Below are 144179 nucleotides of genomic sequence, written 5' to 3'. Positions count from 1 at the left end.
TCATTCTTTCATTTGCATGTCCATTGATTTGTATTCGTTTGCATGTTGTAATTGTGTTTAGTTTTGTTGATTTTGTTTAGTTTAGTTTTAGTAAAATATTATTCTTATTTTTGTTTCTATGAATGTTGACCAACTGACAATCCGATTATCCTACGTCTTTACAATGGTGACAGCGGCGGGATTGCCACAGGTTCAACATTTATAGAGTTTATTTGAAATGAAACTTTAACCAGAAACTGTTGACTTATTTGTGTAAATTTATTTCTGGTATACTATCTCTGAGATATTTGTATATTTTTAGTATCACTGTCGGAATCGGTTGAACAAAATGACGCCAGAAAAGTTGCCAGAGTGGATGGCAGACTTAATTGATAAAGGTGAACCAGCATCTACTTGTTTTGATTTGTATAAAAGGATGCAAGTTGCAGAAAGAGCTGAGAAAGCAGCTGATCGAGATATGAGAAAATCAGAGATGGACAATAGTTATAGACTGTGAGAGTTGGAATTGAGAGAGAAATAGTTAGCACTGGGAGGTAAAAGTAGTGTACAAACGTCAGGACGTATCAAATCTAAGTGACCTAATTGTTTTGAAGGTCAAGATCCGGATGTATTTTTGAGATCTTTTGAAAAAATTCAAAAGAGTGAATGGCTACTCCGGCTTGTTCCCCTTCTTTGTGGGAAAGCTCTAGAGGCATATTCCAGGTTGAGTGATGAGGATAGTCGGTTATATGACAAAATAAAGACAGCCATTTTGTCAGGTATGAGTTAACTTCTGAGGCATATCGGGTAAGTTCAGGAATTTCGGCTCAGTTTGCAGGGGAGTCTTTCAAGGAATTTTCTGTTCGGATAGAGGGTTTTTTTAAGGCATTGGTGTGACAGAGAAGATATTGATGGTAGTTTTCGGAAGCTTTCATTGTCAGGGATCAGTTGACAGTAAGTAGTGATAAGGATTTGAGGTTGTGGATTCAGGAAAATAAACCTCCGGATCTTAAGTCTTTAGTAGAACTAGCCGAAGCTTATCAAACAGCACACAAGGATGTAGGTAAAGGTAATGACAAATGACAGTCAAGCAGTGATTTTCAGAGGAAACCACAGAGTAAATCAAACGGAAACAATCGAGGTCAGTACAAACGTGAAACCAGGACTTGCTTTGTTTGTAACCGCAAAGGATATATTGCTCCAGATTGTGCTTTAAGGAACAAACCACGGTTTAAAGAAGTTGAACACAAACAAGATAAATTAGACTTATGTTTAGAAAAGCGAGGACAGACAGGACCGTGCAGTACAGTTGACGAGTACGCATTCAAATCAAGTGACTTTCTTTGATTATTGCATGATGCCTCGTATGGACGAGATCTTGAACAAGGTAAGTAAGTCACGTTATATAAGTAAAATTGATTTGACCAAGGGTTATTGGCAGGTCCCTCTTGACGCCGACACCAGGCAGAACAGAGCATTTGAAAATTTAACCTATTATGTCTGTTTGCTTTCCTCACCCATTGTTGTCAATATAATGGAATTCCATGGACTGTTATAGAAGAGAGAGGTTTAGCTAGCCATAGTCACAGTCTATAGAGCGTCTATATGCCATTTTGTTTTACTTTGTTGATATAGTTGTTTGTTTTTAAAGTGATTAGGGTTACACCACAATGTTGACTGCTGTACCCCAATTTTTGACATTTTTTAGCTATTATATCTGTTTGTTTTGCTCACACATTGTTGTCAATATAATGGAGTTCTATGCGACTGTCATAAAAGTGAGAGATTTAGCTAGCTATATAACCAGGTTTAAACCACCATTTTCTACATAAGGAAATGCCTGTACCAAGTCAGGAATATGACAGTTGTTTTCCATTCGTTTGATGTGTTTGAGCTTTTGATTTTGCCATTTGATAAAGGACTTTCTGATTTGAATTTTCCTTGAAGTTCGGTATTTTTGCTATTTGGAATGGTTAACGCAGGGGGCACTTTTGTCCGTCTTATGCAGAAGGTTTTGTGTGGTCATGAGGACTATGCAGATTCATTTATTGATGACGTAGGCATTTTTAGTGACAGCTGGTCATTTCACCTTGAATAGTGTTTCAGCTACTCAGAAAATCAAAGTTAACCGCAAGACCAAGCAAATGCTTATTCGGTTTTTCTGAACTTGAGTTCTTGGGCCATATTGCAGGAAATGGCACTATAAAACCGATACAGGACAATGTGTCGGCTATTAGAGAGTTTCTGGTGTCTTAAACAAAGAAAAACGTCATATAGTTCCTATGCTAATTGGATTTTACAGGAAATGTATTCCTAAATTTGCTGAGATATCGTTACCATTGACAGATCTTACTAAGAAAAATGTACCTAACAAAGTCAAATGATTAGATATACTCCAGAGGTCTTTTGGTGCGTTTAAGAATGAAATTTGTAAGAATTCAGTTTTGAGAAGCCCAGACTTAAATAGAGAATTTCTTTTACGGACAGATGCTTCACAGTTTGGTCTCGGTGCAGTTTTGGAGAAGGATTTGAAGATGGAAGACATCCAGTGATTTTTATCAGTGAGAAGCTGAGGGGTGCAAAATGCAACTATGCAGTCATCGAAAAGAAATGCTATGCTATTGTGTGGGTGGTAAAAACATTGAGGGTATATTTAGAAGGTAGTGAATTTACTATTTTCAGTGACCTTTGCAGTGGCTTTACAGGGTGAAAACCAGCAATCAGCGTTTACTTCGCTGGAGTTTATTTTTACAGGAGTTTAGGTACACGATAACACATATTCAAGTGAAGCAGAATCTAACAGCATATTTCTAGGTGTGAGCAGTTATTAGCATCTGATGTGTATATTTTGTATCTATGTATATATTGAGGTATCAATTTCAGATTATGTTTGGAAGTTCGTTGGTGTTTGCTGGACTAAATCCTAGTTTAGTCTTCTGAATTGGGACGTATGTGACGAACTTCATTATGTGATTTTTGTTTCTAATTAATTATTTGCTTATTATTCATAAATTGTTATTTATAATATGCAGCTCACTATCTTATTTTCATGGATTATAAAGGCGTGTATAAATTGCACCCTGATTGACACCCCACTCATTAATTTACGCGCCAGGTAAATCATGTGACAGGCAACACATGGTTTTTATACAGGTAAAGTTGTTAGGCAGAGCACACATAGATTGATTTTGATGTGAACAGACGTTTAGTCTGCAGCAGTTCATACATATTTTATGATACCTCAAAACTGTCAGTTCAGGACATAGAGTTTCACAGGACAATATGGAATTTGCTCAGGTAAGAACATTTTTTCTATTTTTGACGGTGTTATCATTCACTTGTCATTTTGGCATATCGAACAGACCTAGAGACTATTCATCACGTGGCGTTCGAATTATGGTGTGAAATCTTGTTTTCGTTTGAATATGAATTTTATTTGGGGTTGAATTATATGTTTGAGGGGTTTTTCCATGCAGTTCTATGTTCAGTTTTGAAATGGCAGCGTTTAAATGGTCAGACAACGTACGTCCCATTTATTGACACAGATCTTCCCAAATACCAGTTACGAGGATTAACTTATCGTATCATACAACGGCTAGTATTTATGTAATGTGGCAGAAAATATGTATTTTGAATATACGGAAGTTTGTGTTTCATTAACCGGAAGTTGGTGTTAATTTTGCCGGAAATTTGTCTTTGATTTACCGGAAGTTGGTGTAAATTGCTTGGTAGTTCCGTTTAGGGAAAAAAGTAGTATTACATTTTCCCGGCTTTAGGTTGGCCTTTCATGTACCCAAGGCAGGTGAAGGAAGTCAACTTAGGAGCGCTGTGATTGGATGTAAGGATACAAGAGTTGTTTTTTTTTTATTTATTCATGAATAACTGCAGTGTGTATATTTACAATATAAATTTTGAAACACATTGAAATATTTTCTTGAGAATTACTCGAAAAGGCTTACAAATTTTTATAAATTTGATGTAAAATGACGGTGGGCATGGATACCATAAACAAGCTCCGTTGGAAGATGGTCATGATAATATTTTACTTCAATTTCTAAAACAGAATAATAAAGTACTTATATCACACATAACTGTTTTGTCCCGGTTTTTATTATAAAAAGTGGTAAATTCAGAAAATTTTAGTATTGTCGTCTATGGAGGAATAAATACTACCGCTTTCCTTATACTGAAGATAGCAAGGGAAATCAAAATCAATCAGAATTTAGTTATATTTCACTGTTTTGACGCTTTTGATTAGTACATTTGATTTTTATCACCAAGAATAGAAATTATTCACAGAGACCAATACTGAGTTATTAAAAGTGCTGAGTCATCACAAAAAGTCAAAATGATAGGTACTGATATAAAACTTTATTTTAGTAATCCAATATTATCTATATTGTATAAAATACGCCAACTCTAGTTCTTTTGTATTAGTTTTAACCTTTCGCAATGATTGATTCACCTGGAAACACCAGAATTCATGTCGCGACAAATATTTTTTACTGAAATGTCTGCCTTTTTGGCTGTCTAATGCCCTAAATGTATCACTTAGGTTTTTCCCAAGACATAATCTATTTAAATTGGAAACTGTCTTGTTTAGTTTGTACTGTTAGTAGAGTAAGGCAGTATTTGGATTAATAGAAGTATTTTTAGTGTTAAAGTTGTCCACCTAATGATAAAAGAGGCCAAATTGAGGCTAAATTTAGATAGAATTTATACTCTCCTGTGTAAAAAATTGTTCACATTCTTGGCAGTTCATGCATCAAATATTTCAATAGTGCTTTATTTTGTAGTTTCTATCTTTTATTATATCAAACATATCTAATTTTCATTTTCTACTTTTTGAAAGGTCAAATTTTGAATATGGATACTCCCAAGGTATTTTGCTTTTATACGACAGCCTTGTACTGTTCACAGAGAGACATAACATTATCACTTACATTTCACCGTTGATGTACAAGCAAGACTGTTTTTCAGAATCCAAAAGACTATTATAGGTCAATAATCTTTTCAAATCAAACGTTGTATACGTTTCCAAGATTTTTCGTGAATGATAAAAAAAAATATCACTAAAAAAATCATACAAGAAACAGTATAAATAACAAAAGTAATTAAATACTCAGACTTGATTTGTTATCGTTAGAATTATTTCTACGAAAATTAGGACATTCTTACATGTTCTAACAATACATTTTCTACTTAGATATATTGTTGAACGATTTTTTTTTTTTTTTGATTGACATACTGCTTAGTTAACATTATGGTTAGAGTATCCGGATTAGATTTTGATATTTTACGATAACATCAGTGTATAAAAAACTTAAATTTGAATGACACGAAAAGTGTGAAGAATGAAAAATGAATTCAATATAATGGAAAAATTGATTTTTAAACTACCAATGGTTTTAACACTAACGCTAATAATCATACGTTTTCAATACGCCGATTATAGACTTTTACATATAGTCGGAATCTTCTATGTTGGTGCATGATTGTTTTTTATTTCATTATTGAACTATTAAGGAAATGAAACACTCAAATATGAGATTGAAATTTATTGTTTTCATCATGACTGCTATACTGTCATTTCAACACATTTTTGGGCGTGGTAATAACAAACTATTTTATTCAATTAACGGTCACCGTATTGTCGGTACTAGTGGTATAACGTTTTACGTTTCAAGAAGTAGAATTGAGTGTGCAGCACAATGTGGATTCGAGGAAGGATGTCGGACTTCACACTTTGACAAGTCAACACAAAAGTGTCGCCTACATACAACAGATGTCTGTCCAGAAACAGAAGCTTCACAAACAAGCTCAATTTTATATATTCGGAAAGAAGGTTTGTTTTATTTGTTAATCTGTGTTGCAGTTTGATGGTTTTTATGTGAAACAATCTATATCTTAACACCAAAAAAATGAAAAGTTACTTAAACAAGAAACTTCAAACACAAAGACAGCTTTAATGTATACTTTGATCTGAAGAAGCATGCAAGAACATGACTAAATTTGTTAAAGAAACACGTGTGTTCTGATCCAAGCCTACTCGATTATGGTTAATATTGCCTCTAGAAACACGGACAGGCGTCTAGGGCGTGGACTCCCAATTTTTATTTCTTTTGTAGTTTTTTTTATTGTTTAAGATATATTATTAAATTTCCATTTACATTTTTACTTGTTTCAACTTACCTTATAAAAATAAGGAGATGTTGTATGATTACCAATGAGACAAGTATCCACTAAAGTTCAAATGAAGTGTATGTGAGCAATTATAGTCAACCGTTTTGCCTTCAACAATGAGAAAAACCCATAACGTACAGTCGTCTATTAAAGGCCCCGACATGAAATATGTTTCTTATGTCATATCTATTTTTTTTTCAATTTGAAAATTTGGTGTTGATGGCATGGTTAGGTGGTCTCTGTTAAATTTATTTTCAGACTCAGGGCGATTTCTATCTCGACATATGCATAGACAGTTAGACATTTGTCTGTTGCTGAAGATCATAGGTTGACCTCTAGATGTCTTTTAATGATTTGTGTCGTGGAGTTGCTGTTTAATTGTCATAACCTACACATCTCTTGCTTTATATCCCAGTGTCGTTGTTACCCAAGATATTAGTCCTACGACATACGACCTCGGGGCAATATCATTTCATTATGGATGTTTACTTATATGTTCTTTTTCTTGTTTTGCACTTTTTCTGTGCAGGTTGACAATTTTCTTGAATCTGACGACACGCATGCACTATTTTTATTAATCAACGTTTGAGGAGAATTAGACAATTTATTTTTAGTTTGCGAGCAATAGATCCTACACAATAAATAATCAATCCCGCAATAATTTTATTTCATAGATTGATTTTTTTTATGTTGTTAAATATGGAAATAAGCTAAAAATAAGAGATCACATGGTTAAGTTGAAAGTTAGTATAACCAAATTATTCACAAGTTTAACCTTTCTAAAAAGGTAAGGAGTGCTTCGCAGTATCATAAATTACGTCAGCATTAAGAAATAATTTTGGATCGGGTCTTAAATACTTATACTGTGAATGTTCCCAATTCAATATCTCATTCTAGCCTATCGAAGTTTAGTCACATCATACAGCAATCAGAACCGATATGTGTTTAGTAATAATTTCAAGATGGCGTGAATATAGAACGAAACCAATAGCTTCGCATCGTGAAGCGAAGCAAAAATAATCCCCCAAAATACGAACATGTGAATGCAATAAACAGTATAATTTAAAAAAAAGTCTGAAATATTTTCTGAACTCTTATATTTTGATCAAAGTCTGTTAAAATTTGGTCAATATTGATAAAGAAAGCATTAAGATATATGTACTTTTATTTCATTTTTGATTGATATTTTAAACTGATTCTAATTAAATACTTGGAACTCGTTGATTGTAAAACACTATATTTCCAGTCGTGGGCATATACATTAATAACTGCAACCTATACAAAACAATATGTTCTGTACCTTCGTTCTATGAAGACAATTTTGTGAAATGTTTGAGGTTTAAGTTACAATTCATATTTTTTCTTGTTTAGAATAGATTTCTTATGAAGAAATGCATAGTATTTTTTTTAATAATAAGAAAATTATTTAAAAATTATCTTTGCAGATGTTGATTGCATTGATCCTTGGAAGGCTTTCGAAAAGAATTGTTATTATCTCGGGAACAATCACCTGTCAATGGCTGGTGCTCAGGTATTTTTAAAAATCCCACGGATAACTATTTACACATTGGTATTCATTATTTTCAAAACTTAAGGATAAAATAATTAAAAAAACACAAGCGTCTTTCCGTGATAAGATATCGATTCTAATATTACCAATATAGAAATGATATATTTCTCAAAATGTATTTGTGTATTATTTGCACTAGATCTTGTTGGCATGCTACTTGATAACTGCATAAAAAATCCTTTTCTTGGGGTTATTATTCGAAATATAAAGTAATTTGCTTCGAGTGTTTGCATTCTACTTATGCTAAATGGAATGGGATTTTAAAAGACTGTCAACATGATTGGTACTTTTTCTGACGTTTAATTTCTTTATTTTGATACATGGAATAAAATTAATGAGAGTTTATCTTCATTCAGGACATATTTAAATCAGCCACCGTCTGAAGTCATACGAAGTATGTCATTAACGATTATATTGAACTACTAACCATACCGGAATACTTGAGCAAGTCCACGGTTTCTGTGAACCTAAACATGTTGATCAGATCGTAAATATGGCGCTATTGGTAACAGGGCTCATTAATTTTTATGGAAAATACTATTGTCATTATCTCCTCTGAATCTATTTGGAACATTTAACAAATTTAAGTTGGAATGTTGCATGGTAGATTTTGTACCAATGATCCTCATTTAGTGCTCATCTGATGAAAAACATGGCCGTTATATAGGGATAATATTCTGATTCTAATTAACCAATTTTTGTAGAAATGATGATTCTTTGCAAATATCCGACTAGAACAGACATAAAACAGCACATGGTCCAGGTAGCCTGCCTTGGTATAAACACAAATTGTGGATGGGTTAACCAGATTTACATGCAACATCCCCTTTGTTTATCTAGACAAAGGACCAAAATTATTACAAAAAAATAAATTAACAAAAAAACAAAAATACCTGCACATTGCAGCTACCAAAAGGATGACCACAAATGTCAACAAGGGAAAAATCGGGAAATATTTTATAAATCAGAGTCAAAATATGCCCGCTACTTCATTATGTTAGCTAAGGTTGTAACAGCTTTTGGTTGGAAACTGCAACAAAATAATAAAAAGACCCAAAAAAGAGTCCAGTTTAAGGAGTAAAAAACGGACACTGCTTACAAATACCCTCTCCCCGAACTGCACATTTATTGCGAAAAAGCAAAAACTAGTGCCATATATGCTTGTCTTAAATTTTAAGGGTGCAACATAAACAATATCATATATTTACTTCTATCGGTTATTTTCAGGTTGTAGCAAATGCATAAGTAAACTGTAAAAATCAATTGAAAATTACTTGACCCATCAGATCAATACGAATCACAAACCAACTATTAAACATTTAATACATAACAACGATAACAAAAATCACCTATTTAATGAAAATGTTTTGAAACATAACGAATTGATCCTCATTTGATGTTGATTTAGTGCAAACATGGCAGAATTGATGAAACATATTTTCCATTGAAACTCTATGGAAACAAAGTATGCTTATCTTCTGTGAATCTACTCGTCCAATTATAACTGAACTTTTACTTACGAAAGTATACACGGAGTGTATTCTACAAACGATCCTGGTTCGCTTTTGATCGGATGAAAAAGAGAACAAAAACATGCAAGTTAGATGTAATATTTGATACTGATTGACCAATGATCAACATCTTCTCTTTTTAACTAGAATTGTTTGTCATTAATCAGGCTGTTAGTTTTCTCGTTTGAATCGTTTTACATTTTATCATGTCGGCCTCTTTTGTAGAAGACTATACAATATGGGTTTTGAACATTGTTGAAGGCCGTAAGATGACCTAAAGTTGATTATATCCGTATACAAGGAATAATGTTTTGAACTTTAGGGGGTTGATAAAAAAAAACATATGTAGATAAATGTCAGAAATTATCTTCTATTGTGCCAGAAAATATTCCAGTAAATTTTCCAGGCAATTCATGCTCCAAGCTGTCTGCAGTTTAATAGATTGATGTAAAATGCCTCAGAAGAGCCGGTTTTATTATATCTTACACTATTTCTAGTACTTTTCATCTTTCAATTTACAAGAAATTTCTAAAGTATTAATGCATAGATTTTTAAATTCTAAGCTAAAAAAATATATAAACATCTTTTATGTCACTTTCAGAAAACTGAACAATTATGTAAACCTGGAAAGACGATCGCGAATATTATGTTAGCATTTTATTATTTTTAGAACCGATGCTGCACTATTTTGGAAGATAATTAAACTATGTTTGTTTTTCCTAATCAGCAAGCGTGTGTGGCAATGAGGGGGAACCTGGTGAAGATAGACAAGTCACATGAAAATGATTGGATCATGTCAATGATTGGAAAATGTAAGTAAGTTGTATCTCGTCTACTCCGTGGTAACTTTTGTCATTAATTGGCTTCAATCTCACCTTGCTACTCGTGTTAACTTTTGTCATCAATTGGCTTCCATCTTATCTCGACTAATCCGTGTTAACTTTTGTACTCAGTTGGCTTCAATCTTACCTCGTCTACTCGTGTTAACTTTTGTCATCAATTGGCTTCCATCTTATTTCGACTAATACGTGTTAACTTTTGTTCTCAGTTGGTTTCAATCTTACCTCGTCTACTCGTGTTAACTTTTGTCATCAGTTGTCTTCAATCTTACTTCGACTAATGTGTTAACTTTTGTCCTCAATTGGCTTCCATTTTACCTCGTCTACTCCATGTTAACATTTGTCCTTAATTGGCTTCCATTTTACCTCGTCTACTCTGTGTTAACTTTTGTCCTCAATTGGCTTTCATCTTACCTCTACTACTCCGTGTGAACTTATATCATCATTAATTGTTTTCCTTCTTACTTCATCAACTCCGTATTAACTTTTGTCATTAATTGACTTCCATCTTACTTCGTCTACTCCGTTTTAACTTTTGTCATCAATTGGCCTCCATCTTATCGCGTCTACTCCGTGTTAACTTTTGTGATCAATTGGCCTCCATCTTATCGCGTCTACTCCGTGTTAACTTTTGTGATCAATTGGACTCCATCTTATCGCGTCTACTCCGTGTTAACTTTTGTGATCAATTGGACTCCATTTTACCTCATCTTCTCTGTGTTAACTTATATCATCATCAATTTGGCTTCCATCTTACCTCGTCTACTCCGTGTTAACGTTTGTCATCAATTGGACTCCATCTTACCTCGTACATATTTGTTGAATTTGGAGGTAGACTTTTCAACAAATTGTCGACATTCCTATGGGAAAAAACTGTGCGCCTCTCCTTGCCGACCTCTTCTTATTTTTATATGGGTCGGAGTTCCTTCAGACACTTGTCAAAAACAAGAAGATCAAAGAAGCCAGATCATTACCAACTTCACCTGCATATGGGTTATACATTTCCCAACTCATTTGGTATGCAAGAGCTTGCAGCTGCTACTCAGACTTTATAAAACGTCACCAGTGTCTGAGCAGAAGGTTGATGAACCAGGGTTATGTCAAAGAACGTCTCGTCCTTTTTCTATAAAAGTTCATCGGAAGATACCAAGACCTTGTTGATAAATATTCCGTATCAACTTCACAAATAATGATGGTCTTGAAGTAAAGATTCTATGTATTGACGTTGTTTATCATCTTAATGACGTGTTATAGTGTTCTTTAATTTGTCTTTGTAAATTATTAGCCTTTACTGTTTGGTTCATTTTTGGTAATATCCTTTTGGCGTGGCTTGGTACTTATACATCCCGCCATTGTGTTATTGTGCTATGGTCATTTTTGTATTCTTGTTTCTCATTGTTTCTTATGTGTTTTGTCTATATGCCATTTTGTTTTTCTTTGTTGACATATTTGTTTGTTTTTATAGTGATTAAGATTATAACACAATGTTGACTGCTGTACCCCTATTTTTGACATTGTTACCTATTATGTCTGTTTGTTTTGTTCACACATTGTTGTCAATATAATGGAATTTTATGCAACTGTCATACAAGTGAGAGGTTATGCTAGCTATAAAACCAGGTTTAATCCACCATTTTCTACATAAGGAAATGCCTAAACCAAGTCAGGAATATGACAGTTGTTTTCCATTTGTTTGATGTGTTTGAGCTTTTGAGTTTGCCATTTGATAAGGGACATTTTGTTTTGAATTTTCCTTTGAGTTCGGTATTTTTGTTATTTTACTTTCTACTCCGTGTTAACTTTATCATCAATTGGCGCCAATCTTACCTTGTTCTTATGTCATCTAACAGAACCCATAGTCACCGATATTTTATTCATCAGATTTGTCAACAGCAAGTATGATGTTATCGGTAACCATGTTCCGATCTTATTTTCTAATTTAAATTAATTTTAATTTTAATAAAGTCCATAACTACTGACTCCTGTGGGTTTGTACAAGTTTTCTGTGATCCATTAGAAATATTATTATCAAAGTAATATTGACGCTTTAACAACTTAAAACCATCAGTCTAGTATTAGTTGCTTTGACTGAAAACTTGGGAAATTCACGAGAATAGTAAATTTAGTTAATCTTTTAATTTCATTTTCATTTTTATTTTTGAGGTTTTAGTTTTTGAAGTGTTGAGACAAATTACATTTTTACTTTCTTGCTCAATTATTGACATGGCAAATTTAAAATAATTTTATCAGTAATTTTATCTGAACTAAACAATCTCGACAAACACTATATCATTCAGATACATAGTACTATATCATTTAGATACAATAAATACTCGAGTTATACTAAATCATCAAGACATCAATACTAACACTAAATCACCAATACACATGAAATCATCAAAACACACCAAATCATAAAGACACAAGATATGCATGTATAATAAAGGAGGGCCTGACAACTGTTTGATTTCCAAATGACGTAATGATAGAAAGTCGGACATGGTAACACTATATGACCATCCACTTAGTGGCAGGGCATAACAAGTCGAATTTCTCGCATAATTGACCAAATCGTCTAGAAAAATGGTGCACATATAAACTGAAAAAGTATAATGAACATTGACCGTTCTAGCATAGACTTATCTTGAGAACGATGCCTGTTCCAAGAAGCTATTAGTACCAGGAGAACGATGCCTGTTCAAAGAAGCTTCTGGTACCAGGAGAACGATGCTTGTTCCAAGAAGCTTCTGGTTATAAGTGTTTATGGCAAGTACGTTAGAATGTGTTTAGATTAAGTTGTCACATTTGTATTATCAATTAATGTTTTTTGTTGGTAGATACAAACACTTTTTTCTAGAAAATTAAACGAAGTATGCGGATGAGTTTATTTCAGAATATAATGTTTTATCATTTCAGTGGAGCAACCTACTCATCATTATATTGGTCTAAAGAAAATCCTTGGTATTTGGAGGTGGATTTCTGACAACTCTCCACTTAATTTTGCTAATTGGAATACTTACACAGGAGAACCATCAGGCGACGGGAATTGTGTAAAAGTAGTTCACACCTACGGATGGCACTTCACTTGGAATGATGTTTTGTGTGATAATACATATGCATATATTTGTGAAAGATGCTAATTTGACAACTGTTTGACAAAAAAAAACAAAGAATGATATACTAAGTGTACGCGTATCATACTAGTGACACTTTTTTGTCACCATAGGATGTTCCCTCGTATTAACATACCTATGACGCGGAATTAGGATCATAAATATCGAATTTAGCATATGCTTCAATCATTTTAGCATATGCTATATTATAATTTAGCATATGCTATATTATAATTTAGCATATGCTAAAATCATTTAGGGTATGCTTAATTCATTTAAGCATATGCTAAATTCAATTCAGCATATGCTTAATTATTAAGCTTATACAGAAATGTAGGCGCGGAATCAAGGTCATAATTATTCTACAAATCTATTTCAGCATAAGTTTAACGCATTTCAGCATATGCTGAAATGAATTTAGCATATGCTGAATCAATTGATTTGTCTAAAAATTTTGCACAATTTCGTAGTGCTTTAAAAAAAAAAAGGTAAAGCACAGGAACTTGTCTCAGAAAACAATATAACTGATACCTTAATCTAACGTATAGAGATATATAGAATGCCTGTGAGGCCAAGTTAGATTTTCAGCTCAATTGCATTTGTAGTCTTCGATCGAGTTATGCTGTTATCAATTTATGCATTCCCCCTTTTTTAACGATAGATGGGGGGATAAATCGAGTCGAATTCAATTCGAATTAAATGTACATTTTTTGTACGTGTGAACGATCGAGGCATTAGACAGTGACTGGATTTCCTACTTCGAGCTTACCTATTACTTTCAACATGAAAAAACTTAAAAACAAACCATTTGATGAGCTTCCCGGCGTTATATGGCTTTCATCTAGACTATTAGGATGTTAGCAATTATAGGAAATCATACGGCTTTCAACAACGACAAAAACCCATACCGTATAGTTGGCTATATTTTTTTTTACAAAAAATAAAAAATAAGTCGACAGACATGAACCAACGACAACCACTGAACTATAGGCTCCTAATTTGGGACAGGCACATACAAAATATGCATGCAAATAGAGTTAAACATGTTTGTGAGCGTTCAACCCATTCCTAAACTTTGTCAGTGGTGTAACAGTACAACTTAAGAACAAACTGTCGTACAAATGAGAGGTTTAGCGCTATAAAACCAGGTTCAATCCACCATTTTCTACATTTGAAAATGCCTGTACCAAGTCAGGAATATGACAGTTGTTGTCCATTCGTTTGATTTGTTTTGTCATTTGATTTTGCCATGTGATTAGGGACTTTCCGATTGAATTTTCCTCGGAGTTCAGTATTTTTGTGATTTTACTTTTTATTATATCTGTACATTAACCTCACTTTCAGGTAAAGAGATGTGATTTTTTTTTTCTGAGACAAGTGCTTGTCGGACCATCCGCAAGAACTTGCGGTCATCCGATGTTCAGTACTTTTGTTTAATGCTTTAAATGAGATTGAAGTCCGAATGAATGTTATCAAATGTTATCGATTAGGACGCATGTTACATTTTCTGACTAGATGAAATGTTTTGCACAGTTTTACTCAATATTGATTAGTTCTTTATAGAACAGTTTTTTTAAACATTGTTGTGACAATGACTTTGTGCTAGGTTTTCAGTAATGATGTCGAGGTTTTCATGGAAATCGCTCGTTTACATTGGATTTCTGTGCTTTAAAAGAGTTTTCCAAACTTATTTTACAAAAAGATATACGCTATCACCAATTTGAGAACATAATCCTCTAGCTATATTTAAATGCATTCTGAACTGTTGTGCCGTAGGGGAGTGATATTTTTCCTTGGGGTCTACAACCAAAAGACCAGTTTTTGTGCTCGACTAGTAAAATCGAGCACAGATTTTACTCGACTAGACTCGACATTGTCTCGACAGTACTTAACTGTACTTAACTGTACTCGACTTTGGTCTCGACTTTACTTAATGAGTCTGATTCAGTAATTGATGATCTTGGTGTACTCTGAAATGGTCTCGACCAAGGCTCGACCAGTCTCGACCAGTCTTACCCTGTCTCGACCTGTCTCGACCAGTCTTGATTCAGTCTCGACCAGTCTCGACCTGTCTCAACTATTCTTGACCTTCAAATTTAGTCTTGACTGGTCTGAATCAGCCTATCTAACTAAATTAAATATTGATCTTACAAAATTCCAGGTTATTTGGTAGTTGGTTCATTGCTGTGAAATTAAAGAAATTAATTATTTGGTAAACAAAGCAAGAGTTTTCAGTTTTGATTAAATTCAGATAGTCATCTTTAATTATTTCTATAACTTTTTCAAATCAACTTGGATTTTCATAAAACTATACAGCTATCTCAACTATTAATACATTGATCTTACTGAATCCCAGGTCGTTATGTAGTTTGGTGTATTGCTGTCAAATATAAGGATTTAATTACTAGTAATAGGTAAAAAAATAGCAAGAATTTTCTGTTTTGATTAAATTCAGATAGTCATCTTTAAATTTTTTTATAACTATTTCAAAGCAAATTGGGTTTTCATCAAAATCTACAGCTATCTCCATTATATAATTATCTTAAAAAATACCAGGTTATTTGTTAATTTGGTTTATTACTGTCAAATAAATTAAACTACATTGGTTTCATGATTATACACAATAGTTATATAATTAATTATCTTTTTAATGAGGTAACAACAGCCAACAAAATCAATGAAATTGTTTAATAAAGTTGAGAATGGAAATGGGGAATATGTATCAAAGAAACAGCAACCTGACCAAAGAGCAAACAACACATGAAGGCCACCAAAGGGTCTTCAACACAGCGAGAAAATCCTGCACCCGTAACCTTATATTAGAAATATATCTATTATTATAATTTGGGATATAGTATATATAACATATAAAAAATTAAAGAAATTAATAAAATTGTTCTTCTGATTAGTGGTGAAGTATAAAGTAATACCTCCTGCTTGGGACAAACAACCTGGTCAGATAGTATTAAATTCTAAATAACATTAATTCAAAATTGCAACATCCTGTTTAATTTAAATCGCAAGGCCTTTTGCATTCACTAGATAAGTAATACACGAGTTTAAGAAAAATAGGGCTTTCTTTTTACCTGTAAAACACACATATACTGATGTAATTAAACCTTATTAAAGTGCTTCTTGTATGCCATGTCTTTTATTTTGACAAAAATTATTTTAAAAGGTTATCAAGGATTCCTATGAAAGTTCTAGTATCATGATTATACTAAATTCTTGTTTTAACAAAACAAAGGTGGCATTTTTAAAATTTTAAAACTTTTTTCAAATCTTAATTATATATTTATCTTACAAAATGCCAGATTGTTTTGTATGTTGGTGTGTTGCTGCCAAATTTAATGACTTAGGTAAAGGGTAAAAAGGCTGAAATATTTTAATTTGACAGCAATAAACCAAATTAACAGATAACCTGGTATTTTGTAAGATAAATATATAATGGAGATAGCTGTAGATTTGATGAAAATCCAAATTGCTTTGAACCAGTTATAAAAAAAATTAAAGATGACTATCTGAATTTAGTCCAAACTGAAAATTCTAGTTTTTTTACCTTGATTAATTAAATCTTTAAATATGACAGCAATATGCCAAACAACATAACAACCTGGAATTCAGTAAGATCAATATACAACTGAGAAAGCTGTATAGTTTTTATGAAAATCCAAGTCAATTTGAAAAGATAATAAACAAATTTAAAGTTGACTAGCTGAATTCAGTCCCACTGAAAATTCTAGCTTTTTTTTACCTATTAATTAAATCCTTAAATTTGACAGCAATGCACCAAACTACATAACGACCTGGGATTCAGTAAGATCAATGTATAATTGAGATAGCTGTATATATAGTTTTCTGAAAATCCAAGTTGATTTGAAAAAGTTACAGAAATAATTAAAGATGACTATCTGAATTTAATCAAAACTGAAAATTCTTGCTTTTTTTTACCTATTAATTTACTTCTTTATTTCCCAGCAACGAACCAACTACCAAATAACCTGGAATTTTGTAAGATCAATATTTAATTTAATTAGATGGGCTGATTCAGACCAGTCGAGACAGGTCGAGACTGGTCGAGACTGGTCGAGCCTTGGTCGAGACCATTTCAGACTACACCAAGATCATAAATTACTGAATCAGACTTATTAAGTAAAGTCGACACCAAAGTCGAGTACAGTTAAGTACTGTCGAGACAATGTCGAGTCTAGTCGAGTAAAATCTGTGCTCGACTTTACTGGTCGAGCACAAAAACTGGTCTTTTCAGACTCTGAGTAGTTTGTAATGTATCGAAGCCACTACTGTACGGTTGAAAGTCAAGTTAAGTACATGACCTGGTTGGTAATGGAATCTATGTAAGATGTTAGATTTTCCCAAGAAGCTTCAGTAGGGTGGCCGTGAAGATTTTAGTTTGAAGAAATTCATACCCTTGGGGACCAAGCACTATAGGTCCAAAGTATAAAATACGCTTCAATAGAAAAAGCTTCAATTATGTGCTCCTTAAAACCAACAATGATCATATTTAGATCAAGTGAACGATAAAAGCTTAAGATCACATGATCCTCTAGTTTAATAATATTAAGATATGTATATATGTTGTACAGAATTTCATGTAATTTATTAAATTTTAATGTTAATTCTATATATATAAAAAAAGAGATGTGGCATGATTGCCAAAAAGACAACTCTCCACAAGAGACCAAATGACACAGAAATTAACAACTATAGGTTATCGTACGGCCTTCAACAATGAGCAAAGCCCATACCGCATATTCAGCTATAAAAGGCCCTGAAATATTTACATTTTTGTAATGATTATCAATTCCCGTAAAACCAGAAAAACGAAAAAAATGTTGATAGCCTTCCCTATCTTTGATACCAAACAAATCAATGGATGGAACTAGACACGAGCAGCCACTTTGTTTTGTTTAAAGTCTTTCCTAAATTTCCTTAAATGTTTGCCTACCAGGTTACTTGGACCATCGTTCGACCTATTAACTGGTTAACCTGTAGTAAAGTGGGTGGTCAAAGTACTACAGATGCAAATTCATGGTTTTTAGATAATTTTCTCATCTAAGAGAAAGAAGCCCCACAGAAACAAAAACACAGAACCACCATAAAAAGTAAATTTCCAGATAACGAAAAATATTCAGATATGAAATTTTCAACCTCTGACATGATCCTAACATGGGATATGGAAAACATTTTGTTATAAAAAATAACAGAAATATCCAGACTATAGACACGCTTGTTTGTGAGAAGAATTAGAACACAAATAACAACAACGAGAAGAGTTTACAGTAAAACAATAGTTCTCCGTTAAGATACATAATAACGATATTTCATTATTATTTTACATCAATTAAGCCATGCGTATTTCTTAGGACGAACAGAAACTATGGTTAATCCATTCAACTCTTAGTTTCATCATTTCCTCAGTCAGAATGAACCTCCCCTATATTTATAAAATGATGTCTGTCCAATTAGCAGACAATAGCAGGCGTTATTTTTTTCTGATAAAGTTTCAATCGAATTGCCTAAATGATAACATGATTTCAATAATTTTTCAATTTGTTTGCGGGGCATTATTTATTGTGACAGGATTCGGTAATTTCCGATAAAATTTGTCCGAAGTTTACCATCACATACATCAATTATCATCATCACCATCACTGATCATCACCTTCATCAACAAAACACGTATAATGTTGTGACAACTGCATATAATGTTGTCACCACTGCATATAATGTTCCGACAACTGCATATAAAGTTGGCACGACTGCATATAATGTTGTGATTACTGCATATAATGTTGTGACCACTGCATAATAATGTTGTGACCACAGCATATAATGATGATCATCAACATAAGGCAGTCATGGTGGTTGTGCGTCGTTCAAGACGATCTCGCAAACATCCTGTTCGTTTTCAAATTTTATCTTTGGATACAATACAAATTCTTCCGATGAGTTTACGAACCAATCAGACACTTATTATAAAGTGAAGCGAATTTTATCTCAACGGAAAAGAAATGGAAAAACAGAATACCGTGTGCAATTTAAAGGCGAACCGACACAGAATGCATTATGGATACCATTCGAGCAGATTAATTCACACACACAAAAGATAGTACAAACAAAACAACCGCCATGTGCAGACTTGTAGTGTATTTTATTATGAACATTATTGAATTATGTTTTGTGACGTTTTATGACAATGTTGATTTGTTTATCGTAATATGCAGATGTTATTTTGTGACAAGACATATTTGAAGTACTGAATTCTTTAAAAGAACAATGTGTCTGGTTTTATAAAATTTGTCTGAAAGTAATAATATGTGTATAAATAGAAAGTGATAATTTTGTGAGAAAAAGGAAGTAATTGACAATGTAATGGGTGTCAGTTAATGGAAAGGTGTTTTGAATAGATTTGTTTTATTATTAAAATATCGAGAGAATATTTGCTTTAGTATTGCTATGATAGCAGTTTTCAAAAGATTTTTATTTCAAATTTACTGTTCTTGAATGTTTATTGAAGTTTTATTCTTCAATGTATATTTTTTTCAGGCTTACGATTTGAGTGAAGAGAAGTTAATTTAGTAGTAAAAGTTTTAAATTTTAGTAATTCATTTTGTTGAATATGAAATCATATATTAACATTAGAGATTGCTTTCATTTTTTGAAGTTTGATAAATAGCAAATATTGCATTCAGGCAATTAAGAGAAAAAATACTGCATTTAAAGTGTTGTCATTTGTAATGACGGACTGTGTGTAGAATACCAGAAATAACCTATTTTAATGGTTGTATTTGTTGAGGCAGCGTATATGGCTAGTGTGTTGCTTTAATATAATTCCATTTAATAAGAGCCAAGGTCTCTGCTGGTGTCATCATTTATTAAAGTTTGCTCTGTATAACCAATTGTATAGTGGAATATGCAGTAGATAGTGATTTTTTAGTATAGTATACAAAGATTTGATATTGATTGAATAATAGATTGAAGACGTAAAAAGGCATATTTGTTTATGACATTATTGAATTTTTGATTTATTTTAAATGACCTAAACGCCTTGACCATTGAAAACAAGCGGGGTGTGTTTATTTGTTCAGGGGAATTTTATATGTCAGTTTGGTATGGTCAAGACGTTTGGTCAAGTTGGCATACTTTTAAGAGAGTTATCTCTCCTTTACCAATTATTGGGTTATGTGTATATGCGGATTGCAGTCCGTAATTGAATTGTATATTCGTTTGATTTGTTCTCTTGATTTATTGTTACCATAGATGTACATGTGTTGTGAAAAATAGAACTTTATTGATTTGAGAAAAGTGGTTATTTATTTATGCCAGAGTAAAGCATAAAAGTAGTTAAAAAAGCGAGATTTTCATTGGATAACACAATTAATTAAGCATGAGCTGAATTCATTTTAGCATAAGCTAAAATCATTTTAGCATAAGCTAAATTCATTTAAGCATAAGCTAAAATCATTTTAGCATAAGCTAAATTCATTTTAGCATAAGCTAAATTCATTGATCGTATATGCGAAGTTTAATATTTATGACCTTGATTCCGCGCCAACATTTCTGTATAAGCTGAACATTACAGCATATGCTAAATTGATTTTAGCTTATGCTAAAATGAATTCAGCTTATGCTTAAAAGAATTTAGCTTATGCTAAAATGAATTTAGCTTATGCTAAAATGAATTTAGCTTATGCTAAAATGAGTTTAGCTTATACTAAAATCATTTCAGCATAAGCTTAAATGGATTTAGCATATGCTAAAAGCGATAATTATGACCCTAATTCCGCGCCATACATACCTGCAGTTCATGAAAGGAATTTTATAAAATAAAAAATATTTACAGATTTTATCAACTTGAATAGTATTTTTATTGACTCTGCCATTCAAAACTATAAACCTCTCACTTTTGATAATGTAGAGTTATCTATAATTTCCTGTAATACAAAAACCCAGTACAAGTTCAATTTTTAATTATTATAAGCGAGTTACATCAGACGTCAGTTTAGAAATTCTAAATGCTGATTTGAAGTTATGAAATAGCGAAGCTTAGATATGACTTCTATGGCCGACTATTACAAGGGACCTCAACATCGATCCAAACCGAGAGGTTATAAACTTTTCGAAATAGGCCAAACTATCGTCCTCTTTCAAAAATAAAGTGGAAAGGGTGTCGTCGGCTCGTTTAAGATGCTCTTTCATCCTATTGTAATTTTTGGTGTAAACGGGAGAAATGTGACATAAATTCACTAAACAGTTGTTTTCGATTCATTGCGTTGGTTGAAATAGTCCAATGTTTAATTTTGTCAGAATTTATGGAATTCCGCTTCTTGAATTTACCTTGGAGTTATTTATTTTAATACTTTTTTTATTCCTATTCGATTACATGTTTGAATAAATGCCTGAATATAAGCATATCTTATTTCAAAAATATTTGATAATTTCTGTTATTAAAAACAAACTTCTAGTACTCGCAAAGCGTTTTGTGTTCGAACCAGGTGACAATGCATCCAAAACTGTGGTAGTGATACGACGTTAATATTACTTGGCAATTCTGAAAATGGAAACTATTCATTTTTGTAAATTAAAGGCCTTCCACTCCACAGAGAGTCGAATAGTAAACAATCATATCACTACCACATCTGTAAATGCATCCTCAAGTTATTAAAGCTGTGAATTTTCTCCTTGACGACAGCTATGTACGATCTGGCAATAACGTTTAACGAAAGGATGTCAAACCTGGGTAAACCAGACCCTGAATAAACCGGATTCTTGTCTATACCGGCCGATAAAAAAGCTGATAAATTTATCAAATTGCGGAGTAAGAAATTTACATCGTGGTTTCGAAATGCTGGGTTCCCTGTTGTGAACCCCGAAATTAATAACCCTGATAATAATAAAGACCCGGATGACAACATTCTATTGTCGAGTTTATGGGTATCGTACATTGTACTACAATGTTTCGATCACGATGAAGATTCTTGCTTTTTCATCCGCTATACCAACGTAGGAAATGAACGATGGAAGTAAAACGAAACTCTTGTTGAAAAATTCAAACAACGCGAGGATATTGGTGCAAATGAAAACAATGAACTCAAAGTGAAACTGAAACTGACGAGTCGGAGACTGGTGCTTCCGAGGTCGATTTGACATACGGGGATATGTAAAAAAAGTTAAAATATTTTTTATTTCGGGGAACAATCAATTTCTGAAATTTCTTAAGCCAATGAATACGAACACTTATAACAATGATAATGCGCAGTTAAATGGTGAAAAGACAGGGAACACTTGTTCAAGTCACAGTGATATTTTCACACAAATCACGACATTACTTTTAAATTATAGTTCGTTTCTGTGTGTGTTACATTTTAATGTTGTGTTTTTGTTGTGTCGTTGTTCTCCTCTTATATTTGATGCGTTTCCCTCAGTTTTAGTTTTTAACCAGGATTTGTTTTTATCTCAATCGATTTATGAGTTTCGAACAGCGGTATACTACTGTTGCCTTTATTTAATAAATAGATCTGTTGAAGACCGTACTGTGACCTATAATGGTTTACTTTTATAAATTTTGACTTGGATGGAGAGTTGTCTCATTGGCACTCATACCACATCTTCTTATATCTCATTACGGTATTTGTATTTATTACTATACAATTTACAATGAGACAGATCTTTAATTGCAAGATATCTGACGTTACAAGTCAATAACTTCCTGTCAAAACGGAAACCTGAATAAACCGACCCACTATCCAAACCGGCCCTTTTTCATAGTCCCATAGCAGGCTGGATTATACAGGTTTTACTATAGATATTTTCATGAGAGCCAATAACGCCCTTTTTCATTTCCTATGGTTAATATTCCTTTTTTAAGAGGATGTTCATTTGGTCCTTTTTAATTATGTGTATATTTCTCTACTCTTTCGCCATGCCCGTGACGTTTTAGATTTCAATGAACGTCTTCTATACATAACTAATAAATTATTAAGTCGGGGGTTTCGTTACCACAAATGAATTAAACCTGAACCTGAACTAAATAAATTCATACATACAAAGTGTCTTTCTATGTTGTAATGTTTCACTACTGTTTCAGGTTAGGGTGAAGGTTGATGCCTGTTAAAACGTTTAAATCCGCTGCATTTGTTTGCACCTGTCCTAAGTTAGGAGCCTGTTGTTCAGTGGTTGTCGTTTGTTGATGTGGTTCATAAGTGTTTCTCGTTTCTTGTTTTTTTTATATAGATTAGACAGTTGGTTTTCCTGTTTGAATTGTTTTACACTAGTCATTTTGGGGCCCTTTATATCTTGCTGTTCGGTGTGAGCCAAGGCTCCGTGTTGAAGGCCGTACTTTGACCTATAATTGTTTAATTTTTACACATTGTGACTTGGATGGAGAGTTGTCTCTTTGGCACTCATACCACATCTTCTTATTTCTAAAGATGTGGTTTAAAGTTTGGATGTACATATTAACTTATCTATCCTTTGGATAAGATTATTTTTAGAGTTGCTCCTGGCAATTAAAAATTCGGTGATAACTCGCGTTCAATGATGTCATAATAGAGGAAAAGAGGATCGTAGTTTCGACAATTGGAACATGGCCGGTGAAACAGATATTCCATATTATTATACTTCATGTCAAAATGCCAGATTTTGATTGGTTAATACGAGGGAGACAATTTACTCTATCCCACGGCAAATACTCTTTTACCCTTCACGGAGACGCTTGCTCAAGTGTGCGCTTTAATAAATACGGATGATTGTTATGTACAAAACGGCATAGTTTATTACTTTGAATTTGAAATTTAATAGACAGTAATAACAGAACATTCAGTATAATAAATTAAATAACACATATCTGAGAGGGTGATAGAGCAGATTGTTACCCCTCGAAAAGACATTGTCAACCTTGGCTTCGTCTCAGTTGACAATGTTTTCTCGGGGTAACAATCTGCTCTATCACCCTCTCAGCTATGTGTTATTTATATAATGTTCAACAAAATCATTATTATGCTAGAAAAACATTCAAAGGGGTGAATTCAACTTTACAATTGGAAACCTTTATGCCATAGCTTCCTTGTAAGGAACATTCAACAAATGTTTTATGTGCGAAGGACGAGGCGTATTCCTCCTAGAATAAAATAAATCTTAGAATTTCATTGTAACAGCAAATCACGCACACAAAAATAAATGCCTTTGAAGCTATCAACTTTATGTTAACAGAAAAACAAATATTTGTTTAATCTATATTTGAATATTTCAAATTTGTGATAATTGGCTTTATAATTGGATATGACATGGTCAACTTTTAGGGCCACATTTTAGTCGTCCTGCTTCTAATTATTTATAATACAGTCAAATAAACTGTGGTGCAAGAAATTGCTATGGATTCGAAGAGAAAAAAAGCGGAAACAGTTTTCTTTACAACTAATTTTCCTTTCTGTTAAAAAGATAGTACCTTGTCTTATATTTGAAAGCTACTTTATTTTATGTCATCAAAATGAATATAGACTGAGAAAGATCGAAATTTCAAATAAAGTCAAGATTCAATTTAATACTACAATAATTTTATACAGGTAAGTCAGGTATCTTTGATGAAAGTTAACATAAGGTGCAAAGAATTAGCATGTGAAATAATTTTTCTAATTTTTGAATTTCCCTTGGTGTTCGGTATTTTTGTTATTTAAATTTTTCCTCCTGATTAATAATCCGATGTGTACGTGCGATGAGACACACAACAGATTACATAGAAGACCTAATTGAGTTCATCCCGGTATCAAAGGCCTCCCCCTTTTCTCCTTACAGTGATAATGACTAACTTAATGTCCATTTAGTATCTTCCATAATGATTTCCGTAGTATGAGCAAATCCAACAAATGTTTAAACTATAACCTAACTCTGCCTATTCAATCGCGTCTGTGAAGCTCGCTTCAAAACATTGTTAAACCGAAAATTTTAACTTTGAAAAGCAACGCACTAAAAAATGAAGCCAAGAAGTAGGAATGAGGTGCATTCCTTTATCACTTCGTGCATTGAATCAGATATAAGGCTAGTATAATAACAAATATGAATACATTGAATAAAAGGAGAAAGAAAATGTATGATATTGATCAATGAGATGGCATCTAAACGGCACAACAACAACAAATACGACCTTAAACAATGTTTACAACACATATGCTGTAAATTGTCATGACTGTAACCAATTGATAAAAAATCTTACAGATTTACATCAACACTCAATTACTAGGTTGACGAAAATCAATATGCATGGAAAACTGTGAAGTCTTAAAACTATACATTATTTTATATACCAAACATTCATAAGCTGTAAGATGGACAACAGTGAACATGTAAGAAGAAGAATGAAATACTAGTAGTAAATCTGTCTCTAATAAGTTGATACGTTCTTACAATCAACAAATTTGTAAAGTGCTCCTAGTAGATCAGGAATCATTTACCATTCCGGACTGCTGATCTACTTGTAAAAGAGATGCAAAAGATACCAAAGGGAAATTCAAACTCATAGATTATATGTAGTGTCTGCTTAAGATGACATTGGCCACATGCACATTAGTATATCCTTTTTATAAGTATGTGTACCTCGAGCAAAATCATACATAAAAAACAAGGCTCTAGATACCAATGAGACCATCTAAAATGACAAGAAGAAAAAACCACGTATGGACGAAGAACAGTCTACACTACACAGAAAACTAAAGTCTTAACAAAACGAACTTCACAAAAGCTGGGAATAATCTCATGTGCTCCGAAAGGGTAAGCATGTTCTGCTCCATCAGCGGTTTCCGTCGAGTTGTCCATGGCAACTAAAAATTCATTGATAACTCGCATTCAATGATGTCATAATCGAAGAAAAGAGAACGTGATTGTGAATACGATAACTGAACATATTCCATTAAACAGATACTAGTATTCCATAACGGTCAACCAAATCATGATAACGCCCGTAAAACATTCAAAAGAATGAATTCAATTTACCAAAAAAAAGTAAAATCACAAAAATACTGAACTCCGAGGAAAATTAAAAAAGGAAAGTCCCCTATCAAATGGCAAAATCAAAAGTTTAAACACAATAGAACCCTTTACGCAATAGCTTTCTTCTAAGGGATGTATAACTAATGTTTATGGGCGAAGGTTGGGGTGTATGATTTCTACAAAACAAGAAATCTTAGAGATGCGTTTTAACAGCAAAACAGGCTAAAAAAATAAAATGCCTTTGAAGCTATCAACTTTGTGTTAAAACAGTTGACAGAAAACAAATGCTTGTTTTATCAAACTTTCAGTATTTCGTGAATACTGGCTTTATAAGGGATATGACATAGTTCAATATAATGAGCCAAATGTTAGTTCTTCTGGTTCTACTAATCTATAATGCAGTCAAATAAACTGTGGTTCAAGAAATTGTTATGGATCAGAGGAGAAGAAAAAAATTTCTTTACAACTAATTCTCTTTGCTATTAAAAAAGATAGTAACCCTTGCCTTATATTTGAAAGCTATTTTATTTTATATCATCTGACTAAATATGGACTTCAAATCAACTGAGACAGATTGAAATTTCAAATATAGTCAAGATTCAATTAAAGACTACGTCAATTTATTCCATTGTGTTTTTACTCTTTCCCTCAAAGGTGAAAACATCCACATCCTGAAGGCCCACAAAACTGAGCGGATTTATTTGGTTGCCAAGAGGGGTCAATATGGTGTACGGCATATACAATGTCTTTTTCAGCAACATGGTTGGTGTTTGCAACCGTTGACATACATGGACAAAATTTATATTGATGACATCCATCCAGAGCAGCTTTTACAGCCAAAGTAACGTCTCTCAGCTTTTTAGCGTCTTCTAGAACTTTATGAAACTGTCCGGCGCTGACCGTCGAATAATCGGGTCGTAATGAATTCAGATTGATAAAATCGTAAATGAAAAGATTGGTAAAAGTGTCCACTATAACACAGATGACGTCTCGTTCTGTGATTGATTTACCAAAGGAGGCGATATGTTTGTCGGCAACACCAGAATATGCATTGTGTACAGCATCCACTAACATTGATAGAGATTCCGTTTTGCTACTATTAACAAAATGAACTATAACGTCTCGCATGAGTTTGGACTTTCTCTGTGTATAAGCTTGTCGGTTCAAACGTTCAAACGTGGTTGCATTTACATCACAACGAGGCCTGAAAGTGTCTATTGGGAAATAATCATACTCTATAAGATCATACCTTAATATAGACACTGTACACACTGTATCAGATAGTGTTAAAGAATCGCCAAATGTTCGCATCGTTCCTGACGGGCTAAATTTTAAAATGCTTTTTATATCCGATTGCATATCTCCTACTGTTTCCTCTATTTCCGACTTACTTAATGTATTGTTGTAAAGGACTGTTCGCGCTAACATTTTGTCATGAATTTCCGTCATGTTATTGTTAACCTTTTTCAAAAATTCTATGACATTTAGTTGTTGAGATCTAATAGATGTTTTCGTTATAGAATTAAAATCGATTGTAAACAAAGGATCTGACGTGTCGACCGGTAGTCTTGGAAGTCCAATAACATCAGAAAAATTACTAAAGTTCGTCGAGTTCTCCACCAATTGCTTGAACGGTATACTTAAATGTTGGAAAGTGTGGACAACGTCTGTCCATATACCTTCCATTCTTACAGTTTCGTTTGCAATAGTTTGGAGTTCACGAGTTAAGTTATTATGATATTGTTGATAGTCTTGGCGCGCTTTATCCATCTTGTCTGCTACATCTTTCCATTGTTTGACTTGGAGAGCTGTCGAAATCCCATCAGCTATAATACCGATACCCATCATTGCTTTCTGTGACCAACTGAGTCGGTAGTTTTTCACAAACAGCTTGTTCTTTGAAGGAGAGAAGAATTCTTTCGCATTTTTTAACTTTTGCAATGGTGATTTAAAGGTGCTTTTCAATTTTCCTTTAAATCCTTTCCAGGTTTTGATAGCTGTCCATTTTTTTATGTTTCTCCCAAAACTGCGGAGACTTTCGCCGAAATTTTTTCCCATTTGCTTTAAAACTTTAGGAGCCATTTTCAACTTTTTAACTATTCCGAATTTCGCATTTGTGTTTCTTACTCTTGACCCGTCCATTCTTGCCCATAATTCCTCAGACGTGCTTGCTAGAATGTCTTCACTACTAAGAACTTGTTTGTATGCTGTTTGAATTGAACTGATAAACTTATTAACAGTGGCTTCAATCACAAACTGAACAACTATACCCAAAAGAGCACTCTTCTTATATTCAAGTAACATTTGCTTTAGATCAGAAAGTCTGTATTCAAGTGTACCCACAGCATGTCCAAGATACTCCTCGTATGTTTCATTTGTTGTCGCAGCAGCCATTTGGGACAATTTTGGTAATTTAATTTCCAGTAGTAATGTCAAATCTTCCTCTATCTCTTGTAAGTTTTCTACAACCTGAAGTGTTTGATTTATGTAATAATCAATATATCCATTATTTGTTGTGGCCGTTTTAAGGTTATAATACCTTTCTTTACTATGCATATATTCTTCTTCATATTTACTAGTCATGGTTTTTATTTCCCCGTCAAGGCGTGCAATTTCATCTTTATTTCTGCAAATACTTGGATAATACATGCATCCTTCTACAAAGAATTAGGGAAAAGTAGTGAAATATCATATTGTTAGACGCATATAATATAGACGTTTGGAGGAAAGCATTGAAATATCATATTGTTAAACGTATATAATATAGACGTTTGGAGGAAAGCATTGAAATATCATATTGTTAAACGTATATAATATAGACGTTTGGAGGAAAGCAGTGAAATATCATATTGTTAAACGTATATAATATAGACGTTTGGAGGAAAGCATTGAAATATCATATTGTTAAACGTATATAATATAGACGTTTGAAGGAAAGCAGTGAAAAATCATATTGTTAAACGTATATAATATAGACGTTTGGAGGAAAGCAGTGAAATATCATATTGTTAAACGTATATAATATAGACGTTTGGAGGAAAGCAGTGAAATATCATATTGTTAAACGTATATAATATAGAGGTTTGGAGGAAAGCAGTGAAATATCATATTGTTAAACGTATATAATATAGACGTTTGGAGGATAGGAAAGTGAAATATCATATTGTTAAACGTATATAATATAAACGGTTGAAAGAAAGCAACTTGTTCTTGACCTGTAATTCAAATGTTTAACTTAATCTTATAAGGTTTTATTTTTCCTTTGGTAAGAAAAGTGGCAATCTTTGTCAATTAAGAAGTGAGATTATATATGATTTCTATGTTTTAATAAGAGGAGAAGTGCGATGTACTTCAATGAGACAACCCAACAAACGATATAACCAAAACAGTATGACAAAATACAGAACTTCAAGGTAAATTGAAATGGGAAGTCCATAAAAACTGACAAAATCAACCGTTAGACTTTATTAAACAACGGAATGAATGGAAACAACTGTCATATTCCTGACTTGGTACACATCTGGAAGTCAACATACAGTCTTAAACAATAGATATGTGTCAATTCAGCATTGAAAGTTCTAGAGCATCTGTAGTTCTAAGACAATGTGTGTCAATCCAGCATTGAAAGCTCTAGAGCATCTGTAGTTCTAAGACAATGTGAATAAATTCAACATAAACTATCAAAGATATTCTATCAGCACCAAAATTCCCCAAATTATTGAAAACATTAAGATGTGACATCAGATGACGACTGCCGAGGTTTATCACTTCGGGCAGGTGCATGAATATCTGGCGAGGTGAGAAAAAATGAATATGTCTTCCTTTTTTTAATATAGTTCTTATGGGTGAGTATCCTCTATGAATTATAGTTTAACATTTTGTGTTCCCCTTTTGACGAAGAGAGGTATACTGATTAAGTTGTATTTCTTCTTTTTCTTCTAGGGTCTCGGTGGCCGAGCAATCTATATAATTCTATACAATACGTACTGAGGTTGTCAGTTCGAATTACGCTCGTGACAGGTGCGTTCGACTCTGATCTTAATCATTTGTTAATTGACAAAGATTGCCAGTTATCCTGCCAAAGTTCAATGGTTCTATCCGAGCACTCCAGCCTCATCCACTAGTGGAAACTTATTGCCACGAAATAACCAAAACTGCTGAACATGGCGTTAAACAGCAAGAATAAATTAATCAATCTTCTTCTTCTGTGTATTCTTGTTCTCTTGAATAATTTGTTTATCTTTTAACATTGACTTATGCTATTTTGTATGAAGGTGTAATACCTTTCGATGATTTGTCGGGTATCATCATGACATTCATTTGACCTTGATAATTGACGTCCTGCTCATAAAAGTAAATTTTTGGGGTAATTTTCGTGATTGATATCTTTTTTATCCTTTTGCTCAGGCTTTGGTATTTGGTACACTTCATTAATCATATATGATAATATTTGTATGTGAGGGCCTCCGGGAAGATTAGTTTGTTGTAAGTAACTATGTTTACCATCTTTAAATTACTTAATTATTATTATTATAATTATCATTATTATTATCTTTATTATTATTATTATTATTATTATTAATATTATTATTATTACATTCTTTTATCCTGAGCAATCTAAATGTTGTTTTTCAAGAAAATTACAAACCGGCAAGAAAGGGAGAAAAGCTCATCAAAGATATCAAGCTGCTTATATTTATGTTAACAAACTCTGACAAACATATTTTTTAATTTCTCCTCGCAACAGAACTGATTTTATACACCGGAACCATGTATCAAGTAGGCTTCAGACCACAATTAATTCCCTTTGTTCGTCGTCTAGGAATATAGTTCCCAATTATTATATGGGGTATTTCTTCCTAAGTATTCTGACTACTGTTTTCTTTGAAATGTTTACTATTTAAGTGGTCCTATCAGTTGCATATATATTGAAATAAGTAAAACATGTGGAAAAAATTTATTGTTGAAAGTGAAAGTAGTGATTCGGCCAAAATGAAAGTAGGGTAGAAATTAGCCTTCGTCATTTATTCAAGATTCAAATCCTACCATTGGCATGTTAATATGGCTCTCAAAAGAAAAAGCACTGATGGATTGTCCTGGGACAAGCATATTTTATTCAAATAATAATGGTCTATAAGCAGGTAAATTTATTTCATGTTTGAAGCGGTGCAATTTTTTTAATTCAATTTGACTTTTACCAAAAAATGCATTGTAACCAATGGGAAGAATAATTGTGGTCTGAGGCCTAGGAGATGAGTTTGGACAAAACACAATTATTGTGAATAAAAGGTCTTACAGGTACAAAATGATCTTAGTCAGATTACCTTTCAAGAAAGGAAATAGAAATTACAGAAAATTTATCAAAATAAGACATTTTGACCATATTTGGGCATATAAGGCAGGAATTGGCATTTTTTACAGTAAACATGATTTCTAATGAAAATTATAGAAAAAAATATTGTGAGAATGCACCACATAGCTTTATTGAATCAATGAGGGTACCTTATAAATGCAATTTCAATAAGTTTTTCCAAAATTGGTTTGTCATCCTGGGACATAACATGACATGCAAACACATTTAAAAATATGTGAAGTATAATTTCTTAAAAGTTCAAAAGTGTCAATTCTAAATTACTTTTAGTTGTTTAGAAGTAAATAACCAATAGAGAGGATAGAAAGATGAAAATAAATCAACTTTTCAGTGTTAATTTACCCACAATTATGCTTTTATGGCTGTACCCTTATCATATTGACCAATTCTGACTTAAGAACCAGAGATATATAAATATGAAAAAAACTGGCACATAAGTGGCAGTTTGCTTTAACAGTTGTCTCATTACAACTAAATACAAGTTATGTTAACTGGATCAAGGCATATTTTGGTAAAAAATTACCAAACAAATATTTTCTGAATAAAATTTTGACTGAATTCTTAAAACTTTGCAAAACGCATGTTCCGCAGACAGATATGCTAATATAAAAACATTCCAAACTTTTTTAATAATTGTCAGAATGTAATAAAATTTGGCATTTATACTACTAAGATATCATGCTAGGTAACTGTAAAGTTTCATAGGAATACTATAATTTTTTTAGGTCTAATAGGAGATGAGTTTGGACAAAACACAATTATTGTGAATAAAAGGTCTTACAGGTACAAAATGATCTTAGTCAGATTACCTTTCAAGAAAGGAAATAGAAATTACAGAAAATTTATCAAAATAAGACATTTTGACCATATTTGGGCATATAAGGCAGGAATTGGCATTTTTTACAGTAAACATGATTTCTAATGAAAATTATAGAAAAAAATATTGTGAGAATGCACCACATAGCTTTATTGAATCAATGAGGGTACCTTATAAATGCAATTTCAATAAGTTTTTCCAAAATTGGTTTGTCATCCTGGGACATAACATGACATGCAAACACATTTAAAAATATGTGAAGTATAATTTCTTAAAAGTTCAAAAGTGTCAATTCTAAATTACTTTTAGTTGTTTAGAAGTAAATAACCAATAGAGAGGATAGAAAGATGAAAATAAATCAACTTTTCAGTGTTAATTTACCCACAATTATGCTTTTATGGCTGTACCCTTATCATATTGACCAATTCTGACTTAAGAACCAGAGATATATAAATATGAAAAAAACTGGCACATAAGTGGCAGTTTGCTTTAACAGTTGTCTCATTACAACTAAATACAAGTTATGTTAACTGGATCAAGGCATATTTTGGTAAAAAATTACCAAACAAATATTTTCTGAATAAAATTTTGACTGAATTCTTAAAACTTTGCAAAACGCATGTTCCGCAGACAGATATGCTAATATAAAAACATTCCAAACTTTTTTAATAATTGTCAGAATGTAATAAAATTTGGCATTTATACTACTAAGATATCATGCTAGGTAACTGTAAAGTTTCATAGGAATACTATAATTTTTTTAGGTCTAATAGATGAGTTTGGACAAAACACAATTATTGTGAATAAAAGGTCTTACAGGTACAAAATGATCTTAGTCAGATTACCTTTCAAGAAAGGAAATAGAAATTACAGAAAATTTATCAAAATAAGACATTTTGACCATATTTGGGCATATAAGGCAGGAATTGGCATTTTTTACAGTAAACATGATTTCTAATGAAAATTATAGAAAAAAATATTGTGAGAATGCACCACATAGCTTTATTGAATCAATGAGGGTACCTTATAAATGCAATTTCAATAAGTTTTTCCAAAATTGGTTTGTCATCCTGGGACATAACATGACATGCAAACACATTTAAAAATATGTGAAGTATAATTTCTTAAAAGTTCAAAAGTGTCAATTCTAAATTACTTTTAGTTGTTTAGAAGTAAATAACCAATAGAGAGGATAGAAAGATGAAAATAAATCAACTTTTCAGTGTTAATTTACCCACAATTATGCTTTTATGGCTGTACCCTTATCATATTGACCAATTCTGACTTAAGAACCAGAGATATATAAATATGAAAAAAACTGGCACATAAGTGGCAGTTTGCTTTAACAGTTGTCTCATTACAACTAAATACAAGTTATGTTAACTGGATCAAGGCATATTTTGGTAAAAAATTACCAAACAAATATTTTCTGAATAAAATTTTGACTGAATTCTTAAAACTTTGCAAAACGCATGTTCCGCAGACAGATATGCTAATATAAAAACATTCCAAACTTTTTTAATAATTGTCAGAATGTAATAAAATTTGGCATTTATACTACTAAGATATCATGCTAGGTAACTGTAAAGTTTCATAGGAATACTATAATTTTTTTAGGTCTAATAGGCTTCAGACCACAATTAATTCCCTTTGTTCGTGGTCTAGGAATATAGTTCCCAATTATTATATGGGGTATTTCTTCCTAAGTATTCTGACTACTGTTTTCTTTGAAATGTTTACTATTTAAGTGGTCCTATCAGTTGCATATATATTGAAATAAGTAAAACATGTGGAAAAAATTTATTGTTGAAAGTGAAAGTAGTGATTCGGCCAAAATGAAAGTAGGGTAGAAATTAGCCTTCGTCATTTATTCAAGATTCAAATCCTACCATTGGCATGTTAATATGGCTCTCAAAAGAAAAAGCACTGATGGATTGTCCTGGGACAAGCATATTTTATTCAAATAATAATGGTCTATAAGCAGGTAAATTTATTTCATGTTTGAAGCGGTGCAATTTTTTTAATTCAATTTGACTTTTACCAAAAAATGCATTGTAACCAATGGGAAGAATAATTGTGGTCTGAGGCCTAGGAGATGAGTTTGGACAAAACACAATTATTGTGAATAAAAGGTCTTACAGGTACAAAATGATCTTAGTCAGATTACCTTTCAAGAAAGGAAATAGAAATTACAGAAAATTTATCAAAATAAGACATTTTGACCATATTTGGGCATATAAGGCAGGAATTGGCATTTTTTACAGTAAACATGATTTCTAATGAAAATTATAGAAAAAAATATTGTGAGAATGCACCACATAGCTTTATTGAATCAATGAGGGTACCTTATAAATGCAATTTCAATAAGTTTTTCCAAAATTGGTTTGTCATCCTGGGACATAACATGACATGCAAACACATTTAAAAATATGTGAAGTATAATTTCTTAAAAGTTCAAAAGTGTCAATTCTAAATTACTTTTAGTTGTTTAGAAGTAAATAACCAATAGAGAGGATAGAAAGATGAAAATAAATCAACTTTTCAGTGTTAATTTACCCACAATTATGCTTTTATGGCTGTACCCTTATCATATTGACCAATTCTGACTTAAGAACCAGAGATATATAAATATGAAAAAAACTGGCACATAAGTGGCAGTTTGCTTTAACAGTTGTCTCATTACAACTAAATACAAGTTATGTTAACTGGATCAAGGCATATTTTGGTAAAAAATTACCAAACAAATATTTTCTGAATAAAATTTTGACTGAATTCTTAAAACTTTGCAAAACGCATGTTCCGCAGACAGATATGCTAATATAAAAACATTCCAAACTTTTTTAATAATTGTCAGAATGTAATAAAATTTGGCATTTATACTACTAAGATATCATGCTAGGTAACTGTAAAGTTTCATAGGAATACTATAATTTTTTTAGGTCTAATAGATGAGTTTGGACAAAACACAATTATTGTGAATAAAAGGTCTTACAGGTACAAAATGATCTTAGTCAGATTACCTTTCAAGAAAGGAAATAGAAATTACAGAAAATTTATCAAAATAAGACATTTTGACCATATTTGGGCATATAAGGCAGGAATTGGCATTTTTTACAGTAAACATGATTTCTAATGAAAATTATAGAAAAAAATATTGTGAGAATGCACCACATAGCTTTATTGAATCAATGAGGGTACCTTATAAATGCAATTTCAATAAGTTTTTCCAAAATTGGTTTGTCATCCTGGGACATAACATGACATGCAAACACATTTAAAAATATGTGAAGTATAATTTCTTAAAAGTTCAAAAGTGTCAATTCTAAATTACTTTTAGTTGTTTAGAAGTAAATAACCAATAGAGAGGATAGAAAGATGAAAATAAATCAACTTTTCAGTGTTAATTTACCCACAATTATGCTTTTATGGCTGTACCCTTATCATATTGACCAATTCTGACTTAAGAACCAGAGATATATAAATATGAAAAAAACTGGCACATAAGTGGCAGTTTGCTTTAACAGTTGTCTCATTACAACTAAATACAAGTTATGTTAACTGGATCAAGGCATATTTTGGTAAAAAATTACCAAACAAATATTTTCTGAATAAAATTTTGACTGAATTCTTAAAACTTTGCAAAACGCATGTTCCGCAGACAGATATGCTAATATAAAAACATTCCAAACTTTTTTAATAATTGTCAGAATGTAATAAAATTTGGCATTTATACTACTAAGATATCATGCTAGGTAACTGTAAAGTTTCATAGGAATACTATAATTTTTATAGGTCTAGGAGATGAGTTTGGACAAAACACAATTATTGTGAATAAAAGGTCTTACAGGTACAAAATGATCTTAGTCAGATTACCTTTCAAGAAAGGAAATAGAAATTACAGAAAATTTATCAAAATAAGACATTTTGACCATATTTGGGCATATAAGGCAGGAATTGGCATTTTTTACAGTAAACATGATTTCTAATGAAAATTATAGAAAAAAATATTGTGAGAATGCACCACATAGCTTTATTGAATCAATGAGGGTACCTTATTAATGCAATTTCAATAAGTTTTTCCAAAATTGGTTTGTCATCCTGGGACATAACATGACATGCAAACACATTTAAAAATATGTGAAGTATAATTTCTTAAAAGTTCAAAAGTGTCAATTCTAAATTACTTTTAGTTGTTTAGAAGTAAATAACCAATAGAGAGGATAGAAAGATGAAAATAAATCAACTTTTCAGTGTTAATTTACCCACAATTATGCTTTTATGGCTGTACCCTTATCATATTGACCAATTCTGACTTAAGAACCAGAGATATATAAATATGAAAAAAACTGGCACATAAGTGGCAGTTTGCTTTAACAGTTGTCTCATTACAACTAAATACAAGTTATGTTAACTGGATCAAGGCATATTTTGGTAAAAAATTACCAAACAAATATTTTCTGAATAAAATTTTGACTGAATTCTTAAAACTTTGCAAAACGCATGTTCCGCAGACAGATATGCTAATATAAAAACATTCCAAACTTTTTTAATAATTGTCAGAATGTAATAAAATTTGGCATTTATACTACTAAGATATCATGCTAGGTAACTGTAAAGTTTCATAGGAATACTATAATTTTTTTAGGTCTAATAGATGAGTTTGGACAAAACACAATTATTGTGAATAAAAGGTCTTACAGGTACAAAATGATCTTAGTCAGATTACCTTTCAAGAAAGGAAATAGAAATTACAGAAAATTTATCAAAATAAGACATTTTGACCATATTTGGGCATATAAGGCAGGAATTGGCATTTTTTACAGTAAACATGATTTCTAATGAAAATTATAGAAAAAAATATTGTGAGAATGCACCACATAGCTTTATTGAATCAATGAGGGTACCTTATAAATGCAATTTCAATAAGTTTTTCCAAAATTGGTTTGTCATCCTGGGACATAACATGACATGCAAACACATTTAAAAATATGTGAAGTATAATTTCTTAAAAGTTCAAAAGTGTCAATTCTAAATTACTTTTAGTTGTTTAGAAGTAAATAACCAATAGAGAGGATAGAAAGATGAAAATAAATCAACTTTTCAGTGTTAATTTACCCACAATTATGCTTTTATGGCTGTACCCTTATCATATTGACCAATTCTGACTTAAGAACCAGAGATATATAAATATGAAAAAAACTGGCACATAAGTGGCAGTTTGCTTTAACAGTTGTCTCATTACAACTAAATACAAGTTATGTTAACTGGATCAAGGCATATTTTGGTAAAAAATTACCAAACAAATATTTTCTGAATAAAATTTTGACTGAATTCTTAAAACTTTGCAAAACGCATGTTCCGCAGACAGATATGCTAATATAAAAACATTCCAAACTTTTTTAATAATTGTCAGAATGTAATAAAATTTGGCATTTATACTACTAAGATATCATGCTAGGTAACTGTAAAGTTTCATAGGAATACTATAATTTTTTTAGGTCTAGGAGATGAGTTTGGACAAAACACAATTATTGTGAATAAAAGGTCTTACAGGTACAAAATGATCTTAGTCAGATTACCTTTCAAGAAAGGAAATAGAAATTACAGAAAATTTATCAAAATAAGACATTTTGACCATATTTGGGCATATAAGGCAGGAATTGGCATTTTTTACAGTAAACATGATTTCTAATGAAAATTATAGAAAAAAATATTGTGAGAATGCACCACATAGCTTTATTGAATCAATGAGGGTACCTTATAAATGCAATTTCAATAAGTTTTTCCAAAATTGGTTTGTCATCCTGGGACATAACATGACATGCAAACACATTTAAAAATATGTGAAGTATAATTTCTTAAAAGTTCAAAAGTGTCAATTCTAAATTACTTTTAGTTGTTTAGAAGTAAATAACCAATAGAGAGGATAGAAAGATGAAAATAAATCAACTTTTCAGTGTTAATTTACCCACAATTATGCTTTTATGGCTGTACCCTTATCATATTGACCAATTCTGACTTAAGAACCAGAGATATATAAATATGAAAAAAACTGGCACATAAGTGGCAGTTTGCTTTAACAGTTGTCTCATTACAACTAAATACAAGTTATGTTAACTGGATCAAGGCATATTTTGGTAAAAAATTACCAAACAAATATTTTCTGAATAAAATTTTGACTGAATTCTTAAAACTTTGCAAAACGCATGTTCCGCAGACAGATATGCTAATATAAAAACATTCCAAACTTTTTTAATAATTGTCAGAATGTAATAAAATTTGGCATTTATACTACTAAGATATCATGCTAGGTAACTGTAAAGTTTCATAGGAATACTATAATTTTTTTAGGTCTAGGAGATGAGTTTGGACAAAACACAATTATTGTGAATAAAAGGTCTTACAGGTACAAAATGATCTTAGTCAGATTACCTTTCAAGAAAGGAAATAGAAATTACAGAAAATTTATCAAAATAAGACATTTTGACCATATTTGGGCATATAAGGCAGGAATTGGCATTTTTTACAGTAAACATGATTTCTAATGAAAATTATAGAAAAAAATATTGTGAGAATGCACCACATAGCTTTATTGAATCAATGAGGGTACCTTATAAATGCAATTTCAATAAGTTTTTCCAAAATTGGTTATATAGTATATATATTTGTTTAGGGGCCAGCTGAAGGACGCCTCCGGGTGCGGGAATTTCTCGTTGCATTGAAGACCTGTTGGTGACCTTCTGCTGTTGTCTGTTCTATGGTCGGGTTGTTGTCTCTTTGACACATTCCCCATTTCCATTCTCAATTTTATTGTCATCCTGGGACATAACATGACATGCAAACACATTTAAAAATATGTGAAGTATAATTTCTTAAAAGTTCAAAAGTGTCAATTCTAAATTACTTTTAGTTGTTTAGAAGTAAATAACCAATAGAGAGGATAGAAAGATGAAAATAAATCAACTTTTCAGTGTTAATTTACCCACAATTATGCTTTTATGGCTGTACCCTTATCATATTGACCAATTCTGACTTAAGAACCAGAGATATATAAATATGAAAAAAACTGGCACATAAGTGGCAGTTTGCTTTAACAGTTGTCTCATTACAACTAAATACAAGTTATGTTAACTGGATCAAGGCATATTTTGGTAAAAAATTACCAAACAAATATTTTCTGAATAAAATTTTGACTGAATTCTTAAAACTTTGCAAAACGCATGTTCCGCAGACAGATATGCTAATATAAAAACATTCCAAACTTTTTTAATAATTGTCAGAATGTAATAAAATTTGGCATTTATACTACTAAGATATCATGCTAGGTAACTGTAAAGTTTCATAGGAATACTATAATTTTTTTAGGTCTAATAATTAGGCTTCAGACCACAATTAATTCCCTTTGTTCGTGGTCTAGGAATATAGTTCCCAATTATTATATGGGGTATTTCTTCCTAAGTATTCTGACTACTGTTTTCTTTGAAATGTTTACTATTTAAGTGGTCCTATCAGTTGCATATATATTGAAATAAGTAAAACATGTGGAAAAAATTTATTGTTGAAAGTGAAAGTAGTGATTCGGCCAAAATGAAAGTAGGGTAGAAATTAGCCTTCGTCATTTATTCAAGATTCAAATCCTACCATTGGCATGTTAATATGGCTCTCAAAAGAAAAAGCACTGATGGATTGTCCTGGGACAAGCATATTTTATTCAAATAATAATGGTCTATAAGCAGGTAAATTTATTTCATGTTTGAAGCGGTGCAATTTTTTTAATTCAATTTGACTTTTACCAAAAAATGCATTGTAACCAATGGGAAGAATAATTGTGGTCTGAGGCCTAGGAGATGAGTTTGGACAAAACACAATTATTGTGAATAAAAGGTCTTACAGGTACAAAATGATCTTAGTCAGATTACCTTTCAAGAAAGGAAATAGAAATTACAGAAAATTTATCAAAATAAGACATTTTGACCATATTTGGGCATATAAGGCAGGAATTGGCATTTTTTACAGTAAACATGATTTCTAATGAAAATTATAGAAAAAAATATTGTGAGAATGCACCACATAGCTTTATTGAATCAATGAGGGTACCTTATAAATGCAATTTCAATAAGTTTTTCCAAAATTGGTTTGTCATCCTGGGACATAACATGACATGCAAACACATTTAAAAATATGTGAAGTATAATTTCTTAAAAGTTCAAAAGTGTCAATTCTAAATTACTTTTAGTTGTTTAGAAGTAAATAACCAATAGAGAGGATAGAAAGATGAAAATAAATCAACTTTTCAGTGTTAATTTACCCACAATTATGCTTTTATGGCTGTACCCTTATCATATTGACCAATTCTGACTTAAGAACCAGAGATATATAAATATGAAAAAAACTGGCACATAAGTGGCAGTTTGCTTTAACAGTTGTCTCATTACAACTAAATACAAGTTATGTTAACTGGATCAAGGCATATTTTGGTAAAAAATTACCAAACAAATATTTTCTGAATAAAATTTTGACTGAATTCTTAAAACTTTGCAAAACGCATGTTCCGCAGACAGATATGCTAATATAAAAACATTCCAAACTTTTTTAATAATTGTCAGAATGTAATAAAATTTGGCATTTATACTACTAAGATATCATGCTAGGTAACTGTAAAGTTTCATAGGAATACTATAATTTTTTTAGGTCTAATAGGCTTCAGACCACAATTAATTCCCTTTGTTCGTGGTCTAGGAATATAGTTCCCAATTATTATATGGGGTATTTCTTCCTAAGTATTCTGACTACTGTTTTCTTTGAAATGTTTACTATTTAAGTGGTCCTATCAGTTGCATATATATTGAAATAAGTAAAACATGTGGAAAAAATTTATTGTTGAAAGTGAAAGTAGTGATTCGGCCAAAATGAAAGTAGGGTAGAAATTAGCCTTCGTCATTTATTCAAGATTCAAATCCTACCATTGGCATGTTAATATGGCTCTCAAAAGAAAAAGCACTGATGGATTGTCCTGGGACAAGCATATTTTATTCAAATAATAATGGTCTATAAGCAGGTAAATTTATTTCATGTTTGAAGCGGTGCAATTTTTTTAATTCAATTTGACTTTTACCAAAAAATGCATTGTAACCAATGGGAAGAATAATTGTGGTCTGAGGCCTAGGAGATGAGTTTGGACAAAACACAATTATTGTGAATAAAAGGTCTTACAGGTACAAAATGATCTTAGTCAGATTACCTTTCAAGAAAGGAAATAGAAATTACAGAAAATTTATCAAAATAAGACATTTTGACCATATTTGGGCATATAAGGCAGGAATTGGCATTTTTTACAGTAAACATGATTTCTAATGAAAATTATAGAAAAAAATATTGTGAGAATGCACCACATAGCTTTATTGAATCAATGAGGGTACCTTATAAATGCAATTTCAATAAGTTTTTCCAAAATTGGTTTGTCATCCTGGGACATAACATGACATGCAAACACATTTAAAAATATGTGAAGTATAATTTCTTAAAAGTTCAAAAGTGTCAATTCTAAATTACTTTTAGTTGTTTAGAAGTAAATAACCAATAGAGAGGATAGAAAGATGAAAATAAATCAACTTTTCAGTGTTAATTTACCCACAATTATGCTTTTATGGCTGTACCCTTATCATATTGACCAATTCTGACTTAAGAACCAGAGATATATAAATATGAAAAAAACTGGCACATAAGTGGCAGTTTGCTTTAACAGTTGTCTCATTACAACTAAATACAAGTTATGTTAACTGGATCAAGGCATATTTTGGTAAAAAATTACCAAACAAATATTTTCTGAATAAAATTTTGACTGAATTCTTAAAACTTTGCAAAACGCATGTTCCGCAGACAGATATGCTAATATAAAAACATTCCAAACTTTTTTAATAATTGTCAGAATGTAATAAAATTTGGCATTTATACTACTAAGATATCATGCTAGGTAACTGTAAAGTTTCATAGGAATACTATAATTTTTTTAGGTCTAGGAGATGAGTTTGGACAAAACACAATTATTGTGAATAAAAGGTCTTACAGGTACAAAATGATCTTAGTCAGATTACCTTTCAAGAAAGGAAATAGAAATTACAGAAAATTTATCAAAATAAGACATTTTGACCATATTTGGGCATATAAGGCAGGAATTGGCATTTTTTACAGTAAACATGATTTCTAATGAAAATTATAGAAAAAAATATTGTGAGAATGCACCACATAGCTTTATTGAATCAATGAGGGTACCTTATAAATGCAATTTCAATAAGTTTTTCCAAAATTGGTTTGTCATCCTGGGACATAACATGACATGCAAACACATTTAAAAATATGTGAAGTATAATTTCTTAAAAGTTCAAAAGTGTCAATTCTAAATTACTTTTAGTTGTTTAGAAGTAAATAACCAATAGAGAGGATAGAAAGATGAAAATAAATCAACTTTTCAGTGTTAATTTACCCACAATTATGCTTTTATGGCTGTACCCTTATCATATTGACCAATTCTGACTTAAGAACCAGAGATATATAAATATGAAAAAAACTGGCACATAAGTGGCAGTTTGCTTTAACAGTTGTCTCATTACAACTAAATACAAGTTATGTTAACTGGATCAAGGCATATTTTGGTAAAAAATTACCAAACAAATATTTTCTGAATAAAATTTTGACTGAATTCTTAAAACTTTGCAAAACGCATGTTCCGCAGACAGATATGCTAATATAAAAACATTCCAAACTTTTTTAATAATTGTCAGAATGTAATAAAATTTGGCATTTATACTACTAAGATATCATGCTAGGTAACTGTAAAGTTTCATAGGAATACTATAATTTTTTTAGGTCTAATAGGCTTCAGACCACAATTAATTCCCTTTGTTCGTGGTCTAGGAATATAGTTCCCAATTATTATATGGGGTATTTCTTCCTAAGTATTCTGACTACTGTTTTCTTTGAAATGTTTACTATTTAAGTGGTCCTATCAGTTGCATATATATTGAAATAAGTAAAACATGTGGAAAAAATTTATTGTTGAAAGTGAAAGTAGTGATTCGGCCAAAATGAAAGTAGGGTAGAAATTAGCCTTCGTCATTTATTCAAGATTCAAATCCTACCATTGGCATGTTAATATGGCTCTCAAAAGAAAAAGCACTGATGGATTGTCCTGGGACAAGCATATTTTATTCAAATAATAATGGTCTATAAGCAGGTAAATTTATTTCATGTTTGAAGCGGTGCAATTTTTTTAATTCAATTTGACTTTTACCAAAAAATGCATTGTAACCAATGGGAAGAATAATTGTGGTCTGAGGCCAGTAACTAACCTGTTAGCGCACTTCCGAGAGTCAAACCGAGGCTCGTTGCCTTCACTAGCATGGACACACCAGAAACTGTAAGACAAAAACGTATTTATAAGCTTTGTTATGTGTTAATCAACAGAAAGGAGAAGATAAAATAAATGTGATATCAAAACAAGAAGATATGGTATGATTGTGGAATGCCAATGAGACTATATACCAGAGACCAAATGACAATGATGTAAGCAACTATAGATATAAAACGCCGCGACATAACAAAACGTAAAACAATTCAAACGAGAAAATCACAAATCGCATATGTCTTTTAAACAACGTCTTTAAAATGTTCCAAACTTTAACCTGTGAAGTGTCTTTTCGGTTACAGCTAATGTTTATTGTGTATTGTAATAAAAAAAATATTACTGCAAATAAAAAGCATACATGAAAAAGAAAAGAAATGGAAAAGTATCATTTTAGAGTAAAGTGTTTGTCTGAATTGTTTTCCTCTTAAATGTATTCGTGTCAATGAAAACTGTAGTATTAACGAGAGTATCTTTTTTATCAACATAAACAAATATACAATTATAGTAAAAATGCGTAATTTGACGTAGTGACTAGTGTTTACTTACAAATAACCGATCCCCAGCCTCGTTTCTCACGGTGCAGCAGCTCAATACCTAAAATATAGATAACAGGAAGATTGTGAACTACATGATAACCTTTGTTTTTGGATACAACTACTACACTGACTGATAGGTTTATGAAGAAGTTATTCTTTCAAAACAATTATCTGTATTGGAAAAACAATAACTGAGAACCAAACCAATAGTGCTTTGTATGTTCTTGTTCTTTGTATGTTCTTTTGTGTGTTCTTTGTATGTTATTTGTATGTTCTTTGTGTGTTCTTTGTATGTTCTTTGTGTGTTCTTTGTATGTTCTTTGTATGTTCTTTCGGCAGATGACACAGGTTTGTTTGAACTTACACACAAACTTACAATGGAATGTTATCGTCAGTCGTGAACAGTTCGGAATAACTTATGATCAAATCTTATCATCAGACTTTTTTGTGAAAAGCGGAGCAGATCATCCACTAATGAAAAAATAACTGGTTAGAAATGGAATTCTTGTGGATATGTGTGACTAGCCAAATATGTTCAGAGAGAAATAATATATTCTCATTTGTATCCCTATCTTTAAACCTTCTCGAAACAATAACTATTTTTAAATTATTATAAGATCTTCAGTGTTTTCCAATTGTAATATAAGATACTCCACAGGATCCATATTGGATGTTTACACTTTTATTTATTATATTATCAATATAATACATGTTTTTATAATGTACTTGAATGATAACTTTAAACTAGCTGATGACAATGCTCAGTACTAAAGATAACTTGTATAACCAGTGGAACTTATTTCAACAGGTAAGGAACAAATCTCACAAGCCTGAAACTTATTTCACTAGGTAAGGAACAAATTTCACAAACCCAGAACTTATTTCACCAGGTAAATTGTGGAACTTATTTTATAGAGATGGAACAAATTATATAGAAATTATCTGTGAAAAACGTTCTCCCAGAATATATTTCCTATGATATTTATTCCACCGGAACTTTTTTCACAGGAACGAATTTTGGCTCACATACTCACCACTTTCATCTACGTCTAATGAATGTTTGAGTTCAGGGTCTTCAATCCTCTTTATGACTCCGTCATTCAGAAACTTTTGTTCAGCTGCAAGACAATAAATAAGCTTTAGAATATTATCAATGGTACCAAAACATAACCATACTTTAAAGAAAGAGTCAAAGAAACTAAATTTCATTTTTACGTAGATCCAAAGCAACTGAAAGAAGCTATTCTTACGTTCAGCTAAAGCCCTTGTATGTTGGTACATATAAAAATAAGAAGATGTGATATGATTGTCAATGAGACAACTTTCCACCAGAGACGAAATGATATAGAAGTTAACAACTATAGGTCACCGTACGGCATTTAACAATGACCAAAACCCATACCGCATAGTCAGCTATAAAAGGCCCGAAATGACAAATGTAAAACAATTCAAACGAGAAATCTAACTGCCTGATTTATGTACAAAACAATGGACGAATAACAAATATGATATACAGAAACAAACGGCAACCACTGAATTACAGGCTCCTGACTTGGGACTGGCACATACAGAATGTGGCGGAGTTAAACATGTTTGCGGGCGCATTAATGTATTAAAAAATTCAGACGATTTCCTAAAAGCTGAACTGAATAAAAAAAAACACATCAGTAATGCAAGGCTTCTAATTTAGTCTAATCTGGCTAAGACCGTCTATACCTGATCGTAGGAAAAACTTCGAAGATTGTAAAAAAAATTTGATCTTTTTTGGAATTAATTGGCAGATGTACATTTAAGGACAATGAGGGTTTCAACCTCTATAATAGATGAGATGAAAGAAAACAACACCCTTGAATAATTCGAAATACTCGGTAAGATCCTTAATACACAAGTACCAATTAATATATCATAGTAAAATCAAGGAGGCTGAAGACAGAAGAATTTCACTTTTGATATTCAATCAAAAATAAGAAAAAAACGTATCATTAATTATTCTCTTTATTTTTCTTATTCTTTGCATTTTCTCTCATTGAAAACAGATTGTGTTGCACTCGTCAAAGATACCAGGCTTATAATTTTGTACCCCAGACGCGCGTTTCGTCTACAAAAGACTCATCAGTGGCGCTCGAATAAAAGAAAAGCCAAATAAAGTACGAAGTTGATGTTCTCGTTCAGGTTTTTAACACGTGTATTTGTCTTCAAAGATTAATATATCTTACCTAGACAGTAATTGACTGCCAGAAGAATGACTAAAACCCGTTTAGTCGACAACATTCTATCTGGGGGAGCAAGCTGAAAGTTAAAGTAAATATTTGTGTTAGCGCCTCCTATGCTTTTTAATGAGGCAGTCAAAACGCAGAAGTGAGACACATGAAATAAAAAGAAAGGACGCACACATTGATCATCAAAATCTAGGTATATATATATTCACATGAGAATGAGAATTGATAGTAATTGCCTGGATGAATAGACGGACGACTCACGGAGGGATGGTGGGATTGAAAGACCGAGAACGCATTGATGTATGGTTGAATATATGGGCTGGTGGATGGAAGACGTTTAGAAGAGTAGAATGAAGTTTAAAACCTTCAACCGGCACATGTTTCTCCAAATTCAAGGTCGGGCAGGTGAATATAATATCAATATGATCCAAATGTTTACGACTACTACTGCATGGATTGGTCCCGCTGCTGATGGACTACCGATCCGCGGGAAGTACAGTACGCCAAGTAGCTAGTAGTGATTTGTATTGGTACCTGTCCGCGGGAAGTACAGTACGCCAAGTAGCCAGTAGTGCATTGTATTGCTACCTGTCCGCAGGAAGTACAGTACGCCAAGTAGCTAGTAGTGCATTGTATTACTACTAGCCCGCGGAAAGTGTGGTACGCCCGGTAGCTAGTAGTACTTTGTATTGCTACCGGTCCGCGGAAAATGCTGTACGCCCAGTAGCCAGTATATAACTGGTCGTGCTTTATTCTCATGATAATTTTTGTCTTTGATTTCAAGTAAGTACAATAAGTTTGAAATTTTATTTAAACTTTGTGTGAGTGTTTCAAATCCCCGTGCAAAGTTAAATTTTGACGGTTTTGGTTGTCCGGTCAGAGCTTTTCATATATATTAAAGTTTTCATATGTTTGTGTTTCCAAACTTTACGTCTTGAGCATACCCAATGAAAGTTAATCCCAGAAACATGTGTTATTTGCACAGAAATATTTAATGCTGTACATTTTACTTCATCAACTCCTCTAATGTATGCTTCCTTACCTTGAAGTTTACATGAAGTCTGTGTGATATTCCCTTTTATTCTCAGTACTCCTCTTCTGGCGACCGATATGTTTACTTCAGATGCTTTTATATGTCCCAGAAAAAAGATAAATTGTTTTCTTTTTCAAATGTTAGATAAAGATGTCTTATAAATACATATTTTTGTCAGTTCTATTACCCTGACCTATTAACATTATTTCAGCAAGAATACGTTTACAAAGTATTTACTTAAGGTGTTTTACATGTCAAAATATGACTGAGAATTACAAATTACTGTTTGATCTCGTTTTAATCGGTCTAAATTTCAAAATTTACAGGCAAAATAAGCATACAATACAGTGGGTTGTTCTCATTGTTGAAGGCCGTACGATGACCTATAATTGCCTTTATCCTGCAATCAGCCAACTACTGTTTTATTTGTACTTGTAAAATAAAGTCTCCTGTTACTACGCTTCCATATTGAGCAAACGGTAATGTGAATATTTCTTTTCGTGTTACAGTTCATTTTGAGGTCCTCTTCGCTTTCCGCGCTTAAACTCTGTCGATTTCTTTTAAAAATCAGACAACTATTTGGATTTAAACAACTAAACCTTAAAATGTCGGGTGTTAATTGCTGGATAAAAACAATATATGTACATTGTCGGAAATATAAAATGTATTTGTAATCGCTACAAAACAGGAGAAAAACTCGGCGAGCCTCATTTTTCGAAATGTTCCTAAAGCTCATACAAATAAATTTTATATTTTCAGACAATGTACATTCATTGTATATATATCCACGTCATTTTGAACTCTGGCGGAGACTTGTCTAATTCGCCATCATACCACATCTCCTTATTTTTATATTGTACTTTATTTACACTATACTCTGTTGGACATTATCTGTTTCATACGGAATTATTTTGCTTCAACATTTTATCATTTTCGTTCTGATATAGAATATTAACAGTATTTGTCTATTGTCGTTTACTATCTGGTATTTCAGTTATATTGTTTTGAGGTACTCCCAATCGGGTATGCATGTATTAAGTATAAAAATAAGAAGATTTGGTATGATTGCCAATGAGATAACTCTCCACAAGAGACCAAATGACATAGAAATAGCAACTATAGGTCACCGTACGGCCTTCAACAATGAGCAAAACCCATACTGCATAGTCAGCTATAAAAAGCCCCGAAATGACAAATGTAAAACAATTCAAACGAGAAAACTAACGGCCTGACTTATGTACAAAATAATGAACGAAAAACAAATATGATATAAAGCAACAAACGACAACCAGGATTCTGACTTGGGACTTGCACATATACAAAGATGGCGGGGTTAAACATGTTTGAGGGCGCCAACCCTCCCCTATCCTGGTACAGTGGTGTACAACAGTACAACATAAGAACAAACTATCAGTTGAAAAGGGCTTAACTCATCAAATCGATACAAAGCAGAAATACATCTAACAAAAACAGACCGAGTACTTATACATCCCAACAAAAAAAGGCACTAAGTACAGATCTGAGAGCACTCGCAGTTACTGACAGCTCGATCAAAGCCAATAACAACTAATAAAAACTCATGCATTTTTTTTTCTAAGACTGAAAAATCAATCAGTACACATTCAACATCCAATGTATTTAGTGTAAAGACGTCATTAACAGTCAGAGAAAAAACATGGCCATGTGCAATGGCAAGATAAAGGTATCGACAGATTGTACAGCCATGAATGTGCATATGTGTATAACAATAATATTTAGTTTGCTTTTTAATTTACTGATAGCAAAATCAATATTTCCAGGCTCTGTAAACAAAATCTCCGTAAAAGTTAGGATGTGCTATCCCGTTTGAAATAAGTTTTCTACAGGTACAATCAAACTTCCAAACCAAATCTTTTTATCTATGGAAGAATTTAGTAAAGGTTTTTAGTAATTTGTGGTAATGAAATCCCTGACTGAATAAATTACTAGTAATACATAGATAACGTTCGTTGAAATCCAAATTGTCACAACAGATACGGGCATAGCGAACGAGTTGTGATATATAAACACCGTAAGATGGTGCCAAAGGAACAAAATCACCTTCCTAAAAAGGAAACTTAACGATAAGGAACGAAAAATCGACCCTTTTGTCGAAAATTTTAGTGTAGTTTTCCAGTGTAAAACTGAAATATCTAAATCTAGGAAAGAACAGTTATTATTATATTTTATTTATTTAAAGTAAGTTCCTTTGGGTAAATTTCGGCAGTATATTTAGAAAATTCTTGATTATTTAACGAAAAAATATCATCAAGATAACGGTAAGTGTTGTTGGGTCTATAAATTAAATATAATTTAGACGGGTTTTTACTGAGTTTGGTCATAAACTGTGATTCATAACAGTACAAGAACAAGTCTGCTATTAAAGTGGCGCTATTGGTGCCCATAGGAATACCTACAACCTGTCGATAAACTTGATTGCCGAAACGTACATAAATATTATCAAGGAGAAAATTAACAGCTTCAATCATCTCATCACACCTCCAATAAGTATATCTAGACATCTAACATATTTACCTTTCTCATTAGAGAAGAAGGCTTTGAATGCGTTGCAGCAAATATATTTGCATTCAGACCAAACGACCATTTCATTAAATAGGAAAACTTTTGTTTGATAAGATTGTGTGGAAGTGTAGTGTAAAGAGTTGAAAAGTCAAAACTCTCAACAGAATCAAAAAGACTATCAAAAGCACGTAATTTATCTAAATCATCCAAAGAATTTTTTACACTCCAAAAATAGTTAATTCCACTATATTTCATATGTTTTATTACAAAAGTTAATGATAAGTTCTTTGATACAAGTTAAAAGCACTGAAAGATTAGTTGTAGAACACTTACTAGAGGCCGAGATGATACGATATTTTACTGGTCTTTTGTGTAGTTTAGGTAACCAATACATAATAGTGACCTTCAAATGTTTAGAAGAGGCCTTAAGCTGTGATGTGGTTATGATATGATTGTTTACTATGTGACTCCCTGTGGAGCTGACGGACTTGAATGTAGAAGAATTTAAATTTCATTCTAAGAACGTCCATGTAGTATTTACGGCATACCACCCCCACTTTTTTGGCTGCTTAAGGTTTACTTCTGTCTTAATTTTATCTGGTTAAAATATACTGAACAATAGTTGCCCATTAATTTTTTTATTTTCAAATCTGATAGTACGGCGGGTTCTTGTCACATACGAAGCAGAATATTTTATATATTCCAGTTTTCATTGAAGATCGTAACAATCTAAGCTAAGCTAAAGTTGTAGAGATAATTGGTCTTTTACTCTTGTTTACACATGCATGTCTCGTCTGTTTACACATGTCATGTCTATTTAAACATGTCTCGTCTGTTTACACGTGTCTAGTCTGTTTAAACATGTCTCGTCTGCTTATACAAATCTCGTTGGTTTACACCAGATTAGTTTACACATGTCTCGTCCGTTTACACATGTAACATCTGTTTACACAAATCTTGTCTGTTTATACATGTCTCATCTGTTTAATACGTCTCGTCTGTTTACAAATGTCTCGTTTATTTACACATATCTCGTCTGTTTACAAATGTCTCGTTTGTTTACACATATCTCGTCTGTTTAGACGTCTAATCTGTTTACACATGTCTCGCCGGTTTACACATGTCTGGTCTGTTTACACATGTCTCATCGGTTTACACATGTCTCGTCGGTTAACACATGTCTTTTCTGTTTACACATGCCTCGTTTTGTAACGTTCATGTATTGTCCTCTTGATTTCGATTATTTTTCATTTAAAACATAACTATTTCGGTATTCTATACTGTATATATACTTTCACCCCCCCCCCCCCCTTTTACAACATAACTGTTTCAGTATTCTATACTGTATATATACTTTCATTGCTCCTACCCTTTTTACAACATAACTGTTTCGGTATTCTATACTGTATATATACTTTCATTGCCCCTACCCTTTTTACAACATAACTGTTTCGGTATTCTATACTGTATATATACTTTCATTGCCCCCCACCTTTTACACCATAACTGTTTCGGTATTCCATACTGCATATATACTTTCATTGACCCCTCTTTACAGCATAACTGTTTCAGTATTCCATACTTTATATATACTTTGATAGGATATCATCATAAAAAAAAATTGGAGGTTATGAATGACTTTTTTGTTTTGTTTCGAAACTGATAACTTTATAGACATTCCAGTATCGACCCGGGTTAGTATTTGTTAATGTCATATCTTAATGTGTTTTTTTTTGTTTATTATGAACTCCGGAATAATTATAATTTGATATATTGTAGTATTGTAAAGACAACCTACTGCTATCTGTTGTTCCAGACTATATTGCCCTGTAGATGTCCTTTGGTTATAAGTGTTTTTAGGTTGCTGTCATACTTATGTATACACGAAACTATTTAAAGAACGTATAGTTCGTCTATTTTATTGGAGGCTAAAAATAAAATAGAGATTAATGTACTTTGATTTTGGGCTTGACATGATGTATACACGACTTTCTGTAGTTGCTATCAAAAAGTTCTTTGGTTATTTGCATCATCGGGTTATTGTCTCACTGGGTTATGCCATAACGTATATCCCCACATCTCCTTTTATTCATGATAAAAGTTTTTAGAATATCTACTGATATAAAGCATGTGTTACATGTCTACCGTTAAGTTTTTAGACAAGCATGCGTTACATGTCAACGGTAAATATTTATATAATTCAGGTTAGCTTTATATTTATTTATGATTAACTTGAAGCACTCAAGACCCTAACATGGTTGCTGCTCTGTAATTCTATGTGGAATTTCATATGTCATGTAAGGTTTATGTCAACCGTTGTCATGGTTTGGTTTACAAAATCAAAAATTTCAAAAGCAAAGTTTCATTCACCTTGTTTTTAAAAATGGACAGGCCAACGAAAAAAATATGTTATTGAAATGTTGTGTGTAACGTAACCTCAAAAAGGTAAATGGGAAATCCACCTGCCATTCAGAAACATCGCTCCCACATATTTTATCTTCTAGGAAACCAAAATGTGTCCCAGATTTTATCATAAAACTTATTGTTTAATGTTTCCCGTTGTCACAATGAAGGTTTAGCATTATGGACAAAAATATAAAGAAATCTATAACATTGTCGTATTGGCTTGTGTTAATAGTACTGCTTTTATTTGAACATCCTGCCGGTAAGTAGGAAACATCTATCTTATTGTCGTATTTCCTTGTGCTGAGAGTACAGGTTTTATTTGAAAATCCTACCAGTAAGTTGAAATGAAACATCTATCATATTGGTGTATTGGCTTGTGTTGAGAGTACCGCTTTTATATGAACATCCTGTCAGTAAGTTTGAAAGGAAACATCTATCACATTGGTGTATTGGCTTGAGATGAGAGTACAGTTTTTATATGAACATACTGCCGGTAAGTTTGAAAGGAAACATCTATTATATTGGCGTGTTGACTTGTGTTAATAGTACAGCTTTTATTTGAACATCGAGCCGGTAATTTTGAAAGGAAACATCTATTATATTGGCGTATTGGCTTGTGTTGAGAGTACAGCTTTTATATAAAAATCCTACCGGTAAGTTTAAAAGGACAATAGAATAAAATGTGGAAACGGGGAATGAGTCAAAGAGACAACAACCCGATCAAAGAGCATAAAACAGCCAAAGGCCACCAGCGGGTCTTCAACGCAGCGAGAAAATCCCGCAACAGGAGGCGGGCTTCAGCTGGCCCCATAACAATAAACAAAGCTTGTTTAAAAGAACAAGTCTATCACATGTGTCTGCATAAGAGGCAACAATCATAAAAATATATCACATTTGATGCATTGAGTTGTGTTAATAGTACTGGTTTTTTTTTAACACCCTGTCGATAATTTTTAAAAGACAAATATATCACATTGACTTATTGACTTGTATTTTAATAGTACTGCTTTTATTTTAACTTTCTGCCGGTAAGTTTTAAAGGACAAATCTATCACATTGGTGTGTTGGCTTTTATTGATAGTACTGTTTTTGTTTGAATGTTTGAATATCCTGCTGGAAAGTTAAAAAAAAACCAAGTCTATGACATTTGTCTGGCCAAAAGGCAATAGCAATAAAATTGAGAATGGAAATGGGGAATGTGTCAAAGAGACGACAACCCGACCAAAGAGCAGAATACATCCGAAGGCCACCAATGGGTCTTCAACACAGCGAGAAAATCCCACACCCGGAGGCGTGCTTCAGCTGGCCCCTAAACAAAAATGTGTACTAGTTCAGTGATAATGGACGTCATACTAAACTCCAAAACATTTAAATGAACTAAAATTAAAAATTATACAAGACTAACAAAGGCCAGAGGCTCCTGACTTGGGACAGGCGCAAAAATGCTGCGGGGTTAAACATGTTTTGTGAGATCTCAACCCTCCCCTATACCTCTAGCCAATGTAGAAAAAACAAACACACAGCAATACGCACAGTAAAACTCAATTTAAAAGATGTCCGAGTCCGATGTCAGAATAGGTAACAAAAATCTAAGCAAAATGACAATGATACATAAATTAACAAAGGACTACTAGCAGTTACTGACATGCCAGCTCCAGACCTCTATTAAACTGATTGAAAGATTATGTCTTCATCATATGCAGTATATATACCGATCTTCAAAACTCGTAAATCAAATATGAATATACAAACAAACAAAATATCCTGTCCTGACCTACAAATGTTCTATCTGAATCATTGCTCCATGAACTACACATCTTCTACCCGAATCCTTGATTCCACCCTTTTCAGAATCCTTAATCCTTGGAACTGCTTTTCTGTTCTTGGTTTGCTACGTCAGTGATGCTAATAGTATACTCTGTTTAAATACATACTTTGCTTGTATCCCACGTCTGTTTAATTAAAGGGTTTGTTATCAAAATACCACAAAAAAAGAGATTTTTCCTAAGGTTAAAAGGAATAAAAGTCCAGATGAATAGTTCAGTATCCAAATTCGAAATTCGAGATTTGAAATTCATAATATTTGACTTTCAAATTCCAGTTTGGGAAATCAATTTCGAAACAGCCAATCAGCATAACGCTTTAAATAATATAATTGATCAATAACGAAATGAGAGATTACAAAGTGAGACGGAATGACAGAGTTTGACACACCAAATGTGCATGTGAAGAAAACTTCAAAGCAGACAGCAACCCAACAACTCATATAATCTAATGGCAAACCCAATGTCTAACAAATTCAAGGAGCTGATAAACAAGAATTGTGACTACTATAAGGGGTTCTTGGGAAAAAAAATTAAGACCCCCAAGTTATATCATCTTACATAATCTCAAATGACATAATATGACATAAAATGGTATAATATAATTTTTTGGGGGTCCAAGAATCCCCTATAGTAGTATTGTGTTTGCACCAAACTTTTCTTTTCTAGATCAAAGATTTTTTCTAACAGTTTAATTATCTATAACAGAATCTGCCAGCCTGTTTATATTGTACATAAACTAAGGTCAGTTTATTTATGAGCTTGATTAAACGTTTAACTTCATTTCATTTTTTGTCATAGCTTTGTTCATTCCGTTTTGCTGTTCGGTCGTTTGGGGTTGTTTTTTTTTGTACCAATGCATTCATATTTACATCGTAAATAACATACACAGCTCAACAAATAAGGCAAATTGAGTATTACAAGAAAACTTTACAGTGGTAAAGTCGCCCGATAAGTAAAGTTGCATGTATATTGAAGGGCTAATAAAGTTGTGCGAGGAAACAAATTAAAAAAATAACCTTTTCAACAATATTTTTCAGCTGTGGCATTAACAGTTGCTGGTGTTTCGTATGAAGGTCGTGTAGATTACGACCAGGCTGGTAAGATACTTAAAAAGAAATAGGTAAAAGACATTGTATCACTTTATCATTTTAAGCAAGTTATAGTCAAGGATGTATCAAGAGGGCATTTCCCTGAGAAATGATTTCAGTTCTGCCTTTGTAACTTTCTGGTGATTTGGGAGTTCTCATGCGCATGACTATAAATTCTATCTGCTATTAACTTATTGGTTGCTGTGAAAAAACAAAATGCTCGGATCTAAATATTATCCAGCTTTAGCTAACATATACGTCGACTATAAACCATGGGAATCTGATAAATATAATATTTTTCTATAGAAAGTATTGAAATAAATAGTACCATAGTTATAAATTTAGAATGTTCAATTTATTATGAAACAGTTTATTTTTAATCTAAAATTCAAATGATGTTTTCTTTGCGTAATTATAGAAATACAAAAATAACACAAATTGCTTCATTTTATTCCATATTACTCGAGATCAAAATATTACTTTTTTATTATTAAGATGCTCCTGAAACCTGTAGTGCCTGGGAAGAATTCGATGGGATAGAATGTGTTTGTGCCAGTAGCAGTGCTGGGTGTAGTGACGATGGCGGAATGGTTTGTGATGACCAAGGGCTACAATATCGTTCTTCTTGCTTGTTCTCTCTCCAGATGTGCCAACAAAACATTAGTATTGACGACAATATAGTATCCTGTGGTACGGAATCATCATCATGCTCATCATCAATCAATCAATCGATTAATAAAAAAAATCAATTAATCAATTATTATTATTATTATTATTATTATCAATTATTTTGCTTGTTTTGTTTAACAAGTAGAAATGGTAGTTATTATTATTGTAAGCGCACTGATTTTAAATAAACTGACTCGACGGCCTCGTTGAGGCGTGCTATATACGCTGGGAGGTCTTTCCTTGAACAAGTTAAACCTATGACTTAGAAATTGGTATGTTCTGCTCTTTCGCGAAGCGGAATATAGGAGTACCAGCAAAAACTGGTCTTTGAGTAGCCAGAATATGTCATGGAAGGGCGACATGTCTTCCTATGGACTGTTACTTTTGAACTAGCACCGTCTACAAATCTGGCTCAGCTAGTCCGTCAAGTACAAGATAGAGCTCCTTTTCATATCATCATTAATATGTCCTGGTATGCATGTAGTATTTGCTAATGGACATTAAAAACCAATTCACAATCAGCATTTATATTGCTACAAGAGGAAATATCGTCATGATGATAATGTACTGCATTCATTTTCATCAGTGGTTTTTTTAATTGTTATGTAATAGTTGTTAATAAAAGTAGCGTTTCATGGGTATAAAAAGCCAAAAAGTTCGAAAGTAAAATTGAAGCGAGGATTTTTCCTCTTAAATGAACGGTTGTGCAATTAATTAATTAATTAATTAATTTATTTATTTATTAATGTATGTATGTATGTATGTATGTATGTATGTATGTATGTATGTATGTATGTATGTATGTATGTATGTATGTATGTATGTATTTTTTATTTATTTATTTATTTATGTATTTATTTATTTATTTATTTATCTATCTATCTATTTATTTATTTCTTCATTTGTTTAATTAATTAATTAATTTATTTATCTATTTATTTATCAAATATATTTAAGTTTATCTTTATTTATTAAATTTATCATTAGTTTATTTTATCTATTTATGTTGCGCAACAGAGTTTTATTATAAATGTATTATCTATATCAACAGGTGCATGCAGCACACTGAGGCTTACCGGTGGCAAAAAATACCCTAAAGGTGTCACCCTAGCAAAGTTCACGAGACAAGGACCAGAGGCAGGTTTATCAACAAGATATAAATCTATAAACGACAATGAAACTGAGATTTTCTTTGTACCAGAACTGAACGCATGGACAATTGGTAATGCAGTTTTTTAAGATATTCGGTAAATTCGCTTAAATGGTTCATTCCCTAAGTCGACTTTCAATTAGTGAAAAACCATAGATATGAGCCATATTAGAAAACAGATGTGAACCATATTAGAAAACAGACACAAATCGTATTATAAAACAGACTTGAACCATATTAGAAATCAATTGAAACTATTGAGTAAAAATTAAATCAAAAAAATTTAGACAAATGTGCTGCACAGGTTTTCAAACTAAATGTTTAGGATATTCTAAAATCGCATTATGGAGGTCTTGAAATTACTCATGATATCCTGGAATCTAATTAATGAGCATCTATATATTTCAGGAGGTCCTCAATGATTTTTAATATCCTTCTCGAATTTAAATTATGAAGGTCATGAAATATTTCAGAAGCTTCTGAAATACAATAATTTAGACTAAATTCGAGCCTTTTACGATACAATTTATATAGTTTTTGTAGGTCGAACACTCATTAAAGCCCCGCCTAATGATCTCTTCGTCTTCAATGAACGCAAATTTAATGAAAAGCGGACTCTACCATGTGATGAAAAAGCATAGTAATCGAACAGTTAAGAAAAAACTTTCAGCTGCATTTCAATGTATTTTTTATAGAAAAATCAATTTGTCAAGATAATGTTCAAAGAAGCCAGATCATTCAATTTCACATTCAGATATATTGGTGATTTTCTTTCCATTAACTTTCTGATTGGGTTCCATTATATATCCTCCAGAAAAAGAAACTAAAGAAATAACAAACACGGCTTTTTCTGCCTCAGTTTTAGACTTATACCTTGAATTTGACATAAGCGGTCATCTCAGTGCCAGAACTATGACAAACGAGACGATTTTAATTTTAAAATTATAAATTTCCACCACCTTAGCAGTAATATACTAACTTTACCTGCATATGGGATATTCATTTCTTTCCCAACTCATTCGGTATTCAATAGCTTGCAGCTGCTACTCAGACTGTATACAGTGTCACCAGTGTCTGAGTAGAAAGTTGATGAACCAAGGTTATGTCAAAGAACGTCTCGTCCTTTTCCTTAAAAAGTTCATTGGAAGATAACAAGACCTTGTTGCTAAATAAAACCAGGTTTAATCCACCATTTTCTACATAAGGAAATGCCTGTACCAAGTCAGGAATATGACAGTTGTTTTCCATTCGTTTGATGTGTTTTAGTTTTTGACTGCCATTCTTTTAAAGGACTTTCCGTTTTGAATTTCCCTTGGAGTTCGGTATTTTTGTTATTTAACTTTTTCCTCCTGATTAATAATCCGATGTGTACGTGTGATGATACACACGACAGATTACTTAGAAGACCTAATTGTGTTCACCCCTGTATCAAAGGCCTCCCCCTTTTCTCCCTACAGTGATAATGACTAACTTAATGTCCATTTAGTATCTTCCATAATGATTTCTGTAGTATGAGCAAGTCCAACAAATGTTTAATCTATAACTTAACTCTGCCTATTCAATCGCGTCTGTGAAGCTCGCTTCAAAACATTGTTAAACCGAAATTTTTAATTTTGAAAAGCAACGCACTAAAAAATGAAACCAAGAAGTAGGAATGAGTTGCATTCCTTTATCACTTCGTGCATTGAATCAGATATAAAGCTAGTATAATAACAAATATGAATACATTGAATAAAAGGAGAAAAAAATGTATGATATTGATCAATGAGATGGCATTCAAACGGCACAACAACAACAAATACGACCTTAAACAATGTTTACAACACACATGCTGTAAATTGTCATGACTGTCACCAATAGATAAAAAATCTTACAGATTTACATCAACACTCAATTACTAGGTTGACGAAAAGCAATATGCATGGAAAAGTGTGAAGTCTTAAAACTATACATTATTGTATATACCAAATATTCATAAGCTGTAATATGGACAAAAGTGAACATGTAAGAAGAATGAAATACTAGTAGTAAATCTGTCTCTAATAAGTTGATACGCTCTTACAATCAACAAATTTGTAAAGTGCTCCTAGTATATCAGGAATCATTTACCATTCCGGACTGCTGATCTACTTGTGAAAGAGATGCGAAAGATACCAAAGGGAAATTCAAACTCATAGGTCGAAAACAAACTGACAATGCCATGGCAAAAAAAAAAACTGATAATGTCATGGCAATAAATGAAAACAAACTGACAATGTCATGGCAAAAAACAAACTGACAATGTCATGGCAAAAAAACGAAAAACGACGAAAAGACAAACAGTACACAAAACACAACATAGAAAACTAAAGACTGAGAAACACGTAACCCACTAAAAACCGGTGGTGATTTCAGGTGATCCGGAAGGGTAAGCAGATCTTTCTCCACATGTGGCACCCGTCGTGTTGCTTATGTAAGTACAAATCCGGTGACAAGTTTAATTCTGGTTGCCGTAAAGTGATGATTTTAGTCGTTTATCTTGTTAACAGTGTTCCAATAGTTTTTGAGAGAATATAACATTTATTAGATATAAGAAGATGTGGTATGAGTGCCAATGAGACAACTCTCCATCCAAGTCAAAATTTATAAAAGTAAACCATTATAGGTCACAATACGGTCTTCAACACGGAGCCTTGGCTCACACCGAACAGTAAGCTATAAAGGGCATAGTTAACAGTGTTCCAATAGTTTTGAGAGCAGATTACATTTATGTATTATTTTAACAGGAAAATCAACTGTCAATGGTAGTTTTGTATCCATGATCCAACCAACAAATACCTCATTCCCTGGGGATGGAGTTCCAGGAATGTTGATACCAAACAAAAATGGAACGAATATTACATGGGAATTGGACGAAACTTTTCGCTTGGAATGTGTAGAAGGTATTCTGTATTACAACACGCATTCATTTACCTGATATATCATTGGCTATGTGTCGGTCAACAGTAAATATCATGGTGGTTTGTTGTCCAGTATAGAAAGATAAAATATTTATTAGTTTAAAATTCAAACAATCGGATTGCTACTATATACATGAAATAAATAACACAAATAAACAATAAACAAAACAAATATGTGACATTGATATATTTATTTCTGTTTTACTCACGTACATTTAATTTCTACTCAATGTGAAGGTTGCCTTATGACAAGAAACAGCCTTTTAAAGCACTATTTAAACAAATTGTTTCTTTCACATATAGGATGCATATTTTTTTTTTCAAATTTAACTTTTAATCTATTTCCACTGCCATTTTGTAATATACATTTATTTTGTAATTTTTTTTCTCTACATTGTTTAGATCAATTACAGGGCGTGAGGGTAAAGAGATTTATCTTGTAAGTACTAAATAGTTAAATATTTCACCTGACCACACAAAGTTAACTGTATAGAAATACGGTCATTCCAAAGTCACTTGTCTCAGAAAAGATTCCTATATGTCTTAATATAACACTGTTATATAAAGGTATATAGGAAATTTTTTTCTGAGACAAGTGCCTGTGGGTCATCCCTAGGCATCTCCCGTCCGGCGTAAAAAAATTATTAGTTTGTTTAACGTTAAAAACAATGTCTCATCTCATATAGGGAAAGTATACGATTTCTGCCCTTTAAGGAACCATTGCAACAACTCTCTGATGGTTCCTTAGTTTGCCTGTTGAATCATACCTTTATTTTTTAGTGGCAGTCTAAATTGATGAGTTGAAAATTTCCCGAGTGCATGTGACACGGTCATCTGGACAGTCATCAAAATCATCATCGGTTAAATTTTCGAAGAGATGACTTCATCTTCACCATTATTTTTCTAGGTCCTTTTTTGGTCATACAGCTCTTCAACTATTTCGGTTCTTATACATCCTTGGCTTTTAGATATTCGGATTTGAGTGTTCCTGATGAAGATAAATCCAGAAAAGCGCTCCGAACGCACAAAAGTAATAACGTGTTTTTCCCCCATTTTTTTTATATTGTTTCAACTTTAAGATAAATACTTTATTTGCTTCCAAACCCTACACTATGATTTTGTTCTCATAAATCAATATAATCGATTGCTACATTTACTCAACTTTTGAGAGCAGAACGTTTTGAAATGTAAAATTGAAATATTACAAATAAATACTGTATACATTAAATAAAGATTTGAAGGACAACACGCAAATTAGTCAAATAAAAAACGTGGCAGGTGTGCACGACTCCAGTCTTAATTGACTAGGATTGTCAGTGTTCCTGTGGAAGGTCGGTGGTTTTCTCCGGGCACTCCGGCTGTTTCCTCGAATAAAAACCGACCGCCACAAAAAAGTCAATAGTACTGAAATTGGCTTTAAACACCAATCAATCAATCAATTAAATAAAAGAACAAAGGAGAATGTTATGAATAACATCTAAAACATCATACTTTAGATATGAACTATTCTAATTATCTACTATCGTCGTTTTGACATTTTAGTCAACATTATTCAAGTAGATCTATTCCGTGTATCAATATATATTTCTGTTTTTCTAGAATGGCTATATTCGCTGCTATATCTGTAGATGACAACAACATTCAATTATTCCGAGTATCAATATTCATTTCTTGTTTTCTAGCATGGCTTAATTCGCTGCTACATCAGTAGTTGATAACAACATTCCATTATTCCGTGTATCAATTTATATTTCTTGTTTTCTAGTAGGGCCATATTCGCTGCTATATCTGTAGTTGACAACAACATTCCATTATTCTGTGTAGTAATATCTATTCTATATTTTTATTGTATGGCTATATTCGCTGCTGTATCTGTAGTAACCGCTGTGACGACAACTACGTTACATGTAGTACAGTCTAAAAAAGGATGTCTATATTATCCAAGTGTTTGTTCAATGAGGTAAGAGTTTATTATTTGGATGAATACTCGTAAATTGTGAAAAGAAACACAAATTTGAAGTATTAAGAGGGACTTTGTATAAGGAAGTACGACTTATTATTGGTACATATATGAAGCTGTAAAAATGTAGATTTTGATAAAGATTGAATATCTTTTAAAAATGGCTTTAGCGTGAATAAAAATATAGGAGATATGTCTCCTTTCCACGATAAAAGAGGGTTTTCAGTGATCTTTTGAGTCTAAGGGCTTACTGAACATTATACACCTTTTCAAATGAAAAACTCTTTTTCGTTTACTGGCGCAAAATTCAGGAAATATTTTTAAAAAAGTGAAGAGATATATATTGGATTAAGATATGTGATAATGCAACGTACATAATATATAACGAAATAACAGCCCTGCAACTTGTGACTGCACAGTAATGTGTGATACAATTATTTGGGGTTTTTTTTTATTGCAGAGACGAAATTAAGAACCATCTTTTACCATCCTTAAAAAAGGACAAGGAAAGATTCCTGACATTATACGGGCAGCCAAAACAGTTTGAATCAGTAGTAGATAAAATCCATGACCAAATTCAAATAATTCAAGAGAGGATAATAAAAATACCAGAGTTACACACAACCCTCAATTTAAGTTTGTCTTCCTTAGTGCAAACTTATAGCTCAATGAAACATGATTTTCCTGAACTTGATAATTTTTTATCTCACTATGACGATTGGTTATCTAGTGTATTATCTGCTGCCGGAAATGACGTGGCCATGCTTCCCATGGAGGTCTTGATGGCAATGCCAGCACTTGTCGCAGAAAGTGCCACCTCAATGGCGCTAGCAATGTCTGGTATCGGTGCTGTTCTTTCATTTGCCTTTGGAATTGTAGATGTAGTTTCAAGTGTATTAGATGAGAAAAAAGTAAGAAACCAATTACAGAGTAACAAAAACGTCCTTATTAGAGCCAGGACTAAACTTGACCGTGCTTTCAACGATATGAAAACATTTCAAAATAAATTTTGTCAATATGTCGTCAAGTATCTCGAGGAACTATCAAGTAAAGGGAAACAGTATGAGTTCACATTCCGTTTACTTAACTTTTTTATCTTGCGTACCTACGGTCACTCAGGTAACAGGTGCAGCAATCCTGCTATTGTAGCTCATTCTAATCCAAGAAACTTAAAAACTCTTCAACAACACTACTTACAACCAATAGTAAACAAATTATCGAGTAATGTTGAATCTCTCAAAGTTAAAATAGTAGAAGTTAAAGAGACAAAAGCTTTTCTGGATGAAATCAATAGGAAAGTTAAACAGCAGCATCAAGACCCAGTGGTGATATTCAGATTTATTAAAAGTAGTATGCCAGTCAGAACAAACAAAATGTTTGGCAATCTATTTGATCTTCTCAAGTTTATTTCTAAGTCTGTACTACCAGCAAAATCATGTTACTGGGGTCAAAACCTTGATCAAATCCGTCGTGGTATCACAACGGTCCACAACTACATTAGTGTTCCCATATGCAGTAGCAATGAGTTAAGTTTAATTGGTAACGCCATGAAAACTGCAGTTCATAATCATGAGGCCGTTTGTAAAATTCACAGACAAGTTCAAGGAAGCGTTTTCCGAAACAAATTCCAAACTGTGAGATTCATTGCCGAAAATTTACTTCCAACGGAACATTGCTACTGGGGATACGACCTTGATAACATCCGAGGAACTCCAAATACAACTGAAGTCAGTAACGCCAAAGTAGATTCGAGTTTGCTTAGTACACTCCGTAACCTTGAGTCAGTAGGTCAGATCGTCCTAGCTCGTAACATGATGGAAGGGATGTATTCAATCCATTCTACAAAATGGCAAAACTTTCTTCTTTGTCACGTGTGGAACAATCCAGCGGTGTCGAGGGATTTACATTGTAGTAGTTTTACAGCTTCCTCAACGTGCATTCCCACAGCATCTAGTTTCCAGTCATGCTGAAAATGAGCAAAATTTTAAACTTATTTTGTCAAATAAATTTTCATACTAATAAAGAAAAATGTATCCATCACATTTTTTAACATTGGTTCTTATTTTTAGCCCTCAATGCTCTTCAGCTTAGTATTTTATTTCGCCTTATAACTTTTTTAATTTGAGCGTTACTGATGAGTCTTGAGTATGCGAAACGTGCGTCTGGCATACAACACTATAAACCTGGTATTTTTGATGAGTTTTGTTTTTCTTTATATGAAACAGCAATGGCTGTTGGATCCGTTTTAAATTTTCAAGGTAACTGTTAAGATATCGAACATATCGAATATATTGAACTAACTCAACTTAAAGAAATTAGTTATATTACAAAATTGAACGCACAAATGGATAAAACAACGTAAAATTTTATCGTAATAACATTTTTCAAATTTTGTGTGAATCAATTTTAACTTGACAAAATTAATTCAAAGCTTCTGAGGATTCGACACGATTGTTTTCTCCCGATTAAGGTTCATGTGGACACTTTGGCTTAAATGGCTGCATTTTCACCTCAAAATTTACACTGAGTAAAGACAAACATGTGTAGCTGGAAAAGTTTCAAGGCATAGCTTGCCCTAGATAAATAAAATTCAAATATATTCTATGTTTTAGAAAATTAAAAAATTTTGCAGTGCACTTTTTTTCATTCCTCCAGAAGGTGCCAAAATAAACTAAGTTGGGAAAGAGGTTTGAGAACTTCCCCATAGGTAATAAATGAAGTGAACTGTATTGATTCAAATGGACAATAGATGGACAATAGATACGTGACAATACTTGGTGTTATAAACTGTGTACCTGAGTGGACTATATCAAGTGAAATTCACCTGTTTGTTAATTTTATCATCTTCTGCAGTGACGAAAAAAGTGCACTGCGAAATCCATTCAAGTTTTAAATTTTCTTAAACATACAATGCATTTGAATTTTATTTATCTAGGGCATGCTATACCTTAAAATTTTTCCAGATGCAAGGTTTGTCTGCACTCAAGAGTAGATTTAAGGTGAAAACGCAGCCATTTTAGCCATAGAGTCCACATGAACCTTAACATTTTACTTATACATTGTATTTGTTGAGACAACTACATTCTTAAAGTTGTCTCAAATAATATTCGTTGTATATTATAATACTGTCTTTACGATTCAAGTATATGAAATACGTTGTTCAAATAAGTTCTATTCATTCATAATTATATTTGTTTTTTGAGGGAAATCCGGTTGTTACTACTTATCATTTTGAAGATACTAGTATATTTGTTAACATATTCATTCTGAATCAAAGGTAAGTCAACTACATAAAAAAGACGTAAAAATATAGTTAGGTGTTTAGAGCGTTCGGTTGTAAAAAGGCAAACCGTTTCATCTCAAAATATAAGTAGGTCAATTAAAAAAAGAGGGGCGAAAGATACCAGAGGGACAGTCAAACTCACAGATCGAAATCAAACCGACAACGCCATGGCCAAAAATTAAAAAGACAAACGGACAAATAATAGTACACAAGACACAACATAGAAAACTAAAACTAAGCAACATGAACCCCACCAAAAACTGGGGGTGATCTCAGGTGCTCCGGAAGGGTAAGCAGATCCTGCTCCACATGTGGCACCCGTCGTGTTGCTCATGATATTACAAATCCGGTAAATAGTCTAATTCGAGTTAAAGGACCATAACAAAAAAACACGACCAAAGACAAAAATATTACAAAACACAACATAGAAATTTAAGACTGAGCAACACGAACCCAGCCAAAACCGGCGCTGCAGAGGGTAAGTAGATCCTGCTCAACACGTCACACCCGTCATATTCAGGGATAATTCTAATTCGGTGATGCCACATACAAGGAAAAGAGGACGGTATTATGGTTACGATAATTGGAAAATATCCATAGTGATCCGTGAAAGAGATGTTCCATAACGGTCAACCAACTACTGATGGCGTCCGTAAAATTTTCGAAGAGATGACTTCAACTTCAGTAATTCCCATGGTTTGATAGCTTCCTTGTAAGCGGCAACCCTCTCAGATGATCAAGAAAAATCATGATAGGAAATTCAAGCTCTGGGATGTCGTATCAACTGAGATATAAATTAGCAAGATGTTATCATATTGATACAAATTTTCCTATTTATTAATAATGAACAAAATGTATTTAAATTTCGCTTTTTTTTTTGGAGTTGATGCGTTTCCCTCATTTGTTACAATCGATTTACGAGATTTAAAACAACGGTTAGCTATTGTCGCCTTAATACAATGAAAACAACACTTTATAAATGTCATGCATCCGAAGTGCTTTTCTGGATTCACCTTCATCAGGAACGCTCAAAGCCGAATATTTGAAAGCCAATGGTGTATAAGTACCGAAACTTTTAAAGAGCTATATGACCAAAGTTGACATAAAAATAGCCAAATCCGTCTAAGGTCAACTTTGCTTGAAGGATTCGAAATCTTAGTTTCTGAATGATTTCTAAGTTTATTAATCAACACACAATAGCCGATAGGTAATTGGTTATTTAACCCCAAGATATCATCAAATTAATAAACCATCGGTCAAGTAAATGTTCTAACCAGCGAATGTGAAAATTTGAATTAGAAACACGTTTTTCATGACAAAGGATAGACGAGACTTACCGGTATAAACAACACAGACATTGAAAAATTAAAAAAGCACAAAGAACACTAAAAACTAAAGCAAGAGCAACACGAACTCCTTTTAAACACTAGGGGTGATCGCATGTGCACCGGAAAAGTAAGCAGATCTTGCTCATCGTGTTGTTCATGGAAGTACACATCCGGTGATAAGTTTAATTCTGTAGGTTACATTCGAGAAAAGGAGGACGGGATTATGGTTACGACAATTGGAACATAGCCATCGTCATCTCTGAAACAGATATATCCATAACAGTCAATCTATTCGTGATGGCTTTCGTAAATTTCACTACTTGGAACTCTTTTTTGTTAAAAGCTTCCTTGTAAGCAGCAACCCTCTATCAAGGAAATCATGATAGGAAATGTAATTTCTGGAATATCGTATCAACTGCGAGATTTATACTCCATATGCAGGCGCTTCTGGAATTTTGCTGCAAAGAAATGGAAAATCACAATTTGGAATCTAAAATCATCTCTTTTGTCGTAGAGTTTTGTTCTCACCCGACCCTCATTGTCAGTTTATAGATGTAATTGAAGATATGAGGTAGACTTAACTGTATCTGTTGTATCCCTTAATTCAAATTCGATGAGATATGCATTCAAAAAGAAGCTCCTGTATGAAGTAAGCCTTAAATGAATAAAGGAACAAGTCGGTAAGAAGAGGAGCACAGTTGGTTCTAATTGGAATGCCGATTGTTTGTTGAGAAACAAGTACTCCAAACGTAGCTAATATGTTGTCAATCAAGAAATCAAGCATTTTGATAATGTCTCTTTCAGAGTAGTTGTTTGAATGAGAGTGGTGGTATCTTACAAAGCATAATTTGACCCTCCCGAAAAAAAGAAATTTGTATATACGTTAGCCATTCTTTTTTATGAAACAAAGTTAGACCTATTCTTTCAATTTGTCTTTAATTTTGGAATGGGGAATACTTGTTAAAAGCGCAGAAAATTTCAAACGAATTTATGATATTGCAAAAGAAAGGAGATTTAGATTGTATGTACTTTAACTGATCTTGGGAAAATTTAAGTATTTACATCTGATTCACACCGCCCTTAAAAAAGAGTTTTACAATAACTTTGAAACCCGACTTTGATTGCTTATAAAATTGATGTTGATAGTTGAGAGAAAGGTTTCGTGGAGCAATTGGAAGACCAGCAATAAAACATTGGTATCTGATAAAGTGAAGGGAGATCCAGTTCTTCATCTTTTGTTGAAATTCAAAAGGAACAGATGATTATGTTGGATTCTTCTCCAGTAGGTGAAGTGGGGGTATATGTTGTGTATGAGTGGTAAGGAATTACATATACCACTGAAATATATATAAATTAAAAGTATGTCAAGAGAGTGGCATGAATCTATATAAACCATAACAATTATCTGTCAGAATGACACAAAATAATATATCCCACTGAAATTATGTCAGATTGACATGAAATTATATATATTACCGTAACTATCTGTCAATGTGGCATAAAATTATACATATCGCTGCAATTATCTGTTATAGTGGCATGAAATTAAATATACCGTTTCAATTATTTGTCATAGTGGTGTAAAATTATGTATACCCCTGCAATTATGTCTTAGTGGCATGAAATTATATATATAATTGAAATCATTTTAGAGAGTGGTATGAATAACAATGAACGGACACTATTTGGCAGCCGCCCGCCCACACTCCCGCCGAACATCCCGATATCAATAACCGATTTTTCCTTCGAAAATCCGGTAAAAATCATACATCATAAAGTAGAATCAAAACATATACAACTCTGAAACTATCTGTCAGTGTGGCATGAAATTATATACAACTCTAAAACTATCTGTCAGTGTGGCATGAAATTATATACAACTTTAAAACTATCTGTCAGTGTGGCATGAAATTTTATAAACAACTGGAACTATCTGTCAATTTGGAATGAAATTTTAAATACAACTGGACCTATCTGTCAGTGTGGCATGAAATTTTATATACAACTGGAACTATTTATCAGTGTGACATGAAATTTTTTATATACTACTGAAACTATCTGTCAGTGAGGTATGAAGTTTTAAATACAACTGGACCTATCTGTCAGTGTGGCATGAAATTTTATATACTACTGACACTATCTATCATGTGGCATGACATTCTAAATACAACTGAAATCATCTGTTGAAGTGTGGCCTGAATTTTTCTATATACCACTTAAATCATGTTAGAGAGTGGCAACAAATTATATATAACAATGAAATAAATCTATCAGAGAGTGGCATGATTATAAGACACATTAAAATTATGTCAGTGAGTGGCTTGAATTTTTATATAGTATTGATTTCATCTGGACTACATGATGAGAACAGCAATAAAAATCACTGTTTCATTGCTCTGGGTTTGTTCAAACGTGCTGAGTTTAAGTGTCATGAATGTATACAACATATCCTTTTTGTTACGAAACAATAAAACAACAAGACACAAAGTGATATATAAGTTTATATAAATAATATTGCACATTCATATAAATAACTTAAAGGAGAGGGTATGGTAAAGCCACCTTTTTGGCCAATTTATTTAGATTCAGCAATATGTTTAATGCAAATTTACCAATTAACATCTTGTAGTGTCAGTTTTCTGTAAAAATAACTTTGAATTTTGTCTTACAAATAGCCATTTTAGGACATATACATAAATTTAAAGTGTTTATGTCATTAAAGTGACTGCACAATTGACATTTTTGCACTGTGATCAGATAATACAATGCTATTAATTTATTGACAAAATATTTATTTCCTGTTTTCCTGATGCACGCACTACTTAACAAACATGCAAGATATCATGTGTACATATCTATGTAAAGATGAGGCTTTGAAGTTTATAAAGTTATAAAGTACAGAAAAAAGAAAACACTTCTGGAATAGTGCTAATTTAGAATTTTACATTAGCAAAAAAATTTGAAAGTCATCCTTTCGCCCCCAAAAAATATTTTCATAATAGAGAACACAGTAATTTTTCAAAGATAACTACAGTATTTGTTGGTAAAGGAGTAAGTTCGGTAAGAGCCATATTTGGCCCTGATTATAAAGTTCAGTATTACAAGATAAATAGATTGAAGTTGACTTAAAGACACGTGATAAAGTTAAATAGAAGTTTTTGTGCCAAAGTTTTATTCTAAAGCGTTGATTTTTACAAATAGGTCAAGATAAGAGATTTTGGCGAAATTCAACAAAATCGGCCGGATTTCAACTAAATTTAGGACCAGGAAACATAGTGTGCAGGCATCGACAAACTAAGTATTCAAGTAAGATCTTTTTTGTCGACGTATGCGCTCTATGTTTCCTGTCCAATAATCAATGGAAATTTAGCCATTTTCATTCATTTTTTTCGTGGAAAATCAAAATGAGTACTATTTGTGACATCATGAATAAAATGCAGGTGCGTAAATTTTCAACAAAAGGCTTATTTCCTATCTAGTCACTGTATTAGCTATGATTCATTGTGACATTGGTCAATAAATCCTAATTTGAAATTAAAGCTAAAAAAAGGGGGCCATTTTAGGGCCTTAACGAATGTACTCCTTTTGATGACTTCTTGTATAGTATACCAGTATTACATAATCTTTTTTAATTACTCAGATTAAAAACTTTCAAGAAGACTAATTGTATCTTATTATGAGAGACAAAAATCGTATATAAATACTAATTCTAAACATCCAAGAGATATAAATAGCAACACTGACAGCTTTGACACATGTGATCTTCATCAAATTTACACAAAAAATATTCTATGCAGATGTATCAAAGAATTTATCAACAATAACACCAACAGCTGGTGCTGTATATTTGATATATTTGTCCAGATTTTTGGTAAAGTTAACTCTCTCATACTTTTCTAGGAACATTTTATATCTTGGTATAATAAAGTCTTTGTTATCCTTTTTCAGGGCCTCTCTCAGTTCTTGGTCAGGAATAGCATAACCTTTCTGACTCTTCATAATCTCTTCAAGTTCTTTGTTAAAACCCTGAAAATAAAAATAAAAAATCTGCAATGACATTTTGAAGGCATTAATTGATGAGTAACTTATATAATTAGCTGACTCATTAAAATTGATTGCCCATAACCTCTTATATTCAATTTTATTTAGAAAAACTGACATCTCAAACATATTTATTATAATATTAGACACATTTGTTCTAGATGCTTTTGGTGTGTAAACTGGGCTGATTAACTCACAATCTGAATAAAAATCCAAAAACATTCATGTAAAGTGTGTGAGTCAGCAACATGGTCTATCGAAGTGTAAACCATGGGGAAAAGTCTCTAATTCAAGTATTTGCAGATATGCAGAACTTACAAGAATTATAGTAAAATATTTAGGTATGCTTGTTTAGTGTATTTCTCAAACAGTTTAATATTCATTTTTGTACCATATGATACATTTCATATGAAAAATCTTTTTCACTGTTAAAAAATTCTGATTTTTCAAATTCTTCCATTTCAAACAAAAAACTTTTCTTTAACTTTCCATAATGCTGATTTAGTATACATAAAAAGATGTGATGTGATGTCAAATAAATGTTATTATCAAAGGAATTAAATATAATGATAGTTTCTCTTTTTCTATTGGTTGTTTGAACAAATCTTTTTCCACTTAATGTCTGTCTTATCTCAAGTTAATTTTACTTACAGAGAATTTATCCTTTATATTCTGTTTCTCTTTGTCCTTTAACTAACAATGTAATAAAACTGTATAAATATCTATCAATATGTAATAAAACTGTATAAATATCTATCAATATGTAATAAAACTGTATAAATATCTATCAATATGTAATAAAACTGTATAAATATATATCAATATGTAATAAAACTGTATAAATATATATCAATATGTAATAAAACTGTATAAATATCTATCAATATGTAATAAAACTGTATAAATATCTATCAATATGTAATAAAACTGTATAAATATCTATCAATATGTAATAAAACTGTATAAATATCTATGAATATGTAATAAAACTGTATAAATATCTATCAATATGTAATAAAACTGTATAAATATATATCAATATGTAATAAAACTGTATAAATATATATCAATATGTAATAAAACTGTATAAATATATATCAATATGTAATAAAACTGTATAAATATCTATCAATATGTAATAAAACTGTATAAATATCTATCAATATGTAATAAAACTGTATAAATATCTATCAATATGTAATAAAACTGTATAAATATCTATCAATATGTAATAAAACTGTATAAATATCTATCAATATGTAATAAAACTGTATAAATATCTATGAATATGTAATAAAACTGTATAAATATCTCTGAATATGTAATAAAACTGTATAAATATCTCTGAATATGTAATAAAACTGTATAAATATCTATCAATATGTAATAAAACTGTATAAATATCTCTGAATATGTAATAAAACTGTATAAATATCTATCAATATGTAATAAAACTGTATAAATATCTATCAATATGTAATAAAACTGTATAAATATCTCTGAATATGTAATAAAACTGTATAAATATCTATCAATATGTAATAAAACTGTATAAATATCTATGAATATGTAATTATAAACATTTATGCTATGCATTGTTCCTTTAATTGACTATTATTTTTTAAGATCAGTTTTAACATTTTAAGCACACAGCTCAAATAGATGTATATGTCAAACATAATACATAATTGCTAGTTTGAATTTGGTGCAGTAGTTTGTAAAGATGCTGACAACATATTTCATGGAGCACTGACAATGGCTAACCCTTATCTTTTCCCCTTAAAATCTTTAACATCTAGATTCAATAATCTCTGCTGTGGCAATGGCTCACCTATCTCTAGTATTTACTCCAGCTTTAAAGGGGGTGTGGCAACTCTTGTCATACTGAATTATGACCTTACCTTAACATCTGACATCATTAACCTCTGCTGTGGTAATGGCTCACCTGTCTCTAGTATTTACTCCAGCTTTAAAGGGGGTGTGGCAACTCTTGTCATACTGAATTATCACCTTACCTTAATATCTGGCATCATTAATCTCTGATGTAACAATGGCTCACCTGTCTCTAGTATTTACTTCAGCTTTAAAGGGGGTGTGGCAACTCTTGTCATACTGAATTATGATCTTACCTTAACATCTGGCATCATTAATCTCTGCTGTGACAATGGCTCGTCAATCTCCAGGATATAATGTAATACTTTACTCCAACTGTAAATGAAAAAAAGAAAGCAAATGTAAAGGTACAGTGCAAAACACAACATTTTAATGCTGTTATCATTTTTAGCCAGCACAAAGGGAGTGTGTATAGCTATAAACATATTTAAGCCTTGAAGACACTGAAAATATAGTACTGAAGACATTTATTTATAAGGTGAAAAAGAATGAAGCCTTGAAACTGTTTGAAATATTAATTTGGATGAATTCTCTTGTCATTTTCACTTTTCAGAGTACAGTCTTGAATGTTCACATACTAGTATCTAATCTTACATTTCAGAGTATAGTCTTGACTTTTCACAGATTTAATCTTAACTTTCACAGTACAGTCTTAAATGTTCATATTTCTGATCTTATCTTCTGAATAGATCTAACCTTTCAGAGCTCAATCTTAACTGTTCACAGATCTATTCTTACCTTTCAGAGTACGGTTGTTTCTGTTAATGGATCAGATCTTACCTTTCAAAGTACAGTCATTTCTGTTCATGGATCTAATCTAACCTTTCAGAGTACAGTTGGATCTGATCTTACCTTTCAAAATACAGTCATTTCTGTTCATGGATCTGATCTTACTTTTCAGAGTACAGTCGTTTTTTGTTCATTGATCTGATCTTACCTTTCAGAATACAGTCATTTCTGTTCATGGATCTGATCTTACCTTTCAGCATACAGTCATTTCTGTTCATGGATCTGATCTTACCTTTCAGAATACAGTCGTATTTTGTTCATGGTTCTGATATTACCTTTCAGAATACAGTCGTTTTTGTTCATGGATCTGATCCTCATAGTACTGACCAACATCTTTGTTACACAGATGAATCAAATTCAACAACCCATTCCTGCAATATAGGTTAATTAGGTTATAGGTCAACCCTAACTTACAACAGAGGTGAATCAAGGTCACAGGTCAACCCTGACCTGCAATAAAGGTTAATTATGGTTGCAAGCCACTACTGACCTACGACAGGGTTAATTAAGGTTACAGGTCAACACTAACTTACAACAGAGGTTAATCAAGGTTACAGGTCAACCCCGACTTACAACAGAGGTTAATTAAGGTTACAGGTCAACACTAACTTACAAAAGAGGTTAATCAAGGTTACAGGTCAACCCTGACCTGCAATAAAGGTTAATTATGATTGCAAGCCGACCTACAACAGGGTTAATTAGGGTGACAGGTCAACCCTGACTCACAACAGTGGTTACTGTAAACAAACTTATTTTTCGTGGATACTTTATTTCGCTTTTAGCTTTTATAACAGATTTTGCAGCGATTTCCTAATTGTCTTGATGCATTTGTTTAATGAAAGGCTGAATTGTTAAATATTTGTGGCAATCTATATTTGCATTATTTTTCTACTCGCGAAAGTCGTGAAAATAAATTGCTTGCGAACTTTAGTTGGTTTACAGTAATTAAAGTTACAAGTATATATACCGTAAATTCAGAAATTATTGCATGCATTTATTATTGATTTTTCAATTATGGACAAAAATTTGAGTTTAATTAATGCGATTTCGAAAAAATCTGCATACAGATCTATGTTTCAGTTATCAGAATGTGAGTTATTATTGTGATACTCACCCAGCAATAATTTCTGAATTTACAGTATATATCTTTATTCTCATCACTAAAGAGCCTATGCTGCTCACCTGGATCTATATGCATTTTCAACATCGAAGATACGAATATAATTCATGACAAAGAGCTTTTTTTGATGATCTTGTTTTGCTGATCTGTTTTTAGGTTCTCTCTATGTACAAAAGTTTTTGCCAATAATACAATAACTCCTATAAGGAATCACCCAAGGATGTTGTCCATGAATATTTGTTTGTAGATCTTGCTGATTTCTCCATTTTTTTTATTTTGGATGTATTCAATACTTTCTCCTTCTCAAATTGCATTTCAAAATTCTGTCATCAAGTTTTCTTCCCTCTTTTAAAAATCTTTAGTTTTCCTCCATATGATTATTACTGGACGTAATATTTTTAGCTTTAAATCAATGTCTTTGACTGATAATATCTAAAACATTTTTAGTTCAGCAAAACATAAAATATTTTATTATTTTCAGGTGAAATCCAACAGCCATCTTATTTCTATGGCCCACCTACGATGGTAGAGAGGCATTATGTTTTTCCATCTGTGCGTCTGTTTGTTTGTTCGTTCGTTCGTCCGTCTGTCCCACTTCAGGTCAAAGTTTTTGGTCATGGTAGTATTTGATGAAGTTGAAATCCAATCAACTTGAAACTTAGTACACATGTTCCCTATGATATGATCTTTCTAATTTTAATGCTAAATTAGAGTTTTGACCCCAATTTCACGGTCCACTGAACATAGAAAATGATAGTGCGAGTGGGACATCCGTGTACTATGGACACATTCTTGTTAAGACTTGCCTTGTAATAGATTTCAGTATATAGTTGTAATTATTCAGCATAAAGACAGGTCTTAAGGTTGGATCATTGTAGGTCTCAGATTTGTTGCTTAAATTCAATCCTAGAGCTGATAACACTTTGGCTACAAATACACAAATAATTAAAGTAGAAAAAAAGTCTTCCTTTTTTAAGGTGATAAATAATTAAAAAGGATTTAATTTGATTTTTCATGATTTAATGCCACTTTCAGCCCTATTGGCTATTTCATGTTTTAACACCACTTTCAGCCCTTTTGGTTATTTGATGTCGGCCACTTTTTAAAAGTTTAATTTGCATACTTATACTATATAACTCTTTTATCAAACTATTATCAAACTTTAAATAACATTAATATGATCATAAATGTTGATACTGAACAGACTCACTCATATAATCAGCAAACTTCAGTTTACTTTTCTTGGCATCAACTGCTTCTGAAGGAGCTGCTTGTTCTCCTGTCAAATAAAATCAATATTGTAACTTCTTTTTTTTCAAAATTCCCTATACACACATAACCAAACAAAAACAAAGGAACAATGCTTTATTGCAGTTCCTCATCTCAAAGTTTTAAGTCAGGCCTTTATCATACAGCAAAAAACTCACCTCACTGCTAGATATGCTTTTTTTTTAACATGCAAAAAGTTAAGATTCAATAATTTTTTAAATCAATGTTCATAATATATTTATTGCTGAAAATCTTTTACGAAAGGCCAGAGAAACAATAAAAGTTTGTTTTTTTTGCTTGGCCTGGTTGTACACAAACATTTAAATGTTTTATAATGTAGTGTTGTCATTTTAGCGGTATTATTAACAATGCCATATAAGCAGGAGGTTTGGCTAGCCATAAAACCAGGTTCAACCCACAATTTTTTCTTAAAATGTCCTGTAACAAGTCAGGAATATGGCAGTTGTTATCAGACAGTCCGTTTCTATGTATGTTGGCGTTTGCTTTTGTTGTAGTTATTGTGTTTCTGTTGTTCTGTTGTTTTCTTCTTATAGTTGATGTGTTTCCCTCCATTTTAGTTTGTTACTCGTATTTTTTTTGCTTAACCTAATTATGACTATTGAACAGTGGTATACAACTGTTGCCTTTATTTATACATGTTATAAACAAGAGTGCACATGATAAAATGTCTCAACTTCTACACAGACCATTGATTTTATGTTGATAGTCCTAAAAATAAAGTTTTACTACAAGTATCACATAAACTTATTATGATGCAAAAAAAAGGTCATGGTCAGATAAACCAAGCCAGAAATACATGTATACCTTACAATCATTCCATACATGGAATATAGTTGACCTATTGCTTATAGTATACAAGAAACAGACTAAACCATGAAAACTTTATATTGACCAATGAACCATGAAAATGAGGTCAAGGTCAGAAGAACCCTGTCAGACAAACATGTACACCTTATAATCATTCCATGCATCAAATATAGTTAACCTATTGCATATAGTATCAGAAACACTTAACCAGAAAAACTTTATATTGACCAATGAACCATGAAAATGAGGTCAAGGTCGGATGATACCTGCCAAACAGACATATACACCTTACAGTCATTTCATACAACAAATATAGTTAACCTATTGCTAATACATGTAGAAAAACAGAACAAAACACAAGCAATGAACTGTGAAAATGAGGTAATGGCCAAATAAAAACTGCCATACTGACATGTAAATCGTAAAATATTTTCATACAACAGTTCGCCTATTGCATACAGTTTTAGAAAAAAAGACCAAAACACAAAAATTTAACTTTAACCACTAAACCATGAAAATGAGGTCAAGGTCAGATAACACCTGCCAGTTGGACATGTTCACCTTACAATCATCCCATACACCAAATATTGTTGACCTATTGCATACAGTATCAGAAAAACAGACCAAAACAAAAAAACTTAACTTTAACCACTGAACCATGAAAATGAGGTCAAGGTTAGATGACACCTGACAGTTGGACATGTACACCTTACAATACACCAAATATGGTAGACCTATTGCTTATAGTATCTGAGATATGGACTTGACCACAAAAACTTAACCTTGTTCACTGATCCATGAAATGAGGCTGAGGTCAAGTGAAAACTATCTGACAGGTACGAGGACCTTGTAAGGTACGCACATACCAAATATATAGTTATCCTATTACTTATAATAATAAAAAGAGAGGACTTAACATTACAAAAAATACTAACTTTTTTTTAAGTAATCACCGAACCATGAAAATGAAGTCAAGGACAATGGACATATGACAAACGGAAATTTCATAACATAAGGCATCTATATACAAAGTATGTGAAGAATCCAGGTTTTCTACCTTCTACCTAAATATGAAGCTTTAAAGTACTTAGTTAATGCCGCCACAGCCGCATCACTATCCCTATGTCTCGCTTTCTGTGACAGAAGTCGTAGGCTAGACAAAAACTAAAGGTAATTTGATACGGTCAAGGTGGTTTTACAAGATAGATAAAATATACTTGTTGTTTTGTTTTTGGCTGACAGAAGACATAATTTATTTATTGATTGTTACATCCCTGAACTGTGACATTTACTCATCAGTCTTCTTGAAAACTTTTTGGACAACAATTTAATTAGAATCATTTACATAAAATATATTGGTCTGTAATTAAATCTCTATACAGTACCGGTACTTATACAGTAATAATTACAAAGAATATGTTTGTCTGAAATTAAGCTTCATAAAATCCAAATGATTTAAACAAGTTGGGCAATACATACTTTTTCATCCAAAAGTAAAAACTACAAATGGTCACTTTACCTACACAGTAATTTACATGTATTTGATTTATAGATTTTTAGAGTAAACTAAAATAAATAACCAGCTGGTATCTTGGTGTTTTACTATCAATCTCAGAAGCTGGAATTGTGTTTTTAATGGGTTTTTTCATAAAGCAGAATGCTCTGAAAGTTTGAGTGCACATCTGCATGAATATATAAATGGTTTAAACATTTCCATGATGCTTGCATTTTGGATCTTGCTTGCAATGTGACATTTGCCAGTACATGACCAGGGGTGAAATTGTTTGAATATATTTTTCCTGAAATAAAAGCATGCAATACATTTGTGTCTTAATGCATAAATAATTTGTTTGTATCAATATATTACAACAAACTTTATCTGCTTTACAATAAGATTTAAGTATGAATGTTATATACTTGGTAGTGATGCAATAGGGTGCCCTAGAATTTATTTGGTGAATAAAACTGAGCATTTATTTCTGTTTCAATTCAACTTGAAACTTAGTTAATCCAACTTTAAGTCAGTAAAATGGACATATTTTTAATTTTGAGTGCAATACTAAGACAGTTCCTTGTTGCCTAACTTTAAATGGAACAAGTGTTATCATATGATACACACTGATATCTTAATAAAGATAACATCCAAGAACATAATTTCATACAAATTTTGGGCAATTTCATATTGTAGCAATATTTAAGACTGATAAATAATAACATTACTACGTTTCCAGAATACTTATGTTTTGTTCATAATTGAAATACAAATGTACTTTTATTGAATTACTGAATAAAGGCTAAATTTAACCATCTTTAGTAGCTCTTGATTAGTGAGTTCTTGCATTTGATATCAGGAATTTACAGAATTATCCAGAACTTCAATAAAACTTGTTCCATGTACTCCGTAAAAAGTTTCCATAAGGATTCAAAATGGCAGTGAAGGGAGTTGAATTGGGTTAAGTATACAACAATATTTAGCTTTCAGCGACAGAAATACTGCAAAATAATAACCAGTCTGCTAAGTTTCTTTGATCATATACACCATACTTAAACAAGAAAAAAGTATTTTTACCCCTCTTTTCTGTTCGGCAAACTCTGGAGAGCAGCTGTCAGGTAAATTTTAATGCTAAATAAGAATTTTTGAAAATTGGAGAATCTTTCTTTTTGTCTTCATCATCATCAATATTGGACATTTTAAAAATATTTTTAATCTCACACATTTTGTTACATTTGATTGATATTTGGAATTGGAAGAAGAAACATTGTCGGAATTCACAACTTTATATAACTACATTTGTAATATCACTATGATCAGTTTTTTGTCAATATTATCAATATAAAAAAAAAAGCAGAAAAGTTTATGTAGGAAAAAAAAAACAGAAATAAAATGCTCAGTTTTCATGCAGAATTATGGGTAATTTCGAATTTTAGTATACCTTTACGTGACAAAGTGCCTGATTGTAATGATTGTGAACCTGAAAACATTTATAAAATACTTCCAAATAAAACATAATTAAACAAATGCATGAACAAAAAACAAAATGCTGTAATCGTCTCTTTAATCTAATAAACAAAAAATTATATTGTCTTTTAATACATATGCAGACTTTATGGAACTCTTATGTTTAAAAAAAAAAAAACTTATAAAAAAATATATTTTGTAATTCCCTAAAAAAATGAAATAGAAAATAGAAAGTTATGAATAAGTTAATTCCCTTTCCTGAAGACCTTACCATGCATCAGTAACATGGCCCCAGCTGTTTCAGAATAGTCTAACAATGGTTCCAGGAATATAATGGTCTGAAATATAAAACAAGATATAGATCAATGTTAGCTCACTTTCACCATAAACCTCCACTTAGTTTAGTCCTTTTTAAAAACTAAATTATGATATGGAACTATATTACATACAAAAGATTGAAAACATAGAGTTTTTAACTATATCAATGTCATTCAATAATAGTAATTTTCTTATTAAAAACATTTTCAAAAATATTTATTCTTACCCGGTTTGTTAATTCATGAACTGTTCCATCTTTAGGCATTGATGCTCTATCAGGGTCGTTCTATTAAAAAGTCTCAAATATTAATACCAGTTATAACAAGCAAACAGTATACATGTTTCATCTCTGTAAGTATAATACAGCTTTAACCCTTGCAAATCTGACCTAAATATATTAAAACCTTTTAAAACGTTACTCCTACCATAACAGTTGGTTGAATTATCATTTATTCTATCACTCAGTTATATGTAAACAGCTTTAACATTATCCACGATTTGTTTGGCAAACATGTGTTCACATTAGTTCTTTAGCACATTTAACACTAGTGATGTTTTATCTAACTTTCTCAACTTTAAAGATTTATTCTGTATGTAACAACCATGAATTTCCCCTTTCACACGGGATTATTTAAACACCCGCTGGATTTTCAAAGAACCCTGGATTTCATAAAATGACCCATTTTCACCCGTATTTCTGACCGGTATTGTTTCTGGTATTTATAAGTCAAATGTAAGTTCGGTTTTATTGGATTTTTTTGAAAAGGTAAACAATTGAAAAGTCAAAACTTAGGATTTGCTTATTTACTATGCTGATGACAGCTATCAACACATTACATTTGATTGAAAAGTAACAATTCGAGAATTGTCTTGTTAATTGTATCCAAGAAAGTTGAAGCCAGTCAAGCTTGACATACAATTCTATGTCCTGATTAAAAGATTTGCCATTTGCAAATATAAATTATCCCATAAAAATCATTTTAAAACAATTTGAACGATTAAATACATTTCTGTTGAAGGGATTAATTTTAATAACCCTTGAATGTAAAAGCTTTAAATCAAATCATTGTGCTCTAGATACTGCACTGTAAGGAAACACACTAACTTCTTTCTATTTATCTTCCTCCTGTGTATAGGAGCACATAAGCTATAATTGATTTCTAATTAATAAGTATAGCTGGCGTTTATGACATTAATAAAAAGCAGTGTGAATAAAACAATAAGAGGGCATTGCTTTAGAAAGATATTTAATTAATGATAAATATTCATATAATTAACAACTACAATAGTGAATATTTATAGGAAACTAAGTGGTACATGTATATGTTATAGTATAGAACAAAAAAAAATCTAAAATTGATCTGAAAAAAAGTTTGTACGCGCTATGACCTGACATTTTCTTCTTCAATGCAGGTCATGACCTGCATTTTCAGTTTCAAAGGTTGACAGTTATGCAGATTTATTACATTGGTTGCAATGAATTACATTGATTTTCCAGTGAAATAAAAACCGATAATTTCGCATGTGAAATAAACGTGGTTATTTCACTCCTCTGACGTCATACAACAATAGGCATTGTCAAGACGTTGATAACGTCGGATCAAAACAAATTGTGAATGCGTAGAAAAAGATATAGTTCCTTACATTTTTACATTAATTTCATAAAAAAAGCCATTTGCCAATGAAATAAAAAGAATAACTAATCAAAGAATTCAAATATCAAAAAATATTCAACTCGTGACCGTACAACACTGATAATTAACTCATTAATTAGTTATTCTAAAATTCTTACGAAAGAAATAATATCCATTAATTAGCATGGATTTTACAACTTTACCTTAATGCTTTCAATAAAATCTTCTAATGCCTTAGCTCCCTGTAAATAAAAAAAACAGAAAATGCTATTGTGCTTATGTCCACTTGTCTTTCATTTTTTTATGTTCACATAATGTAAAACCATACATAATCACCACAGGTTCAGAAATAGTAAATGTCAAGCCTGTGGTTTTACTTATTATTTATAACAAAATACCATAGGTCCTTCCAGTAGATCGTAATACTGTGGATTCATTATTATTCGTTGGATACCAATTTTCGTGGGTTTCGTGGGTACAGGTGAACCACGAATTCAAATGTTCAACGAATTACAAATGTTAATTTGGCTTTGTATGCAGAGATTGGCAAAACCACGAAATCAAATATCCAAGAAAATGCAAGTGTTCCTTAATCCACGAAAATTGATACCCACGAAAATAAATGAATCCACAGTACTGTAAATTCAGAAATTATTGCAAGTTTTTTATCAATGCGAATAATGCCACTTGTTGATTATGGCAATAACAAAAACTTGCATTCTGATATCTGATACATATACTTGTATGCAGATTTTCCTGAAATTGCAATAATTTATCTCGCATTTTTGTCTCATTTTTAAAGAATTGCAAAAATAAATGCACACAATAATTTCTTAACTTACAGTACTTCTTTCATAACCACTTCACTAGTCAGGGAGCAAACTTGAAAACCCTGGCACAGTAAAATACTGCTCTACCATCAGGTTTATATATATATAAAGAAAAGATTTGACAACAGAAAACCATTACTAGCTTGTTGCATGGTACTAAGGTGTAAAACAGATACAGTGTCTTTTAAATACTCTTAGTTCCAACAACAAGAAATCCTACATGATTTTTTTTTTTTTTTTTCTATATATGTGAAAGACGATACTTATTGTTAAGAACTGTATACAATCAAGCATGAAATCATTACCATAACATTTGTGCTCCACATTTCATATTTTTGGTTTTCCAACCTTTTGGTCTCTAGCATATAATTAACCATGAAATCATTACCATAATATATAGGTCATTAATACTTACAGTACTACCCAGAGTTGATAACATTGAGGCTAATTTAGATCTTGTTGGAGTGGAACATCCCTACAAAAAAAACTTGTATAATTATTTCTTGGAAGACTCATACAGGTTTGGTTTCAAACAAACACTTTCAGGTGGAATCCTGCTGTAACAAGCTTATTTTTCACTTCTTTAAACAGCTCATGTTGTGTTTCCATGGTTTTGACAGAGAAGTTTGAAACTCAAAGTTTCTTGGTCTAGTACAAAGTTGTTTTGAAGATAGATTGTATCTGGTTAGTCATCAAAACGATCTTCAATGTTTCAGTAATAACTCCTACCATGAAGATTACTACTGACCAGGCCATTAAATCATAAAACTTTACTCAGTACTCAGGAATACAAAATGTGTGCTTGAAACTCAAGTATTTTGATTGGTCGATTTCGTAGTACAGCATACTCCAATTTTTTATGACTGCAAGGCCATGACTTCTCTTGGTTGAATAACAAGGATCTCTTTAAGTTTATTTTATATTATAAATCTTTCAAACTAAATTAAAACAACTAATAATTGTCCTTTGTTTAGATCTTAATTCTAATGATGTGGATTAACTCTTCTTCAATAAAATTTACAAAAATTACTTTCCTACAAAAAACACTGAATTCAAAGAGAATCTAGAGAGTCAAATATTCTAAATTTTTCTGACATACCTCTAAAGTGTAATCAAAGTCAGGCTTTATAGATCTGAGATGTTTGACGACTTACCTCTAAAACGTAATCAAAGTCAGGCTTTATAGATCTGAGATGTTGGACGACATACCTCTAAAGTGTAATCAAAGTCAGGCTTTATAGATCTGAGATGTTGGATGACATACCTCTAAAGTGTAATCAAAGTCAGGCTTTAAAGATCTGAGATGTTGGACGACATACCTCTAAAGTGTAATCAAAGTCAGGCTTTAAATCTGAGATGTATGATGACATACCTCTAAAGTGTAATCAAAGTCAGGCCTTATAGATCTAAGATGTTGGACGACATACCTCTAAAGTGTAATCAAAGTCAGGCTTTATAGATCTGAGATGTTTGACGACATACCTCTAAAATGTAATCAAAGTCAGGCTTTCAATCTGAGATGTTTGACGACATACCTCTAAAGTGTAATCAAAGTCAGGCTTTATAGATCTGAGATGTTGGACGACATACCTCTAAAGTGTAATCAAAGTCAGGCTTTAAATCTGAGATGTTTGACGACATACCTCTAAAGTGTAATCAAAGTCAGGCTTTATAGATCTGAGATGTTTGATGACATACCTCTAAAGTGTTATCAAAGTCAGGCTTTATAGATCTGTGATGTTGGACAACATACCTCTAAAGTGTAATCAAAGTCAGGCTTTAAATCTGAGATGTTTGACGACATACCTCTAAAGTGTAATCAAAGTCAGGCTTTATAGATCTGAGATGTTTGACGACATACCTCTAAAGTGTAATCAAAGTCAGGCTTTAAATCTGAGATGTTTGACGACATACCTCTAAAGTGTAATCAAAGTCAGGCTTTATAGATCTGAGATGTTTGACGACATACCTCTAAAGTGTAATCAAAGTCAGGCTTTATAGATCTGAGATGCTTGACGACTGGAAAGATGGACAATACAGACATAAACTCATGTTTATTGATACTCTTCTTTGCTTGGGTGGCCAACATCTAAAATAAAATTTAATTCTTAGTTCAAATTATCTAAAGCATCATAAAATACATCTAGAAAGTAAAGTTTACGTAAACTCATGTTTACAAATTTCTTTCTTAGCTTGTATAGTAAACATCCATTTAATACAGTTGGCATATTTAGGAAAAAAATAACAATTTGGCGAGTCATTGCACTGATTGTATTTTCAATTTAATCTGAAATTAATGACAAAATTTCCTAAAGCCTCCACAACATCCCTCTTATCAATGTTAGTGTGACATGAAAAACACCTACATGAAATGGTCCAAACTTTTATACGGTCTATTACTTCCCTTTAAAAAACTTCCAAAAGATAGTATAAACAAACACATCCTTTTGGTTTAGTAATGTTTTATTTGTTTTATATTTGCTGACAATAAAACAAGGAGTTACAAATTCTTGATCTAAATCCTATACTAAAATTGTTCAACCTATAATCTTTTCATTTTAAATATTTTTCAAATAATGAAGTATAGATTTACCTCCCCTTCTGACACGACAGAATCTAATGATTGTTGTACAATTCCATCAAATACAGTTCTTCTGTTCTTATCTGGTATAATACAGGACATCAACTGGGCTTCACTCTACATAAACAGATACTCATAAGTTTTCTTCAATGCACACAATAAATTTTCTGGAATAACCTAATCAAATTTTGGGACCAAAAGTTTTAAAAGACCTGACAACAGTGTGTATAGGTGAATGTACTATTTGGGGTCAAATCAAATATATTTCAATGTTTCTTCAAATCACAGAATCAAAATGTTGTATCTATATTTAGGATAAACTGTTGACACAGAGATATGTCTCGCGGTCGGCGGAATATTCAGTAAAGACAATCTGGTGGACAGCAACATTGCTAATTAATTCACTGGACCATGACCTAGGGAGCAGGGCCTCCAAATAGTCTTCAAACTGATATATACTGATAGTATTGCAACTTTATAGAAAATATCATTGCTCTATCACAGGTAGTTCCTATCCAACTAACTTAGGTAGATAATTCAACAATTGTTGTAGCCTTCACCGTTGTCACCTATGTTTCAACTTCCACGACTTTTCTTTGCTGGCAAAACAAAAACCACTAAACACATGCATGCATAAAATGATACAAGAGTGCACAGGCTGAAATAGCTCGCTAGCTTTACTGACTTGATTTTATGTTGAAAGTCTTAAAGATGCAGATTTTACTACAAGTATCACATAAACTTAACATTTTTCAAATATCAATGACAATGAGGTCAAGGTAAAAAAAAAGCTGTCAGACAGACATGCACACCTCACTATTATTCCATACACCAAATATACTTGACCTATTATTTATGGTAAGTGAAAAACAAACCAAAACGCAAAAACTTTACATTGACCAATGAACCATGAAAATGAAGTCAAGGTCAGATGATACCTACCAGAAAGGCATGTATACCTTACAATCGTTTCATACAAAAAAGAAGTTGGCCTACTGCTAACAGTATCTGAGAAACAGACCTAATTGTGTAACTTTGTCCTTGATCACTGATCAATGAAATGAGGTCGGGGTCAGGTGAACCATATCTGATGGACATGTAGCCGTTGCAAGAAAACCATATACCAAATATAGTTATCCTGTTACTCATAATAAGTGAGAAATTCACATGACAAAAAAACTATAATTTTTTTCAAGCAGTTGCTGAACCATGAAATTGAGGTCAAGGACAATGGACATATGACTGACAAAAACTTCATAACACAAGATATCTGCATACACAAGGTATGAAGCATCCAGGTCTTCTACCTTCTGAAATATAAAGCTTAATAAAAATAGTTTACACTGCTGCCACCAGATAGTAATCCCTATGTCTCGCATATTGCACCTATCCTTAAAGGTGAGACAATAGAGACAACTATCTCAATAAAATCTTTCAGTTATAGCAGAGATTTTTCTTTTGATTTTTTGTTTTCTGGTATTGGGTTGCTTTCTCAATGACATATACCTCCACATCTCTATTGACACATATTGACAGCTTTATTACCTGCATTAGTTTAAGTAGAGCCGACAGCTGTTTATACATATTAACAGCTTTATTACCTGCATTAGTTTAGGTAGAGCCGACAGCTGTGTATACATATTGACAGCTTTATTACCTGCATTAGTTTAAGTAGAGCCGACAGCTGTGTATACATATTGACAGCTTTATTATCTGCATTAGTTTAAGTAGAGCCGACAGCTGTTTTATTACCTGCATTAGTTTAAGTAGAGCTGACAGCTGTGTATACATATTGACAGCTTTATTACCTGCATTAGTTTAGGTTGAGCCGACAGCTGTGTAAACATATTGACAGCTTTATTACCTGCATTAGTTTAAGTAGAGCCGACAGCTGTGTCTGCATATTGACAGCTTGATTACCTGCATTAGTTTAAGTAGAGCTGACAGCTGTGTAAACATATTGACAGCTTTATTACCTGCATTAGTTTAAGTTTAGCCGAAAGCTGTGTATACATATTGACAGCTTTATTACCTGCATTAGTTTAAGTAGAGCTGACAGCTATGTATACATATTGACAGCTTAATTGCCTGCATTAGTTTAAGTAGAGCTGACACCTGTGTATACATATTGACAGCTTTATTACCTGCATTAGTTTAAGTAGAGCTGACAACTGTGTTATATAAATCTCCACCTCAACATCTAAGTTTTCTACGATGTCATTGTATGACCCTTGTCTTCTGTGGCCTTTTGATGCTGAAAATAATATAGAAGATCATATTGAAAATAACACTGAAGCTCATAATGAAAAATAACATTGAAGCTCATAATGAAAAATAACACTGAAGCTCATAATGAAAAATAACATTGAAGCTTATAATGAAAAATAACACTGAAGCTCATAATGAACTAGAGGCTCTCAAGAGCCTGTGTCGCTCACCTGTATCTAATGTGGTTTTGGAAATCATGTAAAATAAGGTTAAAATCATAATAAATAGTATTAGATACCCTAATAATGATTGAGACCAAGTTTGGTTTAATTTGGCCCAGTAGTTAAATTAAAAGCAGGTCATCCCATTGTAGTCTTACAATAGTTACTGAAGACCCCTTATCATTATTTAAATTAGTTTTCAAGTTGTGACCATTTGAAATAGTTTTTTTACAATTTTCCCATAGACTTCTATAGTAAACCCTATGTTCTATTTTTAGCCATGGTGGCCATCTTGGTTGATGGGCAGAGTCATTGGATATATTTTTTAAACTAGATACCCTAAGGATGATTTAGGCTAAGTTTGGTTTAATTTGGCCCAGTAGTTTCAGAGGAGAAGATTTTTGTAAAAGATAACAAAAATTTACAAAAAATTGTGAAAAATTAACTTTAAAGGGCAATAACTCCTTATGGGGTCAATTGACAATTTTGGTCATGTTGACTTATTTGTAGATCTTACTTTGCTGACAAATTTTGCTGTTTACAGTTATCTCTATCTATTATAATATTCAAGATAATAACCAAAAACTGCAAAATTTCCTTAAAATTACCAATTCAGGGGCAGCAACTCAACAACGGGTTGTCTGATGTGTCTGAAAATTTCAGAGCAGATAGATCTTGACCCGATGAACATTTTTACCCCATGTCAGATTTGCTCTTAATGCTTTAGTTTCAGAGATATAAGCCAAAAACTGCATTTGACCCCCATGTTCTATTTTTAGCCATGGCGGCCATCTTGGTTGATGGGCGGGGTCATCGGATACATTTTTTAAACTAGATACCCTAAGGATGATTTAGTTTAAGTTTGGTTTTATTTGGCCCAGTAGTTTCAGAGGAGAAGATTTTTGTAAAAGTTAAACGGACGACGACAAAGGACGACGGACGCCAAGTGATGAGAAAATCTCACTTGGCCATTTTGGGCCAGGTGAGCTAAAAATAACATTGAAGCTCATAATGAAAAATAACATTGAAGCTCATAATGAAAAGTAACATTGAAGCTCATAATGAAAATAAAATATCGTTTTAGTTATTATTGTATAACATATAAAAGGCCTGGCCAATGGGTCATAAAAATTTGAGTACTATTATTGTACTCAGACTCAGAATTTAAAACAATCAAAATACTGGATATGGTATTTCGAGCACACATTTTGTATTCTGAGTTCTGAGTAAAGTTTAAGAAATGAAAGGCCTAGCTTTTTAATGTAAAAATAAACAATTTATTCTCATTCCAAACAACTTTCCGTTACTAAAAGTTGTGCATAGATTCAGTAAGTAAACAAATTGTTATTCCTCAAAATATCTCATGAGAACAATAGTATTTTCTGTAATAAGTTAAGATTGATTTGGTGAGTACAGAAACACATTTTATCATATTCACTGACCTTGCTCAAATGGTGACTGTAGGAGAGCCGTCTGAGCTTTCTTCTTCAAATGGAGCCTAAAACATAGAATTGATGAGTACATCTATCATGTTTAATAGAAACTTATGCTCCTGTATCATGTATACAGGAAACTTATAGTAAAATGTAAAATAGTCAACCAATGCAAAGTTCAGTGTGGTTTGTAGGTCTTCAAAATCCATAAAAGTAAGATGATGAATAAAATGAATGTCTAATACAATTCATAAAATAATCTTTTTTGAAATATACATATTTATAGCTTGCTGTTCGGTGTGAGCCAATGCTCCGTGTTGAAGGCCGTACCTTGACCTATAATGGTTTACTTTTATAAATTGTAACTTGGATGGAGAGTTGTCTCATTGGCACTCATACCACATCTTCCTATATCTATATACATTCTTATGCAAACAACTGCATTAGAAACCATCATCTTTTGTTAAATTATAAAAAGTATTTCTCTTTTTTTTTAAATGTAACATACATGTTTACCATTGGTAGTGATGTTAATATTTTTTCTACACAGTAAAATCTAATGCAGGTGTAGCTAAAAGTTATTTTTTTCCCCCTCAGTTTATTGGTAAGAAACTTGCCAAAATTGTGAACCTTTTCAGTGTTTGTTGTAAGAAACTTGCCAAAATTGTGAACCCTGTCAGTGTTTGTTGTAAAGAACTTGCCCAAATCATGAACCTGGTCACTGGTTGTTGTAAAGAACTTGCCCAAATTATGAACCTGGTCACTGTTTGTTGTAAAGAACTTGCCCAAATTATAAACCTTGTCAGTGTTTGTTGTAAACAACTTGCCCAAATTATGAACCTTGTCAGTGTTTGTTGTAAACAACTTGCCCAAATTATGAACCTTGTCAGTGTTTGTTGTAAACAACTTGCCCAAATTATGAACCTTGTCAGTGTTTGTTGTAAACAACTTGCCCAAATTATGAACCTTGTCAGTGTTTGTTGTAAACAACTTGCCTAAATCCCTTGTCAGTGTTTGTTGTAAACAACTTGCCCAAATTATGAACCTTGTTAGTGTTTGTTGTAAACAACTTGCCCAAATTATGAACCTTGTCAGTGTTTGTTGTAAACAACTTGCCCAAATTATGAACCTTGTCAGTGTTTGTTGTAAACAACTTGCCCAAATTATGAACCTTGTCAGTGTTTGTTGTAAACAACTTGCCCAAATTATGAACCTTGTCAGTGTTTGTTGTAAACAACTTGCCCAAATTATGAACCTTGTCAGTGTTTGTTGTAAACAACATGCCCAAATTATGAACCTTGTCAGTGTTTGCTGTAAACAACTTGCCCAAATTATGAACCTTGTCAGTGTTTGTTGTAAACAACTTGCCTAAATCCCTTGTCAGTGTTTGTTGTAAACAACTTGCCCAAATTATGAACCTTGTCAGTGTTTGTTGTAAACAACATGCCCAAATTATGAACCTTGTCAGTGTTTGCTGTAAACAACTTGCCCAAATTATGAACCTTGTCAGTGTTTGTTGTAAACAACTTGCCTAAATCCCTTGTCAGTGTTTGTTGTAAACAACTTGCCCAAATTATGAACCTTGTTAGTGTTTGTTGTAAACAACTTGCCCAAATTATGAACCTTGTCAGTGTTTGTTGTAAACAACTTGCCCAAATTATGAACCTTGTCAGTGTTTGTTGTAAACAACTTGCCCAAATTATGAACCTTGTCAGTGTTTGTTGTAAACAACTTGCCCAAATTATGAACCTTGTCAGTGTTTGTTTACAAATCAAATCTTAATGTTTATTGTCTTTTAGAAAATTTTGTGTAGATGGCAGTTTTTTTAAACAGAGTCTCTTCAATTTATTTCTATCTTTTCTGACCTTGGGATAATTTATAGCTTGGCATATCGTATAGACAACTGTCTTTTGTTAAAGACCATTTGTTGACCTATATATTCTTTCAATTATTTGTGTTATCAGGTTGCTGTCTCAAGGACATATACCTTACATCTCCTTTTATTCATTCACATCATTGAATTGTAACTTATTTTGCAATAAAACCTAGAAAGGCAAGATAATCATAAGCAGTTGAAAAATAAATCTTAGGTAATAAGGTTCTAAGCATGCATTTAAGAAGGTTAGTATCAGTCTTAGGGGTGGGAATAAAATGTTCTTTTCTTATTTGCATATTTTAATTGGTAAGGGTTAAAACAAACAGGTCATATAGGGTGCGTGTCATACCCTCGGCCTGGCAAACTGAAATAAAAGATTTATAAATATATAGGATAAAAGCATTTCTTCAAATTGTGTTTAATAGTTCAATGCTATCTATTTTCAAAGTTATACTTCACCTTTGGCAAAGTTAATGTCATACACAAGTTTTAGTTTATAGAGTTATTGCATCAATATAGTTTACCCAAGTAGAAATTTATATATTGAATGCACTTGCAAGCACAATATATACTGTAAATTCAAAAATCATTGCAAGGTTTTTATTAATATGACTGAGTGATATTAAGAAATCGCATTCTAACATCTGATACATGTATCTGTATGCAATGTTTCCAGAAATCGCAATAATGAATCTTGTATTTTTGTCAATTCTTCAAAAATCCCAATTACAATTGCACACAATAATTTCTGATGTTTAATATTCAGCAATATTCATGCAATAATCCTTTTATTGTAAAAAAAAAAAGCTTGAAAAACCTGTTTAAAACCTATTTTTGTCACTGATGACATCACTAATATAAAGCTTTCTATGTACTTGTGCAATAAGATATATTTTTGTGTGCTTATTTTGGTTATGTTCGTTATGAAATATGTTTTTGCTATCAATAAATGATAATTTTATCTAAAGCAAGTCACACCTGTTATGTAATCTTGTGTGTCAACAGTTACACATATGAATCAAAACTAATTATCCTTTCAGAACACATCAGTTCAACACTAGTTAAGGTCGAGAATAAATCCCTATTTCTCTAGTTTTTTGTGGTTTGTTGTCTATCTGTAATTTTGATTTTTGGACTTGCCTTCTTTGCAATAAGCACTTTCTAAATACCAATTGGTTTCTTCAATAGTTTCTTTTTGCCTGTGACTAGCTGTTTATCAAAAAACTTTTTTTAAGTGTAAAAATCACTTGCATTCATAGACAACATAAATATCTTACGCTATCTTCAGTTTACTCTTTCTAACTGGTGTTTCTTTTGTTCTACTAAACTTTGAGGTCTGAAACAAACAAAGATGAGAACTTTTTCCATCAAATTTCTTAAATTACAGAAGAAATATGGGTTCATACCGTGAATTGCAATCTTTAGGAGTTTGAAGAAGTACATTATTTTTTTTTTGTGTTGGGTACTGTTCAATTTTGCTTGAATACTATCTAACAGAAACTCTAAATAGAATTATTGTTGTAGAACATGAAGAGTACAAAATATTATGTTTTGCACCATTGACTCTGGCTGTTACTCCTCTTATTATCAAGAAAAAGAGGATTTATACTAGTAAGTGAATTCTTAATGGGTAGGAGATCCAGTAAATGTCACTGTTGAAACTAGTAACTAAATGATAGAATTTATACTTTAGGTAAAATATACATAATACAACAATATTTTAGATTTTATGGAAATTTCATATGCCTTTAGTTCTGGTTAAACAACATCTAAAAAAAGATATAGTCAATTAAAAATCTATGATAAAGTTTTATTATTGTGAAGAATGAGTGCAAAAGGCGGTGAATATATGCATTTTTGTTTACTTAAAATTGTGTTGTCTCAAAAATACATCCACAGAATTTCAATTAAAAATGATATGCCAAACCTAATCTCCCCGTAATAGCATTGTCTTTCTTCAATATCAGTGAGAAATTAAAAACAATAAAAATGCCATTATTTTACTTACTGGAGCGGGAGAATGTTGTCCAATATATTGTATAGATGTACTACTACTAGCACTGGCTGACTTCAAATGTTCTCTTAACCTACAACAGTTAAAAAATGAGTCAGGAGCCTGTATTTGAGTGGTTGTTATTTATTGCTGTTTTTAATATTTGTTTTGTTGTTTGAATGTTCTTGTGTTGTGTCGTTACACTACTTAGGGGAGGGTTAGTGCCTTCAAACATGTTTAACCCCTCCACATTCTTTATGTGCCTATCCTAAGTCAGGATTCTGTAGTTCAGTGGTTGTCATTGGTTCATGTCTGTCATATTTGTTTTTAGTAAATTGTTTAGTATAAATTAAGCTGTCAGTTTTCTTGTTTGAATTATTTTACATTTATTATGTCATTGCCTTTTAAAGACGACTATATGGTATGGGTTTTTCTCATTATTGATGGCCGTACGGTTGCCTATAATTGCTTACATTTAAACTTTGGTTGACAGTTGTCTCATTGGCAATTATTAAAAAATTATTTTAAATAGCATATTCTGTACAATTTACTTCCATGAAGACTAATCATAATTTAAATATTGTGAACTTTCATCATAAATAATAATTTGTGAGTTTCTTTTTTTTTGTTAGTATACTAATCTGAAAATGAATCCAGTTAAAATTTGCATGATTTTGAAATCAAGCATTTTTTTTAATAGAGACTGCCAAGACATACATATAATATAATGATAATACATACACTTGAAGTGATTTAAGCATAGCAGCTCCTCTCATAGTGAGATAATCTTTGGTAAATTCGGCTGTATTTCCTTTCTTATCCAACCATTTAGCAATCTGTCCTAAATCATCAACAATCTTCTCGGGAAAATGTTCTAAAGGAACGTCTGGATCTGACGAGGGAATTTCTGTAGTAAAAATTAAATTAATATGGTAATTTATCTAAAAAAAAAACATCAGGATCTCATGGTGGATGTCTGTAAAATTTTGAAAATAAAAATATTTTAAAGGAACACCAGGATCTGATGAGGGAATTTCTGTAATAAAAATTAAAATGATTAAAAAAAGTTTCATAAAAGCCTGCTATTTTATGATTTCTGGAAAAAAAATTCATGAAAATATTAAACCATTAATTAAAGGGGTATTCATATGGTACATCTATTTGACTGACATGCATGCATTTGTAGCCCTAAAGCATGTAAAGTGCAGAACCATAGATGGCATATCATGAGATTTCAGTATACACACAATGTAGCATATCAGTACAACCTACAAAGTACTGATAAAAGACTTAACACAGACATTTTGTTTCTGTAAGTTACCTTCATCTCCAATCAGGTCTAATAACATTATGGGAGGCACTGGTCGTCCATGTCTGCTTAACAATAAACGGAATTCACAACAAAGAACTTCCTTGCCATCTTCAAACACTCGAGTCTGAAATAATATTTACACAACATACTCAACTTTAAGAAAAAGACCTGCTATATGTTTCTAATTGCATGATACAGAATTTTCTACATTAAACCTTATGCTGATGTCAAAAATCTGTCAAAAAATTATTGGTGTCAAAGCTGTATGTGAATGTCAGGATCAGAAAATGTTATCGAGTTATCTTTATTTGGTGGTTCATTGTAGAACTTGTTCAATTATTTTTACTCAATTAGTTTAAATTTGTTTCACTTTGCATTAAAAAATAAATGTGGATTGTGTCCACATGTGGACACAGATGATGCCCCGCTTGCATATCATATAGTTATAAAGGGACATAACTGATGAACAGTAAAAGAGAAAGAAAAACATCAAAACATAATTTTGACTTTCATTTCAAGTCTAAACTAAAGAATGTGTAAAATGGCTTAGAAACCAATGTAGTACTTTCAGATTTTAATCTCGAACAAGTCAGGAGTCTGTAATTCAGTGGTTGTCTTTTGTTGCAGTCTATTGTTTATCATAAATCAGGCTTTTGGTTTTCTTGTTTGAAAAGCTTTACCTTTTTTGTTGTTGGGGCCTTTTAAAGCTTACTATACTGTATGGATTTTACTCATTGTTGAAGTGTGTATAGTGACCTATTTATAGTTACTGACATCCATGTCAATTTGTTACTGGTGGATTGTTGTCTCATTGGCTATCATACCAAATTTCCTCATTTTTATAAAGATGACAATATAGATTTATCAATTATGATTTATATTTCATATCTATTCTTTGATATAGAACATAATGACCAACTGACCACATCCAGTAATTCTAGACTTGAACTATTATGACTATCAAAGTACAACATTGCTTGTTTTAGTCTGTCCATTTGTGCCAAATATCTGTCAAGTCCACAGGAAGATGGCCTACAAAATAAATCATACATGTAGCTGTTTTTGAATTGTACATCTGTATAAAGTGTCAAATTCAATGACTATGGTATAATGCTCAACTAAATAAAACACCAGCTGTATTTAACTCTACATTTTTATCTGCCCAAGCAAATTTGTATTATTTGTCAATTTGTATATGTAATTGTCCAATCTTAAGAAGATGACCTTATAAAATTAATCATAGCTTAACTGATATAATAAAAAAAAAATTTCATATTATTACCAATAAGACATGGGAGACAAATAATATGTCAGTCAATAAATAAATCAGGGTGATTCAACTGATTTTAGCTTAAATTAATGAATTATTGGGTCTCATTCAGGAAAGTACAGAAGTGTAAATTTGTATGCATTTGTCATTTTTAGGTCATACCGTAATTTTTAAGACAAAGGCAAAACATATAACTGTTGTATTTATATACCACATAAGAATTTGAAGTGCTTTCACTTCTTCTTTATATGAGAAATATATAAAAAAACAAAAAGAAAAAAAAACCTGAAGGGGCAGTAATGACATTTGAACATAAAGAGGAAATGATATACTGTCATAACTTAATGGAAAAAAACTCACCCCTCCTTGATCATATTTTCTACTTCTTTAGCTACATGGTAATACCCAAGGACATTGTCTAATGTTACTGTAGTCTTCTCAATATCTTAATTTGTTTGTCAAGGAAACAACACAATTATTTTAACTTTATGAACAAGAATAACTGTGGACTATGGACACTGCTGCCTGCCACATGCACTTGTTAATCTCTGTACATCATTTGCAATGTCTTATCAACTTTACATTAAACTAGTAAAGGTAGCTGAGATGTCTCAATGTCGATGTTAGATTTTTCTAAAACTTCTGTAAAAGACTGCTAGGTCAATGTACTTTCAAATTTCAATATAAAAACTGGGGGTCACAGGCCTTGTTTTTCCTTTTAAATAAAATACATTGAAACTAACGAAATCCCAGTTATTTTATATGGGTTATTCCTTTTTGAGTATTTTTGCAACACGCCCAGATGGGATGCGCAGACAAAGACACCTGATCTACCTTAATGTTATATTTATCTTTGAAATACTGGTTAATGAAATCAGTACAGTTTGTACTGGCTGGTCATTATCGTGTATGATACAATTTTGACACGCCTACATAGCTATTAAATATTCATGACTTTATAGACAAGAACAGCACGTGTAGCCAAAACTATGGGTTGAAGATCTGTAGCATAAATGTATATATGTAGGATATAGAATAGAAAATAAGAACAAAAATATAGTTAATTATCAAAAGCTAAGCCAGTAAAACACAGATCTATCATTAAACCTGAAACTTGACTTAAACTAAATTATGATCAAAGAACCATGAATATGTGGTCAACAGTGGTCAAATTAATACTGTGTCTTATATTTTACATATTCCACTAAATCATATAATGTGGTTAACTTGTCTTTTATACCTATATATTAGAAAGTTCACATCACCCTTCTGACCTATATTTTTTATAGTTCACTAAATCATAAAAATGTGGTCATATTATCCTTTGGGATTTTATTTTATCCTGAAGTTTCATATACATATTACATCTACTAAACATCAAAGTACCTTAACCTTAAACCAAAGCATGATCACAGAACCATGAAATTAAGGTAGCCTTATAAAATGGTATAAGATTTTGAAACTTTAATTATAAAATGGATACTCTCTTGTCTGCGTCTTAACATTTCTGTTTCATTGTAAACAGGTTCTATTGTACTTTCTAACTTCTGTAAACGATTCTCAAAACTGTTTAGTATCCCAAGCATACTGTGGGTGTTAGTTCTACTTTTGTTCATGGCCTCTTTAAGTATTGACAAATTGTTCTTCTCCTAAAAAGATATATAAAACACACTTGTTAAGTTTGTTTATTTGAAAAACCTTCAGATTCTTGACAGATCAATGGATAGGGTTAAGATTATCTGCATGCAAAAATGATATAAAAAGTACCAGAAATTTAAAATAACTGGAACATTAGGTTTGAAGTATTTGGAATACTGGCTACACAGGCTATTGTCATGGATGTAGATTTATGCAAATACATTTTTATAATATATAAATTAAAAAGGTAACAGAAATTACCAAAAACATTTGACAGTACAATAAACCATCAATATGACATTCCAGAACTAGCAAATCCTATCATTATTTCCTTGAAACAGGTTAGGTACTAACAAGGATGCGATTGAAACATGGGTTCCTAGTGGTAAATGAATAACATATTGACAGGTGCCACAAGTGTAGCAGGATCTACCTACTTTAACAGACATGGCCATACCCCCAGTTATTGGTTGGCTTCGTGTTGTGTGTCTTAAATTCTAATAAATATTTTGTCAAGCAGTGTTTGTCTTTTTTTTTCTCTTTGGCCATGGTATTGTCTGTTTCTCTTCAACTAATTATTTTTGATTGACACTTGGTATATTCTGTCTCATTTCTTTAATCACTGGTGATTGACAGTCCTTCATTCATGAAAATGTTGGAACTTTGTTCATCAAGGCAAAAGACTGAGGGTGCATGGGTTATCAGGGCAAAATGTTCACACCAATACACCTTATTGCTATTTGTCCTCCATAACTGGAAAAAACAGACATTCCTGTCAAACTTTCATGTCAAGAAAAAATGTCTGACGCCAAAAAGAAAGGTGATTGTTGTATGGTGTCAGTGGTTCAAATTCTCAGGTCAAGTGTCTCAGAGTTCCAAATGGTGATGAGGTCAATATAGACCCGATTGCTATTTGGGAATCTGTGACGTTTTAGGAACTGTTGAGATGTCCAGTAATGGCATACAAATAGCAATAAGATCTTTCAATTGGTGCTTTTTCCCGGAAAAACTTGACATCAAATATCTTCGCATAACAATGTCCTATGACACATTTGGAGTTCAACCAGGGCAGTTCATTCATAAATTAGAAACTTAATTGTCTATTGATTGGGAGACAGGAAAATTGAGGAAACAGACAAATGTTTTGCTCCATTCAAATTCAACCCCTTCAACATATACCATTTTGCCAACTGTTTCCTGTTACTGGAGGTTAAAAAGGTAGTTTCACCAAACAATTTTATTGAAGACCAATGAAGACAGATTGGACAATGTCACATCCACCCATATAATTTCCTTCACTAAAATTTTAAAGCTAAAAAACTATCAAACAGTACTTTTTCGAGCTTCATGTCGATGTCTGCTTTAAATATCTTTGTCTGTGACATTTTGTGGTCGCTTATTACTCCCTAAATTGGTATAAAAACAATTTTCTAGAGCTTCCTGGGTAGCAGACAGCTCATTTTTTATGTATTCGTAGTCAGTTTGTTACTTTTGTCGCATAATAAAGCATTCATTTTTTTAAGCACCATTAAGAGCAAGATTATGTCGTAATATTTTTTATTTTATTTTTATTAAATACAATTATATTGTTAGATATAAATGCCTTTATAAATGATGTTAACGATAGTTTTAAGCTACACTTTATGCAAAAAAGTTACAATAATAAAAATGCTGATTTGCGACATTCGTTTAACTTACGGCTAGATAAAAATGGAAAAAATATCATGCTTGCTATATTCTACGTTTAAATTAATATTGTAGTATCTTTTAGGCAGGACTTCATCTTTTGTCAATTTGCAGATATGTTGTTGGTTTCAGTTTAACACTCAAACCTATTTGCAAGTTACTGCGACTGACGGCAAACGTTGTAACATTATTTTGAAGTCGGTGTCATCAGACAGATACCAAAATGGGACGCCGCTCAATTAACACCACTAAAAGTGGGAAATATATGAATCCCACTGATCAAGCCAGTAAGTAACCAACCCCTAACCATTTCTTGAATAGAACACTTTTTTGTCATATAGTGAATAGTAGAATAAAAAATAGCGAACATATCCAAGGAAAATTCAAAAAAAAGATAATGAAAAGTCCCTTATCAAATGGCAAAATCAAAAGCTCAAACACATCAAATGAATGGAAAACAACTGTCATATTCCTGACTTGGTACAGTCATTTCCCTATGTAGGAAATGGTGGATTAAACCTGGTTTCATAGCTGGGCCAATATCTAATAAATTGTGTGTTTCCGGTTTCCCTACCCTATCTCCTATTCCGACACAGACCCTAACATTTAATTGACGATATGAAGAAAAAAATTTAAATCCGGATTTTCTGTCTTTCCAGATCCAATTATTCGTAAAGAATACTATTGATCTTCAAAGCGTTTGATAATTTCGACTAATACTCATATGTAAAGTTTATCAAGAACCAAGATTTTGATAAACAAGCATGGCTTGTCTTTGCTGCGGAACCGTAGCTTGTAGGTCCTTATGATATTTTTTGACAATTTGCGGACCATCTGCACAAATCAGAAAACATAAAGACCATTAGAGTTACGGTTCCGCAGCTAGGCTTGTCGATAACTGTGCCGCATATTAGCCATCAAACTTGCGAATTATGATCACATGTACGCAAAAAATATAATGACATCGATTCTAGATAATTACGAAATGATGAACCTTTTTTGAAGAACATCATGATGAACCTATAGACATGATAGATGAAACAAATATGAAGCTGACATATTTTGCTCAACTTTTTTGGACCAAAAGTCAGAATTGTTCCAGGTTGGACAGACGGTATCTGTTGGTGAATAGACAAACATATTTAGAGACTAACATGTTTAATTTACTGCTAAAATCAATCCAGCTATTGTTGTAAGAAACTTTTTATGAATGAGTTACAATGAAGCATTAAAGGAAAATATTTTGCTTGAAAAGAAAAGAAAAATAATCAATTTATCATACTTGTTGCTGAAGAAAGTTAGTGTTAATGTCTTGCATCATATTTCTATTTTTACAGGAAAAGAGGCAAGAAAGAGAGAATTAAAAAAGGTATTTGTTTACATTAAATTCATCTTTACTGGGACCATCGATCATTAAGGGACTAAATAAGATATACATTGTACATGTATGTCATATCCCTACAATGGTTCATGTGTCAATGACAAAATGTCTGATGTAAACATGTTGCACACTAATTCAATAAACCCTTGAATGATTCACTTCAATCAAGCATTACCAAATTATGAAAAATGGTTTCAAATTGTCTGTTTTCATATCTGTAGTGACCATTTTCTCTTTATGGAACTATGATTTATTTAACTTTTGTTGTACTAGAAGTATTATTCATGTTGCATTGGAAAAGTTTGATTATAAGTCATCAACAAAGTGACTTGTCTCTCCTTTTATAACTTTTTAGATGTAAAAAGTAATTAATTCATCAAAGGCTTTTTATTTATAAAAAGTTGCTGAAGTTATTTCAGATGCAAAACAGCCCTGAAATATATATTTAATTATAAGTTTATCTTTTTTCCAGTGATACATATATGATAAACAATCTAGTTTTTTATGGTATTACATGTCTAACATGTCTAATAAAACAAGTTTTTATGTTTATGAGATTTATTTATGTTATAAAAGTTTTTGTAAGATGTGTCTTCCTTTATTGAAATGATTTGTTTTTTTTAATTCTAGAACAAGAAGCAGCGTATGCTAGTACGACAGGCTGTATTAAAGGGAAAAGATCCACTACAGTTACTTACAGAGATGGAAATTATAGACAAGATGGGTAAAACACCACTAAAAATAACAAAAAAATCAGTGTCATAAACCTGCCAACTTCTCAAAATCTCCAGGGGGATTTTAAGAACAAGAAGAACAAATGCATCTCTGATAAATATCTGGGTTTGAGTCCTGAAGAAGGAAAATCAAGAAAAGTGCTACTGATTCACCAAATTTGTGAAGTGTTGTTTTCCTTTTATACATATCATTAGTATTTAAACTTATACTCAATGGTTTTGAATGAGTATATATGTGATATACACAATGGTTTTGAATGAGTATATATGTGATATACACAATGGTTTTGAATGAGTATGTATGTGATAAAATGCAATTTTAACTCCTTTGAATGGCTTTTTTGAGGTACATAATTTATTTAAAAGAGGATTTCAAGAGTTGGGTCAAGACATCTAATTGGGGAAATTCCCCATAAATCAGTTGGCAGATCTGTTGTCTTTCTACCTTCAAAAACTTAAAAGGTTTCTGAAAAAGAGAAATGGTTTAATATATATCTATGTGAACCAATGGTGAAAAACAAATGATAAATTGGTGTAATTTGAAGGGAAAGATGTATGTGTTATGGATGTCTTGTAAGTCCTTTCTGTGATTGACAAGAAATGTATCTTTAATTATTATTCAGAATATAATCCAGTGGAAGCACCATTACTGAATGAAAAAGTGCTAAAAGATAAAAGAAGAAAATTGAAGGAAACTTTCCAGAGAGTTGTCAGATTATATGTAAGTTTTTTCTTATCAATTTATCATAATATGTTAGTGAGTGACAGTCCCTAGAAATTTTGAGGAGGTCCTTGTTTCATTGGGTAAAGAGTCAATAGAGAGTGTTTTTCATTCAAATTGAATTTTAATATATTGGAAGGACGACATCAATTGTTTTAATAGTCATGATAGTATTGTACAAACTTTGAATATTTTCATTTTTTCTTCTTCAAATTTTTATGCTTGAATTGAGAAATGAAAATACTTATGTTGTATATTTACCTTACATTGTAGGAAAAAGAGAATTTAGAATATTCTAAAGAGTTGAAAAAGGCAGAACATGATTATGAAAAGAAAAGACTGAAGCTTCAGCTTTATTTTGGTAAATTTTAGCATGTTTAGTAGAATTTTATAAAAGTTAGCTGAGATACTTCTGTATTTTGTTGATTGCTTTAAGTCATATGGCAAATAATTATATTCAATACACGAATCAGTTAAGTTTATTTAGCTCTAATCCTGAAAAGACAAAACAAAAGTTTGTTCTGTTCATACAATGAGCATTGCCGCCATGGGCAATTAGAAAGCTTTCATAATTATTATATACTGTTTCAAAACATACAGTAAAAATGCTATGGCTAAAAACCATATCTCCTAGAAAAATGCTATGGCTAAAAAACATATCTCCTAGAAAAGTGCTATGGCTAAAAAACATATCTCCTAGAAAAATGCTATGGCTAAAAAACATATCTCCTAGAAAAGTGCTATGGCTAAAAAACATATCTCCTAGAAAAATGCTATGACTAAAAAACATATCTCTTAGAAAAATGCTATCATGCTGTTGTGTAAGACATCAGATATTGTCTGTGTCTAATTCACTGCTAGCTTATGTAAAATTAAATTACCATTTCATTTATTTCAGAACAAGTTAAAAATGCTGAGCGTGTACAGTTAGACCAGATTCCATTACCAGAAATCCCACAACAGTTAACAAGTAAGTGTACAAATATCATACCCCTATAACACGAATATCATACCCCTATAACACGAATATCATACCCCTATAACACGAATATCATACCCCTATATAACACAAATATCACACCCCTATAACACGAATATCATACCCCTATAACACGAATATCATACCCCTATAACACGAATATCACCCCTATAACACGAATATCATACCCCTATAACACGAATATAATATCCCTATAACACAAATATCACCCCTATAACACGATTTCATACCCCTATAACACGAATATCATATCCCTATAACACGAATATCATATCCCTATAACACGAATATCATATCCCTATAACACGAATATCATACCCCTATAACACAAATATCATACCCCTATAACACGAATATCATACCCCTATAACACAAATATCACCCCTATAACACGAATATCATACCCCTATATAACACAAATATCATACTCCTATAACACAAATATCATACCCCTATATAACACAAATATCACACCCCTATAACACGAATATCATACCCCTATAACACGAATATCATACCCCTATAACACGAATATCACCCCTATAACACGAATATCATACCCCTATAACACAAATATCACCCCTATAACACGAATATCATACCTATAACACGAATATCATACCCCTATAACACAAATATCACCCCTATAACACGAATATCATACCCCTATATAACACAAATATCATACCCCTATAACACAAATATCACCCCTATAACACGAATATTATACCCCTATAACACAAATATCATACCCCTATAACACGAATATCATATCCCTATAACACAAATATCACCCCTATAACATGAATATCATACCCCTATAACACGAATATCATATCCCTATAACACAAATATCATATCCCTATAACACGAATATCATACCCCTATAACACGAATATCATATCCCTATAACACGAATATCATATCCCTATAACACGAATATCATACCCCTATAACACGAATATCACACCCCTATAACACAAATATCATACCCCTATATAACATGAATATCATCCCCTCTAACACAAATATCATACCCCTATAACACAAATATCATACCCCTATAACACAAATATCATACCCCTATATAACACAAATATCACCCCTATAACACGAATATCATACCCCTATAACATGAATATCACCCCCTATAACACAAATATCATACCCCTATATAACACAAATATCACCCCTATAACACAAATATCATACCCCTATAACATGAATATCACCCCCTATAACACATATATCATACCCCTATATAACATGAATATCATACCCCTATAACACGAATATCATACCCCTATAACACGAATATCATACCCCTATATAACACGAATATCATACCCCTATAACACGAATATCATACCCCTATAACACGAATATCACCCCTATAACACGAATATCATACCCCTATAACACGAATATCATACCCCTATAACACGAATATCATACCCCTATAACATGAATATCATAACAGTATAAATTATTTCTTCCATTTTAAAGAGAAAAAATTGTTTTATAGTTTAAACTTATATCATGCATACCAAAATTATTGCTTTGGAACCATATTTTGGACAAAAGTAAAGATATCAAATGAAATCACAGATTACTTGCAGATGCATTAGCAGTAAAATAAAAATAAAAGTTTTTGAATTATGCTTTTTTAACAGCATAATGAGAGATTATAAAGCATTTCACAGAGTTGTATTCATATGTAATATCTGATTTCTAAAACTTTTATTTACAGTTTCATCACTTTTACCTTTATTCTCTTATTAGCTCACCTGGCCCATCACTTGGATTCCATTTGTGTTGTTGTAAATATTTTTTTAAATCTTCTACTCTGAAATTACTGGGCCTAATGTAATCAAACTTTACGTGAATGTTCCTTAGGGAATCTAGTTTCAAATGTATATCCAGGAATTTGATCCTTTGTCAAACATGGCAGCTGTTGCTTAAAATAGAACATAGGGGTAACATGCTGTTTTTGGCTTATACAACCTCTAAAACTCAAGCTATTGAGCAAACCTGACTTGGGTTTAAATGATCAGCAGGTCAGGTCTATATGTAACTTCTCTGAAATTTTCAGAAAAATCTGACAACCTGTTATGGAGTTTTTGTCCCTGAAATGTCACTTTTTACTGTTTTTTGCAGTTTTGGCTGTTATGTTAAAACCTTTAGGAGCGATTTTAAACATGTAAGTAAAAAATGGTCAGCAGCACACCTAGTATTAGTAAGGCCAAATACAGAGCGATACAGACACAGGTGTACCTCATGTTTGCATTTTTTTGGGGAAACTATAGTAGATAGAGAGAATCTTTCAATGGTAAAAAATTATCAGCAAAACAAGATCTACAAATAAGTCAGCATGAACAAAATCCTCAATTGGTCCAATAGAGGAGTGTTTGCCCTTGTAACTATCAAAAAGGCATATTTTTACCAGTTTAGCGATTCAGGCTCTTGCGAGCCTCTTGTTTACAGTAACGTCAATGATATCTTTACCTTTTTATTTACAGTACCATTAATGATACCATTACCTTTTTATTTACAGTACCATCAATGATACCTTTACCAAATGAAATACCACTGCCGTCACTTGATAAACTTCCACATGGAATATTGAAGAAATCTTCGGGATTCAGGTAATAGCCTCAATTGTTGATGGTCAAGCTGTCATTATTTAGTGACAATTCCTGATATTTGATAATGATTCCTTTAGAATAACAGAAATTATGGCTGTTTTCTTAAATTTTCCTTTGATCTTTCTGTTTCTAAGTTTTCCATCTCAAGCTTCTTGACTCAGATGGGTTTTCAAAGTCGAATGGATTGAGAATGTAATGACCATGTGAGCTGAAGTCTTTTAGTTTGCCAATGTAGATAAAAGGCATTAACTGGAGTATCTGTGGTCTTTCAACTCCAGGATGTTTCTCAGCTATTGCCAGTGTAGATAAAAGGCATTAACTGGAGTATCTATGGTCTTTCAACTCCAGGATGTTTCTCAGCTATTGCCAGTGTAGATAAAAGGCATTAACTGGAGTATCTATGGTCTTTCAACTCCAGGATGTTTCTCAGCTATTGCCAGTGTAGATAAAAGGCATTAACTGGAGTATCTATGGTCTTTTAACTCCAGGATGTTTCTCAGCTATTGCCAGTGTAGATAAAGGCATTAACCGGAGTATCTATGGTCTTTCAACTCCAGGATGTTTCTCAGCTAGATCTAATATCACTATCAGGGCTATCATTCTTTGAAGAGACTGTAGCTGAAAAACTCCCTCTCATTCCAAAACCATAGATACTGTGGATTCATTTATTTTCATGGGTACCAATTTTCGTGGATTAAGGAAAAATTACATGTTCGTGGATATTTAATTTCATTGTTTTTGACAATGTCTGTATACAAGCCTATAGTAAATTTGCCATTCATTGAACTTTTAATTTCGTGGTTAACCTATAACCACGAAATCCACGAAAATTGGTATCCAACGAATAATAATAAATCCACAGTAACCTATATTTTCATCAAATTCTGTGCTATCTGAAAAATGCAAATCATAAAATTTGCATTGAAGAAAGTGTTTTATTTATTTTCACTATTGTATGTGTTTATTATCTAATTAATTTACATATATATATTATTTATAGAGAGATAACCATGATGGAAGTAGACCATGAAGCTCTGAGAAAACGAAAACCTCCAGGTCCCCCTCCTGGACCCCCACCACAACTCAGTGACAGTGAAGATGAAGAATATGATCCAGAAAAAGGTAAGAATTTATATATATGAATATGAATAAAAATTAGAGGATGAGACAGTAACCCAATGACATAAATAACCAAAGGCGTCTAGAGGTTAACTTGTATTATCAACAATAGAGAGGTCTATACAATATGTCGATTTCTAATTATATGGACTTTCATAGGTTCCCATCCTTCTACGGGATCACAGTTTACCCAATGATGAAACATGTGAGAGAAAGGATATGCATCTGTACAGATTTATAATTGTATGGACTTTCATTGGTTCCCAGCCTTCTTCTGGATCACAGTTTACCCAATGATGAAACATGTGAGAGAAAGGATATGCATCTGTACAGATTTATAATTGTATGGACTTTCATTGGTTCCCAGCCTTCTACGGGATCACAGTTTACCCAATGACGGAACATGTGAGAGAAAGGATATGCATCTATAGTCTATACAGATATGTCACTTGTCACCTCCTGAACCCCCACACTTCCCTAATTGACAGTTCACTAAGGAAAGAAATCTATTCAAAAAGTTATTAAATTTTAGTCACACTTTCCTGTAGTTCACTGCTATTTTCTCCGTGAAATAATTCAGGGAAAAAGATTAGCAGGGGCCCAGTAGCCAATGCTACCGAAATTTGGGTTGGGCCCCTTAAACTTTTATGAAAATGACCATAGTGCTTATCTTAATTTTCATATTGTGGCAGGTTGGGCCCCTAGTCAGAAAATGTTACTGTAAATTTGGAAATTATTGCGATGTTTTTATTATTGCGAAAAATGCAACAGGGTTGTAATCGCAATAATTTAAACTCGCATTTTGGATTTTTTTATACGAATGAAGGGGGATTTTTCTCAGTATTGCAAAAATAATAATGGCATTTTGGTCTAAATTGACAAAATCGCAATAATAAATGCACGCAATAATTTCTGAATTTACAGTATTCTTATTCCCTGTAATTAGTTGTGAAGTTTTTATACTTACTTATTTATATTGCAACAGAGTTCCTAGAAGGTGTCTGTATCAGTAGGAATATCAAAATGTGTCGCATCACATACTGTAGAAAAATGTTGCAAAAATTGGATGAATATAAATGTTTAATATATTTGCTTTTAATGATATTATTTTTAAAAAATCATACTATTTCCTGAATGAAGTTTAACTTTAATATTATTTTGATTATGTATATATATAATGGTGATAAAAATACTTCTGCAGATTTAATATTTGTTATATGAAAACTGTGATTATTGATATAAATTGTAATTTGGAGATTTGCCATCCAGGATTAGAAATTTCAATTTTACATGAGATCGACATTGATCTGTATAGTAAATTTTTCATATCAAAGAGAAAACATTGGCAATAAATGGCACAATATAGATCCGGGCAGAAAAACTTCAACACAATCCTAATGGCTCACAATTATTTATATATTTTCATTTCCCCGGTATAGAAGAAAACATTGGCAAAGTTGATCTTGTCTTTGAACATTTAAACGATAGTCCTAATGTGCAATGTATATCTTTGTAAATTCTCTTTTAACAGGTATAGAAGAAAACATCGGCACAGTAGATCTAGACATAGAACACCCTCATGATAGTCCTGACGAAGATGATCATGACCATGATGATGATGAACTTCTAAGTAAGAAAATAGATCTTGGTTTTGAGAGATTGAATAGTAGTTAATATAAATAATAACTATTTCCTTGATTTTGGATTTTCATCCTGTCCACATTGTATATAAAATGAGATTAGGGGTCTGATATATAGTTTAATTCTAGTACTGTATTATTTATAATACTTGCAAGAATGAAATTTATTTCTCATTGGTAATGTCAACCATACAATGAAAACTGTTGTTGCATTAATGCATGAAATGCAGTAAAAACTCTCCTGTGGTCTGATAGGTAGATTTTCAGACCTCATCTCTACCTTTGCGAATTCAAATAACTTTTGTGTTCATCTCAGGTGTGGGAGGTCATGGGTTAGAACCCTGGTCATGTCAAGTTAAAGACTTAAAAATTGTTTTTGCTGTTTCTCCACTTAGCATGCATCTCTAAGGACGTTAAACAGCCATCCATCCATCAAATACATTAAATAACATATTGTAGTGAGGTGAACACTCATTAGAAACTATCCAGCCAATGTCATACAATTCAATAATAAACTATACTCACATATTAAAGTAACAAAATGAAATGTTTGTGTAATAAAAATTTGTCAAGAAAATGATTTTATTAATTATTACATTAGTGTTTCATACACCAATTTTAAAAATAGTTTCAACTATAAACATGATGAATGTGAAATTTTATACACCAATTCAAAATATTTCCTAAATATCTTCTTTTGCTAAATCCAGTGCTGCATTTTAAGTTTACATTACAAAATGAAAGCAATCTTTACCCTTCAGCGCTCACAAGCACTTTGATTTTAAATTCTGAATATAAATGTCCTCTTTATGTATATGGTCATGGTAATTTATTGACATTATAGTTCGTTGTTATGCATTGTCCTAAATTTGTTTTTCTTCATAGGCTCAAAATCCAGAAAGATAAGATTTGTTGATGATGATACAAGGGACCCTGATGAGGAAGAGAAAGATACCAGATTAAAATTTAAAGCACCTAAGGGGGTGACAGCATTACAGGCAAAAATGTTACAAATGGCAGGTCAGCAAATACCAGACAAAAAGAAGGAGGCTGAAAGACGACGAGATGTAAGATTTTATTTCTTAATTCATCATGGCCATGTGTTTACTATCATTATAATGTTACATTCATTTAATCTACCAGGTTGTTTTCATATCAATCAGTTATATACAAGTCTCGTTCCGGGCCTTGGTGGCCGAGTGGTCTATTAAAGTAGTTCACTAGCCACTCAACAGAGGTTTTGAGTTCGAATCCCACACTTGGCATGTGCGTTATACGTGAATATTTGTTTAAAGGGCTGCAACTAAATGATTTATCATTAGTTATATAAGATGAATATACATTTTGTTTTATTCAGAAATAACAAATGAGTTATGTTTTAGATGAGGATAGTTAACGTTTATCTATAAATTTCAGACTTACCTCATATGGCTGTCTGTTATGCAAGATAGATTATTCAAGTACAGTTTTATCTCCCTTGACTCCTTACTTAAATATGTATCTCCTTTGACTTTTGTGCAAGATATTTTGCTCAATTGAATATTTATCTCCCTTGATTGTCTGTTATGCAAGATTGTATATTCTCTGTAAATTACAGATATATCTTCTTTTGTATAATTAATATTCTTAAATTTGCACCAAAACAGCATAGAAGAAAAATTATTATTTCTTAATAGTATGTTACTATTGATTAGAGCAGTGTTTTTGAGAATCAACTTTTGTTTGTGGTTTGAATATGTAAATTGCACAGCAGAAAATCTGGGTAAAATATTATTTTACTTGTACCTGTAATTTTGGGACCTATAAACCTATTTCTAGATTCAGTGGTTTATGTAAACTGATTTGTTTATACTTTTTTTGTTTCACTTATTGAGATTTCAACTACATGTTAGCATGTCTGACAGTAACCTTGTCAATTGTCTTTCATTATATCTTAGATTTGGGGGTTTTATTTATTAAGAATTTGAGGTTGATGACAGATCTTTTTATTCACAATGTTTCTGCTCATTTTGCATATGCTTTTATTCAAATCATCTTACCATATTAAATATTCTTATATGCCACAGAAACATACAGCAAACTGACATCATAATCAATTTTACAATACATATGAAACTGTACTTTAAAAAGTTCTGAAATGACAAAATGTAAATCAATTCAAACAAGAAAACATGTTACTTTAACTTAAAGTATTACTTTGCATATTATAGAGTTCAGATAGCAGTTCAGATTCTGAGAGCGATGAAGAGGACAGAAGAAGGAGACGAAGACGGAGAGATGATGAACGTGAAAGGGAGAGAGAGAAAAGGAGAAGAGATGATGAAGATAAAAAGAAAGCTAGAGATAGTCTCCCAGATGGACCTCCTGGGGAAGATGAGAAACAAGCTCAACCAAGGCTGATGCCTCCTGGGCCGCCGCCAGGTGCTCCCCCTGGGTTACCTCCAGGACTACCTCCAGGTAAGAACTTTAAAGACTAACATTTTGTCCTTTAGTTGTAAAACTTTTGGTTAAACCATCTTTTTTCTTATAATTTCAGTCCAAATTTTGCATTGCAAGTTTTCGCATGGGAACAATTCTGTGCCTTAAAGCTTTGATCTTAAATAAATAAAGAATCTGACCTGATTTTTCTCTAATCTACAGCCAAATTCTACTTTTAGGTATCAAGATTTTACCATTTTGTCCAGCCTGCAACTGCTGTCGCAGAAAGCTCGACATAGGGATAGTGATCCGGCAGCGGCTGCGTTAACTAACTACTTAAAAGCTTTATATTTTAGAAGGTGGAAGACCTGGATGCTTCATACTTTGTATATAGATGCCTTATGTTATGAAGTTTCCATCTGTCATATGTCCATTGTCCTTGACCTCATTTTCATGGTTCAGTGACTACATGAAAACATTTTTTTTGTAATGTTAATTTCTCTCTTATTATGAGTTATAGGATAACTGTTTAGTATGTGCATACCTTGCAAGGTCCTCATTCCTGTCAGACCGTTTTCATCTGAACTCGACCTCATTTCATGGGTCAGTGAACAAGGTTAAGTTTTCATGGTCAAGTCCATATATCAGATACTATAAGTAATAGGTCTACTATATTTGGTGTATGGAATGATTGTAAGGTGTACATGTCCAATTGGCAGGTGTCATCTGACCTTGACCTCATTTTCATGGTTCAGTGCTTAAAGTTAAGTTTTTGTGTTTTGGTCTTTTTTTCTAATACTATATGCAATAGGTCAACTATATTTGGTGAATGGAAATATTTTACGATGTACATGCCAGTCTGGCAGATTTTATATGACCTTGACCTCATTTTCATGGTTCATTGCTCAGTGTTAAGTTTTTGTGTTTTGGTCTGTTTTTCTTAAACTATAAGCAATAGGTCAACTATATTTGGTGTATGGAATGATTGTAAGGTGTATATGTCTGTCTGGCAGGTATTATCTGACCTTGACCTCATTTTCATTGTTCATTGGTCAATGTTTAGTTTTCATGGTTAAGTTTGTTTCTTAGATACTATAAGCAATATATAGGTCAACTATATTTAGTGCATAGATTAATTGTAAGGTGTACATGTCTGTCTGGCATGGTTCGTCTGACCTTGACCTCATTTTCATGGTTCATTGGTCAATGTTAAGTTTTCTTGGTTAAGCTTGTTTCTTAGAAACTATAAGCAATAGGTCAACTATATTTGGTGTATGGAATGATTGTAAGGTGTATATGTATTTCTGGTTCTGTTTATCTGACCTTAACCTCATTTTCCTTGGATCATGTTAAGTTTATGTGATACTTGTAGTAAAGCTTTATATTTAGGACTATCAACATAAAATCAATGATCAGTAAAGCAGGCGACATTTCAGCATGTGCACTCTTGTGGTTTATTATTTCGTAATGGTTTGATTTTTATACGCCCGTTAACGGGACGTATTATGGTATACCGTTGTCCGTCGTCAACATGTCGGACATTAACTCAAAAATGCTTTAACCAATTTGCATAATACTTTGGTGAATTGTTTATATCTATTGACATGAGCTCCTTTTTAATTTTTTAGAAATTTTAGATTTTACGTTTCCGAGTTACAGGGTTTTATACATAAAAAAAGGGGGGATTTTCCAGTTTTCGGACAAAAACTCAAAAATGCTTTCAGCAATTCTTATGAAACTTTGGTGAATTGTTTGTATGTATAAATGTAAGCTCCCTTTAGAATTTTATAAATTTTACATTTTACATTTCTGAGTTATGGGGTTTTATTCATTAAAAAAAGGGGTGATTTTCCAGTTTTCGGACAATAACTCAAAAATGCTGTCACCAATTCTCATGAAACTTTGTAGAATTGTTTATATCTATTTATGTAAGCTCCCTTTTTATTTTCATAAATTTCTAATATGACATTGAGAATTAATTGAACTTTATTTAATTTGTTTATAGTCTGACAATAGATTTACTATGTATTGCACAACAGCAAGAAATCTTTAATTGAATATAAATTCAATTCATATAACAAATTTCAAGATCTTTGACTACATTTATTCAGAAACCTATAATATGTCAAATATTTAATTACAATCCAAATTCAGACCTGAATCAAGCTTGAATATTGTGTCCATTTTTGCCCCAACTGTTCAGGGTTGGACCTCTGCGGGTGTATCTAGCTGCGCTCAGCGAAGCAGTTTATTCAATAGTCATTTCATCAGTATTTTTACAATTAGTAAAATCAATTCTGTATTTTTGTTTTTATGAATCCTTGAAAAAATGTTGAAACACTGTAAATGTTTTCTTGATTTAATATTCTGTATTGAATATACATAAACACATGTAATATCCTTTCTCACTCATTATTTGAATGGTATATCATTGTCCTTGGTGCAGCTGTTTATTTGCAGTGAAAACGCCAGATACAATTTTCAGGAAATTCATTTTTGTCCAGTTCATTTATTTTGTAGAAAGAATACTGATATATCGAGAAGCAAAGGACTTTTCCCCCTAGAGCTACCAATTTCTTTGATTAATCTTAGTTCTTTTTGTTATTTACTACCCCATTTGTGTTAAGATCAGATGTCATATTAATTAGTTATTGAATTCTCTCATATTCTCTAATTTGTAAGTTTTTATAGCCTGGCTACAAATGGCTTGGATATTTATTGTTACTTTATATTACTCTCCTTTATATTGAAATTAAACAATGTTCTCGACTGTTTTTATGCCCCCGCCGTAGCGATGGGGGCGTTAAGTTTTGACCTTGTCCGTACGTATGTACGTCCATCCCAAAATTGGTTTCCTTTCTCTAACTGGGGTTTGCCTCAAATGTTATGAAACTTATACACAATGCTTATTACCACAAAACACAGATCAAGTTTGAATTTTGGTGGCGTCACTTTAAACCGTTCTAGAGTTATGCCCTTTATGAATGGAAAAATTGCAAAATTTTTGGTGGCATCACTTTAACCGTTCTAGAGTTATGCCCCTTTATACATGGAAAAATTGCAAAATTTTTAGTTTCCGTTCTCTAACTTAAGTTTGCCTCAACCAAATGTTATGAAACTTATACACAATGCTTATTACCACAAAACACAGATCAAGTTTGAATTTTGGTGGCTTCACTCTAACCGTTATGCCCCTTTATAAATGGAAAAATTTCAAAATTTTTATTTTCTTCTAAATATTAAGTAATTTTTAAAATTGGAGTTATCTTCCTTTGTCCATGATTATAGTTGAATCAACTACAATCAATGCTTTATACAATGCAATGTTTAATTTTGTCTTCCACTGATAAAACACAGATCAAGTTGAATTTGGGTAGTGTCACTTTAACCATTATTGAGTTATGCCCCTTTATAAATCGAAAGATTGCAAAATTTTTAGTTTCCATTCTGTAACATAAGTTTGCCCCAACCAAACATTATGAAACCTATACACAATATTCATTACCACAAAACTAAGATCAAGTACAAATTTTTTGTTTCCGTTTTCTAACTTTAGTTTGCCTCAACCAAATGTTATGAAACTTATACACAATGCTTATTACTACATAATACAGATTAAGTACAAAATTTGGTGGCGACACTTTTACCATTCTGGAGTTATGTCCCTTTATAAACATAAAAATTGCTGAATTTTACGTTTCCGTTCTCTAACTTTAGTTTGTCTCAATCAAATGTTATAAAACTTATACACAACCGTTCTAGAGTTATGGGTGTTTACAAATAGAAAAATTGCTAATTTTTTGGTTTCTGTTCTCTACTTAAGTTAGCCTCAACCAAATGTTTTGAGACTTACACACAATGCTTAATACCACAAAACTCAGATCAAGTTCAAATTTGGGTAGCGTCACTTTTACCGTTCTTCAGTTATGTCCCTTTATAACTATATGATATGCGAGGGGGGGGGGGCAGCAGCATCATCTGTGTCCACACATTTATTTCATTATGTCTTACACATGTTGAGCCAGTTTATAAGTGTTAAAAGATGTTTTACAAATAGAATTTGTGTTTCATTTTTTGATGACTTTCTTTTCCCGGGTTTTACAAATAATTTCATGAAAATTCTACTTGTCTTGATGTTTTTTGTGATGCCTGTAGAAATTTAGCTGACTTTTGGTGCATTAATGTAAAATTGGGACTTTTGTTACAGAATACGTACTTTCCACAAAATTATTTATTTATTTTGTAATTATGCAATTCGCTCTTTAAAGTTTGTTGTAAAATGTTTTACAATCACTTACAATGTGATGAATTTAGAACTTTTCAGATCTCATACTATGCATCCCAACTTCTTGAACTCAAAAGATTGTATTTTATATTGACAGGCCCCCCTCCTGGTGCACCTCCAATGATGTTCCGACCTATGAGAGGTCCGATGCCACGTATGTTACCCCCAGGACCTCCACCTGGCAGACCAGCAGGACTACCTCCTGGACCACCACCAGGACTGCCACCAAATGTTAGAATGCCACCAAGGATGCCACCTGGTCCACCTGGTACGTATTGATTAATTTATTGTATGTTAAAAGTTGTATTCATATTTTAATAACAATTTTATGTAATGGCTGCAATAGAAATGTTGACATTGTATGTGGATATTAAGACTTTTATCCATACCCAGATTCACATGCATGTTAATATTTAAAAGTACATCTACTACTGTAATTTACACCCTCTAGAATCACATATAAAAATTCCCTCCCTACTTTTAATTCTTTAATGTGTTTCTATACAAATTCTTTCCTACTTTTTCTGCAATATGTCTCAACAGAAGTATTATTTCAAAATCGTGATTAAAGCAGTGGTTTGTTATATAAAGCTTCATCCAGGCTCAATGCTATTTGATTGTAATTTATTTTAATTGCAGGTATTCCTCCTCCTAGAATGCTCCGTCCACCAGGAGCACCTCCAGGGATGCCTCCACTCCGACTGGCTCCACCTGGTACTCAACCACTACAGAACCCTAACGTTATAAGTGCTCAGCCCAGTATCATGAAGCCTCCACAGATATCATCTGAAGAAGAAAAGAAGAGTACAACTACAATAGAAGCTAAACCACAGATAAAGAACGTTGGTGGTGATGTCACACGGTTTACACCAGTGGCCTTGAAAATTAAACGTGATCCTAGAGATGCTAAAGGCAGAGTCATTAAGAAAGGTAATAATGTAAATGCACTGTCAAAGCTAGAGTTGCCAGAATATATCCTACTCTTAACAAGATTTGTTTATGTAATAATGGGGAAAATCCTCAACGTGTGCAAAAAACTATAAATAGCAAATTGTTGAAGTCATGAATATGTGGAACATCCTCTTTTACATTTAATACATGTTTTTTATTGGATTACAGCGAATAAAGAATAGGAAACCTGAGACCATCTGAGCCTGAGACCATCTGAGCCTGAGACTTTTATTTTGCTTACTAAATTAGTTGATATGGCATTAAAAACTTGAATGTTAATATATCTTTTAAAAGAAACTGTTATTGTCATCAGCATCCTTGATTAAACTCAATAATTATTCACATTTATGATTAAGTATTTTGTCACCATTTCAGCTAAAGAAGAAGAAAAGAGAATATCAGGAATCACACCTAAATCGGCACCTGTGGTGGCAGCAGCTCATACTAAGACAAAGGATGATGCTTATGATCAGTTTATGAGAGAAATGGAAGATTTAATATGAGGGAAAATAAAGGTAATTATCTTTCTCAGCATTCTTTTCTAAGTCACTTTCTTTACCCAATCATACACTCCAAACAAAGAAAATATTGTATTATAAAGAAATTTAAGATGAAAAAATGAGTTTGATCATATCCCTGCTTACTTAGTCACACATAAGGTCAACAGTTGGTGCTTTGGATCAGTTAATGATAGAAGTGAAAGATTTCTCAGTCTGGTACTTTTACAGATAATTATACTTAGAATAAGTTTATAAGGGAAATGGAAGAGTGTGAGAGGAATTACATATATTAAATTATTGTTCATAACTATGCACCATTACAGCAGTGTACGATTTCAATTAACAAAATAATTATGGATGTTTTAGTTCTTTCAGCTGACTAATTTTCTGTCCCTCTCACACCTAGATGTTCTAGTTCTTTCAGATGACTATTTTCTGCCATAACCATTCACTAGTTTCTATGTACCTGTGATTGGTTTATGACAGAAAATACCCAATCCTAACAAATCGATTGAATCAAATGAATGTGTGAAATGGCTTATCTCCCTTTGTATAATGATATTTTAATATAGTTGTTTTAATGTGTGATTTACTTAACCTTTGTTTATGTCTATACATTTGACTACCAACCCAGTATATAACACAGTTGTACAAGGAATGCCTAGATCTAGGTGCTCTTTTAAACTGATTAGAACCTTGATCAGTACAATGTCATAATGTTTTTAGACACAACACTTACAAGCAACAGTTCAGTCTTATTCTAAATTACATACAATTGACTCTACATGACTGTACATTACATATAAGCATTTATGTTTGACAGTTTGAAGAATCATATATTGAATACTGAAATGATACATCAAGTCAAATGTATATATGCCATGGTCAACATTAAATGGTCTGTCAGTTTTATGAGTACATTGTTCTGAAGGATTTAGGAATTATCACATAAAAAAAAGAATAAAATTTTCAGGAAATACAAATCTATAACCTGAGATTTCTTTAATGGAAAATGTAAAATTCTTTCTTTCTAACATAAATGTATTATGCTGATATCTGTTGACACAATGCATGTTTCTGGACAATCACCAAGTATGTTCATGACCAACAGTTTTGAAGGCCAAAAACACAAAACATTTGGAATCATAGAATTAAAAGAGGCCAAATAGAATAGCAATAACCTTGTTAGTTTTGCATGAGAGGGGGGGCTTCCCTTTGTATTCTTGTATAATTACATATTTTATGAACTGGAAATTAAAAATAAATCATTTAAATTATACAAGTTGCTTTAAGTGGACGAAATGAAAAATTGCAACAGGTATTTTTTTTCTTATAATTTTGCCTGAATATATGCTAACCAATGTTTAACATAATGTATTAGTAAACTGTCTGATCTTTAAATAGCACTAGCCTGCCCTGGAAAAAAATAATTTGACATTAAACATTTGCATTAAATATGCTGAACAAAAGCGAACAAGATTTTCAAATTTCTTATATTTTTAATATATGTAAAACAGTATGATAGTATCATGTGTTATGTGAGCCTTTGATGATATTTGATTACTGTTATAGTTTGGACTTATTGCTGTTTTGCAGTGAAAACACAACAGACAAAATTAATTTGCTCTTTTATTTGAAAATCATGATACTTTGGCTAGGTTTACACAAATTACCTAAAATTATTGGTAAAAATGTTAACATAATGGTTATAAACTGTATATTATTTATTAAACAAATACATAATTAATATAGTTGGCAAAACACCTTTGATATTGACTGCCACCTACCTAAATACTTATGACAACAGCATGCCACCAATGTTAATTACCCCCAAACTGGGTGTCAACTAATGATCTCTTTCATTATTCTCCATAGAAGGGGATTAACCTAACATTAGACAAAGTAAACAAGAGTAGGAATGAAAAGGGATTTTAGGTATAGGACAATGACCCAGCAACACAGTGACACAATAACAAAAGTCTTTCAGAAGTCAATATAAGGTCTTTAAAAATACACAATGACACAATACCAAAAGTCATTTCAGAAGTCAATATAAGGACAAATGTCTATACAATATTTGAACATTTCAATCACCAAGAGTTTGTGTAGTAATCGTTAATATTCCAACTATTAGATCAATGATTGACCTTTTTGTTAAGATGAATTGTTAAATAATTAGATAGTCACCGTCACCTACATTTACTTTTAGAGTGACACTAGATACTTTTATGTCAATATATCAGAAATTCATGTACTTGACTGGTACGCTGCTACAATCAAAACACATTAAAAAACCTATAACATTGTAACTATATTATGAGATATTTAAAGAAAAAAGATGAGCGATAACTTTCTTTTTACAAGTGTACCACCAAAAGCTAAAATAGTTATGAAGTACAATCAAATTGCCTTAAATAAACAGTTTAGGGAACATTGCCTTCTCTTACTGACTAAATTGACACAAAATAATGTATAATTCTTTTGATATGAAAGCATCAACTATGATACTATCCATCTGCTGTGGTAAGGATTTAACCAAGTCTCCAATTTCTGATTAAATGTAAAGTGTTCTAATTGATAAGAGTCTCAAAAAATATTTCATAATATCACCTGTGTCAAACTTAAAGCAGTATTTTTTTGTGTCAACCATTTATTAAATTTTTAAAGTCTCTTTACGAAAAAATGGAATTAGGAAATAACATGAAAACCAGAATAATACTTAAAGACATCTGAATCAGGATTTTTTTTATCAAGAAATAGTAATTTCTTTTCTGTGATTAAGAAAAGACAGTTTTCTCTACTTATTTATTATTGGAGATATGACAACAAACCTAAGACACAAATAATTTTTTATTCATTTATTTATTGAACAGATTAAAGTATATGTAATAATAATTTGTGTTTTTGTGGGATATAAATTGCACAATTCTTTCACATGTTTAAATATATTTAAAACCTGGTACAAATGAATTAATAAGGTTAATTTAGGTGATGTTACTATTTTAACAGTACTAAGAATGTTAGCCTTGAATGTTTAAATGACCATCATAATTGTATTTAAATGAAAATTATTTTCTTATAAAAATGAATTATTCTGTAGATAAATTCCAGCTTTGTAAATAGAACCTCACTTTTAAGTCTTTTTATATTGGATCCTAGTTCCAATTATTAGGAATTAGAGATCTATTCATTCTGTTGACTTTTTGGATTTGGATTTTCAATGTCAAGGTCATGACCTAAAATATAAATAGTACCAGATATTGTTAAAAGTCAGTAATGCTAGGTTTGTATTGATTTAGCTGCACAAAATGTACATTTTACAATTTTGAATGTTGCTGTTAGTAGATGAAGAACAGAATAATTGTTATTTGTTTTTACTCTATCCCTGGTACCAGAGAATTCTCAAATAATCACTTATAGGGGGTCTCATTGGGGTGTTCTGATCCCGGATCCCCCTTACTGTTTTGTCAGATTCCCGTATCCCGCTTACACTATGTACGTAAGCAATTCTCATTTTTTTTTAATTTCCCGTGTCCCGCTAGACTTCATTTCCCGTTTTCACGGCACAATAATTTGACTTTCAAGTGTCACGCTTACAAAAAAATCGGCATCCCGGGTCACGCTTAGACCCCAATGAGACCCACCTTATAGAATATGGAAACATACCAATAATAACTGTACAACACATTAATTTATAAATGAGCTTGCTACTACTCAATTTATTACGATGGTTCTTATGAAAATAAAACAACTAGAAATATTAATTCAACAGGAATCAAATTGCACTTATTTTCTCACATTTTGGTTTTATTCTTCCATTGTAAATCAGAGAACCACAAGGGAATAAATCCTGTTACATCATTCAATGAAATACAGGATATCATAGTTTTAACTCTTACATTGTAATGATTACTTTTTTACTTATTTTGTGCTACTTTTTATTTCAAATCTTAAATTATCGTTTTTTGAATTGGCATTAAATTCCCTGTGGTTCTCTGATTTTTTTAAATTGTGACGGTTTATAAATTGATTTAAATGTTTGATTTGGAACATTTTGCACATGCTCAAACTGTAATGACTTCTTTAGAATGTGTATTAACCTATTATTATCAACTTTCTATCACGTTCTGCTGAGGAACTGAAATAAACTCTTACTAGAAGGATATAGCCCATATAAATGCATAAAAAGGAGATATTTTTTTAGTAAAGACTGGTATCATCCAATTAAAGACAAAGTTCTCTGCATACTAGTAGTTTAGAATGGTAAATGTTTGGTATACCAGTTTGGTCAAAATATTGCAAAACTATAACCATGTATTGAGGTGTAATACCACCATTGTTTTTCCCCTATTAGTCTTTGTTAAATTTGCACTTTTCCAAAAAATGTGCAGAATTTATCTTTGTTTCAAATAAAGAAATACTTGGCATGAGTAAAGTTTTATCCTGTCCAGTACTATAGACAAAATTTCACATAACATTTCATTGCATATAAGAAAATAACCATCACTGGAAGTTAACCAATCAAATTTTCACCCCTTTTTAGCTCACCTGACCTGAAAGGTCAAGTGAGCTTTTCTCATCACTTTGCGTCCGTCGTCCTGCGTCCGTCGTCCGTCGTCCGTAAACTTTTACAAAAATCTTCTCCTCTGAAACTACTGGGCCAAATTTGACCAAACTTGGCCACAATCATCATTGGGGTATTTAGTTTAAAAAATGTGTCCGGTGACCCGGCCAACCAACCAAGATGGCCGCCATGGCTAAAAAAAATAGAAGATAGGGGTAAAATGTAGATTTTGGCATATATCTCTGAAACCAAAGCATTTAGAGCAAATCTGACAGAGGTAAAATTGTTTATCAGGTCAAGATCTATCTGCCCTGAAATTTTCAGATGAATCGGACAACCCGTTGTTGGGTTGCTGCCCCTGAATTGGTAATTTTAAGGAAATTTTGCCGTTTTTTGTTATTATCTTGAATATTATTATAGTTGTACGACTTTGCCCCCAGCAGAGCTATAGAAAAACAGTACATTAACGGATGTTACACGGACACTTTTTAGATGATACACGGACACTTTTTAGTTGTTACACGGACACTTTTTATGAATAGAATCTCTCGTGCATGATCAGTGAGTTCATGGGCAATTTAAATTTCAATTAGATTTGAACTTTTTGTTTCACCGACATATTTCCTGTCTTTTTAATTAAAAATATTTACGTTAGCATCAATAACTATATTTTTTTTCAAACAATTCCAGTAACATTCATATTAGTACACTAAGGGGTTGACCATTTAACTTCAAAAGGCCGGTTCTGTTTTTTTCCTAAAAAAACACATTTTGATCCCCAATTTTATGAGAAAAAATATATAATGGTCAAGCAGATGACACTGAAAATAATGTTCTGGCTCCTGATTTTCCGAATACCGTATATAATAGTGCTGATTTCGAAAAATAAAATATTTTGGCGATAGCGTTGAAAAACTAAATAATTTTCTTACTCAGAAAAGAACACACCCCCTTTTGAAGCTAAATGGTCGGTCCGTAAATGTATTTTTTTTCAATATATGGACATGAATAGTATTCTGGACAATGCTGAAAGAAATGCTGGTACCAACGTTTATATTTCAATAAAAAGACAGGAAATATATATATAAAAATCAAATCTAATCAAAAGATAAAATCCCTATCAACTCACCAATGCACGATTGATCCTATAAATAAAAAGTGTCCGTGTAATACATGTTCAAATATGCAGCAAATCGTAAAGAAAATCATTCAACTTATGTCATCAATTTTGGACGGTAAGCTCTGATTGGATCATATAGTGACACGTGTTTAATCCTGATCAACACTATCAGAGACATAAAAAAACCTATAAGCATGAACATTTTTTTTTAATCCAAAACATATGCCTATATATATATATATATATATATATATATAATAACAAGACATGGACATGGCACATCCTGCATTTTTTCAACAAAAAAAGGATGAAGCCGGTTTATTTTAAATTTATTTTACCATCCCCCCTCCCCCCCCCCCCCCCCCCAATAAAATCAAATGGTAGCTTGCTTACCTCTGAAATCTTTTTTATACATTACTTACTTGCGAAGTTGCATTTCAAAAAGTCTCAAATGTGTATAACATTCACCTTTAACTTGAAATGGTTCTTTTTATAAAGTTATTAGATTCTTGAATTTTTTTAGAAAAAACTCTCGGCTGAAGGGAAGTGAGAAAAAAAATTGAGTTTAAACTGTAACTTACATTAACTGGTATATGGCCATTTAAGTTTCTAATATCTTTAGTTTTGCTACCTCTTCTAAATGCAAAATGTACTTCTTCCTTCTTGAAACGTCGTACAAGTCAGATACAAAACAAAGGTAACAAAAAACAGGCCGGAAACAACCTGCCGTATAGTTTGTCTGCACTTGTAGTCAGGTCAAGGTCCTCGGCTATCGCCTCGGACCTTGACCTGACTACTCGTGCAGAAAAACTATCCGGCAACGGTTGTTACCGGCCTGTTTCTTTGTTACCTTTGTATTGTATCTAATACATAGAGATAAACTGTAAACAGCAATAATGTTCAGCAAAGTAAGATCTACAAATAAGTCAACATGACCAAAATGGTCAGTTGACCCCTTAAGGAGTTATTGCCCTTTATAGTCAATTTTTAACCATTTTTCGTAAATTTTTGTAATCTTTTACAAAAATATTCTCCTCTGAAACTACTAAGACAAATTTAACCAAACTTGTCCACAATCATCATTAGAGTATCTAGTTTAAAAAATGTGTCCGATGACCCCGCCCGCAAACCAAGATGGCCGACATGGCTAAAAAATAGTACATAGGGTAAAATGCAGTTTTTGGCTCATATCTCTGAAACCAAAGCATTTAGAGCAAATCTGATGAGGATAAAATTGTTCATTAGGTCAAGATCTATCTGCCCTGAAATTTTCAGACCAATCAGGCAACCCGTTGTTGGGTTGCTGCCCCTGAATTGGTAATTTTAAGGAAATTTTGCCGTTTTTGGTTATTATCTTGAATATTATTATAGATAGAGATAAACTGTAAACAGCAATAATGTTCAGCAAAGTAAGATCTACAAATAAGTCAACATGACCAAAATGGTCAGTTGACCCCTTAAGGAGTTATTGCCCTTTATAGTCAATTTTTAACCATTTTTCGTAAATTTTTGTAATTTTTTACAAAAATCTTCTCCTCTGAAACTACTAAGACAAATTTAACCAAACTTGTCCACAATCATCATTAGGGTATCTAGTTTAAAAAATGTGTCCGATGACCCTGCTCGCGAACCAAGATGGCTGACATGGCTAAAAAATAGTACATAGGGTAAAATGCAGTTTTTGGCTCATATCTCTGAAACCAAAGCATTTAGAGCAAATCTGATGGGATAAAATTGTTCATTAGGTCAAGATCTATCTGCCCTGAAATTTTCAGACCAATCAGGCAACACGTTGTTGGGTTGCTGCCCCTGAATTGGTAATTTTAAGAAAATTTTGCAGCTTTTGGTTATTATCTTGAATATTATTATAGATAGAGATAAACTGTAAACAGCAATAATGTACAGCAAAGTTAGATCTACAAATAAGGCAACATGACCAAAATTGTCAATTGACCCCTTAAGGAGTTATTACCCTTTATAGTCAATTTTTTACAATTTTCATAAATTTTGTAAATTTTTGTAAATTTTTACAAAGTATTTTCCACTGTAATTACCGGGCCAAGTTCATTATAGATAGAGATAGTAGTAAGGAGCAAGAATGTTCAGTAAAGTAAGATCTACAAACACATCACCATCACCAAAACACAATTTTGTCATGAATCCATCTGTGTCCTTTGTTTAATATGCACATAGACCAAGGTGAGCGACACAGGCTCTTTAGAGCCTCTAGTTTTCCTGTGTACAAGCTTTAGTAACCATGTTACCTCAAGTTTCTAAAATATTCTATAGAAACACCAAATAAAACAATAATGGTGCTTTGAAACACCCAAGATATATGTTTATGACTCAGAAATTTTTTACTGCAATGAAATGTAGGATTAATTTCCTACAACTGTTAGATTCAAGGGAATATTTTTTTCGACCCTTTTTCATATGCAACCGGGTGTGACGTGGTATTACACTTAAGTTGATGAAACCTCTCACTGAATTGTAATTGGAAATTGAACCGTCTCCTCAGAAGATAAATGTTGTCTCCAAATAAATGTGCTGTTGGGCAAAGTCAAAATAAATGGTCCAAATTTTTTTTTTTTTACCAAATTTCAACATTGTTTTAGTGCATTTTCTTTTGTTGTATCTTGATACATATTCATTTAAGTTAATAAATCCAAAAGGATATAAAAAAGTATATAGAAATAAAAAAGTTCTGAACCTTAAATGACATAAACCAATAAAACAAATTTAAATCAAGAATACATTTTTGGAATATTATTTCAGACAAACACTATCAAATATTTATATTTTTTTCACCCCTATTGATTGCAGAGATCCAAACATTACTTTTGATGCAAAGATTATTAATCTCCACATTGATTATAATTTTTTTTTTATGTTTTTGGCTATTTTTTGTATCAATTCATTTAAAGTTGATTGAAAAAGTTTTGATTAAAAAATAATTCATCAATTAGTTGATGAAAAAACTTCTCCATATTAAAACTAACCCTTTTTCAAATTCACTGAGGAAAAAAAATTGACAGATAAATCTTTTAATAAAGAAGATATATCAAAAAGAAAATACATCCAATTTCCCCTGTTTTTGTTGCACTCCTGACATATTATACACCAAACAAAAAATGCAGAAACTAGAAGAAAATACTCATGATTTTTTAAAATTTGTTATCATTGCTGGTTTATAAAGACCTGAATCTGTCATTTAAATGTTATTACTATTTTAACTTATGCATCTTATGCACTTCAGATCAAATTTAAATTGATTTTTCTGACACATTGTTATAAAAATGAAGTTAAGTTACCAAACTATGAACTAAATTCTATTAAATATTCAGTAGAATTGTTGTTTGACAACTTAAAAAGAGATCTGCATTCTTCAAAGTTTTTCTGAACTATTATTATTTTTTTAAATTATTACCTATATAAGGAACTTTATTTCTCCTATTTTGTTGCACTCCTGACATTCAATATATATCATATCAAAACAGTTATACATCATCAAAAAAGCCCATGATTTCTAGATTAAGTGTATATACCTTTCAGATTTAACATTTTAATTTCATTTAAACAATATTTTTGAACTATATCATACATATCACTTATTGTATACATAAGTTCATGTCTCATCACATTTCGCTACTTTTTTTTTAAATGGCAGTCTTTGCAATGTTAAAATGGGCCGAATTTTGTGGCTTGATGTGTAGAATAATCCTGCAAAATATCTTTGGAAAATCTCAAGTATTAAAAAAATGACGATAAAAAAGAAGCAAAAATTGTCAGGAGTGCAACACTTTTTTGTGACATTTTGAAAAAATACTTTTTTTATAAAGACACAGCAACTTGTAATATGATGATATGTCCCATAGATTCTTATTTATATTACAACTATTATGTCTTAGTGATGAATTTAGTTACAAATGAAGTTTGTCCATTAAACTGTTTTGATGCAGATATGTTTTGAAAAAAAGTATTGCCCTGTCAGGAGTGCAACACAATAATTAGTACAGCTGTGGAATAGAATGATGTTTGAATATATGAATCACACCCAAATATAAACAAAAGTCAACCCTGTAAAACAAATATGTCCTTTCCAGAATAAATACTTTATTAACCTGATTATTGATATAAATAATGTGTGATAGTCAAGTAAATAAGGCCTCCCTATAAGTGTCAGGAGTGCAACTTTGAAGTTAAAAAACTCACACTTAATAAATACAAAAGCCAATATATTGTTCTCTTTTATTTTTCAAAAGATACTATAATAGATACAAGTTTGCACCCAAAGAGTAGCCTGATAGACAAGGATTTTTTTTTAGAACCATTTATTTGATGTCAGGAGTACAACAGTTTTAAAATGTTATTTTCTTGGACTTACATTTAAAGATAATCTCAGCTCCTTATGACTTATTTGCCTTCAAATATGTGTTCTTACTATTTAGGCTACATGTATGATATATTCTTAAAGGTGAATTTCAAAGCAGGACTTCGATCCAAAAAATACTGTTTGTCACAAGCAATTATATCTGAATGATGATTTTTTATATAATTTTAGAATTTAGGAAGCTAATTGTCATAAACTGTGTCGTTTGATTAGGAAATAACCATATTTCAATTTAAAAGTTTTATAATGGTTTCATGTAATACTAATTAAATTATTATAACTGTAATAACAAAACAATTAATTTTGTTGAACTCCTGACATGAATTTACCATAACAAGCAGTTTTGCACAGATTCAATATTTTTATTTTATTAAAGTCTCACACATTTGACTTTCATCTTGCAGATCCAACCTTTGAATGAATGAAAGATGGGAAAGATATTTGATCATACTGAAATAACTTGAGAAGAAAATCAGACAGACTAAGGGATCAAAACACACCATCAAAGTCAACATCGACTATAACTTTGATGAGCAGAAAATTGAGAAAAAATCTGAAAGAAGATCCACCTAAAGGACACACTAGACAAATATAAGCAAAGAAAGAACAAAGAAAACAAAACAATGTAAAACTTAATTACAAAGACTTAACCTGAATACAAAAACACAGATGGAGAAAATGAAAAAAACAAAACAAAGAAATTGGCAACAGAAAAGAAGAAGAAAATTGACACAAGCCAAAAAAGTTGCAAACCCACAGAAAAATGTCCAGTCGAGAAGCAAAAGTACAGGTGCAGATACACTATCTAGAGAAATCAGAAAGAGAAGACAAAGTATAGGGAAAATTCTTCCTGACCAACCCAAACCTTGCCCTAAAACAATTGAATACATCATATCCACAGCTACACCAAGGCAGTTGTAAGAACTAATCAGTACTGATGGAAGTGTGCTAGAAATTGATGGGTGCCGAAGTGGAAACAAAATTGAGAGACCCTTAATAGATCTGGAAACTGTTGAAAAGAAACTGCCATTTTTAAAAAGAATAGAGGCTACCTGAAAAAGTTAGAACTAAGGGACTCTTTGAAAATGCCATTTTCTTTTCAACAGTTTTCAGATCTTTTGGGGGTTCCTCAACTTTGGTTATACTTCAACATGTTCAAGACTCATCAATTTCTTGCACACAGCTGATATCAGTTCTCCTTTACTCTGACAACCACCTTGGCGTAGCTGTGGATATGATGTGCTCAATTGTTTAAGCCCAAGATTTGGGATGGTCAGGAAGATAATGTCTTATTCTTTGACTTCTCTTTCTGATTTCTCTAGGTATTGTATATGCATCTGTACTTTTGCTACTCTACTTGACTGGACAATTTTCTGCTGGTTTGCAACTTTTTTTAGCTTGTGTCAATTTTCTTCTTCTCTTCTGTTGCCACTTTCTCTGTTTTGTTTTCATTTTCTCATATGTGTTTTAATTCTGGTCTAAGTCTTTTGAATTTTTCTTTTACATTGTTTTGTTTTCTTTGTTCTTTCTTTGTTTATATTTGTCTAGTTTGTCCTTCAGATTTGGATCTTATTTCAGTGTTTTTCTCAATTTTCTACTCCTCAAAGTTGAAGTTGTTGTTGACTATGATGGTGTGTTTGTATGCACTTAGCCTGTCTGATTTTATTCTAAAGTTTAGTTTCACAACCATCTTTCCCATCTTTCATTCATTCAAAGGTTGGGTCTTAAAGTTGAACTCAAAATGTGCAAAACGGCTTGTTATGGATAATTCATGTCAGGAGTGCAACAAAATTAATTGTTTGTTATAACAATTATAATAGTTTAATTAGTATTACATGAAACCATTATAAAACTTTTAAATTGAAATATGGTTATTTCCTAATCAAAAGACAAAGTTTAAGACAATTAGCTTCCATAATTTGAAAATAATATGAAAATTTAACATTCAAATATTTTTGCTTGTGACAAACAATAATTCTTGGATCAAAGTCCTGCTTTGAAATTTACCTTTAAGAATTTATTTTAACTCATACATGTAACCTAAATAGTTAGAAAACATGTTTAGATGCAAATAAGTCACTAGGAGCTGAGATTATCTTAAAATGTAAGTCCAAGAAAATGTCATTTTAAAACTGTTGCACTCCTGACATCAAATAAATGGTTCTAAAAGAATAATTCCTCGTCTATCAGGCTACTCTTTGGGTGCAATCTTGTATGTAGTATAGTATCTTTTGAAAAATAAAACAGAACCATATAATGGCTTTTGTATTTTTTCAGTGTGAGTCTTTAAACTTCAAAGTTGCACTCCTGACACTTACAGGGAGGCTTATATACTTGACTCTCACACATTATTTATATCAATAATCAGGTAAATGAACTATTTATTCTGGAAAGGACATATTTGTTTTACAGGATTGACTTTTGTTTATGTTTAGGTGTGAGCCATTTAAGCAAAAATCATTCTATTCCTCAGTAATACTAATTTTTGTGTTGCACTCCTGACATGGCACAACTTTTTTTCAAAACACTTCTGTATCAAAACGGTTCAATGGAAAAGCTTCATTCTGAGCTGAAATCATCACTAAGATATAATAGTTGTAATATGAATAAGAATTTAAGGCACATTCCTCCATACAACAATTTGCTGTGTGTTAATAAAAAAGTATTTTTTCAAAATGTCACAAAAAAGTGTTGCACTCCTGACAATTTTGGCATCTTTTTTTAACGTCATTTTTTCAATACTTCAGATTTTCCAAAGATATTTTGCAGGATTATTCTACACATCAAGCCACATCATTTGAAATTAATTTATTCAATCAAATGATCAGCATGATTTATAAATATTGCTTTATATGCAAGGAACCATTTTTTTTGACTTTGCCCTGTTATAAGGCTTTATTTGACCATGATGTATAAAGTTATAAACATTTTATACATCTAGGATTTGACAAATGAAACCCTATAGGTGTAATACCACCAAATCATAGTACGTCACATCCGGTTGCATACGAAAATAGGTTGAAAAAAAATATTCCCTTGAATTTGACAGTTGTAGGTAATTGATCCTACATTTCATTGCAGTAAAACATTTCTGAGTCATAAACATATATCTTGGGTATTTCAAAGCACCATTATTTCTTTATTTGGGGTTTCTATAGAATATTTTGGAAACTTGAGGTTACATGGTTACTAAAGCTTGTACACAGGTTAAAAAAGGGGGGAAATTTGATTGGTTAACTTCCAATGATGGTTATTTTCTTATATGCAATGAAATGTTATGTGAAATTTTTTCTATAGTACTGGACAGGATAAATCTTTACTCATGCCAAGTATTTCTTTATTTGAAACAAAGATAAATTCTGCACAATTTTTTGAAAAGTGCAAATTTAACAAAGACTAATAGGGGAAAATCAATGGTGGTATTACACCTAATATGGGAAGCCGTACATGCACCTTTGACCTTGTGAGTACTCTCATGTGTTAAAATTTCTTGCTATTTAAGTGAAATATTACAAATAATGAAATATTCTGAGTGGATTGAGTCTCCAAAATACATTTCATGAGAAAATTTCCTTGATATAGGACTTTACCATGAATATTAGTTGACAGAACAAGCCATACTTAGAGTTTTGGGGAGCTTTTTCTCCTTATTTCTTATATTCTGCTATACTAGAAAATTTTTCCTAAGAAATACTTTAATAAATATATAGTTTTAAGTAAATGAAATTATTTTTAAAGCAGTAACAACAAATTATTCACCAAAAAAGAAGTTTTTTATGTCCCTCTCTGGAACGCGGCGTAAATTTAAGTTTTACGTAAGGACTTATTGAAACCTCCTTGGAGACAGTAAACTTTTATACGGATAGTTCATTCAGCTTGAATACTTCAATTAATCATTTATAATAACATTTCTATCATAAATGAGTGAAAGTTACCCCAAAATTTTTATTTATTGGCCTAAAAAGTAGAAATTTTGAGGAAATGAGAGGTATAAATGGACCAAAAGAGACCTTATAAGGAAGACAAAGAGGTCCATTAGTAGTATTTATCATCCTAAAGTCATCTTTTGTATCATATTCAACTGTTTGTAGGCAGATGAGAATAATATTTGATCATTTATTGGTCCACACTATATTCTATCATGATGCGGCTTGGTTTGGATTTTTCGAAGAAATTTTGCTCGAATCGCTGTAGATGTCGTCTTACATTATACTAGATTTTTCTCAAACTATTGAACTGATTATGACAAAACTTGACAGGAATGCTTGAAATAACCAGTATTACAAAGGAAAAAAGTCACATTCAGTTTATTTAACAAAAAAGTCTTCTTTAGGTGTAATACCACCAAATCATACTACCATCCGGTTGCATACGAAAATAGGTCGAAAAAAAATATTCCCTTGAATTTGACAGTTGTAGGTAATTGATCCTACATTTCATTGCAGTAAAACATTTCTGAGTCATAAACATATATCTTGGGTATTTCAAAGCACCATTATTTCTTTATTTGGGGTTTCTATAGAATATTTTGGAAACTTGAGGTTACATGGTTACTAAAGCTTGTACACAGGTTAAAAAAGGGGGAAAATTTGATTGGTTAACTTCCAATGATGGTTATTTTCTTATATGCAATGAAATGTTATGTGAAATTTTTTCTATAGTACTGGACAGGATAAATCTTTACTCATGCCAAGTATTTCTTTATTTGAAACAAAGATAAATTCTGCACAATTTTTTGAAAAGTGCAAATTTAACAAAGACTAATAGGGGAAAATCAATGGTGGTATTACACCTATAGATTGTCAGACAAATTATTATAGAGTAGAGTTACCTTTCTTGAACAGGTGCTTGTTTGAACATGAATCTGAACTTGTTAATTATGGTCAATTGTTATTTATTAAATACATTAATATGGTCTTTGTTGGGTTATTCCCTCAATTTTATGATCTGAATAGAACTATTATAAGTTGAAAGAATTATACAATTATGAGGATAATCTATATTATCTGATTTTTAAATATTTATGTCTTTTTAATGTAGAACTGACAGTTGTGTAATGTGTGCATGATTTATAGATATTTAAAGTACAATTCTTTGTCAAATTAATGCTACACAATTTTCAATATATGAATCAATGCTAGTCCTGTGAAAATTGAAGTTTGCTTTAAATGCTTGTTTTCCATATACATCCATGTTAACGTCATTTTGTTAGAAGATTTCATCAGAAAACCTAAAGAAATTTAAGTTAATTTCTATGAGTAGTTTTTACTGAGGTATGCTGTCCATTATAGCCAATGGCAGGTCTCAGTAATTAAATTATAAAAACTATATGTATTATGCCAATAACTCTTTATTTCCATTACTTAAACGTTACAAACTTCACCTGATTTAGCCAATTAAAGCCTAAGTGGCCTCATAATATTTAGAGTATTTTTTGTATGAATTTGTGTTTGTTGTCCCAATTGACCAATAGTCATTGCAGCTGTCATACAGAAAATATCTAGTTATGCTTTTCTTGACCTTGAGGCTTGTGTGACCTTGACAAACCCATTGTATCTATTCATGATTAGATGCAGTCAAATTGTTTATATTTTATCTTTTCAAATATCTATCGATCAATCAATTATTGGATTGAAGTGAGTTATCACCAGGGATGGGCACGATTACTGACAAATGTAATCGATTAATAATCGATTACATGAAGGATTTTTGTGCAATCGATTAATAATCGATTACTCTTAGTTTTGTATGTAATCGATTGCAATCGATTACTTTATCAAAAGTAATTACATTACTTTTCGATTATTATCAATTACATTCTATAAAATATTGAAGAAAGTTTAAACACACAACTTATTTAGAGTGGTAATTTGGAACTTTACAAAAACAGCTTTTAAAGCATTGTTTTCAAATGTTTTCAAATCGTTATCTAGATAGACACTCTTAGAGAGGATCTAAACTATTTAAATATTCTTGAGTAAGCGATGATAAACATGAGAACATTCTTGAAATGAAATCGACAATTGTATCAATTGCTTCCTTATATTGTAGGTCATTTTCTCCATAGTTTGCACATTTTTGCTGTCATACTGACTTAATTTTGATATTTACTCTTATTTAACAGGATGGTATATTTGAATATAATGAGTATGAGAGGTTTCTTATGAAAAAAAATATATTAAAAAGAAGAAGAGTCAGTTTAACTAATTTTAAAAGATGGAAATTTATAATTTATAGTTACATGAATGAATTTATCCTTTTGTTTGGATAATCCCCCTAATTACAGGTTATAAAATTGCCAATGGCGAACAATTTATAACCTAAGGGCAACAACATGTATTAAATCTCTCATTTAATTAAACATAATTGAAATCAAAACATAGTCTGTATCTCATTGATTAGAGGTCTTTGATCATCTGATTAGTAATTATAAAAACAAGAAGGTTTTTGAGAATTCTTTGTTCTCTTTTCAAAATCATAAACAATTTACATTTTAGTGACACAACGGGATACATGTATTTATTACTGAACAAAAATTTCAATGCATTGGTTCATTGTAAAAATGTTTTGTATTCTTTCCTAATTTTGATGTCACAACACTATGACGAATCAACAGGTTATCTACTCTAAGGTAAAGTTCTAAATATAATTGAAAATTAAGCTTTAAAAAATGTTATTACATATATAAAAGCATTCTTATTTAGTATAGTACAGAACTTAACTTGGGACTACAAGTACATTTATGTATTTTCCTATTTTGATTCTATTTTCTTATTTTTAACATTTTTGTGTTTAATAAATAATATCTCAAATTATTGACAAGCATTGGAAGTCATTTATTTCAAAAGCTGGAAATAAAGTAAAATTTGTTAGCCTAGGAGATCTGGTTTATCATAATGCAGCTTGAGACAACATATCTAAATAAGGTATTTGATAAACTCTCAAGTAATATTGATACATTCTATTTTATCAGTACTTTGAACTGATGAATACATGCATTTGTCTATTTTCATTTAAACTAGGTTTTATTTCAAACTATATTACTAAAGTAATCGAAATGTAATCGAAAAGTAATCGATGATTACATCATAATTTTTGCTGTAATCGATTAAATTACGATTACATGTAATCGAAAATGTTCTCGATTACAGATTACTGTCGATTACTTTAAAAAATGTAATCAATTACAATCGATTACGATTACAGATTACGATTACCCCATCCCTGGTTATCACCCTTTGTTTTGTTTATGCTGTATGATTCATTATTCAAATGAGCAAGGTGAAGAATCTCAGACTTAAGTGGAACGGGGACCCAATTATTTCCCCCATTACTACAATGCAATTTTATTAAAATTTTAGCATCTTTTCATAATTTTCATCTCGGTACAATATCGGACTTCATTTGTGGGTACTGGACTGTTATCCTGTAACTTGGATCCTATTCTAAGTAGGGTAAAGGAAATTATAGTTCCAGATTATCAAATTAGATTACTATGCCAATTATCTTGAAGGAATTTTATAGTATATAAAGACATGGATCCGGGCCCTCTGGTGGGAAAGGTTGATGGTTTTACCTGTTTGACTTGGTCAACAGGTTGACTAGGTCGACAGGTCATCAAGTGTTGACAGGATTGACTGGTCGACAGGTTGACAGGAATGACATGGTAGATTGGGTCGACATGTAAACAGGGTGGACTGGGTCGACAGGATTGACTGAGTTAACAAGAGTTGCAGGGTTTACAAGGGTGAAAGGGTTTACATTGTGAATACACCAACTTGCTGGCAAGGTTGATGTGATTATCTTATTGACATGTTAAAACCTGTTTGATATTTCACAAATTATTTTACTAAGAAATAATGAGAACATTTTAATGAAGCCACAACTTTAATCTTATACAATATTATTTAAATATTTAAATACAATAAATCATAGTTATATATATAAACCTGTCGACCTTGGAAAACGTTATCACCCATGTCAACCCTGTTGACCTAGTCAACCATGTCAACGCTTCTTTCAACCCTGTTAACCTGTTGACCCTGTCCACATGTCGGCCCTTTCAACCTGTCAATCCTGTCTACCTGATGACCCTTTCAACCTGTCAACCTGTTGACTCTTTCAACCTTTGTAACTGCAATGAAGCATATCCTATATAGTGCATACTGGCAAAGCAAATTCACAACTGGTTACATTTAAATTGGCCTAAATGAGTTGTTTTATAATTCAAATCAGAACTATTTGGTACATGATATGCTTACTGCAAAAACAAAAGGAGTCCAATTTTGTCTTCAGTATAAGTGTGATAATGGTTAAATAAAATGTCAAAACATGATAGAATTCCACTGGAATTTTATATTGCCTTTACTTTAAAGATACATTATACTTGACACATCATAATCAAGAAACAACTTGTTTATTTATATAATATTTTAATAATGAATTAAGCATAAAGTGTAATTAAATAAGTCAAGAATTTAAAAACGTTTAGACTGTTTATTGCATACAATTCAGAGGTTTAATGAACTTCCTAATCAGATAAATAATATTTACAATAAGAAATAACAGGATCCTGTGTTATGATATAATTTAAATCTCATGTTTTATTGATGTATAGTTTTATATCATGTGTGAAATATACCATACTAAAATCAATGGTATATATAACGGTACATGTACTTGATGTTACATTGACAATAATATTATTCCATTGGCTAACTTGAGTCTTAATTTTAATATTTTCTGACTCATGTAGGTAAAAGTTTGATATTAATATATATATACAATAAATAGCCATGATATATATTTTTATAAAATCTTGAAGGGAACCATTTGATTATTTATGCATGTACTTAACTGACAAAAGATACAAATATAACTTAAAAATCACATACACTTTTATAAAAGTAGGCCTTAAAGCTTTTATTGATGTAGTATCAAGAATTTCTAAGACATTTTATATCTTAACTTTGCAGGGTTATTTATTATTTCTAAAAGTAGATCTTTACCTGTAAAATTTTTTTTTAACAACATGGAAGATTGTTCTGATAAACTCATCTTCATGGAGATAGATTAATTTTTTTCAACAAATACTGCCCTTTTAAGCTCACATCACCCAAAGGTCAAGTGAGCTTTTCTTATTACTTGGCATACATGTCATTCGTTGTCCGTTAACTTTTACAAAAATCTTCTCCAGTGCAACTACTTGGCCAATGGGAACCAAACTTGGCTACAATCATCAAGGTATCTAGTATAAAATATGTGTCCAAATACCCCTCCTGCCAACCAACATGGCCTACCTGTCTAAAAATAGAACTTACATGTATCTGGTAAAATGAAAGTTTTGTCTATTATCTTGAAACTGCTATAGATGGAGAAAATGTGACTGGGGAAGTAAAGTTTAGACATTAAAGACAAATTTACCATTATTTTTCATTTTTGCCTATTATCTTGTAATCTTTAATTGATAGAGAGAAACTTTATGAGCAAAAATGGTCAACAAGACAATAATAAGTGTATATTGCTGAAATTGTCAGTTGGCTCCTTATTGGATTTATTGCCCTTAGATGACATATTTTTGCATTTTGGCTTACATGTATTATCTTGAAAAATTTTAAAGACAAGATCCACAAAAGGGTCAACATGGCCAAAACTGTTAGTCAAATTTTTATGGGAGCTTTTGCCCTTAAATGACAATTTATACCATTTTTCTGCATTTTTGCCTATTATTTTGAAAACTATAAAAGTTACATAAAAACTTTAAAATCGAAAAATACCAGCAAGACAAGATCTTCAAATAGGTAAGCATAGCCAAATTTATCATTTGACTTCTTAAGTTCTTTATATACTTGTATTATATATGGGCCTCAGGGAAGATTAGTAATTGTAACTAACTGTGTTTCCCCTCTTTAAATAAAGAATTTATTATTATTATATAGGAGTTATACTACCATTTAAAAATGTAGCAATTCATAAATTTCATGCATCCGAAAGAGCTTTTCTGGATTTCCCTCCATCAGGAACACTCAAAAGCTGAATATTTGAAAGCCAAGGATGTATAGAACAGAATAGTTGAAGAGCTATATGACCAAAGAGGACTTGAAAATAATAGCCAAAGCCATCTAGGGTGGACTTTGCCTGAGGGAGTTGAAACCTTAGTTTCTTAATACTGTAAATTCAGAAATTATTGCGTGAATTTATTATTGCGATTTTGTCATTTAAGTTAAATTAAAATGCGATTTTAATTTTTGCAATATATATGAAAAATCCTGTTTAATTCATTTACAAAATTTCAAAATGCGAGTTTAAATTATTGCGATTATGACCCGATCGCATTTTTCGCAATAATAAAAACATCGCAATAATTTCTGAATTTACAGTAGTTATAAATGGTGTTTTCATGCTTCTTTTGCTTTTTGGGCAAAAACTGTAAACATAAATAAAGTGATGGCCCGCCTAGACTAGACACACAAAAAGGTCAACAAAGCCAATACTGTCAGTCCTCTTCTTATAGGAGTTACTCCCCTTGTATGATGATTGTTACCCGTTGCTGTGTTTTTTGTCAAAATCTGTAGTTAATAGAAACTAATCAGCAATACAAAATCTGAAAAAGATATTTTAGTCATGTTTAAATTTAAGTCTACAATGTTTGTGAGCAGCCATTGTTGAAGATGCACGGTGAGCCTACAATGTTTGTGAGCAGCCATTTATGATGATGCACTGTGAGCCTACAATGTTTGTGAGCAGCCATTGTTGAAGATGCATGGTGAGCAGGACAGGCTCTTTAGAGACTCTAGTTTTTAAAAAGACTTTGTTCAACAAATGTTACTTCAAAGGTTTTCTTATTCAAATTGTATATTATTAATTTTTTAGGCTAATAAAAAAATAGCATAGTAAAAAAGGACATGACCACATACCCTTGAAGTATACGTTTTAGGACAATTACTAAAGTAATTGGAAAAGTCCAGGAAATTTTTTTAATTGCTCTCATGAAATAATATGCATAGAGTTGAATAAAGCGAGAATGATGCCTACTTTTTCGTCCATATATGTATATAAGTTCTTTGTTTATTCCAATGGGTGGACAGCACCACACATATCCTACTATTTATCAAATGTTCAAGATTATTTACACATTAAAATGTAAATATTTAAAAATTTTCCAATTAAATCCATTAGTCAGAAAAGATCTTAAGTCCTTTTAAAATTAGAAAATTTAAACATTATAAAAGTACCATAAAGGGCGTATTCTGTTAATAAATGTATGCAAGCACTTTTAGGAGAACAGCAGTAAATATTTTAATACAACTGTAAATTTGTGTTTATATAATTTTTGTAATCTAAAATCATTTTGAAGATCTAAGCAAACAGAGCTTACTCTGTGTAAAGATTATTAAGATCCCTTCAGGAGTGTTAAAAGTGCTGTTTTATACTTTAAAATTCAATACCTCTTGTTAAAATAATTTTAGCCACTATACTGTCTAATTTTAAATATAGGAATTCTCTATGTCACTCGATTTTTCGAACTGTCCAGTAGACATTTTCAAGAAAAATCTCATCAAAAATTCCTCTGCATGTTATAAATCATTAAGTGAAAATCTCTACTGATCTTTAAATAGTCTTTCACACTCAATAGTTAGATTATCATAATTTATGGTAATTTATGGAAGGTGGCATTTGTGTCCTCTACACATGTATTGTATTCAATAAACATGTGTCTTGGGAATGTTGCTTCCTCATGTGCATCTCAAATGTTTACAGTTCATGTAACTGGAATATAAGAAACTACATTTACCCAATATAGAAGAGATCTTTAAAACCATTTACATTGTCCTTGTTGATTCTATTCTTAAGGGTCACTACATGTTATCTTCAAGATCTAACATGGGTAAACATGGTAAAGGGATAGACATTTTTATTTCCAGTAATTTATCTCATAGTCTGACCTTCCCAAATGACCCAGGTAGTTATTATATTAGCATATTGAAATGACCCATATTGTTATTTTTCAAATTTGCTGAACTTGCATGAAATAATTGATTAATCTTTGATTTTATGTTCCAATACTAGTCCAGTACTAGTTCAATGTCATTCAGCAGGTCAAATCTAGACAGACCTGAATTCATTTGAACTTTTATTCAATGCATCAGATTTTATAGACTTAAGATAGACTATCAAAGTACTTCAAGGTGCAAAGTTTGTACACGGTTTACAGTTCCACCAGACTACTAGGTAAACGAAGAAATACCAGAGATTTTATTGTGGTTATTTATTATTCAAAACCAATAGAATATGTTTGATTAGGTGTAATTACATTTCTTTTATCAGTGCTAAGCATTTAATATCCCATTTAAATGATTTAACAGGAGTTGTATGACGTTAGTCTTCTTTACGAGTTTGGTCGTGACCGTCAGCTAGTTATAATTTAGACCAAGTATATTCATAGAAGGGCATATGAATTATTAATTTCTATTGCACTTTTGAAATAAATGAAATCTTGATTTCACTTTGATTTATTGATAATAAAATGTGAGAAGGGACTAGTTCATGTAGTTGAAGTGTAATTTTCTTCTCTTACTCACATGTCTGACCGAAAACTGGGTTCAAAATATATTTTACGTTTAAATGATATTAATTATTTTGTCAGGTATTAAAGACACATGTACCGGTATAAATGATACATGCTCAAACAAAATTATGTTAATTTCTGTTAAACATGAACATGTTTTTATTAATATGGATAAAATGAGATGTTGGGCAGATATGTGTTTCATTACCAAGGAATCAACACAAGACGTATATGAATTTCCTGAAATTCTAAAATATTTTTGATGTTTGTATTATAGCAAAAATTGAGAAGGTATAGGTTTGCAAAAAATATAAACTTTAGCTTATTTGTATGCAGTATTTCCTGAAATCATAAAAAAAACTAATGTCTCATTTTTAGTCTCATTTTTAGCTATTATTCTCCTGGTATTGTAGATATATGCCTGATTCTTTGTACACTATAATTTAAGATAGAATATTCAGTTCCTAAATAAGTATAGCTAATATGATTTTGAATTAATTTACAGGTTAGAAGACTAGATACAGGGAACCTCTAACAAATTTTAAACTGAATAAGGTTTCAAAGAGGATTTTTTTTATATTTTGGTGCTCCAATGTTAATTACAATAACCTTCAGCTTTCATGTCAAATGTTTGCTCTTGAGGTGTCTTTAATATCCTCCAAGACCAACAGAAAGCCTACAAATATTCTGAACAGGGTTCACAAAGTTTTATTCAGCAAAGTTGAGACAGTTGGAGCCTCTAGTTCAACATGAATTAAATATGTTATACTGCCACAGAGGTATAACAACATGAATTAACTATGTTATACTGCTACAGAGGTATAACAAATATGACAGCCACTAACATTGAATACTAATTTGCCATTGTTTAAGATCCTATGGTGACTTCTATTTTTTATGCCCCCGCACGTGTATTTTTTATGCACCCGCCGTAGCGGTGGGGGCATTAAGTTTTACCCTTGTCCGTCTGTACGTACGGCCCAAAATTGGTTTCTGTTCTCTAACTTGAGTTTGCCTCAACCAAATGGTATGAAACTTATACACAATGCTTATTACCACAAAACACAGATCAAGTTTGAATTTTGGTGGCGTCACTTTAACCATTCTAGAGTTATGCCCCTTTATAAATGGAAATACTGCAAAATTTTTAGTTTCCGTTCTCTAACTTAAGTTTGCCTCAACCAAATGGTATGAAACTTATACACAATGCTTATTACCACAAAACACAGATCAAGTTTGAATTTTGGTGGCATCACTTTAACCGTTCTAGAGTTATGCCCCTTTACAAATGGAAAAATTGCAAAATTTTTAGTTTCCGTTCTCTAACTTAAGTTTGCCTCAACCAAATGTTATAAAACTTATACACAATGCTTATTACCACAAAAGACAGATCAAGTTTGAATTTTGGTGGCGTCACTTTTACTGTTCTAGAGTTATGCCCCTTTATAAATTGAAAAATTGCAAAATTTTTATTTTCTTCTAAATATCAAGTTATTTTTAAAATTGGAGTTATCTTATTTTGTCCATGATTATAGTTGAATCAACAACAATCAATGCTTTATACAATGCAATGTTTAATTTTGACTTCCACTGATAAAACACAGATCAAGTTGAATTTGGGTAGTGTCACTTTAACCATTATTGAGTTATGCCTCTTTATAAATCGAAAGATTGCAAAATTTTTAGTTTCCATTCTGTAACTTAAGTTTGCCCCAACCAAACATTATGAAACCTATACACAATATTCATTACCACAAAACTAAGATCAAGTACAAATTTTTGTTTCCGTTTTCTAACTTTAGTTTGCCTCAACCAAATGTTATGAAACTTATACACAATGCTTATTACTACATAATACAGATCAAGTTTGAATTTTGGTGGCATCACTTTAACCGTTCTAGAGTTATGTCCCTTTACAAATGGAAAAATTGCAAAATTTTTAGTTTCCGTTCTCTAACTTAAGTTTGCCTCAACCAAATGTTATAAAACTTATACACAATGCTTATTACCACAAAAGACAGATCAAGTTTGAATTTTGGTGGCGTCACTTTTACTGTTCTAGAGTTATGCCCCTTTATAAATTGAAAAATTGCAAAATTTTTATTTTCTTCTAAATATCAAGTTATTTTTAAAATTGGAGTTATCTTCCTTTGTCCATGATTATAGTTGAATCAACTACAATCAATGCTTTATACAATGCAATGTTTAATTTTGACTTCCACTGATAAAACACAGATCAAGTTGAATTTGGGTAGTGTCACTTTAACCATTATTGAGTTATGCCTCTTTATAAATCGAAAGATTGCAAAATTTTTAGTTTCCATTCTGTAACTTAAGTTTACCCCAACCAAACATTATGAAACCTATACACAATATTCATTACCACAAAACTAAGATCAAGTACAAATTTTTGTTTCCGTTTTCTAACTTTAGTTTGCCTCAACCAAATGTTATGAAACTTATACACAATGCTTATTACTACATAATACAGATTAAGTACAAAATTTGGTGAGAACACTTTTACCATTCTTGAGTTATGTCCATTTATAAACATACTTGTTTTTCTACATTGTTGGGTCCTTGTCTCATTGATTTATATCCCACATCTTGAATTCATATTTGAAAAAAAATCACTGTACTGATTATGCCCATAATGGGTCCTCTATCGGAAATAAAATTTATCTTATCTTATATGTTGTAAAGATTTCCCCCAAAAATGTAATATTTATTATTTCTCTTTTTGCAGAACACAGTACAGAGTATAGAGAGTTCAAACATTGACTGTGGATTATCTCCCTTAATTTAAAGATCACCACACCATGGAAGCCATCTGTATGTTTGTAAACACAGAAAATTGTGTCACGAGACAAAAGCATGGATATTGATTTCAAATCGAGTGTTTTAATAGAATATTTTTTCTTTATGTGATACTTGTGACTTATTTCTTGGAGATACAGTTATTTGTTAATGATATCATGTACAGTTCTACAAAGTACTGTCAACTGATCGAGTGATTACCAAAGTTTGTGTATCTGCAGTAAGGATTGTTTATGTTATTAATTCCAGTTATGATGGAGTTTCTAAGTGAATCATTATGTTTATCATTTCATTGTTCTGAAAAGTTACTTAGCAAAAATCAGTAAACTTTATAATATTTTGTTTGTATCTATGTCACCATTATGTAAAGTTTAAAGTATAAAACTACAAAATTTTATTTTTTACTTTTAACTTAATCACCATAAAGTAATCATATTTTGAACAGGAATTATTGAAAAAGTCCCCTGTAATACCAACTGAGTCATGTCAGTGACTGAATATTATGAATGTTTCAAAACCCAGGTCAATTCTGTTCATGAAAATGTACTGGCCCGAGAACACAGTTATTTTGTAGTGCATTTCTTTAGAACAATAAATGCAAAATTGAAAAAAAAACACCCGTGTTTTCTCAATAAAAATTTTACAGTGTATTAAGTGTTTGGGACAAATTAAATTAGAATTATAGAAAAGTCTACCAGCTCTAACTGAAAATATGGACAATTTTATGTGAAGGGGTCTATAATTCAGATTTATAGCTTCAAACATACTAATTCTTTACCTCTTTCAAATGGATCAAATCACTACTTTACCTTAAAATTTTTGTTATTATATCCAATTTCACCCCCTACCTCCTATCTAATGTATTAAATATAAAGAATTAAAACTGTGTTCCCAGACCTACTGGTATGTTTTTCTTGTCAGTCAATATCATTATAGACCTTTCTGAAATGAGTCTGTTCAATCTAAAAATTCAAATGCAGTTAATTAAGAATTGAATGCTTCTTTTTGTAAATTTATTGGGGTGTAAAAGCGTTGACAGAAGTACATTTTGTAAAAATGTGCGCACGGTCAACGCTTTTGCAACCCTATAAAACTACTAAAAGAAGCATTCAATACTTATAATTACATTTTTTTCTAGGATCATGAAAACACGATTTCTATCAAGTTTTTCTTTTGTTTATCTGTGCACTTTATTGTGGAAGCTTGTGTCATCATGAATTTTACATTTCATGTTGAAATGAAGATTAATTTCAGAATGTTTGAGATTGCTGTTAGCCAATCAAAATAATGTATTATAATGAAACATACATGTAATGTAATTATTATCTTTTAACAATTTTTGGCCTCCCACAGTGTTCAATAGTTTCAAAGGGGGTGAGTCCATTGTCATTTCACAGAATATACTTCTGCAACAAGTTTAAGCTATTTTTTTATGACATTCAGTGAAATTTAATGATCGATGGAACAAAAATCAGACCTAGAAAATGGAACTGCCAACAAAAACGGCATTTTGGGTAGGATGAGCTGAACTCTTTGTACGGACGCATGTAACACAGGGAATTGAGAAGTCCAGAAGGTTCCAAACATGAAAAAATACTTCTGCTTTGGGTGTTTTAAGAAAATCCGCATTCCACTGACCTAGGGGTAAATAAATAGGAATCAAAATCAATGGTTTACCATGGGGAATCTACCTTTTATCCCTCCATCAACCCCACAAGAAAATTAGTACCCCAGGAATAATAATTAATCTGTTATAGGCTACATAGACAATGAGGATTACAAGATTGAGTGTGGTTTATCATAATATCGTCATCCTATAAAATCTAACATGTTGAATGTTTGGTAAGATAATGTAGGTGTGAATGCTTCAGAATGAGTGGGATTTTATTACAAATGGTTCAAATTTTAAATTTTAAATAAATCTTGGGATTTATTTAAATTTGAAGGGTCAGTTGTGGATGAAAACTAGCATGTCTTACCATTAAAATGTGAGACGTCAAATATGTGTGGTTGTTTTTAAATAGTTGAAAACATTTTGAAAAACTATATGTATATAATATGTAGTGTTTACATAGAGCTTATGTATAAATTAAAATATGAAATAAAACACAAATTTAAAAAAAAGTTTGTTATAATTATGAAGAAGTGGTTATAAATAGAGGAATAATTTAACCCTGGTATTGTAAAATATAAAAAGGCTTCAAAATGATGTTAATTTTATTGAATAATGAATTAACAGTCTGGTCTCTTTAGTACAGTAATGTCATCTCTATGTGATTTCACTTTGGGTTCATGTATATGACTTAATATCAGGCAATTTAAGCAAACTGTGCCATTTTCCATAAAATTAAAGAGGTTTAAAGATATAAAGCAAATATCTAAGAAAGAATTCAAAGATATAAATTACTGATATCTAGCAGGCTAATGTGTTATGAACATCTGAAGATGTTTTGGAAAGATTTATGATATTGTGTGATCTTTTAAAACCAATTGATTAGAAAAGTGACTATATTGTACCTTCTTGATATGTACAGATGTACAGTCAGCACCATTAGCTACTAGCCCGATATCCCAGACAAGTAAAGTTTTATTCTGACTAGTAAGTATTTGCAAGAATTTTTTATACGCCCGTCAAATTTTTGACGGGACGTATTATG

The 144179-nt window shown here is 31.8% G+C and overlaps 3 protein-coding genes and 2 long non-coding RNA genes across 6 annotated transcripts; 3 read left to right on the top strand and 2 right to left on the bottom strand.

Annotated features, from left to right (window-relative positions):
- Positions 1-53128: 53128 nt before the first annotated feature.
- Positions 53129-60638, top strand: LOC127707973 (uncharacterized). Its single transcript, XR_007985112.1, has 6 exons — positions 53129-55094; positions 55391-55450; positions 55937-56131; positions 57162-57332; positions 60026-60181; positions 60602-60638. It is a non-coding gene; the product is annotated as an uncharacterized LOC127707973 (long non-coding RNA).
- A 1411-nt stretch (positions 60639-62049) lies between these two features.
- LOC127709650 (uncharacterized) lies at positions 62050-64192 on the top strand. The gene is made up of 2 exons (XM_052215256.1): positions 62050-62159; positions 62620-64192. The coding sequence occupies exons 1-2, from the start codon at positions 62050-62052 to the stop codon at positions 64127-64129; spliced, it is 1620 nt and encodes a 539-aa protein (XP_052071216.1). The 3' UTR covers positions 64130-64192.
- Positions 64193-69253: 5061 nt separating this feature from the next.
- On the bottom strand, positions 69254-98497 carry LOC127707567 (exocyst complex component 7-like). 2 transcript variants are annotated; one of them, XM_052212165.1, is made up of 23 exons: positions 98318-98497; positions 96829-96994; positions 95706-95790; positions 94999-95107; positions 94085-94199; positions 93505-93670; positions 92779-92857; positions 92048-92106; positions 91120-91134; positions 88904-88959; positions 87177-87286; positions 85045-85149; positions 84421-84540; positions 82867-82926; positions 81825-81863; positions 80214-80273; positions 79941-80007; positions 75824-75892; positions 75420-75540; positions 73769-73864; positions 72941-73019; positions 71463-71504; positions 69254-70796 (listed from the first exon to the last, which is right to left on the bottom strand). In XM_052212165.1, exons 1-23 carry the CDS (start codon positions 98366-98368, stop codon positions 70560-70562), a joined length of 2106 nt encoding a protein of 701 aa, XP_052068125.1. In that variant the 5' UTR covers positions 98369-98497; the 3' UTR covers positions 69254-70559. The 2 variants fall into 2 exon arrangements, with proteins under 2 accessions (XP_052068125.1, XP_052068126.1); XM_052212166.1 differs by lacking the exon at positions 91120-91134.
- LOC127707568 (uncharacterized) lies at positions 89472-91111 on the bottom strand. Its single transcript, XR_007984960.1, has 3 exons — positions 90560-91111; positions 89735-90191; positions 89472-89608 (listed from the first exon to the last, which is right to left on the bottom strand). It is a non-coding gene; the product is annotated as an uncharacterized LOC127707568 (long non-coding RNA).
- Positions 98498-98682: 185 nt separating the features above from the next.
- On the top strand, positions 98683-143646 carry LOC127710207 (WW domain-binding protein 11-like). Its single transcript, XM_052215966.1, has 15 exons — positions 98683-98956; positions 100007-100038; positions 100681-100774; positions 101408-101505; positions 101779-101866; positions 102404-102475; positions 105060-105150; positions 106151-106272; positions 107801-107899; positions 108795-108976; positions 110120-110366; positions 114710-114880; positions 115252-115542; positions 115939-116078; positions 141452-143646. The coding sequence occupies exons 1-14, from the start codon at positions 98893-98895 to the stop codon at positions 116064-116066; spliced, it is 1779 nt and encodes a 592-aa protein (XP_052071926.1). The 5' UTR covers positions 98683-98892; the 3' UTR covers positions 116067-116078; positions 141452-143646.
- Positions 143647-144179: the final 533 nt, after the last annotated feature.

This window comes from Mytilus californianus, unplaced genomic scaffold, assembly GCF_021869535.1.
Source record: "Mytilus californianus isolate M0D057914Y unplaced genomic scaffold, xbMytCali1.0.p SCAF_7, whole genome shotgun sequence".
Classification (NCBI taxonomy): Eukaryota; Metazoa; Mollusca; class Bivalvia; order Mytilida; family Mytilidae; genus Mytilus; species Mytilus californianus.
This window is presented reverse-complemented; position numbering and strand designations above follow the sequence as displayed.

Excerpts from the sequence above, each read along its gene's own strand:
- LOC127709650 (XM_052215256.1), top strand. The coding sequence starts at position 62,050 with ATGGCTATATTCGCTGCTGTATCTGTAGTAACCGCTGTGACGACAACT. Across the intron at positions 62,160-62,619 it reads CCAAGTGTTTGTTCAATGAG|AGACGAAATTAAGAACCATC; the intron begins GTAAGAGTTTAT and ends TTTTTATTGCAG.
- LOC127710207 (XM_052215966.1), top strand. The coding sequence starts at position 98,893 with ATGGGACGCCGCTCAATTAACACCACTAAAAGTGGGAAATATATGAAT. Across the intron at positions 98,957-100,006 it reads GAATCCCACTGATCAAGCCA|GAAAAGAGGCAAGAAAGAGA; the intron begins GTAAGTAACCAA and ends CTATTTTTACAG. Across the intron at positions 114,881-115,251 it reads GATGCCACCTGGTCCACCTG|GTATTCCTCCTCCTAGAATG; the intron begins GTACGTATTGAT and ends TTTTAATTGCAG.
- LOC127707567 (XM_052212165.1), bottom strand. The coding sequence starts at position 98,368 with ATGTCACAGACAAAGATATTTAAAGCAGACATCGACATGAAGCTCGAA. Across the intron at positions 92,858-93,504 it reads ATGCTTAAATCACTTCAAGT|GTTAAGAGAACATTTGAAGT; the intron begins GTATGTATTATC and ends TAACTGTTGTAG. Across the intron at positions 82,927-84,420 it reads ACTTTGATTACACTTTAGAG|GGATGTTCCACTCCAACAAG; the intron begins GTATGTCGTCAA and ends TTTTTTTTGTAG.